This window comes from Ostrinia nubilalis, chromosome 5 (assembly GCF_963855985.1).
Source record: "Ostrinia nubilalis chromosome 5, ilOstNubi1.1, whole genome shotgun sequence".
In the NCBI taxonomy this organism is placed as follows: Eukaryota; Metazoa; Arthropoda; class Insecta; order Lepidoptera; family Crambidae; genus Ostrinia; species Ostrinia nubilalis.
Window position 1 is genome coordinate 10,932,023 of NC_087092.1, and position 121,896 is coordinate 11,053,918.

A 121,896-nucleotide genomic window follows, 5' to 3' on the forward strand; every position below is an offset into this window, starting at 1 on the left:
ATTTGTTCCTCTAAATAATACAATGTAAGTCGGATCACTAATTAGGTGAATCGGATTAACTAGTCGAGGAAAAAGCGCACGAAAAATTTCTTGGCATACGTGCCAAAGTTGCATCCATTCGGATTACCTCCGTGTTGCAGCTGCGTCGTTTGGGCACCAAATTTTCCGCACTGGACATTGCAATATGTTAGTATTTGGGATATCGGCCCACTCCCATTTGCTTTACTGAATATTTTAAAGGAACATGCACTTGCACGTATAGCCTTTTAGTTAATGCCATTGAAATTTCTAAAGTAGGCAAAACGGTAAAAATGAATTTAATATTCGAACTGCCATTATATGAAATCTATGCCGTTGTTTAGTCGTTTACGCCTACGAACTTACAACGCCTTAGAGAAACGCTCCTGTGGGTGTACGCTATACGGTAATATATTAAAGCAATTCATCTTGGTCTTAGATTAATTTCAAGTTTCGATGTTAATGAACTTGGAGGTAATGACAAATAGTTCATTATCTTAATCCGAGACGTGGTATTAACTTAAGCCTCACGAAGTGCCGTTTAGTTTTAGTCAGAAGATCTTTGAAAACAATTAGTTAACTTTATAATCACTGACGAGACAACATTCATAAATATAATTAATGTTTGGTTAGTTGTTCTAAATTGTGTGCACCAAAGCTATTAAATTATTGTCTCGCCAAAGGATTTAAAGCTCTTGGACGTGATCAAAATAATACAAGTTAATGTACTCGTAGTAGGTATCTATGTGAAATTGGCGTTGTTTGAGGATTGATGATGTGCTTTAAAGTGATACCTACTGCGATTTTCGCTCCATAGCTTTTTATAAGCGTGAAAACGACCATTTTAACGTGATGATGCAGGGTTTCGTTACGACACTTGTTACAGCAAATTCGTATTTGCCCTCAATAACACGATGTATGTGATGCTGTACTACGAGTACATTATGATAATACCCAAATTATGCCCTATTCATAAAAACTAAACATTGCAACAAAATCGTTTTAAAAGCTTCCTCGTTGTGGATAAAAAAAAACAGATACTGGACTTTAAAGATTCTTATCACTGTTTTATTTAAAAAGTGTTAGGTAGTACACCAATTCAAAGATTTTGCATATTTTTGTTCTTACATAAGTTTTGCTTTGGAATTATTGGATATTAGTGTTAACTATGGAATTAAGACAGTACCTAAATTGCTTTCTTGATTTGCAGATGAAGCGGCGTGTGGTATACCGCGCGGCGGCGAGGTGAGCCGGCGGGCATGGACCACGCGGTGAAGGCGATGTCCGCGCGCGGCCCGCTGGCGCGGCTGGTGTCGCGGCGCCGCTTCGAGTCCGCGGAGCTGGAGGAGCTGTATGCGCGCTACGCCTGCAAGCTGCAGCGGACCTCCGTCGGCTCCGCGCTGGCGCTGTGGGCCGCGCTGGCCGCCGCGCTCGCCGCCGTCGAGGCCACCCGCGGCTGGCGGAGAGCTCCGCAGGTGATTACTTCTTCCTTGAGTGTTGTCAGTTAAGTTCCGCGGAGCTGGAGGAGTTATATGCGCGCTACGCCTGCAAGCTGCAGCTCAGGTGAATTGACGTTCTATTTTGAAGTTGTATCAACTAACCGTAGCTGGAGCAGTTAGGCTTGCAAGCTGCAACGGACCTACGGCAGATCGGCGCTGGCGGCCACCTGCGGCTGGCTTAGAACTCCGTAGGTGACTTGATGATCTATCGCGCTGTTGTATCTTAACTCAGCTGTATGCCAGCACGCCGAAGTGGGCCAGCCGAGGTTAAAAACTTAAAGTGTGGTGTGTACTACCAATCAACTAACTAATCTTCAAAGGGGAAATTCTGGTGCTCATATTCAATACATTTTTGTATCCATCCGCCAAAATTGCCCACTGCTAATTTCACTTACCATCTAGACAAATTAAGCCCTTTCAGCCTGCCAAAGGAACGATTAAATAACGGCAATGCTCTCTCGTGTCAGTTTTAAGCCAGGCTTTTGTCAGTTCTCGCTGTTGTCGAAATTGAGCCCACAAAAGGCTGGCGTGGACCGAATCAATACGTATGAGTGAGAGGGTTATCTGTTGTCATGGCTTATAAATTAAGAGGCGCACGCAAACTGGAGCGCATATCCTTTATGACCTGGGTTGGGCTCATTTAACTGGTTAATATGAATTTAGCGCAAATTGATCACTGATCAGTCTATATTAATTGCAGAATTCGATTAAAACCAGTTTTAGTCTAAATTGCGTCCTAAGTAGTTTCTAAGTGCAGGTCTACGTTGTAATAAGTTTACGAGCCAAGATCGTTGACTGTCTGTGTATATTCATATTGAGAGCACTCAATAAAGGCAAGTGGAACCGGATCGCAGTTACCATGTTACCAAAGGCCTATCTACTGGGCTTTGTATGTAAAATTGGAGACAGACTGTTTTGTAGTTATAGGGACGTAGCTGAGCTGCGTAGCGAAGCGAACTAATTTCTATGGCCAGCCAAACTGTCGATTAGTTTTTATACATATTTTATACGTGAAAATTTGTGCGGATGGTTGATGTTATTTCCTTTACGCAAAAGGTATCGAACAGATTTTTTTAGAAAAATGAGATGCAATACTTATGACACATAGGCAAAAGCATTAATTTGTAACATCGTTCCCAGGTCGGCGTACTAAGTGCGCACGCGGTGCTCTGCGGCGGCCTAGCCTGGTGGTGCGGGCGGGCGGGCGGCGTGGCGCCGGAGCGGCGGCTGCCCCGCGCCTGCTGGCTGGCACTTATCGGCGGGGGCGCGGCCCTGGCGGCGACCCTGCCTGCCTGGGGCCCCGGCGCCTCCGCCGAAGGCGCCGCGCACGTGGTCTGGGCCGTATTCGCGGCCTACGCCCTCCTACCAGTAGGCGCCCCAGTCGCCGCAGCTTTCGGCGTCGTCCTACCCACGATGCACACAATCGCCGCTGCGCTCGTCGCCCACCGCTTCCCGTACCATGTCTGGCAGCAGGTCAGTCAACTCCACACCTTATTTGTTTTAGAACACGTGCTACTATTACTTTGACTACGTTGACAGTGATTAACAACAGACCAAAACCAGTCTGAATTAATTACAAATATTAAATTAACAACTGTATCATATCAACAGCTGTCATAGGCGTTAATTGGATTAGGCAATGTGTCTTTTAAACGGTGTCGTCTACATTACCCAAAGGTCTTGTTTTGTTTATCACCACTCGGAACGGGCGGGAATGTTATAGTCGTCCTTGACTGTTTTATGGCCACTGGACTGGCCCGTCGTCGCAGGTTTATGAACAAAGGAAATGAAGTTTATTGTGTACAAATTGTGGGGTGTTTTCTTAATGGCGTTTAATGCAGCGTTTGACGTATCGAGTTGAATATCGGCGGAAGGTCGCAGCCTTGTCCCCGGGGTAGCGTCCGCCAGGGCTCGCGTGTGCCGATCACGTCATCGCCGACAAACAAACGTAACCTTGCCCATAAAACCTGCAGTTGAAGGTTTCGGTGCCTTTTAGCGGTTATACTGCCAGATATCTCTTTTTGCTCGTGAATATTCATGAGCGTTATAATAAACTTCTATCATAACGCAGAAACTTGTATGTTACTACAGTACTGAAATGGAATTCATAATGTAAAAGAACACAGCTTTTATATTACTACATTAGTATGGCTTATAAAATATGAAATCCGTAGTTCAGCTTTTAAATAACTTCTTGCTCTTCATGTGCCATAATAACAGCTAATAATAAACAACGCCAAAATCATAAAAAGGAGAGAATAAACTTTCACATGGCTTCTTTAACAATAAAAGATGACCTTGAGACGCGTCGTTTTGGGATACGCAGTATTTGAGATATTTTTAGGTTTAAGTACTTGTAAAATTACTTGAACTGTTAAAAACTTTATTTCCCTATTTCCCTATTCTGTGTGCTTATTTTAAGAGCATTCAGTAATCCTTACGTCACCTTACAAGTCTTATGTACAAACATTTGTACAAAGTCGTTCAATATTTGGTTAGTTTCTCTCATCCATTGAATTAATCAGTCACTAGTGTTTGTTGTCTTTATAAACATTTGCGCAGCAAAGTGCACTATCATTTGGCAGTTAAAATGGTTTTAATTGACATCGCACTAAACAATTAGAGCAATTAATTCTGCTGAGTGTTCAGTATGCGTTAAAGGTCCCTCCCTGCATGTATGGTTACCAGCCGAATGGATTTTATACGAACTTTTCACTTTCTCTGGTCTTTTAATAGGCTTTTGTCTTAGATGAGAAACTTTTAAAAACAGTGCTATTATTGTGAGTAATATGTTCCGTATACAAGAACAGGTTAGAATAATTTTATTATTCCATGATAATAAAGGAAGAAAATACGAAAAGAATAAAGAAAAGAGCTGTATTTAAGTTGATAAATAAACATAAAGGGGTCAGATTACCGCCGCGTTGAGGTATTATTAACGGCCACTGGAATAGCGTAAAAGTTACGTTAAAATCTTTTATTTGTTTTGGTGCACCTTCTGTAGTTAACGGGCAATAAGTTTTCGATATTAATCCTAGAGTAGGGTATGGGTATAGGGTTAAGTATATTATTTATGATTATTACACCAATATACCACTGTTTGAAAAATATTGTTTGGAACAGTAGGAATAATGATAAAATCTGCAGATACAAAGAATTGAGACAATTGAATCGGAATCGAAATATGCATTATAGAAACTGGGTTCTACTAACGTCACTGATCACATTAGAATTCCATGTAACTTATCTGTAACTATAAAACATATCTCAGTCGGACCACACGCCCGGTAAAAGTGTAGCTCATTTTGTGAATAAAAAATGGGTGTAATTAAATGAAGTGTTGGTTTATCTCTGGCCTGCATTGCATGACCACTACGCTCTATTTCCCAACGGTCTTTTAAGGGGATTGTACACCTGTCTACAACAAACGCGTGGAAAAAATCCGAAAGGGGTGGGACTAATCCCTAGTGAACATTTTATCGGTTAGTCATATAGTGAGGTGTGTTTTTCAGCAACTTTTATCCTTAGAGGTTTTACCCCTTACCTATTTGTATTTTTACCCGACTGCGCTAGAAGGAGGGTTATGTTTTTCGAGTGTATGTATTTTGGTACAAAGTATCAACGGCTTTCAGAATATATTCTAAAGAAGAAAGAAATATATTCTTTAAATACTCTTGAAATCTAATGTATTTTTTGTATGTTGCTTTTAGGTAAGCGTAGTTTATAGAAAAACAATGTCATATTTAAATTCAGCGATTCTTTCTAATAGGACGAAAGAGTCGTAGACGAAACACTGGTAAACTAATCTTGTAACTCTTGTAAGTGTTGTAAACGAAATAAATAAAAAACTTACATTTAAACAATATTCAAAACTTGTGCGTCACCAATTACATCATCATCATCTCGGCCATAGGACGTCCACTGCTGAACATGCCTCCCCCAATGCTTTCTATGTTGCCCGGTTGGTAGCGGCCTGCGTCCAGTCCAGCGCCTTCATCTTACCTTTATGATGTCGTCGCGTGCGTCCAAGTAGGTGTGCTCTCACCTTGAATGCCTTTGTTTTATTGTGTGTTCACGTTTAATATCATTCGGGCTGCCCATTCATTAGGAGCATCTGGATAGTATGAAGCGAATCCCTCGGGCGAGATCAACTACGCTAATATTATCCTCAATACATAATGCGCCTTGGATTCCTTTCAGCTCGCCACGTTAATTTATGCTACAGGTACAACGATCTTTGACTATTACTGTGAGTTATGACTATTAATGTTTAATAGTATAAGTTGGTAAGATTTGAAGCTTTCTAAACTAATATTATAAAGAGGAATAATTAGATTGTTTGAAACTACTGGAAAATTCTTGCAAAATTCTTTCACCTTTCAATTGGTGAACATAGGCTATAGAATATTTATAAAAGATGAGTTCGCCGGTTCTGCTATACATAATATTCTTGGTTATAATATATTATAGGAGCTCAGGTGTCCATGGGAAGGTGTAGGCGACGGTGATTGATCGCAACATGTAGGCATAACAAAAACAAACTTATAAATAGCACGTACGTTAGAATGATTGGTTCAAACGCGTGCATTAAAATCTATTTATTTTGCAGTTAAGATTCAATATTTTCATCGCAGACATTTATTTGCTCATAAATCGTGTGTCTTAAGTTAACTTGTCTGCAATTAATCCATCATTACCCACGGAGTAATGTATCGCATGTATGTATACTAGCTGTGCCCGCGATTTCGTGCGCGTGAAAATAGTTTCAATAATATTTCCCGTTTTTTCAGCATAATCATTTTTCTTTACTGCTCCGTCCGATGTGTGATTATGTTTTATAGCCTTCCTCGATAAATAAATGGGCTATGCGAAGCGCGGGTAGGGCCCAAAAGATAAGAAGACATGTAAAGTGCCCCTTGTGGACTACCTTTTTTATTAACTTTGTCAAAATTGAACATTATATTACCTACCTATTTCTGATTTTGAGATTATCGCGTTCAAGTAAATAAACAAACAAACAAACTCTTCAGCTTTATAACATTAGTATAGATTCACATAAAACGAGTGGCTCGCATGGTCGGCATAGTTACGTAAAGTTGAGTAATGGCCGCCGTAAGTAGTTTCCAATTCGTTTGTGATTTATCGACGCGCGATCGTTCCGAAACGAATGCTCGGCTGACCTTTGTTTCGACCGGATTTAAATCGGCTCTCGCATTTATTTTCAGACGCACTCGGCAGTTGTACGAAAGGGTTGTTGTGGATATGCGGTCTCAGATAAGTAATTTTAAATTAAAAGCTACGATCATTAACGTAGGGGAGACCTAGGAGAGTTGTGACAATTTTTACTTTAGGGGCCATATCTCGGTCAAAAAACATTCCACAGCTATGAATCATACAAATTAATGAAGCGCCGTTCCTTCTGTTTTCAAAACAATCACCAAAGTTAACTAAAGTATTAGGGTTTCTAAGAAAATCATCAAAATCTTAGACCACTCCCTCTGTCACAACTAGGGCATGCATTATTCGTTCGATATTGGTATTCGAATATTTCGAATACTAAAATTTATAGTATTCGAATACTTCGAATAAAACGATTTTTTCGAATACTGCTATTTTCAATATAATGTAAATTAAAAAAAACACTTTTTTGTCTATAATCATTTTAATAAGGATCAATTTGCTTAATACAATCATCTAACTTCAATAACTAGGTACTTGAAAAAGAAAAAAAAACCGCTGCTATCGAAGGTATTCGAAAAAATACTGTTTAAACGAATGAAGCCCCACATCGGTGATCTGATACCTGAACACCAATTTGGTTTCCGGGAAAGACACTCCACAACTGAACAGGTCCACAGAACCATAAACATCATCTCAGAAGCACTAGAAAAGAAACGATACTGCTCAGCTGCGTTCTTGGACATAAGTCAAGCCTTCGACAAGGTCTGGCATAAAGGGCTCTTGTACAAACTGAAACAGAACCTCCCATGTCCGTTCTACGACATACTTAGGTCGTATTTGAAAGACAGATGCTTTGAAGTGAGATCTGGAGACTCTTGTTCTGCCCTATGCAACATAACGTCCGGTATACCCCAGGGTAGTGTCTTGGGGCCCGTGCTATACCTATTGTTTACCGCAGACCTGCCAACAACTGCAAATACATTCACAGGAATTTTTGCTGACGACAATGTAAAAATGGCAACACACGACGATCCAGTCACGGCCTCACTCTATCTCCAAGAAAGCCTGACGGAAATGGAGAAATGGTACCATTCATGGCGGATTAAAGCGAACGAAGAAAAATCTGTGCATGTTCATGTAACCTTCACTCTCAGAAGAAACTCCTGCTCACCGGTTAAACTTAATGGTATCCAAATACCTCAGGCTGAGCCGCTGAGGACGTTAGGTATCTGGGCTTGCACTTGGACCGCAGTCTAACCTGGAGAAAGCATATATGGACAAAGAATAAACACCTAGATGCCAAACTAAGAAACATGATGTGGCTGCGGAGTCCAGTCACAGCTGAACACCAGTAGCAAAATGATGGTCTACAAAACTATCCTCAAACCTATCTGGACCTACGGGATACAGATGTAGGGAACAGCTGCCAACTCCAATCTCGACATAATCGAGCGCTTCCAGATAAAAGCCATACGTTTGATTTACCAAATCCCGTGGTATATCAGCAACAGGGTCATCTATCAGGACTTGCCATTGCCCCCATAGTCAGAGAGGAAATAAAGAGTCACACACTCCGCTACAAGGATAAACTTTCAAATCATAAAAACTCATCAGTCCAACAACTCATGACCATTGAAGGCTTCCTATTCAGCAGACTGCAAAGAGTGTCAGGAGTCTCCTTAGTAGATTCCAGGATAGTTGAGAGACCATGACCACTGAGGGCAACTGAGTCACTGGACTCCTGCTGATTTACTACAAACAAAAAATCTCATTACAACAGGAGATAACTACACCATAACACTAGTACCATCGGAAACCATGCCTGGCACTTTAACCTTTTTCGCGAATATTGGTTGGCACTTGAATGGATATCTGCGATTGCGCGCACTTGTCCATTCATCTAACCTTACCGCTAACTACTGCCTGCAGTTTTAACAGTTTTAAGTTTTATTAAGTAGTTTGCGGTCAGATATTTTTACAAGTTTTTAATAGGAAAGGCGTATTCGTATTGTTCGAAAAGACCGAATAATTCTAAAGATGCTATTCGAATAATAAATGTGGCGAATATCCGAATAATATGGATATCCGGATATCCGAATTGCATGCCCTAGTCACAACTCTCCTAGCACCGAGGTAAGTTGTGACAGGTACCGAGGTGAGTTGTGACAGCATTGTTTTTCATCTATTAGATATAAAAATACTATTATACTCAATCAAATATGTTTTTTTAGCAAAAAAGTACTTTAATCATCCCTTAGTACTAATAAAAACAAATAGTTAGTATCTGTGTTATAGGATGTCGTTACACAGATTGAGTCACATTTCTCCAGCTTTCATTTTTCTCCCACGACACTGGATTTTTTTTTTTATATGTTTAACTAATAATAGTCACTTAATATAATTATTTATTCCTCTTCTGTAAAAATAAAATAGTCGCGGTGGTATAATCCATAGACGGAGCTTTGCCTTCTGGGTTTACTTGATAAGCCTCTTTCTTCTTAATATATCTTGACAAGTTTAGATTGTAAGAGGTCGCAGCATATTATCTTAAACTTTCACCCTTTAACCTAATCACTTCATAAGCCACGTCCTAGGTTTCGGCTCTAGTAAGCAGTTCCTCTATATGGCTTTCATGTATAGTTATTAGGCATTCTGAATCAAAACAGTAACAGCATGCAATTATACAAATTATGAACCTACTAAAAACATCTAAAAACATCGTGGAAATGGCCCATCAGAAAAATTAAGTAAGCTAGGAGAGTTGTGACAGCCTGTCACAACTCTCCTAGGTGTTTAAAATGACGACTTGGTTCGAATAATATTTTTTATTTTCTAAACACGATGCGCACACAAAAGATCAGTGCTACATTTCGAGACCTGAATAACCATGCAACTTGAGAAAAAATAACAGAACAGTGCACATATACTAAAACATGATATAAATTGAAATAAAATTTTGAAGAAAAACTTACTTTTCGCATTTTTTTGTACACTGACGTCATATTTACGTAACCGTGTCTCTTGCGCCGCCCGCAGGTACTTAGTCAAGAAGAGCGTCTTAAAAACGGCAAACAAGCGTTTTTACCAGCTTCCTAACTATATTAAGTAAGGAGAAATCGTCCTTGTCACAACTCACCTCTGTCACAACTCTCCTAGGTCTCCCCTATAAATTGCTATTTACTTAAACTTAAAGTAATTTTATAAAGCTGAAGGGATTTTTTTAGTTGAAAGCGCTATCTTAGGAATTATTGGTTCCTACTTATTTGAAAAAATATTTTTGTGTTGAATAGTCCATAGCTTGATGGAAGGTTATATCACGCTACGTCTAATAACAATAGTACCTACATAGCTTGATATTCCAACTTGCAAAAATGGGAAAATTAATCCAACCATTTTCACGCGTACGACGAAATCGCGGGCACCGGGGCACAGCTAGTCATTATAATACGTAATATTCATTTATTTATTCACAATCAATCAAATTTTCACACAGTAATGGTATTCGTAAAATTGACTGAAAGAACAAAACGACTAAATTACATTGTTTTACCGCTATTCGAAATTATACTGATCGGTTACGGTTATATTGGGTAGATTCAATAACGGTTACTAACATTATAATGTTTACAGTTTCGGAAATTGGTATGACTACGCATATCGATTCAAACGCTTGGTCTTTCGAATGATTCAGATAAATTACCTACTTTTCGGCCAAAAATAATTAGTGCTGTCCGTCACGTCGCAAGATGTTTTGTGCTTCATTGAATTGATTCCATTCGTATACCTAATCCATTTTATGAAGAAAAAATACTCCTGAACGTTTTTGCCTTTAACTATGAAACCGTGTTATAATGTGCCTTTTCACTATGACATTGTCATAAAAAGGTACTGACTGACACATCCTCATGTAGAAACAGCTTTTTTAAATGCACCTATGTCTACTGTAATTCAATTCGCGTCACTAACTTAGTGATCAAGTTATTTGTACACACATATCAACTTTGCAGTGCAATACATAATTTTTTAACCACGTCGGGGAGTTACTTTGTACTTTTAGTGCCGTTGGTGTACAGTTTCTACCTGCGTCGACGTCGTTGCATGAACATAATAGGTATGTTTCCAATTTGAGTCATCGGCTTTATTATAATGTCGTATGAATACATTTCGCTTATTAAACATCCGCGTTGGCCTTTAATTCACGCTCCACTGGGTCAACGTAGGTCACAATAATGGCGCCACACTCGATAATGTATTCGCAATGTTCACATTATGGGGGAGAACCAAAGGGACGTTGAAAGTTATTTATAAACCCTTTTGTGACTATTGCAAATGTATGGAAGCGTTGCGCTTTTGCAATTCAGTTGGATGGACGAATGTCGAAATACGGAGCTTTTCATTTCTGAAAAATACGAAGGAAATATGCTGCTGAAAGCTTGCGTAACTCAAAAAAAGTTATTCATCTGAAATTCCATTTTGTTTGCGCAAAAATTTATATTGCTTTTAAAGTAATGCAGTTAACGACTAAAGCATGTTCGAGTTGCAACTTCAGAAATCTGCAGCATTTGCATATTTATAAGGGATAAGTTTCCTCTTCCACCACCAAGTTGCAGACGCAGGTAGATCTGTCTCGACGTGTACCGCGGCTATTAACATAATAAATTACGATTTTATAACGTTGGAACAAAGACTTTCAAGTAGGGGAGACCGAGGAGATCAGGAGAGTTGTATTGTAACCAGAGTGAGTTGGAACAAAGCCGATTTCTCTGCACCTATGATAGTTAGCGAGCTGATAAGGAGAGTCGAAGTAGCAAAAAATTCGCGATGTTGTTAGCTCGATAAACTGTCATAGGTTCAGGGAAATGGCCTTTGTAACTTCTCACCTCGGTTACAACTCTCCTTGGTCGTTTATTCTCCTCTAGTATGTCATGTTTATCTTGTTCTGATTTGTGTTGATGAAAACGTTCCTTCTCCGAATAGATGTCATAACGGCCGAATAGACTGCAATTGTGTTCAGCCTTGCTATTTAAACAAATACCAATAGAATGTTATTGTAGCTTTTGCTCCAAGATTTACTAAACTCGCTGTAAGTTTACTCGACGGCTGAGGGACGTCAAAACAATAGACGTTTTGATATTTGTGATGAAAAGCCAACCATCCATCAGTTTTCCATCGTGCGCGCTGTGACAGGACCGGACATTTTGGCGTAAATATTTCCTAAATCCGTTGTTTGATTTCTCTTTCTCGTTAGATTATTATAAAAACGAACGTTCAAATAACCTTGTGATCAATGGCCAATGGGCCGCTGTGCAGTGTCAGGTTATGAATGACAGATGAAAATTCGGGAGTAACCGTCAGATGAAATTCGTGCGTTTACGCGCGCTTGTGATTTTGTTGTAAGATAAAAAAAAAGTGAATGTTTAGTGTTTTACTTATAAAGTTACCTAGATCTATCGCCTTGTGCCGATTTTCCCTTGTTATTAGAACATAAACATTGCGGACTTTTGGGCAATCAAAGCTGAGAGTTTAATTTAATTACGGGACAGAGTATCTCAATCTGAATGGAGTTGAAGGAGTTTTGAACAATTCCGAATTTGTAGAGTCGTGGCTTTTCTGAGAATTATGTATTTTATAATTAATTTTGTTAGAACTGCTTTTCACACATGTCTTAATAGCAGGCCTGCCTGTACCTACGTAAAGTTTATTATGGAACACTATGAAATCGTGGTGGTATTTATAAGAAAACATATCAAAAAATCAGGAAGTATGTTAAGTCTCTTACGCCTAACTACATATAACACATACGACACATACAAGTCTTGCGGTAGTCGAGGTAGACGTTTCACTTTTCATAATTAGTACAACCTGCTGCAGGTGCTACTGGCTCTTATTGGTGTTGTTTACAACAATTACAACTACATATTTATTGTATGATTAGCTCACTTTAATTATTTAATAGTAAGAAGAATCTCAATGATTAAGTAGACAGCGAAACGAAAGTAAAACATTGAAAGTGTGACCCTGCGACCGCTTATATTACAATCTCGTTTGAAACAACGATAAGGAAGAACCGGCGTATTCATAGTCAATGACATGATGAGACAGTTGACGCCCTCTTATCACGCCCCAAAACCACACACATTCTATAGTGCTGTATTGTTTTTTCCTTGGAAGCTTCTCGAACATGTTTGCCGAGTGAATGAACAATGGGGACAAGTTGTCCATTTTTTCCGGATTATTTATTAGATTTGTAGCTCCAAGAAAACTTTTGCATAGGCTCTTAAACTTTGTAGAGAAAAATTGTCTAGATTTGCGTGAAAAATTGTCTTATTATCCGGCACAGTTACAAAAGAAAGCAGAACTTTAGAAAGGTATGTAAATCTTGGGAGCGTGAGTTTAGTATAATTTGTCGATGAGTCAAAACGCGGGGGCGACCACGTTTCAACGCGGGTGGTGGACAACTCGAATTTGATTTGCATAACTCTGGATAATGCACGCCTCACTGCCTACCGCATAAACACTATAAATAAATTAAACGCCGCTCAGACTGTGACTCAATAAGAGTAATTAACCGCTAGCTGGATGAGCGCAGATCACTATCCATCCAAGGCGCGTGCGTGACACAGCACACGAGCGATTCCTTTTTGCTTTTATGTTAGTCGTGCGATCTGAGTGTGAGAAACTTAGTCACTGGACAATGTTTCTGTTTACTCATAATGATTAAGGATGGATCCCTGCAGCAAAAGAGATAAATAAGAATTCCTTTTAATTGAACGATTTTTTTTATTGAGGTGCTTGCACCTGCTTTGATCCATGTGTACTAGTTTGTATTCAAAGACAAAATTGCATGAGAATTGTTAATATCCGATGCTTGAAATTCTTGTAGCATTTTATCAGAAACCCCCAGTAATGTTAAATAGGTATTTCCCATTCAAGTTGTTGTTGTTGTTGTTTCAGCCAAATGACGTCCACTGCTGGACAAAGGCCTCCCCCAAGGTTTTCCACAATGAACGGTCCTGCGCTGCCCGCATCCAGGCTCTTCCCGCGACCTTTACCAGATCGTCGGTCCACCTAGTAGGAGGCCTGCCCACGCTACGTCTTCATTCAAGTAACATCAAGTTACATGGCGGTTCCATGATTTCTAAAAGAATCGTCTCCCAGCTCAATCTTTTAGATTACACGTATAATAAGTTCATTAAACCAAGTGCGCAGTCGGTCGTTTTCAGTTAAATCGTTAAAATTGGAGTCGAGAGCTCGAGTGGGTCGCGTTCATCCGAAGCCTTTTTTGTTCCGAGTCGGTCGCGAGAATTAGAGTTGTTTGATATGAATGAGAACGGATAAATTGGGGATTTTAACGGTTAAGTAGGTAGAACGGTTGTGGAAACATTTTTCTTTGGTTTAATTAGAGTTTTATCAATTACAAAAAAAGCGAAAAAGAGAATACAATTTATTGAATACATTTAATAAGATTTTTTTAAAGGATTAAGTAAGCTTATTTTAATTATGTTATTCACTCACTAGGGACGTGTCTGTAATCTATCAATTTATCAACCAGCAAAACATATTTTCATTTCTTATATTTACTCAGAGATTTTATTCTGTGTAATATTCGATCGTAACGTTCCTATTCCGATTAAGTACTCCTGTCGGCAAATTAGACTACATTTTTGTTCCAAAATAACACCTATTACGACCACACAAGACACAAGTGTTTAGCTAGATGTACCGACGTCTGTTAGGAAATTGAAATCCCCGGTGTGTATTACAAAAATGAGGAGTGGTGGCGCCGACTCAAAGGGCGAGTTTCCGTATTTTAATTGAGTTTCCAGCATGAGGGTGTGGACAACCCACCATTCGGAAAGTACGAGTAATTACGGCAGTTTGCTGGACATACGTTTATGTAAAACTTACGGGGTTAAGCTTTTATGAATATGACTAGCGGCCGCCCGCGACTTCGTACGCGTGGATCCCATTTTACCCCCTTCATCTATCTTACTGAATAATATGATTATGAATTTAATTATTTACGTGAGATGTTAAAGGTTAACCTAATGAATAACCTATCTCTCATAAGAGAAAGTCAATCGGTATACTTAGGTATGTTTACTTTGATTATTCGACGCAACTTTGTGCATAAAAATTCAGCTTTTTACATGTGTATTTGGACTACTCTTACATGTGCTTAATCCTAAGGTTCTCTGGGAGATTGCTCTATATCGTTAAGAAATTTTGTACTTAAATGAAAAAAAAAGTAATACTATGTTACCCAACTAAGTATACTTATCTAAACAGTATCAGTTAAAGGGAATTGGTTGTTTCATTTGACAGGTAATTTTCGCAGCATTGATGGATGGCGCTATTTGCCGAACATTTCGTTTGTGTCAATATTGTTTGTGGGTGTTCACCTCACCGCGAGCATTTGATTGTAATTATTATTAATGAGCGTGCCATTAAATTGACTGATTTTGACGTTGGACTGATCGTTATAAATTCGCCGGTAGGCATAAAAGTGTGAATCTTGTGTACATTCTGCAACTTTTATTAGGATAGTTAATTGTCAAAGATTCAATGCCGACTTATTTTTAGAAATCCTAAATAGCAGTGCTTTAATTCGCATAAATTTAGATTACTTACATTAACAAAAACATACATTACGTATCTAAATGTAGTGTTTTATAGACACAAAACAAATTGTATGATTAGAAGACCTATATTCATATAAAATGAGATGGCATCTTTAAACGTCTTCTTAATAATTTTGTTAACGTAAAAATCCTGTAACATTCCATTATTAGTTTATTCCACAACGAATTCTCGAATCAGAAAAAAGTCACTTTGGCCGCGGACTTGTTTAAATTCAGGTCTTTATTTCAATTTTGTGCCCATTGAATAGTAATTGCTTTGTTTCAACATTCGGGAACAATTTTATTTGTTATACGCACGTGAATTGCAAGCGTTCTGAAAATTACAGTGGACAGTAACGTTCTCGTGAATCAATAGTATTGGGTAGTATCTTTTTTGACCACTTAAAATTAAAATGAGTATCAATAATACTGTAAAATTAAAAACGACTTCATAAACAGTGAAATATTAAAGATTATAGAATATTTATTTTTACTGAAAATAAAGAGTCGCCAAAAAATGTGTAAGACTTGACCAAAACCGGTGCTTTTACCCTACAACATCCAACAATTGTGAGCCTACCAGTGGGTACACTTTTCGTCCTAATTCCTCTAAGACAGGGCACTAATTAATTGTCCCGGGCCGGCAACTCATTAGCCAGGTTATTTTGTGGTATGCCCTATTAATTTTGGGCAGCCGCCATTATTCGTACTTAGGTCCTGCAGAAACTCTTGAACTGTGCTACATACAGTATTAAGTACGGTTTATTGATCACTACTTTTTCTGCTAGATCTTTATTTAACAGTTTGTTATATAATTTTTGTCTAAAGTTACCATAAATCACCATTTCATCTAATTGCAGTTCTCTACCGGACGTAAGGATCGCTTAAGAGCATGACCTATTTTAATCATAATAAATCACATTTTATAATCATAAATTGTACAAAATAATATTTTATCACTGTGAGAAATGCTTATTTGATGGTTAATTTATTCGGTCTTGATTGCGTACATTTTACTTCTTAAACTGCTCGACACAGAATAATCGAATACATCAATGTTGTTAAAATTTATTGGCAACTAGCGGCCGCCCGCGACTTCGTACGCTTGGATCCCGTTTTACCCCCTTCATCTTTCTTACGCGGTTAAGATTTTTTCATACAAATGTTTTTTCCCGCTAACTCCCGTTCCCGTGGGAATTTTGCAATATCCTGTTGTAACTAAGCTTTAAGTTTACTAAGGTACCTTTATGGCAAATTTCAAGCGTCTAACGTAAGCGGTTTAGATTTTTCATATAAAAGGATTTTCCCGCAATTCCTGTTCCCGTGGGAATTCCTAAGTATACTACAACCTGCCCAGGAGTATGAAGAATAATTGTACCAAGTTTCGTTAAAATCCGTCGAGTAGTTTTTGTTTCTATAAGGAACATACAGACGGACAGACAGACAGACAGACAAAAATTTTACTGATTGCATTTTTGGCATCAGTATCGATCACTAATCACCCCCTGATAGTTATTTTGAAAATATATTTCATGTACAGAATTGACCTCTCTACAGATTTATTATAAGTATAGATAAAATTATTCATTTAGTATCTGGAGAGATGACTTTATAGCTGTTATGTCAGCAATATAAATTTTATTCTTTTCGGTTTACAAGCAAGGAACGTGTCGTCTTTGAGAGGTCAGCTGAGGCGGCTGTGCACATAATACTCGTATGAGTACGTCGAGCTCAATTTATTGCGGCCTATTTACTTACTCATTATATTATTTTCTTTTTATAATAAGGTTATTCAATTTATTAGCATTCATGTTTTGTTTAGCCTAGATCTCATTCGCACTATTGTTGTTTATTATGTAACGTTCTATTTACCCAATTTTATGTAGGTATGTACCTAAGTAATTAAATTAACTAGAAACCTTACGTCAAACTAATAGGCGTTTTTTTTTGCTTCCTTTGACATCCAGATAAAACTTTTTTTTTATCCACAACGAGGAAGCTCTTGGCCTGTATCTCACCTGATGATAAGTGACGATCAGGTCGAACTAGCTCTAGGAAATTAATTTTCATAATTCAATTGTCACAATTTAACCCGGAGAGAATTCAGATAACGTCATGACGTGATTTATGATGGGGCGAGCTTTCCCAGACACCTTTTCACTCTATGAAGTCAAACAATAACTAGATCATGGACCCAGATAGATAGATTCTTCTTTTGTTCCGCTTAGTATAGTACAGTTTTTACCTAAACAATAAGTCATAGATCAATCAATTTAGAACCTACCTTTGAACACAATCCAGTTCAATATCCATTGAGGAAATTCGTCGTGTTCCATTCGCTCTACATTTGAAATTTTGAAGTCAAAAAAGGAACGCAGATTTTCTTTTTTTTCTGCTGGAATTTAGAGAGCGCCAACTCCAATTATTAAGAGCGTTTACGTCTAGCGTGGCATGTCAAGTTTAGGTAATTTCGATGCTATTTTTATTCACACTAAAATAATTGTGACTGTGTGCGTGTTCTCACGCTCTATAGTCAAACCAAAATACTTTGATCCACCATCGTAAAAGTGGGCCAGGCTGTCAAGTGACAGCTCAAGGAAACTATAAAATCTTCAAATCTTCCAACACCGACTTCATAATTATAAATCATGGTATACATTAGTCCTAATAAATATTAAATACGTAAATTCTTTATCAAATAGTAAATTATCAAAGGTTTTTTACTATTTTGAGAATATTTTGTACAGCCTATGTTCAGCAGAAAAAAAATTGAATTTTAATGGTGAGAGATTTTTTCAAATCGGTTCTATTCAAAACAAACTTTTCCTGTTAACTATTCTTTTTTTATCCGGAAAATGCATAACATTTCATACCCACCAGCTGCGGGGGCAGCTAGTGGGTTATGTGGGGTTCTTCCTACCAGAAGGTGGGTAGCCCCTACACCCACTAGAAACCTGACTATTTCTGCCATGATCCATATGAGTGATATGATGGAACGCGGGACATGGCCATTGGCTGTTGCCTGTAGCATTCGTCCTTAGCCGCCACCAGACACCTCCATGTCTAGCGACCGAGGCCTGTTAGGAAGGGGCAGTTGGAGACCATAAGCTGTCCTCTTGCGCCCAGGGTGTCGGCGGCGGATAACCGGAGTGTCGGCTGAGGCCTCTCGCTCCCCCTTTCCACTGCTTCTTTCTGTGAAAGAACACTTTCACAGAAAGTAAGCACACTATACCATCAGATTATTTGTCTCATAAGAATATATTTTATACTAATGTAGATATTGTTTCCGAAAGCGAGCGGGTTCATTCCGTACCTGTACGCTTCATGCGTTCTCTAGCAAAAGCTAAAAATCAGTGTTCTGCCCTTTTGAGGGTAGTGTTTATACTGAGCTCTTTGCTTTTTGCATCGCTGCGGCACACATCACTCTGACGCAGGGAACTATTTGAAACGCTAGTCATCTTTATCTTCTGTTGTTTTGTCACTTTTGTTATGTTGCAACTGTTGAAATTATTACTAACTTGTGTAACAAAATACCAGTGGTGTCACCTAGTGTGTTTCTTGACTAACTAACTTGATTTCGATATTGAATTGAATTTCAATAGCAACTATACATAATGTGTGTGTTAAAAGCATAAAAAAGTGTGTGTTACAACAAATAAACAATTTATCTATCTATCTCACGCCTCTTCCCGATTGGTAGGGAGAGGTCATTTCCAACCGCCGCTCGTTCGCTTAGGCTGGGCACTGTTGGAGCGTGTCAGTCTGCTGCGGTGACTCACGTGCCAAGACTGCAGTGTTAACTGACAACCATATACAGGCTCTCGGCCTATACGGTGGAGGAATGGCCCGAAGCACCCATGGCCCGGTAGAACCTGGGTCGCCCTGTGTGTGAGGCGATCATGCCGTTGCACCCACTCCTCTAATACAGGCAGAACTGCCTCTATGGTGCGACGTAAAATTTGGCTGACGGCCAGGCGTACCCTTCAGCACTCTAGGGCCTAGATCCTCAAGCCTGTACCTTTTGGTTTCCACCTCTCGTGGTGCACGTACACGTACATTTCCCCTTGGGACTTCTGGTCACCTCGCAACTGGCGTCTATTCTCGGTTGTCGACACTAGCTTTGTCGCCACTGAGGATAAATGGCATAAATAATATCGATTGTCACCAGTGGCGACACATACTTTACCAGTTGTAGCTACAGGCTTTCTCACAACTTATGACAAATTAGAAAAATACATCCCAATTATGCCTAGTGGGGACGTACACAAATATTGACGCAAATGTCATCGTGCATGACATACGTAAAGTAAAAGTCAAGTAAGACCAGATGAATACAAATATTATTAATTTTATTTTGAACTAGCGGCCGCCCGCGACTTCGTACGCGTGGACCTCGTTTACTCCTTAGTTCGTAAAATCTGTTGTTTGATATCATGTTGATAGATGGCGTTTCACGGCTTCCCCCGCATGAATATTTACGAACGTCAAAAACAGTAGTTTGTCCAGCGCTGTAGATTTTAACCAATGACGATAGATTGCGCTTTTTAGACACGTCTTATTTATTTATTGAAATTTATTTGTCACATATCGTCATAAATTATAGCCTATAATATGTTAATCTGGGTTATAAACAATAATACTGTAAAGTTTCAACAAAATCCGTTCAGTAGTTTTTGAGTGAAAGAGTAACAAACATCCAGACATCCAAACTTTCGCATTTATAATATTAGTTATAGTTATAATATTAGTAGGATAGGAAGTAGGATTGTTATACGTCGCCACTAATGACAATAATTTTTTTCCCATTTATCCTCAGTAGGGACATAGTCAGTGTCCACAACCGGGAATAGACGGACTGCGGATACTATGCGGTATCCACGAATTACCTCAGCCTGTGCCTCAGTGTTATCATGCGTTGCGCTTTTTTCAACAGTAGGATGCTCCACGACTACACAGCACTGTGCCATACTCGAGCCCCATATAGGACCAACGCGCGTCGCAAAAGTAAAGTCAGCGACTCAGTGCGGCCGGGCCTCCGAAATTAGGCATCAACCGGCTTAGTGCGCCGGCGGTAGCCAAAAGCTTAGGGGTGAAACGATTCAAGTGGCCGTCAAATGACCACTGTCCAACTAACTACAATCCGAGGTACCTACTGCAAAGATTTTCCGACTGTAATATGTTGTGTATGTTCCCCCTACAACTAGGTGGGACCCTGCTGGCAGAGCATTCCTATTAACTATTCTGTAACCACTTATTTATGGCAAATATGGCAAATGGTTCCAAATTTTCGTCATTCGTTTTCGTTTCATCGCTAAAAATAACTTAATTTTATTTTTCATTACGTCTGAAATAGAATTTGTAGTAAAAATAGACTGTAATGAAAAAATAACAAAAAATATTTTAATTACCACGTGATCGCAAAATCTACCACCAAGATTTTGCGGATACACTAAAAATCCAGCTACCTGTCAAAGATCAACGTACGCGTGACACATGTCAGCAGAGCACCGAGCGACGTGACCTCACTCTGGAACGCCTCGAGGCGGACTGAATTTTTTTTTTTTTTTTTTTTTGAAGGGACGCGCGCTGGTAGCTTGAGGAGCTTTTCCAGCTTCACCGGGCAGAGTGGCGAGTACAGAAGGTACTCTAGCCGTTGGCGATCGCCGGTGCGCGTGCCGACGAGGCCGAGTGTGGGCTTCGCGAAGCGAAGCCCAGGCTCGTCCGCGTCGGTCGCAGACCGACGTTCGCGATCGGGCCGTATCGAGCGCATAAGGCGCCCGACCAGTGGCGAACCCAACTAGAGGGTTGCCCACCGCGGTGTTGGACCGAAGTCCAGCCTACGGCAGGCTCACTCTAGTGGGCCCGATCGAGGGGACTACGGACGCGGCCTGAGGGCGCCACGGTAGGCTCGGACCTCGGCTCGGGCCGTGTCCGGGGGACGGATAGGGGAGAACCGGCCCGGTACATGTCTGTACCGTCCGAAATGGAAAGCAGGGCCTCGTACTCGCCGGCGAGTACGGTGTAACGAGCTACTGTGTTGTGGAGTAGTTGGCGTGCTTAAGGCAGTGATGTCTGTGTTCAGAAATTCGGTAATAGGATCGTCCGGGTCGTCTAGGACATGCCTAGATCGTCGGTATTGGGCAGCGACATCTTTCTGGGGTGTATACGTGGCGGCGCTAACGATAAGAGGGTTCTTGTGGTTGATCGCTTTATCAAAGTAGCGGCGAGAGGCTTCTTTCATAAAGTGATCAATCGATGGGATCTCGAAATCTCTATGGAGATTCGTATTACGCACGAACCACGGGGCATCCGCGGCTCGGCGTAAGAATTTGTTTTGGAGGGTCTGGAATTTCTTAAGGTCTGTGCAGGAAGTGTGAGCAAACACCGGACTGGCGTAAGTCAACACTGGACGGATGCAGGTTTTGTAAATTGTCAACTTATTTCTAAGTGACAATTTACTTTTCCTTCCAACTAGGTGGTAGAGTCGGTGGATGTAGTGGTTTGCACGGCTCAAGACGCGTCTGAGGTGCGGAGCGAACGTTAATCTCTGGTCGAGGGTGACACCTAAGTATTTGGCCTCACTTTTCCAAGGAATAGTTTGGTCAAATAAGGTGAGATGGGTGGGGACATTAGGACGAGTGCGAACCGGAGGACGTTTCGCAGACAAAGCCCTAGAAAAGTACACTGCTGCACTTTTTTCGGGATTTACCTCGACACGCCACTTCCTGAACCATTCGCCTAATTGTGTGACTGCGCGTTGGAGCGCCAAGATGACGTAATTCCGATTACGTCCGGACTTGTAGAGTGCGGTGTCGTCCGCAAAGAGGGCTAAATCCGTATTCGGATATTTGGGGATGTCATTGACGTACAATGAAAAGAGGATGGGCGAGAGCACGGAGCCCTGGGGGACTCCGGCTCTTATGGGGCGGGGGGAGGAGAGGGAGCCATCTACTCGGTAACGAAAGGTGCGATTCGATAAAAAGTCACGTAAGATGTGCACGAGACTGTCCGGCACACCGAGTTCGTAAAGCTTGTAAATCAAGCCATTGTGCCAGACTTTATCGAATGCCTTCGCTACGTCGAAGAATAGCACTCCTGTCCCTACGGGTGGCTTAGCAGTGAGGCCGCTAAGTATGTGCTCCGTTAAGCGGTGCACCTGTTGTACGCAGGAATGTGAGGCGCGGAAGCCAAACTGTTCGTTTATTAAGAGATTATTAGAAAAAACATAATCTCTTAATCGAGAGACAATTATACGTTCGTATAACTTACCCATGGTCTTTAAGAGACTGATGGGTCTGTAGCTTGTGGGGTCAGCCAGTTTCTTACCGGGCTTCGGGATGCCAATGACTTCTGCCTCTTTCCACGCGTCGGGAAAGATGCAGTGAGACATGGCCGCGTTGAAAATGGCAACCAAGAGGTATACTAGGGGGGCGGGCAGGGCGCGTAAGACTCTATTAGAGATACGGTCCGGGCCGGGGGCTTTGTTGGGACGGAAACCTTTGATTATCGTTCGCACCTCGTCGACGTTGGTCGGGTCTAGGGTTGTGGTCGGAGGGAGGGTGGCTCTTCGTTCGACTTCGCTGTCCACCATGCGGAGGTGGGCAGAGTCTACTGGGAGGGTACTGGGGGAGCACTGTGCTTCTAGACTGTCGGCTAGACATTCGGCTTTGGCGTCGTCGTCAAACGCAAGCGTTTGATCGGGACGTAAAAGCGGTGGCGTGGACGCTACGGTGTCAGACTTAAAGGCTCTCGTCAACTTCCAATAGGCTTGGTGAGATGGCGAGATTTCTTTAAGTAGATCATCCCACTGATTGTTACGGAGTTCCGCGATACGAGCCTTGACAGCGCGCTGTAAGGAACGTAGGCGGACTCTGTTTTCCTCGGTTGGATAAGCGTCATAATCGCGAGTGGCTGCGTTCTTTGCCCTCAATAGCTCTCGCGCGTCGACCGGCAACCTGAGACGGTGGTTAGCCATCGCAGGCACTTGCCTAGACGAGTCGCCGATGGCGACCGAGATGTGACTAGTGAGCGCATCGATCGCGTGAATAGTTTCGTGAGGCGAAACTATATCGTCGGGGATTGAGGACAGTTGTGGGCTCTGACAGTTCCCAAGTTTTACCTTGAGTTTGTCCCAGTCCACAATTGTCTTCATAGTGGGTGTAGACTCAGGAGAGCCTAGTTGTAGTACGACCGGGCGATGGTCAGAAGTGAGCGCGTGCATGGTTTCTATAGAGTGTAGGCGGAGGCCTATATTCTTTAGAATTGCCATGTCCAGAATGTCGGGCCGATGCTCGACATTGTAAGGATAGTGAGTGGGCGTCATAGGGACTAAGATATCAAAGATGAGTTCCTCAGAGAGTTCGCTTAACATGTTGCCATTGGCAGTGGATGTTACGCAACCCCAATGAGTGTGTTTGCTATTAAAGTCGCCGCCAAGAATGACTGCACTATTCATAGCAAAGAGGGCCTGAAAGTCGCTCCTTAAGGGAGTCTTGTTCGGGGAGAGGTAAACCGAGCCGATGAGGATGGGCTCGTGTCCAGTCATGGCTAGCCGACAGAGTGAGACTTCTAGGTTAGAGAGAGAAGGGGGATCGACTAAAGCACAGTGCAGAGAACGCTTATAATAAATAAGCGTGCCGCCGCCACGTGTGGGCCTATCGTGTCTAATGATATTGTAGTTCGCTATCCTAGGATTGCGAATAGAGGGTGTTAGGAGGGTCTCTTGAACCAGAAAGATGTCGACCTGGTGGTCGGTAAGGAACTGAGTAACCTCGTCCTTCTGCTGTCTAAGACCGTTAGCGTTGAAAAATGCTAAGGTGATTGACCGGGGTTTGATCCTAGCGGTGGGATTAGCCATTACGGAGCGTGGAAAGAGGAGATAGCGTAGCAAAAGTCTACGTGTTCGGCGAGGATAGATAACCTATCCATGATGTTGCCTTCGCCATTAGTCGCGCGCAGTTTTGCGGCGATCACAAACATCTCGCCGACATTAATTTGGCCAAAGAAGTCTCTGACCAACTTAATGTCAGCCGCAGGTGAATGTGAAGGCTGAGGCATGGCCTGAGGGGCCGGGACTTTGTGGGCTGGTGCCTTAGGGGCAGGGGGACTTGGGTTAGGCGCCTGTTGGGTAGGTGCCTTTGGCGTAGCCTTAGGGGCTGGGTGGGGTTGAGGAGCCTGCTGGAGCGCGAGTGGGGCCACAGCTGTTTGGGTGGGTGTGGGAGTAAGGCTGGCAGCCTGGGTGTAGGCCAGAGGCCTAGCCCAAGCATTGGGCCTGTTGGGGCGGAGGCTAGGAGCCTCACTTGCTACCGCAAAGTTGCGAGTAGCATTGATCTGCCTGGGGGCAGAGGGGATGGGGGCACGCGGCTGAGTGCGTGGAGCCCGGGGACAACCGCGATAATTCGCAGGATGACCCTGGCTACCACACAGTATGCAGCTCGGTGGTTCGGTGGCTGTGGCCTTGTCACGGACACAGTCGGCTGTGCCGTGATCGCCTAGGCACTTGACGCACCTAGGACGGGCGTGACAATTACGGGCAGCGTGCCCGTAATGTTGACAGCGGTGGCACTGGCCGGGAGCGCCGCGCTTTCGGGGTGGCTCAACTTTGAGCCCGGAGATGAAGCAAACCGTTTTCAAATTGAAAATCGATTTCGCTTCGTTGGAATAGTCCAAGACTACTTGGACAAGGTCAAATGGTTCACGTGTACGAGTCCTGTACAGACGGTGAACCTGTTTGACGGGAAAGTTTTGTGCCTTGAGGTCGGCCAAGATGGAGGCGGAGTCTAGCTCCTTGGGAAGGCCACGGATAACAACCCGCAGCTCCCTTTCCTCCTCGCGGGGGAAGGTATGATAACCGATACGGTTTTCATCAAGGAAGCGAGTTAGGGCTCGGTGCTCGTCCGAGGTGGACAAGGACACCTTAATGCCTACATTGCACGACTTAGCGTGCGAGAAATTGATGTGGCGCTCCTTGAGCGCGCCGGAAATTTTGTTCCAGGACGCCTTGTCCTGGACAAAGACTGGGGGGACTCTGGCAGTCCGGCCGGTGCTCGACTGCGAGCCGGAGGGCTGGGAAGATTGCGAGGGCTGGGATAGGCCCGAGTTGGCCTTCAGTGCCTTCGCAGGGGGGGAAGGAGGGGGAGAGGCCGCGGATTTGCGGGTCCTCTTCGAACGACTGACGGTGGTGAAGCCATCGTCGTCGGCGTCCGAGACCGGAAAATCGCAATCCATGTCCCTACTGGGGGCATGGGATTGGTGCTCTATGATAATAGAGTGGTCGTTCGTGAGCGGGATTGGTAGTGGGGCCGAGTTAGGATCGCACATGGCGTCCTCGGGACATGATGGGGAAGCAGGCTCCTCATAGACGGAGCTTGCGAGGGTCTTTGCCCGTATGTGGGCTTTAAACCCGGAGAGGACCTCCGGGTGAGTGGCCCGGAGGAACTTTAATAGTTCCTCCGTGTCCATGGCATGGAGGGTGTATTCGCGACGCGTGAATCTACGCCGGTTCGCAAGTCGCAACCACCGAGAAGAGCCGGCAAGAAACTCGGTGGTTATAGCGGTGTGTAAGTCCCGCACAGTCGGTGTAAACCGTGCGGGGTGAGTGGGAAAAGTGTGCCCTAACCAATGTAACTACGCCGCAACGTAGCAACGCCGCGACGTAGGGTGAGTACCTACTCCTAGCAGTCCTTCAGGAGGGCCCCGGTCGCAAAAACAACCAGGGATACGCTCCTTCAGGGATGGAAAGTAGGGAGGGGTAGGGGGGTCACGCCCGGCAGTGAAAAGACTGTGAAACCAAGTGTCTCAAGGGCGAGGAGGAACGCCTCACCCTCTCAAACGTGCCTTCCAGGAGGCCAAGGTTCACAGCCTAATATACCGGCGGCGGCAGGAAATTTCAGCGCCTTGAAAAAGGCACTGTCGGTCGCTCCCAATCGAACCGAACCGCCTTTAGAAAGGCGTTTAACTACGCTTGTTCGTTATCACCGTTAGGTATCCCAAGCGCAGCCGCGGGCAAGCCGCGTAATTGTGACAAAACACCACAGAAACAAGACTCGCAGAGCGAGGGCGATAAGCTCGAGGAACTCGGAGCGCAGCGCATGCGAGCGGGCGGGCGAGGCGGAGCGCACGTCCGTACCGTGCGAGCGATGCGAAGCGAATGTGTACTAAAAATGAATTTGAACGATTCGTGCGCGGCGTTTTATAGTACTTTTCAAATACTCATAGAAAAAAAAATTACAATGAATTATTTTAAATTTCAAAGTAAATATTTTAGATAAGATATTCTTCTATTATATTAAGCTATTTTTGTGTTGAATAAAGGAAGAATATTGGTAAAAAAATCACTTTGATTTTTGGGTATTTCACGTTATTTTAATTTGTGATTTCTTATTGTAAAATGCTTAAATCTAAAAATTTTCTCAGATAACTATTTGCCCAAGGATCTATGCTATAGGATATAAATGTTTGTTAAATCGTTTTCACAGTATTTTTATAAAAATTTCAGCTTGTAAACTGACGCTAAAGTGGAAATTTACAAAACCTGTGTGGACTTATCTTGATAGAATTCTTAAATACTAAACTAATCGCAATATTTTCTCAATTAACTATTTAGACGACGAAATTGCCTAACTATTTATGCCTATAACATATTTGTAATATTACTGGTTAATGATTGTAACGAGTTGAAAAAGTACTGTTTTTGCGCCAAACGGCGTAAACGCTCTTAAAGAGCAGTCAATTTAGAACTTAATTTTTAATCTCATCCAGTTCAAAATCCATTGGGTTAATTTTGTGGTGTTCCATACATATGGCAAACATGGTGATATTCGTGTGGGTGAAAAATCCATTGTAGTTGTTCATCATTTTGTAGTGTTGACGACTGTACATTGACAACGTCAAGGGATTATAGTTCTTACGTTGTTGGCAGATGGTGGCGAACGTGGTGGTTTTCGTGTGCGTGAACGTGGTGGGAGCGCTGATGCATTCCTTGATGGAGACGGCGCAGCGACGAGCGTTCCTGGACACGCGGAACTGCATCGCAGCGAGGCTGGACATGGAGGATGAGAATGAGAAACTGGTAAATGTTTACTGTTTTATAGATCTTTGACATTTTGAGACGTTTTCAAAAGTTATTAAAATCCTCATTGGTAAATAGTTGACGAGCGCAATGCATCAACCTAACTAAGCTTTAATTAATAAATGTTTGTCACTTTCTATTCGAAATAAAACGTGGTCTTCGCCGTGATTTAGTGCGGGAAAGAGGTATGTAAATAAATTAGTCAAAACAGTGTTTTATGACTGTTTTATGATGTAAAGTGTAACGTTGAGATTAAATGTATTACCGAGATTAAATGTATGATTCACTGAAGCAAAGACTGATAAGAATTTTCTCAAACACAGCCACTCTGACTGGTTTTTACCACGTATCTAACGCCCGTATTCACAAACGATGATTGCTTAAGTGAAGCAGCCAATCGAACGCACAGCGTTGAATAGAGCTCTGTGATTGGTACATGTGTCACCCTGTGCGTCCACGCGCACTGTGAGACCTTATAGTAATGTTTGTGAATACGGGCTTAACACAAATGACGTTTTGTTTGAATAATATGTAGCTATTGGTTTTGCAACACCATCCATTGACTAACTCATTGACAGCTAATTAGACAGTTAAGAACAGTACAGCGCAGTGGTTGTTCATTACAAATGCATAAAGTGCAGCAATTCGTTGGACTTCTGCTCCGAATGCTCTCCCGCCAGCTATTAGTGGTTTAATGGCGTAACGCAGCGCATTTCAATTAGCTGGTCTTTACGGTGACGTAGGATGTGTTTCAAACGAATTGCCACAGTATAAGTAAGCAGTATTTTGTCTGGACAGTGTCCTTGAAATAATGTGGGATTACTAACACGGCTGCTCGAAATATTACTAAGGCTAACTACACCCACTGACTGCTCCCTGGACCGATACTTACCTATATTACATAATTATGATTTGTTTGTCATACAAGCACAGCTTAGTGCTGCAGCCGCTAGAAGAAAAAACTGTTTGTAAACTCTTTGTTGGCAAATAAAATACTTTTTACTTTTACTTTTATATGTAATACTGCGTACTAATTTATACTGTGCCATCAGGCAGCTACATCAAATCATAAAAGCATGGTAATTAAGCCTCATACGTTACACTTTTTTGCCAGAGCTATGCGGACTCCTGGTTCTAAGATATAATTTTTATAATTCATGAATGTAATTTGCTTTATTACTACAAGCAGTTAAAAGTTTTTGTGGAACACAAATATGCCAAATTATCTGTTCAAAGTACAGTCGCCAACTCAATTGGACATTGTAGCATAATCAAACTTATTAGAACTACGTAAGATTACATTTAGTTTACTGTGCTGTAGTTCATATTGTAATTTGTAATAGCAGTTGAATCCGTATTACTTACATCTGTTTTAATACCAATATTATATGTACATGTAGATCTTATCGGAAACAAATTAGTTACCTTTTGAGCCAGCTAAATGGTTTTAGCAACCAATGTAAGAGACAACCTCGGATGTATTGATAAGGATGATTTTTGGGTACACGCCAATATGTTCCTATTTTAAGCGACTTAAAAAAAAGGAGGAGGTTCTCAATTTGACTGTATTTTTAAGGTAAATGTTGGAAATACTAATGGAAGTAGCTAAACATAGTAACACTAAATCAACAAAGATGTTATCAGTACCTACATACGTGACTAATAATAATTGTGAAACGTTATAGAAATGCCATTGCAAATTAAAACAACGTGGTTTGTTGCTAGTTAGTTGAAACTCATTTTAATAACACCCTGTATTTTGATACAGGAACGTTTGCTGCTATCAGTGCTGCCGCAGCATGTAGCCATGGAGATGAAGAATGACATCATATCGCCCGTCGAGGGGCAGTTCCACAAGATTTACATCCAGAAGCACGAGCAAGTCAGGTAAGTCTTAAATAAATATAACTATCATCATCATTCATCATCTTCATCATCATATCTACTGCAGTAGGAGGACCCTCTTTAATATAGGTACTAGAGGAAGGATTTGGCCTACAGTCCTCACTGGTCAGACAGGTTGGAGAGGCCCGATGTTCGCATATTTCTCTACATTTTATTAAAAACTCTACTGCAACGCTCTTGAATAATATGGAAAAACAAAAAAACTGATTTGAAATTCTATTTATGTTGATTCCACATCCGTCCTCGGTGCGATGCGATTCTAACAAACATGTGTGATGAACTGATGACTGTGTTTACTCGTTACTTTGCGTAGGTGTTACAGCAAAAGACATTTCCTTTTTTTAGACAGTCGACTATAAATATTTTCCTAAAAAACCACGTACTAAAAGTTAACAGTTAGGTGTCCATGACCGGTTAAAGGAGTTTTTGATATGTTGAGGTAAACTGGACCCTCCGTATACGGCCTACGTATTAAAGCTCAAGCCATAACAGCCGTGAGCTGTGCTTGCATAATACTTAAAAGTAGGGATGTTATGCATTATGTAGTTTCGGTGATGGACACGGTTATGGATATAGGAATAATATTATACCGGTTTCGGTTACGGTTATACGGATATTTTTTTATTTCGGATATCCGAAAGTTTCGGTTACGGTTACGGATATCTGTGGTTTAGAATGCAATTTGCAATAGTTGTCCAACACGGTTCATTCATGGCCGTTCATACACTTTATTTACATCGAATAAAAAGTAATAAAAAAATAAAAATTGATACTATTTTTTACAATCTTTGGCGCACTGGCACTTGCGTGTTGATTAATTAAACACAATGAGAGTTGAGTGTACGAACGAGAGTAAACAAGTTGTCATGTCATCGAATGAATTCTCTGGCACATAGCTGGCGTAAGTACGGTGTGATATCTCCATAGAATTTGACAGCTATGAGTTGCGTCACAGACATAGTGTGATCGCTGATATCGTTAGAAAAAGCGTAGAAGACGCAATAAAAAGAAGTTTAAAGCTAATACAACAATAACACGTATGTCAGTCACTTAGTGTCAGAAGATCTTTTATGAACGGTGAAAACGCGATTCGTCCATCGGTCTATCACTTGTTTGACAGCTAAATTGAGTACCTAACCATTATTAAAGTTCTAAGCAACTAAAATCTAATTTTACGCTTAATTGACGACTAATTGGGCTTTTAGTGTTAAAATAGATTATTTTTAGAAAAGTTGGGCCTAAGAATTATTGGTAAATATTTGTCAACTGCCTAATTGTTTGAGTGTCGATCAGGGGCCGGAAAGCGTAGTGTGGGCAGGTCTACCACTAGATGGGCCGACGATCTGGTAAAAGTAAGAGCTTTCCAGTCCAGCTTGTCCAGCAGTGGACATCATTTGGCTGAATCGAACGAACCTAATTGCGGTGGCCTGTTCCTTGCTATTTGATAATTTAATGGCCGTATCTTATCTCGCGGCTTTGGACCTGAATGTCTCCAACTTCCTCATTGGCCCTAGAGCAATTCCAAGTATACCATCAATAAAAGCCTAATTAGAGTCATCAAACCTCTCAGTCATTCAATTAGAGCCATTAGAACTTCATAACTATGAGTTGTTTTCTGTGTGTAAGCTGAGGACACGTGTCCCCAGCTGACACATCTGTATCTTCGTAAATATTTATGCTACGATAATGTATTATACCTCAAAAATTACAGTCGAATCCAAATAGTAGGCTTTCCACTTTTCAAGACTTTAGCTCAAATACTGTTAAAACCACGATCAAAAAACTATGTGCGAGCTGGAGTACCGTGTCTCCAGCTTACACATCTGTATCTTTGTAAATATTTAAGCTACATCAATGTTTTATATCTCATAAATTAAAGTCGAATAAAAAAACCCGACTTCAAATCTTTCAAAGCTTTATCTCGAACCGTTTTCGAACTACGAACCGATATGTATGTGTAAGCTGGTGACACGTAACACACGGTGGATTATTAAAACCGTATAAGTTAGAGTTGCGTTTTAAAGATCAAATAATTCGTTATAATTAAAGTACACACGAGACATAATTTCAAATCTCTAGGCCTCTTAGTTTCAGAATTAAAAGCCAAAAACTATTTTCCCGCCAAATAATTCAAATAATGTGGGTCGACTGCGACGTTGCCGTTCCGTGCGTCCACTAGAGCAGTCGAATTTGAACCTAAAAACTAGTAGCGTTTGAATCATTTTTATTTGTAGTTTAAATCATTTAATTTCGATTATAAGAATTTTAGACTAGGAGCCGGCTGATTTGTGTATTGAGTACCTAATAACCTATATTTTATAAATAAATAATAATAAATAATGCGTTTCGGAGGACTAGGCACACGTCAGATATCGCATATTGCCCTTCCAGCTTTTCTGTCTTCTGCGTATGGTACAGCCGAACTCTTTAATAAATTACTATCCCCTTCTTTAGGGGTAGTGGAGTTGGCTCACCTCGCAGAGGCCAGAAACGCTTGGACTAGGGCATGCCCGGGAGCCGATCCACCTACCTCTCTATCGTCTCAGAGGCAGTGGGACGAGCCGCTCTGTTTGCGTTTTCAGAGTGATCTATTGGCTTCCTCCGAAAATGCTGCAGAGCGTGCTCGCCTACTAGCGGTCTTTCAGGCAGAGTCCGGTTATTGGCTACATGCTCTTCCTTCGGCCAATATCGGGACTCTGCTTGACAGGAGTACACTGTCCCTTGCCATTTCCCTTAGACTTGGCGTCAAAACAAACCATCCCCATCGCTGTCGTTGCGGTACTCGCGTCGGTGAGTTAGGACACCATGGCCTCTCATGCCAAATGAGCGCTGGTCGAGTCTCCCGACACGCCTGCATCAATGACGTCATCCGCAGAGCTCTTGTCGCCGTCAATGTGCCAGCAGTTTTAGAGCCTAACGGCATATTCCGTGACGACGGCAAGAGACCTGACGGCATGACGCTCATTCCCTGGAAGCAGGGACGTCCTCTTGTGTGGGACGCAACATGCGCGGATACGCTTGCTCCGTCTCATACAGGAGGTACCTCCCTTGCCGCAGGCGCGGCGGCGGCCTCGGCTGAGTGCTCCAAGCGGCGCAAATATGCAGCTCTCAATGAGAGTTATATATTTGTGCCGTTTGGGGTTGAGACTATGGGACCATGGGGTCCAAGCGCTCGTTCCTTTTATAAGGAACTGGCAAAGAGGCTCACCGAGGTGACCGGTGATCAAAAGGCTGGCAGCTATTTTGGTCAGAGAATTAGCCTGGCCATTCAACGTGGCAATGCTGCCAGCCTTTTGGGCACCATTCCTGACTGCGGCGCTGGGGGTGAAGTATTTTTTATTTTGTAAATAGTTTTTATCATTAGTAATTTTTAAATTTTAGTTTTTAAGTCATTTTAAGTTAATGTACCTATTATTATAAAATAAATAAAGTATAAAATAAAAAAAAATAAATAATGGTTGAGTCCCGGGAAAGGACGTAGGATAGATTTTATCCCGGTTTTTGAAATATGATAAAGATTTTCATCATCATCATAAATCATCTGAAAATTATAAATAACTTGAAAAAATCGAGTATTCGGGTAGCCCTAGTGATACTCTACCTCTGGGCTTCGGCTTGACAGTACTTTTTGGGAAACCTTGTATATGTCGTTATGTTTGCTTATTCTTGTAGTTAATTTTTTTTTTATTTGATTCTTCAACAGAAGAAGAAGAATTCAATGAGGGTTTTCGCGATTGGAAAATCCGCCAGATGGCAATACGTAGAGGCGAGGTCCAAATGCTGCATGATTGGTTATTTTTGATATGTCAAAATCCACCAATAACGCAGCATTTGGACCTCGCGTCTACTTATTGCCATCTGGCGGATTTTTCAATCGCGAAAACCCTCATTGTCAACTGTGTTTGTCATAGAGCAAAATCTGTTTGTAACCATAGAGCAAAATATAGTTGTTGCCCATTTTTGCCACTTGACGTAGCAGAATCGTGGGACTTCACGGTATTTAAATAAAAATTAAAGTGGTTGCGTTTAGAAACGCCACAAATATTTGAGCCTTTGGAAACAAGTTCGTTACTTGCATATTAAAATATAATTTTGTTTTACCTAGCTTTTTCTTATTAATAAAATATAGGTTATTAGGTACTCAATACACAAATCAGCCGGCTCCTAGTCTAAAATTGTTATAATCGAAATTAAATGATTTAAACTACAAATAAAAATGATTCAAACGCTACTAGTTTTTAGGTTCAAATTCGACTGCTCTAGTGGACGCACGGAACGGCAACGTCGCAGTCGACCCACATTATTTGAATTATTTGGCGGGAAAATAGTTTTTGGCTTTTAATTCTGAAACTAAGAGGCCTAGAGATTTGAAATTATGTCTCGTGTGTACTTTAATTATAACGAATTATTTGATCTTTAAAACGCAACTCTAACTTATACGGTTTTAATAATCCACCGTGTGTTACGTGTCACCAGCTTACACATACATATCGGTTCGTAGTTCGAAAACGGTTCGAGATAAAGCTTTGAAAGATTTGAAGTCGGGTTTTTTTATTCGACTTTAATTTATGAGATATAAAACATTGATGTAGCTTAAATATTTACAAAGATACAGATGTGTAAGCTGGAGACACGGTACTCCAGCTCGCACATAGTTTTTTGATCGTGGTTTTAACAGTATTTGAGCTAAAGTCTTGAAAAGTGGAAAGCCTACTATTTGGATTCGACTGTAATTTTTGAGGTATAATACATTATCGTAGCATAAATATTTACGAAGATACAGATGTGTCAGCTGGGGACACGTGTCCTCAGCTTACACACAGAAAACAACTCATAGTTATGAAGTTCTAATGGCTCTAATTGAATGACTGAGAGGTTTGATGACTCTAATTAGGCTTTTATTGATGGTATACTTGGAATTGCTCTAGGGCCAATGAGGAAGTTGGAGACATTCAGGTGGCTTTGGACTCACTCCAAATTGGACTTGACTCGATTCGATGCGGCTTTCGCAAGTTGCAGACTCAATCACGGCTACAGACTTCTTGTAATTACTCTACAACTGGTAATTTAATGACCCGTTTAAGTGAAATATTGAATCCTTTTAAGCTCAATACGAGAACGATGGAAAGCAATTTCTATTTGTAGTAAAATAATTTATAGGTACGCCCTATTCAGTGGTTACATCGAAATTTTAAAATCTTTATAATTTATCTACCATAACACGTTGTATTTTGTGTATTTCTGTGAACAAGTAATGCATAACTTTACTGAATTCCGTATAATATGTAATTATTGTGCTATTGAATACTTATTTTTTTCCCAGAATATTTTAATACAGAGTTTGGTCACATAATATTCTTTAAATGATAACCATAAAATCCACGTCAATCAAAGTAAAGTTAATCTGCCGTTATAATGTGGTATCGACAACTGTGACTTTTATATGTCTGTCGATGACATGTTGATTAGTCTCTTTTCATTATTGAGATGTCATTAAAGATTATTAAGATGTGGGGCCAGAATTAATTAAAGAATATCGATGTCTCTTTGTCAGGATTACTGTCAGTGCGTTAATTAAATAGAATCACGTTAAGAAAGACAATTATTGACAGCAATTTTAATAAAGATAAAGAAGAATACTCGTAGTGAAAAGGACATGTGACAACTTTATCATATCAAACCATAAAAAAGTAACATAATCTGTAAGTAAAAGTAAGAGTGTTTTTAGTTTAAGTATCAATATTTGCCCTAACAATGAGCACGTTTCATCTCTCTTCATTATGGTGTATTTTTATAGCACCCTCAAATCTGTCACCAACCGTGATGGGTCCACAAAAATTAGGCACTCGTCTCCTCCGTGCCCGCTCTACCAAAAAATTGTGTTTGCATACGAAATGAAGGTTCGTCTGAGAGTTTCAGCGAACTTTCTGTATCAATATTATTTACTACGAATGAATATTCAAATTAAAGTCCTAATTAGTGCCGTGAATTTTCTGAAACATTTCATCGTTAGCATTTTTTCTCTCGGAAAAATGTGATTACGTGCTAATATTGTTTTACAAAGACTTATTAATAAACCTTTGTCTTCAACCATAATAGGTACTTGTGCGAAATCAAGTAATTATTGTAACAAATTGTTTGGCGTCGTCCTTTAATTCGCTGAAATTAAACGCTTGTTTGTGTTCCACTAAGTACCTATACAGAGTAAGCTCGTTGGAGCACGTGTGCGGCGGTTCAACGGTTAGACAGACAATTTGACATCAAAGGCTTCTCAGATAAATGGTTTGTGGATCCATAAATCAGATACAAACCATTAATAAACACATCGGTTTTTGTTATTCGTATTCCAGATATGGCGGAGACGAGTACGTTCGTTGATAACGTGTCAAAATTGCGTTATTAGTTCGTACCGTCGCTCGTACAAATTGTCATTATCATTGCCGGCTACGGTAAACGGTTTTGTCATTAAGATTAATGCTGTTATCTGTCACTAATTGCTCGGCTCGTAGACGTGAGCATCGGCAGCAAGTTCACTAAACTTCACCCGATCAGATGTATTAGGATCCCAGCTGTCGGTGTCAGCTGGCGACGAGATGCGAGCCATTTATCAAAGACGAAGTTGTTCGTGCGAAACTAGAATTCAAGCGATACTACTACCACAGATAATATAATACTAGTACAGATGCATCATCCCATACTCGAAATGTGGCCGACCTAAGTCTTGAAACTGCTCGGGCCCGTTTGGTTTCCTAGTGGTGATAACAGATCGCGCTAGTGTGCCGCAGCGGACTTGACCGTCCCGCGGTTTGCGACCCGCTAATGCTTTCTATTCTAGCAACTTGAGCGGAGTATTTATTTGGCGTGCTATGTCAAAAGATGGCGCTAAAGCCAATAAGTTTACTGCTTGTTTATGAAGACATGTAACTAAGCAAAAAACAGATTAGAGACACTATTGAAAATTTCGGCACAGTATAATAATGTCCAAGTAGCACAATGATCACAGCCGACGCTCAATATCCAGCACCGTGGGTTCGTATCCCGCTACAAATTATCATCATAAAACTCTAATTTGTTTTATTTTATTAGGTATATAAAACAGGACAATATCGAAACATGCAGTAATAAAGGTAGATATCAATAAAAAACTTATTTTTTCCATAAAAATATTCAGAAATAATTATTATGTAAAAAAAACATAACCCTCCTTCTGGAGCAGTCAAGTAAATATCAAATGAACTGTTCGTAAAAAATACAAAATCTAGTTTTAGTTTTTCGTACTCGTATCGTAGTTTATTCAAAAATATGCCTACATTTTAATCGACTTGCACAAACAGGTTTAAGATTTAGGATTATCTGTGATTTAGGTTTAGGTTTTTTGTTGCATTCGTTTGCGCGTCACTCGCGAAAATAATAGCACCTACCTATTTATTTACGAGTAATAATACCGTGCTGGCACAAAATATACCTAGGTGGCAAAATATTATTTACTTATTTAATTATTATTTTACTAATGTTTTATTCCTTCTCTCTCTCTATTTATCGTCGCCGAACACTTAGAATTTCGTCCAATTACACCATGCTACCCATCCTTATCACTCGCGCGTAATTGTATTGCTGTCGCGCTCGCTCACTCACTGTGGACGGCCCGTCCCCGTCGTACGGGCTCGGCGGCGACCGGACTATAGCATCATTTTCGATTCACTTACACGTGCTGCGTGAATGGCTGGCATGCATACCTACTAAGTATATTGACGTTACTGGGATCGGGAGTAGCCCCAATGGATGGGTACCTGCCTACCAAGCTTGTTTTCATTTAGCGCGCGACACTGGTCTTTTTAAATAAGTAGGTAGATAAGATTAATAATTCATAAATTAATCGTGTGCGTTACATCAGCGACATGGTGACGCTGGTCGGGATGTGCTTAAGTGGAGGGGTTGGTGCTTTGTATCCTGTAAATGTGTCGAGAGTCTACCATTTGTACCCGGTAAGGTTGCGGAGTACTTAATTGGTGAAAATGGGATTCCGCTGCGGTGATGCTTGAAAACGTTACTGCAGCAGCGACATGATTATTGCCTATTAGCCTTGGCCAGATTTAAGGTGTTTCAATAGGTGGCTTGTATTTGTGCCTTTCCATGGTCAAGCAGCGACGTTTGAGCCCCCCGTGGTTTTGAAAGGTTGCGGGTGCCGCTGCGGTAACGTTTTGGGGATTTCCATTTCTTCGAACGACTTTATTTATTTATTTACTTATTTAAGGCTCACAAAACAAGTTACAATCATATTTGGGCACAGATAATAATCCATAGATTAATCTAAACCGCAACTCTTAACTCTTACTTAACATGATGTCGTGTGCACAGAATGAATTGAAAATTATGAAGAGGGTAAATAGTGTTAGTTTAACTCATTTTATGGGTAGCGCATTTTCTTACATAACTTTTCAATTCCTATCATTGGAGGTCCGAAAATATTTCTCATACAATTTGTTATCATAATGATCATTCTTCATAAAAAATTTAAAACCTACATTTTTAAAAACATAATCATTGATATTCATAATATCACTAATCATACACTTAGTTTTTACTAATATTTGTTTTCATATATTTTTCTATACTAATGATCGAAACTCATAATTATTCGAATAAATAACTATAATATTCATAAATGTGATGTATCCTAATATTTGTTTTCATAAATTTATTACTCATAAGTGTATTTATCCATATTATTGAAAATCATGATGTCTATATTCGTATTAAATCGTATTTTAACATTAAATTTATTTGAAATGGTCCAAAACAGGCAATATTTTGTGACACAAAACTAACGTGACAGAAACGAATCGCTGCAAAACCAACTCCACGTAGTCTTGTCTGCCCTACCCCTAGAGTGTAATTTAAAAGCCGGAGGCGCGGAGGGAGGGCAGCCCTCGCCCGCTGTAACGAGGCTCAGGCGCCCGGGTGAGCTGGAGCGGCTGAGGCTGGTCGCCGAGGCGCCGAAGGCGCCGATGGCGATCCAAAAAGCCGAAGCTGCGGAAGCAAGCGTGGGTGCCTGAGCCTCGTTACGCAAGGGCGGAAGGGCTGCACATCCCGCAGCGCCGGAGACGAGGAGATACCAATGCATGCTGCATGCTTGCTTTCATGCTGCATGCTCTGCATGCTTATCTACTCTATTAAATTATATATGATTTTTTTAAAGATACGAGTATGTCTGTTATAAAGTAAATTATTCTGAACAACAACATTATGAGTTGAAGTATGTTCTTAGTAACAACATTATTAATTAAAACAATATGATCAATGAATGTTATGAAGAAAAAAGATCTGAAAATAAAAATTATGTATTTTAAATGGTTCTTGGTAGTAACAGTATTGATAAAAAAATTATGATTACTAACTGTTATGAGCTCCGATGGTAGTAATAAAAATGTATGAATAAAAAAAGTATGAAAAATAAAATTATGAAGAGAGATTATTATGAACACAAATCGGTAGTAAGACAAAGAATAGGATTTAGAATTTTATGTGAGCCAATATAGAACCCATTTTATGCTTCGTATTTAATGTTATTAAGTGTTATTAAAGTTTACAAAGGACTCCGACGATGACACTTGAATAAAACATGATGGACAGATGCGATTTTTTGTTGATAGGTGGCATGTGATTGGTGCCAATGGGTGCCATAGTAATTATTCCAAAAAAAATAACGCATGGCATATGAATTAGATGGGTTACTGTGAAAATCGAAAATACCTTCTAGCTCTTAAACCGGATAAAAAGGGCGCTCTGTGATTGCTGTGTCAGATGTCAGAAAATTTTGAATACCTATGCCTAATTTTCGATGAAATAAATCATTTTACAACTGAAAATGGCTTACTTATTTCGAGCCTCAAATAAGGCAATATTAAGAAGATAACTGCTTTTTATGGTAATCAATCTGCAGTGCTTTTATATTCAAATAAATGCATACTGAATTTTTACTTTCTACGCCTTGTAATTAACCGATTACAACTGTCTACAGTATTTTTGCGCACGGGTTATGCATAGTTTATTTTAAGAAAGAAATAAAGAAAGAAAAAATATTTTTTCATTGCTTTAATAGCACTTAGTTTTAAGCACTTTTAGTTATAGTAATTTCATGTATGCGTGTTTGTCTTGTTGGTTGTCCTAATAAATAAAATAAATAAAATAAATAAAATAAATAAATAGAAATAAGAATAACAATAAAAAAAAATCTGAATTTGCTTTTATGTGTAAAAATATTAAAAATTATAGAAATGAATGTTAATGATGGACAGATTTTTGCAGTCAAAAGTGGTTTTGATTTCTTGCAACAAAAAATGTTTTTTTTAAATCGGTTTTTGTTTGACAAAGAAATCGGTAAACATTCATAAAAAAATTGATCAGACAAATATAGAATATTATCCCTTTCTATTGAAGACGCTAAATAACCTTATTAACTGAAGTATAAGTTGGTCCTTAATTTCACACTAAAACTTTTCTTCGTAAGTACTATCGGGGACTCGGACGCCTTGACACCTTAAGGGCCTAAATTGTTTGCACACACACGCTCGATTATGCTACGCCCCCGTTCATTCATGTTTCGGGTCTAAGCAGCGTCGGCGCACCACTGTAGATGTTTGCCCTAGCAAACCAAGCTCTATGTAAAGCGTTTAGGATTGAGTATTGCTTATTACCCGCATCCGTAGCGCTCGTTTGGCAACGTCGCATTTTAGTCAATTTGAAACCCAGTAAAGAATCGCTACAAAATATTATATGGGGCTTCGTGTAAAATTTGAACTAGCGATTGCCCGCTCGGGTCACAAAATTGGTATCGCACATTGTAACTGTGCAATTTCCCGAGAAAAAAGTAGCCCTTTCTATAATTATTGTTGATATTAAGAGTGTAAATCTCATGATATTAGTTTAGCTAGTTAAGGCGAGAAATACAAAATCATCCAGTTACTTTCGAATTTTACTTATTTAATAGGTATTTAATTTATTCGGAACTTTAATTTATAAACAATATGTTATTGAATTAATTAGTAAAAAGTTAAGGAATATTTGTGGCTTAAAAACAATTATTGTAAGATCTGGCTACATAATAACTTTCTTAAATCCTTGAATGTAAATAAAAACCTATAATAGGTTTCTATTTATTTTTAATACATTAGCAACTTTTGTTTTCCGTTTTAAAGAAACACTTATCTACGTTATTACAATTTAATACAAATATTGCACTAGGTAGCAATGATCCAGGTAATTGTCTTACTGTTATCGTAAATATTATAATATTAAGTTAGTTTTATTTCAAATTCAATTTTTTATTGCACATTAAGTGTCTTTACGCAAGGTCTTAAATCAATAACAATTAAACTTTAAACGAAATAATACTTAAACAGTTAACAATGTATAGATAAGTATGTAAGTAAATATTATGTATAAGAATTAAGATTTATTTTGAGAGGCATGGTTCAGTAATCGCGCGGAGGTCAATAAAAAGGTAATCAAACAGTCCAATTACTAGCACGGGTCAACACAAAACAAAATCAATCGGTTATTGATCACAAAACTTCACAAAAAAACAAAGGAGAAAATATGTCGACAGTTCGCCAAAGTAAAAAGCAGACAGACCTCGTATAAAAACACAATATTAAAAAAATACATATCTATTTGTTTGTAACCAAATTCTATTATAAAAATTCTAAGGCTGAGTTGCACCATCTTACTTTAACTTTGACAAACGTCAAAAGTCTGTCAAATTCCATACAAAAAGCACCGGTTACCGTTATAGCTACGGTCAAAGTTAGGTGGTGCAACTCAGCCTAAAACTAAGAAAGATTGAAGAAAAAGAAACATTTCGTTTTAAACCTTAACCGTATGACAATAAAGTGCACAATGATATTTCGTATTGCAACCTAAGCCCTGATTGTCTCTTATTGGTCGTAGTAAAAATATAGTAAAATGCGTAACCAATTAGAGACGGGGTGAGCACGTGACCGGAGCGATGCGCTTACGCTAAAATTTCTACAAAGTGGTCAGGCGGAAGAGTCCCCGATAGTACCTACCTTAACGTTAAACATGGTAAGGCTTACGATTTGGCTTTTTATAATATGTCTTCGCTATTGACAAATTAACATTGGAAACTTTTTTGGCTTAGGAATAAACTAAAGTTTTCCTGTACCTATCTATACTTATAATAAATCTGTAGAGAGGTCAATTCTGTACATGAAATATATTTTCAAAATAACTATCAGGGGGTGATTAGTGATCGATACTGATGCCAAAAATGCAATCAGTAAAATTTTTGTCTGTCTGTCTGTCTGTCTGTCTGTCTGTCTGTCTGTCTGTCTGTATGTTCCTTATAGAAACAAAAACTACTCGACGGATTTTAACGAAACTTGGTACAATTATTCTTCATACTCCTGGGCAGGTTATAGGATACTTAGGAATTCCCACGGGACCGGGAATTAGCGGGAAAATCTTTTTGTATGAAAAATCTAAACTGCTTAAGTTAGACGCTTGAAATTTGGCATGCAGGTACCTTAGTAAACTTAAAGCTTAGTTACAACAGGATATTGCAAAATTCCCACGGGAACGGGAGTTAGCGGGAAAAAACATTTGTATGAAAAAATCTAAACCGCGTAAGATAGACGCTTGAAATTTGGCATGCAGGTACCTTAGTAAACTTAAAGCTTAGTTACAACAGGATATTGCAAAATTCCCACGGGAACGGGAGTTAGCGGGAAAAAACATTTGTATGAAAAAATCTTAACCGTGTAAGATAGATGAAGGGGGTAAAACGGGATTCACGCGTACGAAGTCGCGGGCGGCCGCTAGTATGTAATATAAAAGCTGTATGTTTCTTTCATTAAATAAATAATAAATAATTATATTTAAAGAGATTGGCTTGGTTCGTTGGGCACAAATGTCGCTGCTAGACCATGGAAAGGCACAAATATAAGCTACTTATTGAAAAAAATTAATCTGGCTAAGGCTAATGGGTAAAAATCATGTGGCTGCAGTAACGTTTTCAAGCATTACTGCAACGGACTCTTATTTTCTTCAATTACTCCGAAATCTTATTGGGCAAAAATGCTAGATTCTCGGCACATTTACAGGATTTAAGGCTCTACCTTTTCCATGACATAAGCACATCTTGATCAGAGTCACCATATCGTCGCTTGCCTCTCTAACTGACGTAACTGACATTTTGCAAAATTTTCAGTCGATTAGATAGATCGATTCGTCTTGCGAAATTAATTAAGATGGTGTAGATAACTCAGTTTCGAAAAAAATGTCAGATACGTCACTTAGAGAGGCAAGCGACGATATCTCTGAGGTAACGCACACGAATGAATCTGCATTTTGATTTTAAATAAGTGAAATACAACTTGATGCAGACTGACATGTATTTGGGAGAGAACTTGCTTAAGGATAATTACCTACTGTCTACCGTAACATTCGCTGCCTGCCGCTCGCGCACCCTGCTTCTACTTTCAATGACGCCAATCCAATGGGCCGCGCGGTCGCGTCTCGGAGTGGCCAGCTAGTAGGTATGGAGCGTGCGAGTGAGACAGCAAAGCTCTCACTTTGTTTATGTTTTGGCCGAATTTAATAATTAACAATAGAATTAAACAGGAGATTAACAATGGGTTCACTTTAATAGGTACTAGGTAAAGATTTTTTTTATTTGCTATACATATCTTAAAATAAATTAAATGAGTAAAAAAAACATTAACTGCACCTCTGCACCGCACCTACCTACTAACAGCTCTCTGCGTGGCTGAAACGTTGACTGGCGGATAATGCTCTTAACATTATGAACAAAAGGTGGACCTTAAACATTATTATGGGCAATACAGTTTATAACCGACTACACCAGAAAAAGGGTTATGTTTTTCCAGTGTATGTAGGTCTTTAGATTAAGATTCGTCTTAATTATTATTGTGAGTGACACTGGGTAGGTTATCATAATTGGAAGGAAAACAATCGAACCTTTTATAGCCACGATAGCCGAACGGTGAAGGAGTCGGAGTGGCCGACTCGAGATCCGGGGAACGCGGGTTCGAATCCCACCGCCGCTCGACTATTGTGGTGAGCCCACTTGTAACACAAGCTCATTTAGTTTAACACGAGGGGCTAATGGGACTATTAGTAATATTTGGAATACAAATTGCTAATAATCTTAAAAAAAAATCAATATTGTCGATTTTAGGCGCCACAATGTTAGACAAATTATAGCCGAACTTTTGTAATGCTAATTTGTGTTTCTTTCATTTTTATTTGAATGTAGATGTTTTTTTTTTGCATTTTACAAGAAATATGACAATTAATAAAAATAATAATTTGTTGCAAAACCAAACCTATTTTAGTATTTTTATAAGTGACGAAATAAAACAGCAGCGATGAGCGCCATCTATTACATCATTTGTAACTAAATGCTACTTCTACAGCGCTGCAAAAACGATTGTTTAAGACTTCAGTTTTTACTAAAGATAAAATTTTATTATATGAAGAAATATTGTTTATTTGAATCATTCACTGTGTTTAAATGAACAAATTAATGTGTAAAACATTTTTTCATTATAGTTTACTGAGCATTAGTGACTTTTTACAAACGTCTTCAGAAATTCGATACTTATGTCGCCATCTAGTGAGATTGATTGGGAATGATTCAAGATTTATAGGCATCGGGTTCCCGTGCTACTACCTAGCTACTAACGCTAATGGATACGTGACGAAATATTACAGTTCCCCGATTGTATAATCGGGTCGTTAATACTGGATCGGTGTTACTTACAGACACAATCAAAGCGTCTTGTGCAAAGAGCTCATTAACAGAACTACATTGAGCCTGTAATTATATTATCATCATTCAATTATCTATTACAATTTTAACGACGGAAAATCAATACAAATCGGTTTATAGTGGAATTTTTAGAGCAATCGTGTTTTTGTTTGGAATTTAGTAATAAAAACTTTATTTGACTCGATCGGCTTTGATTTCCAATATTAAACTTAAGCTTCGCTGACCTAGCGCACGGATCAGTGGCAATATGGGTCGGATTTGTGTCGGTAACATGCAAAATCTATGTATGCTCGTATGACCATAAAGTATTCACCGAGATCGTTGGCCTCGAGACCGATAAACTTCCAATTATATTATTGCTTTAAAAATAACATCGCGTAATGTTATTGTTGTATTCATACATTTTATTGTGTTGCAAATTAGGTCGCCGATACGCGAGACCAGAAACACTTAAAAAGCACGCTGTTATCTTCTTCTTTTATTTATTTATTATTGATACATGATTATTGGAAGGTCACACATTGACAAAAGACGTTTCATTTGCGCTGGCACGCTAAAATGCGATCTATGTACTCAGATTAGCTTAATGGTTTAACACCTCGAGTCATAGTCGATATTTGCCAAAGGTACACCAAAGTTTTACTTAATATTTTTATCAATAACGTAATTACATAACTTTGTGTGTTTGTAACGTTTTTATGCCTAATATGCGGAACCATTCAGGCTAGAGATAGATTGGTGTATATCGCCTGGTTACAAAAAATGATGAATGGGTGGAATCCATCGTTTCTCCAGATCCTTATAACGATTTTGGTCGAAATATATTTATGTAATAGATTATGCGTTAATTTATGATTATGCTTGAATTAATCTTCTATTTACTTCTTGTCTTAAAATAGTCCTGATTACAATTTGCATAACTTGATACCTACTTAACAATGTTGTATTTTTTTTGTAAAATCAATAAATGAGTTGCTTCATTTTAGTACTAAACGACACCGGAATAAACTGTGTCATAGGCAATGCGAATTAGGAAGAAGTCTTAAATCAATGAAGAACAATAGGATGTTTACCAGCCATTTATTTCCCAGCGATTACAATGATTACTAAGATGAGACTATAAAAAGTTGCATTCACTGTTATTTTCTTGAATTTACGACTTTCGTCATCAGAATATTATGATGATATAAAACGTAGAGGTCAGCTCTTAAAATATTGTTTTAATTGAAAAGTGCAGTCAACGCGTCGGTACAAGATAAACACTGTGACATTAGTGTCATTTAGTTAAAATAAGAGTGAATTTGAAAAAAATATCATACAAATGCGCATGTCCCACAGTCCGACATGTATTAATTTGAGTACAGCTGAATACGCAGTTGAAAATAATACCTGCATAAACATTTTAATTACTCCTCTACTTCAGGCATTCAAACGCTCCCTTGTTTTGTTTTTGTGTGAGCAGTTGAGCGCGGACTGATGAATATTAAAGCGAAGGGCCCGCGATTATACTGCGGGACCCTAAAACCGACCATTTACTCAGGTTATCTTTAATCTACTATTGTATAGCTTGCTAACTGTACTGTGAAATTTATCGGTTCACGTGAACGCTTTATGACGCATTGTACTTGGTTAGAATGGTCTTGTTTTGTTTGAGGAAAGTTCATAGCATTTCTGCGTGGACTAGTTAGGCTGAGTTGCACCATCTAGCATTGACTTTAACAAGCGTCAAAAATGTGTTTAACTCCATACAAAACACAACCGGTTATCGTTAAAGTTACTGTTAGAGTTAGGTGGTGCAATTCAGCCTTAGTATCGTGGAATGTATCTGTCGTTAGTATGGTATGGTAGTTAGTACGGATTACTCACCTGGGTGAAATGATTCCGAGGTGATTATGAGGACACTAAAAATCCACTTTTTTCACCCAGGAGAACAAAGTGGAATAATCTGTTAGTTGTATCTATCCTCTGCCTTTTTTTAATGTATATTGTGCCGCGATTGGCAAATTCTGAAGGGTTGTGCATTGAGTTATAATGTACTACGTACTAGAGAAGACATGTCAACTAGACTTTCTGGCACGCAAACAGGTCCATGGACCGAAATTCAATTAGTATGTGCTCAGCGGTTGCTGTGACAACACGCTTGAGTGCAGTTTTGTTTTTTGAAATATGCCATCCTATAGACGAAAATACTGTTCAAATAACCCCAGATACATATTAAGTAAAAATCAAGGAATGACTTTTTACCATTAAGTTGTACATTTATGCACTTAAAACACTAATTTAATTTTAATTTGTTAATTACAAGGCGTCACCGCGGCGGCAGCCATTTTAAGAAAATTTCAAAGAATAAAAATCGCAGACTTGACACTGACGCATAAATTAGTATACGAAAGGAAGGTTAAATACAGCAATAAAAAGATTTTTTTTTAGATTATAAGCACTTTGTATTGCACAAATTACTAATAGTCCCGTCCAGCCCCTAGTGTTAAGCTAAATAAACTTGGGTTACGGGTGGGCTCACACAATAGTCGTGCGGCATCATGGATCAGTGAGATTGTTTGAATCTCACTGCTGTTGTTCGTATGCGACTGGTTAGTTAGTAAATCACCCTAATTATTGACACCTAGCTCACGAGATAGGCTAAAATTATAATAATTGTACAGTGTGTCTGGTCACCAGTGTCCGACCCGTTAGGGCGCAATAATATGATCAATTTAATCGACAAATCTAGTATTAAAAAATTACAGCTATTTTAATTTTTTTAGTTTCTGAGTCCGGATGGATTCATTTATTTACCAAATCTACCGATGTACAGGACCTATGAGTATAAAAGTGATTCGTTCGACAGCTGAAAAAGTAAGCAATACGTTGTCATCAAAAGCTTCCATTTAAATTTCTTAGAAACACTTGAACGTAAAAAAATGATGCTTCTTTTTAGATTTTTCAATGTTACAAAAAACTAGAAAGTTTTACATTTTTAGATGCACTAAGTCATTACCTAAAAACTGATATACCTTGGCTTTAAATCAACTAGTCTAGGTGCTAGCTACACAGGAGATGCAGCGGTGAAAAGGAGAGGTGGGAATAGTCCCGTAACTTCTACCTCACAGCTATTATACGTGTACTCAACCACTGAGTTAGTTAACAATAGAGACAATAAAATAACTGAAAGTTTCTGACTTTCAGTTATTTTATTGGTTCTGGAATGAAGGGGTCATCCCTAGCTTTGTTCCTACCGTTACGAGTGGGAATTTTTCTAAAATCTCAAGATGGACTGACTGAAGATAGCAGGAAGACGCTGGGTGCAGGCCACTATCAACTGGGCGATGTGGAAATCATTAGAGGAGGCCTTTGTTCAGCAGTGGACGTCCAGTAGCTAAAATGATGATGACGATGTTTCCTTACAGTATCCAATTCAATAGGCAGAAACTAAACGTAAACGAAGTGTCGCCTCTGTAATGGTATCATTATCTATAACTCATAATATTTCGTGCGCTGTTGGATGACAGTTTTAAACTAGAGATGGGTAATTTTTTTATCGAATTAGAAAATACCAGTTAACGATTCTCAAGGCGATTATCGATTACATTAGATTTTAATCGGGAAGAAAAATAATTAATGGCTTAAGCATCAGTATGAAGCCCATACGCACTTGTAGCACAAGTAACACGATTAGCCTCAGTCCCCTCAGTTGTGAATTCGGAATCGCCAGTTGTAATTTTAAAATCGCATCACAGAGTGAAGTAACTAACACCAAAAAACGGCAGAGCGAAGTGATTTCGAATATAATAAAAGAAACGCACAATATAATAAAAGAAAATAATGTAAGTAGCTGAACCTTTTTGCTATTGAGCACCATGAAAATTTAACACAATTTAGCCGATTTGTTTATTTTCACAATCGATTCACAATGTCTATGATGAGGCGACCGCAGGAACGTCACTATTCGTGCAATCCTATCAATGAAGTACGACATTTTCTGGTGCAGATTTTATCGCCATAAATTATGAAACTTGATAGTCATGGATTTGACTGACAGCTGTCCGTCAAATTCCCGCCCCGCACCCCGCACTGTACATATTTTGTTCGCGATGTCTGTTCTATACGTAGTAATATTACTTCAATGGGGTTGTGAAGGTGAGCAATTTGGTTTACTTATTTAGATGCTCAGTACTCAATAATTCATTGCATCCATAATGTTACAAAAGAACTTGAAAGAACGCGCGTTTGTTACTCTTCAGTTTTTATTATCCAAGCAATTGTGAGTTATTGAAAATGGAAAAGCCATAAAATATCCTCTAGAAAAGTTTCGTCACTTTCGTTATTTGTAATAACCTTTTTATACAATAACCTTTTATACCTTACACGGTTTTCAGGAAACATACTTGCTGTATTATTCTTCCTCTTTTCATTTATGTTTTGGCGCTATTTATTTTCTTATTTTGTGTTCCATTCCACTCCGGCTCACAATAGATACGTCTTCATTGATTACAACGGGTCCGTAGGCTCGGCAGAAAAATAACTAGAAATTTCTCTTTGGCAGACCGACCACCGGTTCATTTGCCAAGAAAGTGATGCCCAACATGTTGATGTGCTTTTATTCCGTGATGTATGTGACTGCCAAATGAGTGAGGCACTACGTACAGTCAGCGCCAAATTGTTCGTGACATCCAAAGAAGCCAAAAAGTTCGCAACACGTCTTTGTTACAATTGGAATAAGGTTGTGTTGTCAACTTTGGGTGTCACGAACTATTTGAGGCTGACTGTACGACCGACTACCGTGTGAGGTCATAGCGCCGACTGAATGAACGTCAATCAATCAGTCCTATTTCTATCGATGGTGATAATATTACTTAATTACTTTGCGTTTTACCAGGCCTCCGTCACTCGCCTATGCCGGCCGAGATAATTACCTACAGCGCACGACAACTTCAAGTTGCAAATCAGTCAGGGCAGCCACACGCCGTGACGCGCCTGTGAGCACACGCGTATTTCTATACACGCTCGGTCGATCATCGTCGAAATCAAGGTTTATTGTTCCAACAGCACTTTTATTCTTCTTTAATGAAAAATCGAAAAAATCGAAAAATATTTAGGAATAATAATTAACTGTAGTGATTTAAATAATTAAAAAAACTACACTTTTTAAATAATTTTGAAATACTTATGACAAAAAACTGTAGCAAAAAATTATTTCAGCTAATAAAAACATTAACTTTACTTCACCGTTTCTATTTTCCGACACTACACCTTTTAAACTGTTTGTCCAATTTCGAGTTATCGCAATACTGAAGTTTATTAATAGATACTTTAGAGATGGTACGATTATACAAACACCAATAGATTAAAGTTTACCAATCATAAATACAATAAATGCTTCTTAAAATTAATTTTTTGTTTATTTTACTTTGCCTATACAACCCTGACGCTTGAGCTGTGAGGTAGGTCAATTCTGAATACAAAAAAATTGCGCTCTTGTGAGCGTAGTAGTAAGGTGCGATTTCGAATGCACCATGTGCGTTGAATATTTTGCATTATTATTATTACCGTTAAAATGTCGGCATCTGATCCTACACAAAGGAGTGCAATTTCTGTTGCTACTATTATGTATTCTGTGGTTTTACTATATTTGGGTCACTGTACGTACAGTTTTATAAATATTCGTCTACTGGAAAACTACCCTTTTCGATTGATTTATCGAAACTGTCATTAAATGTAAAGTTACTATCTCATATACGTGACAGAGGTAAATTATTGTTGACGAAGTGGTGTAAAGTAGACATGACACGGAAGTAGACAATAATAGGTTGTAGGTTCGACTAAACTGTTTATTTATTTACCAAAATCCATTAAACCCAGTACAAGTAGCTACATTTGGTTATGTCGCACGCGTCACGCGTCTTCCGATCAGAAACACTTCATTTTTTACCATGAGCATACCTGTAATCTCTAAGTAACTCTGTCTGTGTCGCTTTCACGCCTAAACCACTGAACCGATTTTGATGAAATTTGGCATGAATATATGCAGTTTGAGTCCTGGGAAAGGGCATAGGATAGTTTTTATCCCGGTTTTTGAGACAGGGACGCGCGCGATAATGCTTTTCTGTGACAGACAAAATTTCACGCCGGCGAAGTCGCGGGCGGAAAGCTAGTAATTACATTACATAAATGAATTTTCTTCCCGTTTTGAAAATGGTGTGTTAAATTCCCATCAAGACATGTAAGTATAATAAAACGACGCGACGTTCAAAATTAGATTCAGATTCAAGCTTGTGATTCCAATATCTAAATCAATTAGAAGAGACTTGAAACTGACCTAGATTTCTGATTAAATAATTTCAAAACACGATCATACTAAAATTTATTGCCGATACAAAAGAAAGTCGACGTTTTCTCTTTCGTCCCATCTATCAAAGTTATTTTAAAGGCGTGAAAACTAAATAAAAAAGGACTTTTTTCGTGTACTTTCTTATTTAAAGTAATCAATATGGATTTAACTAAAAATAATTGCCCATGACATAATAATACCTTGCTTAATCAGCTGGGTAATGAGATAAGCTCGTTAAATAATACCGACCTTCATGGCCAGTTAACGGGGCTGCTTTAAGCGGCTTTTCGCTAATGTATAAAGCTTTAATTCAATTTGTACGGCGAATATTTGAATTAGTTTTAATAAATTATACGAACCATGAATTACAAATAGGGAAAATGTTCGTTATTTGTTTTATCCATAAGTTTATTTATCCTTTGACAAAAATTTGTCGTACCTCTAGTTACGAGTACATTGGTTTTAAATGCAAGTTTATTTTGGCAAGCAAACCATATGGTAACTGATAACCCTTTATATCCTATATCCTTAGTACCTATAAAATATAAGATAGAATCACGACGACATATTAAAAGGATAGAAACATCCGTATCCTGCCATCTTTACCGCCATTACTCTACTTTTTACACATTAATTAAGCCGTAAGTTTCCGCTACAGCTTGTACAACTCTTAACCTGCTTTAAGTTTATAAAAGTTGTACTTCTTACTCGTACTTGTTTAACGTTCCGAAGACACGAGCACTTACTCTTGCGTATATAGGGTTGCTAGGTCCAAAAACACAAAAGCCGGACTCTGTACTTCATTTGGCCCGACATTTTACCCTAAAAGCCGGTGCAATTAGTGTCATAGCTCACGGATGAGTATTATTATCATCGGTTGCCCAACATCCTAACATTCTGACGTGCGTTTGATATTATTTTGTGGCTCGACTTTCGCCTGGCGCGGCAGCCACATAATAAGCCTAAAAAAAGTCGGACAGGTCGGACAAGACAATATTTGCCCGGACAAGATCACACCTGGCAACCCTATGCGTATACAACCTTAACTCTAAAGTTACTAGTAAAGAAAGCATTACCTTTTCTTTTAAGTGCCTAGTTCTTCCTTAACTGCTAATAAAGCTTGAAAGTTGAAACGTATACAACTGCGATACAATGTAGATTCAATAAGTATATTAAACGTAGTTTTGTTACTAAGAAGTGGCTTGGTATAAATTGATTCAGTGAAAACATCCAAGTGAACGATTTTACGACGGTCGTAAAATGGCTATTAACTTTTTAATACCTATCACCCAGAAGAGTCGACTTTTTGTTTCTAATCTAAAATTAATTAATGTTTTGTTTTAGATGTAGGTAACTACTTATTATAAGTACTTAAATATTCATGCACTGCAGTTAATTTTTACTGTATTATTAATAAACAATACAACAGGGGCCATCAATTTCAGGGTTTAATTTTAGTAGCACCGTACTACTGTCACTATTCAAATATTATTCAGAAATGATTGCCATTTGTCTAACTTCAAGGTACGGATGACGGCATATCCAGCCACACTGTGGGATCTGGAGCAGTTGAAATAAGCGCGAGTTTGCAACTAAATGTTTAGTTTGGAGCATTTGACATTATATTTTTGACATTTTACAAAATAATATTGACATTTTAATTGTAAATTGACTATGAATTTTGAAATGGCTTAATAAAAACGGATTATTTATAATATGTAAAATGCATGATTTTATAAAACTATTAATTGACTATGAAATTTTTGCATGTCTTGTAGATGAAACATGTTGAACCTGATTGATTTTATTAAATAAATGAATTTGAATTTGTTATCCTGGCGACTGTACTAGTTTCTCACGTATTAACCAAAACAATACAATAGATATAAATTCGTTTTGTACCTTATTGTTAATAGCTTGGATATTTGACGTGAGCGAAACGAGCGATAGTCTTACCTAGTCACGACTGACCAACTGATATACAGGGTGTAAGTGAAACGTTGTCAGACCTTAAACGGTCAGATCAGTCGGAAATTAAGCTTCTAAATTGAAACCCTGAGTTTATTCTTTCCCAAGAAAATAACGCTTTTTTTAAATTCTCATTTCATCATTATGGTGAGTCTAAGATAATAAATCTCAATATTGAAACTGAGGTTTTCCTCAACAAAATATTTTCTTTTCTTAATTTTAATTTTCTTTAATTTGTGGGTATCGTTATGATATTTAAAAAAATACGTCGACTTAATAAAAACCACGATAATATTTTTTTAATCTGTTAAACTAACAAGATCAACAGTGTGTAATTTACTATTAGTACAATAAAAAATGAACGAAAACTTTTGGTTTTCTTTTCCGTGAAAGAAGAATAATGATGTCGGATTTGGGACGGTAACAGACAGTTATCTGTGTAAAGAGTTAGCTAAATGTTCCTTACACCATGTAGATTATGATTCATACAATTATTGTTGTAATACCTTACTCTTTACATTTTCGTCTGTGTATCTTGTTTTTGTTTGTGTTCTACTTACCCAAAGAGGAATAAAGATTCTTTTCATTTAGAAACATGAGAAGGCCTTTAGAAATGCAAAATACTTGTTGAATTATTAGTAAAATGGCTAAGCTTTTGTCGACAATAAAGCGTTTTATGCGGAATCATTACACAATCCATTTTCATAAAAAGAGAGTTGAATCCTTTAGATTTATTCTAAAGGGTTCAGCTCTCTTTTTATGAAATACATCGGGATTTCTTCCATACAACTTTTTATTATTGAGTTTCTGATATGAGCAGAGAAGAGAGCCAGTCAGTATACTGTTACTTAACTTTCTTACTTAGATGTATCTTTAATTTTAAAAAGTGTTAATGTATAAACAACACATTAATTAGATTTGTTAAGTACGTAATATTTATTGCCCATGCCACTAATACGTGCCCATGAGTTTGCCTTAAAAGTATGAAGTTTTACCATTTATTATAAGTAAGTTCGATGGTAGATAAACCATAACTGTACTGGAAAACCGAAGTTGTAGAATACCTAAGGATATCTTTGGACAATTTCACACAACGCCATCTATGTTGGTAAGTTAGTAGTAATTGAACTGTTTACATAAATTAATCCCAGAGCGTGTTTGCCCTCAATCATCTCTGTCGTAAACAGTGTACAAAGTGATTTAGATTTTCCGAATTTATCATTACTACTCTCTGTTTATGCACTTGAAATCCTTTATTTGTTACTCCGTTTACATTGTACGATTCATCGCTGTTCTTAGATGAGCCACGTGAATCATTCGACTCATTTAGATGTTCTCTAGATCGTGACTGAGTTAGTTAACAAGAACATAAATTAATATGTAGGTAGTTAGGTACTTTATATACAGACTTATAATGTGTAACTTCTTATGTGGCTACGAGTATTTTGCAACAAAAAGGTAAAGTCAAATGAATGTGTGGTAGTTTCTGATTTCCATGCTAGAACTAGAACCCCTTATTTTTAAGGGTGTCACGTACCTACCATTGTTCCAGTTTAAAAGTGACTTCAACTTAATTTACTGACGATAAGTTGAGGTAATATCGTAATTAATGTTTTTATTGCCTTAGTAAAGGACCTCGATTTATGATTCAAATAATATCGCTATTCTGCCAAATAGCCAGTTTTGTTATGTACTAGTGAATTAAGCCTAGTCAATATTTGCCACCTTACAAAGTTGTACTAAGTAAAGTACATGTTTGCGTTGGTATTATACTAATCTTGTTTGTTACCGATAGAGGAAAAAATCCTTCGTAGCTTCAAGGCTTTATAATACAAACGTTTTCTCCGAAAAGGGTATGTTTTACGTGAAGTACAAAAAATAAACTAGCCCGCGCCATAATGGAGTTACTGTTCGTTCCCGAAAAACATAACTTCTCTTTTTGACTTTCTTCATAATCTAACGTCGAACAATGCGCTAAGGCCTAAGTACCTACACCCTATATTTGAACGAAACCCTTTCGGCGTTTAGCGAATTTACGAAAATGTTAAATACAAATGAAGTAGGAACTTATTTAAATTGGATTACAGAACGTTTAGTTTTGCAATTAGAATTATAGTTATATTATGGGATAAATGAGAGGTTTAACGAAGGTAACAAGCACGATAATGCTGTTTGTTCAATTCCCTGTCCAATTCCCAACTGAATTTAAATTCGTTAAATTCACAGCTTGACTTATTGCCAAAAATAAAATACTTTAGACAAAAAAATGAATGAATGAATGATTCATTTTTTAACTCGTTGATACCCGAAAATATTCCGAAATGCACGGTTACATAGGTCGAATTGGCGAACTTTTTCCGAAGTTTTTCGTTCAAAAATTAATATCCGGTCGTTGGTGTTTGTTTGCACTTTTCGTGGGAGTCGGAATTCGCTGTATTGTTTTTGGCTGAACCGCTGAAGGCTGGCGTCTGTTTTGTTACGTATAATCAACTTGTTTATTTACCGCCATAGCTCGATCAGCTGACCGGAATACCATATTACTCGTACTTAAGTGTAGTTTTTTTGCGAGAATGGTTTTTGTTAAGTTTTATAATTAGATGAGATCAGTCTTTTTTGTTACCAATATGGCTTGTTTACATAAATAACACTTGACATGTAAGGTCACTAGAATAAAAATGGAATTTATGAAATTTTGTACCTAAATAAAATGCATATTGACGTTTATTTTTCTAAATGCGAGGTCGTCACCTGCGTCGTTGACACCTCTATCCGCAGTGTAGTTATTTGTATACAGTTTATTTTGAGACAGCTATATTTAGTTTTTATTTATATAAGATACAGGAAATCATCTGTAGGTAGATCTAGAATAGCACGCACTCATGCCTATTGCGTTCATGACTTCACTTGTCATTTGTTTGGCGTGAGCCCAAATCTCATAAAGATTATGCAAAGATATTGTTTGACTAATAAATGCTATTTTTCAAATGAATGAGAAGAAAAGTGTGCTTTTACTATGTACCTACAGACGTCAGCACATCAGATTTTTATTATACTGCAAAATAGCAACTATTACAAGTAGGGTAGACCGGGGACAATAGTACCATTTTTTGGAAATTGTTCAATATTGAGAAATCTAATGAAATGTAACTTATTCTGTTAGGATGCTGTAAAAACTAGACTCTTAAGCTACAAATTTAAGCATGCAGAGTTGAACTATTATTTCGAATACTTAATGAAAAACGAATTTGAACTGTACGATGTCTCATGTTACAATTGACCCCTACAACGGGTCAATTGTACCAATAATATATGAGGCAATAAAAGTAGTTATGTTTATCTAATCATCACCTTTATTGGTATTCTGTTCTCTTAATCTCCTACAATCATCAGTCTTTATTAATTGAGATCGAAAATATTTAGGAACAAGTATGAAAAATCAACACTTAAGTTTAAAAACAACACAATAACTTTTCTTCCATAAAAACGAATAAACTAACTGTTTCTACATAATATGCCATCTATTTGGCTCGGATATTGCTTCTGAAACAACAATAAGCATAATAACAATGATAGAAATATCAAAACTGAAAAATCTATTTTTGTATGAGGGTACAATTGACCCCTGGTACAATTGACCCTGATTATTTATACCTACTACTGCTTCGACCTTTTAAGATTTTTTCATAAGCCTGTTCATAAAGGAATAGATCCGTTGATCCGCGATCCGTACTTTTGACTCTACGCCGAGGCATCTAAAACAAAATGTTCAAATACTTAGTTACTTACTGAATTAAGCTAAAATGTACATATTCAGAAGGGTTTTAGAAACCTATATTAAAACATTTTAAGTAGGCATTTAGGTACTTATATCACCTTTTTATCTACTTATTTAATAAAACACATTAAGTATGTATCTAATTAATGCTTAATGCGTGCAACTATGAATGAGCCTAGACTATATTTTCAGTAGGTAGGTATGCCTGTAATTGTAAAAATATAATTGTAAAAATGTAAAATAACCACGTGAATGTTTTATAATAACTTATCTTATTATAAGTATAGGTACTTTAAAACCAATTTAAAATATTATTTAGTAAGTATAAAACAAGGTTCCAGGGGTTAATTGTACCACGGGGTTGATTGTACCGCTACAATTGACCCCATGGAGACTGGTACAATTGTTCCAAGTAGGTAGTCAAGAGAACTTCACCTAAAATTCAGTCATTTTCACAGTGAATGCCAATAATTCGCTGTCAATACAAAGTTTAGAGCCTGGATAAACTATTGACAACAATACTTTTGTAACAAATAGCATATTAGGCAACTTATGGGCTCATATATTTGACATAAAAACTTACTGCGGCTGGGCAAAAAACAAAAATCCTTCCTGTACACCTTCGTTTCTCAGCACAAGCGCCGCCGACTGGTGAGCGGATGGAAACACAAAAAGCGCATATTCTGACGCTATGCACACAATCTAACGTCGCTTGTATGAAGAAATATCGCCGATGGTACTATTGACCCGTGGTACTATTGTACCCGGTCTCCCCTACAATAAGATGCTACTGATATTATAGCTTGATGTACCGTTTTATCCGAACATTAGCTTTTCTTCACGTAATAAATGAGAAAAAGGTGAAATGTGGACGTTGAAAAATGAATCCTAATCTTAGGTTTACAAAATACTTGGATAATGTTAATATATTTGTTTATTCAAGTTTTACAGTTGGCTTACTGATCTTGTATTGTATATTTTGATGTTTTCGAAGGGTCGTTAGAAAGGTAATGGGCCATCACTTTTACGCGTCATGGGAAAACACCTGAAGGTTTTCGTAATTCATTAAGTAAGTAATAAGTTTATGATCAATTATACTAATTCTACTGTTCATCATCGAATATTTCGTGTTACAAAGAGCTTTATTAAGTATTTTTATTTTTACCGCTCTTTTACCCTTTATATTCTATTATCACAAAGGAGAAGATTTTTTCGTTAGAAAAAGTGCGCGACGCGACCAAATATCATTTTTATTTTAGTCTTGACGGTTATGACTTTGACCTATTTTCCTGGACGTAGGCCACAATGATAAGAGAATGTGATACAAGAACAAAAATAAACTAATAAAGAGACACAAAAACAAAATCGGGTTATAGATACAAATTATTAATTAGAATAACTACAAATAAGGCAGTCCACAGACGATGCAGCGTAGCAAACGATTGAAACTGCGGTTTCAGCTATCTTAGAACCAAATGACGCGTTCCTTCGCGTCTGCAGTAGGCATTTTAGTAGCACCATTAAAATCCTTCAAGCTCCGCGAATCTAGACACAATAGATAATCAATTGTTATGACATTAATTAATGCCGTCTGGGACTCAATCGGTTAATTCCAACTGAGTGCTAATTACTTATTCTCGTTCTAGGAGTAGGAACTCCAGTTCTAGGAATAGGTATGATAATTTCTATTGAATTAAACAATAACACTTGATGAAATTGAATTATTTTTGGAATTAATTAATCATTATTCAGAATTAGTTCTATTTACAGTTACATCACCCATTTTTGTTGCAAACTCATGCAAGAACCGCATTGTTTACCTTGACATGCCGTCGTCTGTGTTCTTAATTCAGGTTTTTGTTTTCATTAGGTACTGTTTATTTTGTAAAACAATACTTATCCGGATACAATTTACAGTTGATGACGTGTTTTGCAAAAAAACAACTATTAAAAGGGACATAAACTAAGTTAAGCAGGACATAAACTAAGTTACGTAGTTGACGAAAACACCGAATACGTTATCATTGAGGGACAGGCAGGCTTATGTAACGTTTTATCGAATTAATTATCCGTAATTAATCAGACTTTGTTCTATCTACGACCAAGAACTTATAATGAGCAGTATTTAAAATTTCAAAGTTGAAATACTTAATTAAACTTATCGATTCCCAAAAATAACAAAGTCCTTTTGTTGAGGATTCATCTTAAAATATAGCTTCCAATATTTTATTCGCTGTGTAAGATTAGTCAAAAGATAACTCCAAAACGTAATAATTCCATAAACCTATTTGGTGTTTCTGAACGGGCAACCTACGTAAACAAAACTGTTGTCTCTGGCAAAATACAAAAACAAAATGTCTCCATCATTTTCGCCGTAGAATATCTATGCTTTCATTGTGCTGAGCTGGGGATATCAGTTTACAAAGGAGAAGTCCTTCAGTGCCCATTAGGCGTGTCCAATCGATATGTGACGCGACGACGCCCCGTACTTATCATATTAAAAGTTCTACGTAAATTGGGGGCCACTAAAACATTACTTTTTCCAAACAATTATAGAGTTTTTCGTCGGAAAGTTAAGTGGGTCCCGGATGGCAAATAAATAGGCGGTTCGAGCTTAGTTCTATTATTTTTTGCTCAAGCCAAAAAATAGGGAAGTAAGAGGGCAACGGATCTGCCCAGACTTGTGAATGGCTGAATTACTTATGTGATACCTTCATCAAGGGGGAGAGAAAACGAGCAAAGTGCGGAAAAAGGATCAAATAAGATTAGAACGTCTCACCACGCTATCAACTGCTGCTGTTCTGCTATTTGTGGTTAGAGCAGACTTTTTATATAAATTTTACCAAGCAGATGCGCTTTTATTCGCAATGATGAATAAATTCACCACTTATACCCTGCATTTGGTCCCCAAATCAAGCGACATGTTGTGGAACATCATCATGACGCTTTACAACTACGTGGAATGTTCGAGAAACCCCTTGTGTATTGCCCGATTTTGCCCTATGTGACAGGAAGGTTGGGTTTTGTCCACTCACATTAATGTGGGTATAAGATATTTTTGGACCAAACAAGGGACAAACAAAAGTTTCTATTTTCGGTAAAAAAATACTCAATACCTCACTTTTGTAACAGTGAAATGGAAATGATATTCTAAAATTCATGTTGAATATCTGATAAATTGTAAAGCGTTCTAGCTAGGCGCAGGTTATATTAATTAAGACAGAATGAATTTTACTAAATGATTCAGTAAAATTTTCGTGCGCAATAAAAAATTATATTTTGAAGGTAACTTGATGGTGGCTGAGACTAATATTTATGTCTGAATTACGCCTTTATAAATATTTATTAGGGTCCTTACGTAGAAGCCTTAAGTAGAGTGCGCTAATCCATCTGTTCACCACTATGCTAAGCGCCAATGTTTGCCAAATGGCGTAACGACAAAGGTCATAGTTGACTACAGACATTATTGTAATGGCACGTAATCGGGAATCCTGGGAGACGTCTCTGCCTGGTGGTAATACAAAATTACATTTGGTATCTCCATGGCAACGAAATGATAAATGTTAGGTTTCAGGTAGTTTTAAGAAAAACGTTTGGTATAGACTCTTAATATTAGAATAAGTTAGGGTTAATTTATGTTATGGAGTGTATAGGTTATTTTTCTAAGGGTGGATTCGACCAAACATGAGTAAATCGTCACTTACTTATTCGACATTTTGACATATTTCCCATACTGAAACTGTCAATGTGCCAGTTATACCAGGAGTTATTTTCAGTTAAAAGTGTGGTCGAATCTGGCCTTAGGCAAATAGATTCGAAAAATTATGTTATAACATAAATTGCTTGTTTATCACAGCGACCTACATTGATGGTTTATGAATAAATTGATGGTTCATCAACATTAATTTTCTTTCCAGCAAAATGTTACTCATTGTCAAGAATGTTTATTGTCTATCAAAACTTATTCATTAGGTTTTATGAATGATTTCCGATAATTTTCATTAAAACTTATTTATAAGTACAGTAATAAATACAATGCATTTACAAAAAAAAAAAACACGAAATAGGCACGATTTTATTAAAGGTACTTATTAAATGTAGAGCCTGTTTAAAGCGGTTGTCGAGTAAGCAGGCAATTGAAAAGTATTTAAAGTTTAAACTATTTAAATGTACCGTTTACACGTTTAAAACGTAATTAGTCGGGAAAGAACGTAAAATATCCAACCCTTTCACTGCAAAGCGTAAACGTGGAATGTGAGAAAATATTTACGTTAATTAAAATGTGATTGCATTCTGCTACTTTGTTGACAATCCATTATGATCGGCGCAGAAGGGTATACTGGACAAATATTTCGTGTTTGGAATTTTATACCAATGTTTTTGTACGAGTATATGAAAATTGGTTTTGGCGGTTTTGGAGATAACTGAATCTAGGTAATGCTTGCGTTATAAATGGACAGTCGGAACAAGAACGAAAGTTTGGACTTTGTGGCGTTATTGGGGAAAAGAAGAAGATGATGATGATTATTATAATATCCGTTGACTGGTACCCATAGTACAAGCTTTGCTTAGTTTGGGACTAGAAGGCGCAGTATAAAATGTCCAAGGATATTTTTGACTTATTATTCACAAGAAAAGTAAGGACTTTAGGTGCCATAAGCGGTGACAAAGTATAATTTTTATAATTATTTTTATGCCTTTAACATTAATATACTCGTAAATCACGATTTTAATATCCATTGGCGTGTACATTTTTATTGTTATCTACCCACACATGCAATAAATCAGTGAAAAGATTTTCCGTCTCGCAGAATCTATTAAGTAAAGGCAATGAACGAAATTCTTTTGTGCGATTTTGGGAAGATGGTAAAACTGATTGCGCTCGCTTCGGAGCGTTTTATTATTTTGTATTGGAAAATAGTTACCCATCAAAAACAATTCTTGTCAAAAAAACCAAGTCTCGCAACTCAGTTGTTCTACGGTAAAAAGTTGTGAGATCCATGTAATACCAAGTCCAGGCCAGGAAATCTTTAACGTTTTACATAAATTATTGACTTGGCCATCGCACTAAATAATTTAATTTACACGTGTTTTCATGCGATGGCCAAGTCAATATATTTATGTAAAACGTTAAAGATTTCCTGGCCTGGACTTGGTATTACATGGATCTCACAACTTTTTACCGTAGAACAACTGAGTTGCGAGACTTGGTTTTTTTGACAAGAATTGTTTTTGATGGGATCTCATTTCTTTTTGTATTTTGTAGACAGCAGTTATGTATCTAGAAAACTGGACCGAAATTGAAAAATTTTACTCGACTTGGCGGGGACACTACCGTGCGCCTTTATATTTATATGGTATAACAAAGTTATTTAAGTAAGTAGTTAAATATTTATAAAACTGGACCGAAATTGAAAAATTTTGCTAGACTTAGCGGTTGCACTACTGTGCCCCCAAATATTTTAGTTTTTCCTTGATTCATACACCAAACACTACTTATATTCCAAATTTGAAGCTTCTAGGTCTGCTAGAAGTGCCTTAGAATTTTGATGATCGGTGAGTCAGTCAGTCAGTGAGTGACAAAATTAAGAAACTTTGACCCGTTATAATTCTTAAACTACTGGTTCAAATTGAATGAAATTTGAAATATACCGTGTCTTTACAATGCCTGCATAGCTAATGAAAATTCAGCCTTCTAGTTTTATCCACAACGAAGTTACAGGCGGTCGGAAATGGCCTGAAATGCTATGGGTTAAAACGAGGTGGTAACGTGTGTCAGTGACGCCATGCCATGCTCATTTCCATGTGATAAGCTATCTATATTATTCCAGCAGGTATTATGCTCAAATGGCTCTACTTACGAGCTGTTATACTCGTAGTAGACACTGAGCATCGTAACGAGCTAAGTGCGTGTTGGATATGTTCTGTTGTTTGCTCGGGTATTTTTCATGGAGTTCTATTACGCTATTAATTTGTCTATGTCGTGAACAACATGTCAAGTTTCTTTATCTTAATTGAACATACAAACGGCCTTACTTAGTTTACGTATACAAATACATAAATCAAGCTAAACAGAGTGGCATCTTCATCATTTATCAGTTACTATTTTGTAAAAAAATAAAAAATATACAACGTGGAAAAACTGTGGCTCATCTGTGGTACTAAATGTGTGGAAGCTTGAATTTATTCTCTAATCTATTCTGTAAGCTCGTAAAGCATTTTTTAAAGATTATTAGTAATTTTTTATTACACAAATTACTAATAGTCCCGTTAGACCCTTACTAAGCTAAAATGCTTGTATCACGAGTGAGCTCACCACACATTTTCAGGATCACTAACCAGTTTTTCGATATCTTGTATAGTTTAGAAATAATCGAGTGAGATCACTTATCGTTTTCACCCTGTATACTTGTACTCGATGATGTGCTGTCGTCTACACAAGTTATATTCGTTTTCCTTTTTGCTCTTTCAAGCACGGATGAGCTGCCGTATGTTAATCTGACATCAATTGATGTCATTAATTGCCCAGACACGTCTCCCGCATTACGCGACGCCCAGAAAGGGAATGACATCATGGCGGCAGGAAGTCTGCAGTTCTTGATCCTTTTAGAGTAAGCGGATATCAGCTGATGGGATTGTCTGCGTGGTCCTACTGTCTGAGCCGTTGCGTTTATCCGACAAATAACGGGAAAGTTCAAGTTTTACTAGAGTGAAGAAGGGTTCCGTTTATGTTTCATCGTATTTCATAAGATGACACAAATATCAAAAAGAAGATAGATTTGGTTGTTTGTTAGGCTTCGAAACTTTGAAAAAATCTTTCACCATTAGAATTCTGATGAACTTAGGCGTATTTTTTACGGTATGAAGTCCGTCAGGTCAGCTAGCTTCTAGTATAAATATTTGGTATCTTTGTCTATGTCCGCTAAAAGTATTTTTATACAGTACTGGCAGTACTGGCACTCGTATATAAAATTTGTTTCGATAGACATAATAAAGAGCATGTATTTTTAGTTCCTATGATTGATCTTATACATATATTACTTACGACTCTTCAACGAATTATTGAAAAAAAAAAGCTTTCTATATTTCAATTTAATGACAGAAAAATAGATTTTGTAAAAGTTTCACGGAACCCTGAAAAGGACTGGACTGACTCCCAGACGGCGTGATATTACAAACCTCGGCCACAATGGTGAGCTTCCCGTTGTTCATAAATCGTCTAGACCAGACCCTAGGCGTAGTCTGTCTAGGTCCCAGCCTGCGCTAAATTGCTAAGTTTATTCGACTTTCGCATGTTTCAGTGCAGTTTTTTTAAATTAAGTCTAGATTTTTCCGATTAGGATAGGCGTAGGTACTCGCAATGTTTGGGAGGGTAGTTTAATACTGTGGTTGATTCAAACGTATTATCGTAGTCGTACGACTTACTACGTTTGAGTATTACTCTCAGCTTTTCTGAAAGAAAATACTTCCTGCGGATACAGTAGCCTGAATTCAGTGATTGTCAGTATTGTGTAGCATATAAAATGAAATACGTACTATCTGTATCTGATTTCAGTACTAACTTTAAATAACAATAAATTATTACTACCTACGTGTTTCAGCGATGATGTGTCCTGATATAAATAGGCATGATTAGCTATAGGATGGAAGTTAAAAAAAATGTATGGTTATATTTGTCACTGATGTATGAGTATGATGTTATGCTCATAGGCTCATGCTAATTACAAGAATAAATACTAAAGAACTTTAATAAATCCTGTGGTTGCTGGTGGTATAGTGTTGTTTTGTATTTTTTGAATTTACATATAGCATACCGCTAAACTTGCATATAACAGATATCTTTATTAGGAGTAGTAATCTTATAAATTACTCCATATAAACTTTCACGGCAATTCCAAAAAAAAAATCAGATGAAACTGCTGAAACTTTTTTCTTATAGCCTTCTTTCTTATAGAAATACAAATATGTATTTCAGCAAGTATTGTAGAGCTTTTATTGCTTATAATTATTCAGTTCTATTCAAGATTCAAGGCTTACTACACATTTGTTGCGGGCGCCAGTAAACATCGCACTGATTAATGCAAATGGAATCAACTGATTGTGTTTCTGGAGCAGCAACAAAGTTATGTGCACATCTTACAGTGAAACTCAATTTATTGTTTCTTGTTCAGAATATGAAATGGGGCTTTAGTTTCAAAACGGAGTAATCTTTGAAATTAATTAACGTGAGCTGGTGAATATTGGAAGTACGTAATTGCTTTGTTAGGTTTATTTCAGGATGTAACATTTCAGCAACAGAAATTATTGTATGTACTCGTATTTAGGTACATATTATTTGATAAGTGGAAGCGGAATTTAATACGGAGATGCGTAACTAATTGAATTAATAATAATTATAATAAAATGACAACTATATAGAAACACGGATAAACATACTTATGCTCACACTTATGCTAGTGTTGAACACATTAATTAATTTTTTCATAGATTTCATCAAACCTACAACAGCTGCTGATACTGTATTGAAATTGAAACACGCAAACCATTAAAAATAAAGATAGATGTAAGTATATTAAGGCTGAGTTTCACCAACTTACTTTAAAACCGTAAATATAACAATAACCGGTGCCTTTTGTATGGAGTTTGACAGATTTTTGACGTTTGTCAAAGTTAAAGTAAGATGGTGGCGATGGTGCAACCCAGCCAGTATCATATTCCATCTTGAATGAAACTACGAAACATAATAAGTAGTATAGGTACGATCTTATTCATTCGCGTAATGTGAAAACCGTTTTCCAATACTTACCGTAGGAAGCTTTGAAGCCGTAGAAGTTAATTACACCGTATCAGACTGGCAGTATGTAAATGGTATCACTTTATAGACACAGCGATCATTAGTGCATGGCAAATAGACGCTAACGAGCCACTGGAACTAAACTAATCTATTTCTAAACCAACCTTTAAAGTTTAGAGGTAGAAATCAATCAAGTCGACGGAATGCGAAAAGAAAAACTCCCCGATTGAATTTCAAATGTAGTTTAGAATCTTCAACTTTGATTTAGCTTGAATCCAAAGGCTTATAACGGTTTATCTTACTTCTGTAATGCGATATTCCACGATACAAGAACCTTTCTAGAAATAAAGCTTTTCTAGGAAACTTTATTCCATTTTTTCCAAGACAAGCTTTGTTACCGAAACTTAACTTGCTTTACGCGCTCAAATATTGTTTTTCTACAAAAACATAAAACTTTGTCTCTTTTTTTTACAAACATTGTATTCGTAGTTATTCGTAGTCCAATCACAATTGTTTGGAGGTACACGATTCAAGAATCTTTGTCTCTTTTTTTTACAAACATTGTATTCGTAGTTATTCGTAGTCCAATCACAATTGTTTGGAGGTACACGATTCAAGAATGCTGATGTGATGGTGGAGCGAGATTCCGTGTTTGCCAGGACCATATAAATTCTCTGCCGTTGTCACAGAAGCAATGAAAGCCAGGGCTTTTGGCACACAAGTCCAGCTCACAGGGTTGCCAGTACCATGATTGGAAGATAGTGAATTAATAGTTTTTCCAAAAATACTCAGTTCTTTCATTTTGTTTTTTCATGCCAAATGACGCCCACTGCTAGTCATAGACCTCCCCCAAGGATTTCCATGAAGGGGTTTTGCCTGAATCGCCACGCTTGGCATCTTTCTGTTTATTAAACTCTAGATGTCTCAGGTTTGTGGCAAAAAACAATAAATTGATCCAAGCAAGATATACAAAAATACTTCTTCTATTTTTGTCTTTAATTAATGTAAAGAGAGAGACTAAAATCTTTCGACATAAAAACTGTCACATTTTGCATTTTGTCTAGGGGGACAGGATCGAGTCCATGCTTGAGTTTGAGTCTAGTTTTCATCAAATCAAGAGTAGGTAACGTTCTTAAAACGTTAGAAGACAATCTAAGGCCAGCTCTATCTTTTCAGTAGACAACCCTGCTAGCATACAGGCGAACAATGATGCGCCAAACAATGGCTATGATATGAGTTAAAGTTCACGCGTCGCCCAAGATAATACTCGGCGGATTTCCACTAATTTAATTTAATATTATTGTCTATTCGTCCCTCCCTCAGGAGCCATTTAGTTAATTTTATTTGTTAGGCGCATCAAAAAAATGAATTTAAAAATAGACTGCTACGAGTAAATTATGTATATGGAAAATCTGGTACTAAAACGAAAATATAAATCTAACTTTAGATGACATTCAAAATATAGACCTAAGTTTATTTATGTGACATATCACTTAGGTACCGTGTATAAACTAGTCTTCTCCATCATGTGGGAGTGGGTTGTTATAATTTTGGCCACAATTTTGATGTCAGATTTTACGAGCTGTCATTGACGTTTTCTTTATCTAAATCGGGACCTAACGGCTTATGCTGTCCTTCGTCTATTATAAACTTATCAAATATAGGAATAATAAACTGACCATCTGGCAGTAACCAAAAATAGATAAAACATTATGAATCGGTAGCATGCATAATTAATGAGAGGGCGATACAATGTAAGCAAGCCTCATATACAGGTAAATATTAGGCTTTGAACATCATCTCGTTGTATTCATGAATATTTATAAATGTATCTACATGAGTTAACGTAAATAATGTTAATGCCTCTGTTTCAGCAATAAATAATAATACATTTATTAAAACGTGTATAGAAGATACATACAGATAAACTACATAATTATTGGACGCAACGCATTTTAATCAACTGGCTATTAGGGCTTGTACAGAAATTGCGAATCGGCGCGATGTGAATTCGCAACGCAAAAAACTGGAACACGTATTGCTATTGGGAGTTCGTAGATTTTTACGATGCGGCAATGCATCGCAGTTTTGTGTACAAGCCTTTAAATGTTGAAAATGCAATATAGAGTCTTACACTGAATTGGTATAACAATCTCAGCTCCATTACTATCTTACTCGGGCTTCAAGTTTACTTCGGCTGAGTTGCACCACCTAACTTTAACGGTAACTATTACGATAACCGGTGCTTTTTGTATGGAGTTTGACATATTTTTGACGTAATTGTTAAAATCAAAGTAAGATGGTGCAACCAAGCCTTAGTCTGTCTGTAATATCCAACTAAGCACACTTGTTATTATATTTTCTTAACGTTGCCACCTCCAAGTAAACGATGTTAGTGGGGTAGCCGGTATAGGGTGTAATATAGGTATTATTTAACGGATAGTCCCTGAGGGATTAGCCAACTCCCGCATGTGGGTAGAAGTCTAGAACTTCGTAGAGATGAAGCGACTTTCAACATTGTTGCGTAAAGTTAGGATGTGGAGGAAACGGATTAATCTTTGGAACCTCGTGGCAGTTAGGTACTTATACATCGTAGATGTTACTCTACTTACTTTCCCAATTTACAATGAAAATATGCTTTTAATATCAAAGTTGAATAAAACCCTTTTACGATGGAAGGTTTTTTAAAAGACCACTTTCATTAAAACGATAATTCTAACGGTTGTTGTGGATAACGATCTTAGTTATTTAATGTACATAGAAATAACTCCTACGCAAACGGTTAAATTTATGTGTACATAAGTAAGGTGATATTGGTTTTATATACCAAACTGGGAATACAAATGTTTATGTATGATGGTGTGGTTTATCGGTTGGATACATATGAATGTACATTGTACATACATAACGAGTATAAATATGCGTACTTACTTAACGTAAACATTTATTCATTCATTGATAATATATGTTCAGGGTTTATTTATGTTTATCTTTGAATTACCAATAACTAAGCAGTTGTCACACAAGTATTACATTGTTTGCTGGAGTGAATACCATTATCCTTCATCCAATAGCCACCATCTTATCTTATTGTTGGTGATATTCAAGTTAGCAAGTCCCCCTCGTTTTTGCAGTCCGGTATTTATTATTCAGCAGAATTTGCCTGGACATGAGGTCTGGAACCAGAGTCAATTCATCATCATCATCAGTGTGCTTAGTGCGAGTTTGCATTGAACGTTGTCGTTATAAATCTATGAAAATTTTAGTTTTTGAAAGCATCCGCTAGGTACCTACGCTGTAAAATTTGTCATACATGTAATGTATTTTTTACGGAGTCGCTTGCGGATGACTTTTGGTGTAAACTCGCAATAAGCAGTTTCGTCATTTTCTGCACTGTAGGAGGTCATTTCCTCTACACTCCTCACTCTACCAGAGGGATTGGGAAGGTAGGTTGGGAAGACAGAATTACTTGTACAGAGTAATAAATAAAGTGTATTGTTACAGTATCCTGTTCGCGGATATCGTGGGGTTCACGGTGCTCGCTTCGCAGTGCAGTGCTCAGGAGTTGGTGCGGCTGCTGAACGAACTCTTCGGCCGATTCGACCAGCTTGCCAACGTAAGATGTTACGCTATTTTTATCTTAACTGCATTGTAATAAAGATATTACGCTATTTTTATTTTATTATTGTAGAACTGCCTGAAATTGTCGATGAAAATAATCACTCAACAACTCTTCCTTCAACGCACGTCCAGGCAAGTGTCAAGGCCATAATATGAAATACTCTACTGACATACTCTGTGTATAATTGCGATAAAGTAATACTGCGCCCTTTATTACTTCTTCTTATCTCTTTACACTGTATTAATTTTGGAAGTTTATACAATTATTCGTCAAAAATTGTATTTGTAAATTAACGTGCTACTTAGGTACCCAATGTCCTCAAGAAAACTTGTGCAAGAAAATTGTTTTAAATTGTAGCGTATACTTATACATTTGATTCTAATCTTAATCGAGTTATACAAGAACAGATTGTTGTTTAGATTGCCTCTAAATCCATCTTAAACCAAAGAGAAATCCAAAGCTCGGACACGAACAAATCGAATCAGGCTTTGTCGTAATCCCGAGCAAACGTCGATACTACGCTGTAATCTCCCAAGACATTAGTTAGAACAATAGCGGCTGTATTCGCGACTGTTCTTACAAATAGGTTGAGTTTCCTCTTCAATTTCGTTCGCGTAAGTGCACTCCTGGGCCCGCTTAGAATTGCAGCCGCAAAGTATATTTATATCGTTCCTTTGTTGAGAGAAGTGTTCTATTCTTTGTTATCTACGGGTTCAAACCTACCACTAACTGAAGAAATATGTATTTACGTTTGGATTAGCTCCCCATCCTAATCCAGTAGTGGACGTCTTTTGGTTGAAACGTCAAGATCATAGCATGTTTTGCGAGAGCTGTTTGTGATTACACGGGTTCAGACCTAATACATTATTAATGTTAGGATTGGCTCCACATCTTTGTCCAGCAGTGAACGTCTTTTGGTTTATCATCATCATCATCATTTCAGCCATAGGACGTCCACTGCTGAACATATGCCTCCCCCAATGTTTTCCATGTTGATCGATTGGTAGCGGCCTGCGTCCAGCGCCTTCATGCTACCTTTATGATGTCGTCGGTCCACCTTGTGGGTGGACGTCCCACGCTGCGTTTTCCAGTACGCGGCCTCCATTCCAGAACCCTGCTGCCCCGGCCGTCAGTTCTGCGTACTATGTACCCTGCCCATTGCCACTTCAGCTGGCTACCGTCCGTCTTTTGGTTAAAACGACAATGTCATAGTTTTGCGAGAGCTGTTTGTGTTTCCATTATTGCTGATTGCACAGTCCCAATAAAAGTTTTTTCTTTTATACAATTGGTGATGAGGTATCATTGATGACTGATAATCTTGTGCAGGATAACCACTGCCTCCGCATCAAGATCCTGGGCGACTGTTACTACTGCGTGTCCGGGCTCCCCGAGCCGCGCTCCGACCACGCGCGCTGCACCGTCGAGATGGGGCTCGACATGATCGACGCCATCGCGTGAGTACACTGTAGTCCGTCTATAGTCTGGTCTGCGAGCACGTAGAATTTTGTTACGAGATAATTACGCGCGAGCGATAAGGATGGGTAGCTTGGGGTCATTGGACAAAATTCTACGTGCTCACAGACCGGGCTTTAGAAACCTACTTCATCATCATTTCAGTCACGACGTCCACTGCTGAACATAGGCCTCCCCCAATGACTTCCACATCGCACAGTTGGTAGCGGCCTGCATCCAGCGTCTTCCTGCTACCTTTATCAGGTCGTTGGTCCACCTTGTGGGTGGACGTCCCACGCAACCTACTTAGGGTAGGGTATATTCCAGGGATGTTAAGGATATGAAGTTTCGGTTATTGATACGGTTACTGATATTAGAATAATATTATACCTGTTTCGGTTACGAATATGAAATAATTTCGGATTATCCGTTAATCCGAATCGAATCCGAATAAGTTTCGGATAATTTCGGTTACGGATATTAGAATTTGAAAAATGTAAAATTCAAATAGCAAGATGCTGCGCGACCCACATAGACATACGATACCTATGATAATCCTTCACACATCGATCCCCTCGCTGAACTCCCTTGTTTCCGGGAACAACAGTTAGACCGCCAGCAAAAACTCAACCAGTGAAGGCCAAGTTTGTTTGTTTAAACTGCCATGTTTTTAAATATATCCGTCAACCGTCATCGAATAGAAGGAATGTAATAATATCTATACGATACGATACCAATAGAACCCGATAGTCTTGTAAAAGGATAACATACCCTTTACACAAAATCGTTTCTGAAACTCGCGAACCGTTTCTTGGAGGTAAATATAGGAGCATTCCTTTTCATCGTATTACAGCTTCTACGTTCTGTTGTTGATAAAAATCTTCTAAAATAAACCTCAATGACCTTTGCTGTTCCTTCACTTTTATTTTATTAAATATTATAAGATGATTAGTAACTGTATGTAAACATAATGTATGTAGGAATTTATTGCCAATTTTAAGCTCAAGCTCAAGTTTCAAGAATTTATCGATAGGATAGGATCCCCAAACTTTGGGGTTCGACCTTGACAATGATAATAACTGTTATACATATTATTGATATTATTTGGAATTACGTTACTTACAAAATCTCAATAAATTAATAATTTAAATGTCTGTTCAATGATATACTTTCTGCCCAATGATAAAACGCATTATTATGTTTATCATCAATCGTTAAAAATCTGCCAAGCGCAAACATAATTAACAAAGTAAACAATTGTTTAAATTTTTAACCAAACATTTACCGACCTAAGTTTTTAGAGGGAAGAAAGGTTCTTAATAAAATTATATTTAAAGCAAATTGTGTTTCGCAGAATCCCGTATAAAAGCTGAAACTTAGGTCTTTCATCGCGACTGAATAATTTACTTCTTTCAACTTTTCTTAAGCGCCACCACATCTTGACAACTCTATAATATACGAATCTCGACAATTTGTTACTTAAAGTTAAATTTAATGTAACAACGGAAGCGGGAGCTTTGAGAGACGTTAATTGAATGTTTTACCCAGTTTTCAGCGGTTACAATAAATCCTTTAATTTAGTTCAACACAATATCTTGTGGAGATGGTATAACCTGTACAACCTTATTATACCGCCCGCTGGATTTAATTGGATTTCCTTAGATAGTAACTGAAATACGGAAGAATTATTTCACCAGGCCTTTTGGCCACCGTTACACTGTATAGTGTATTTTTCGAACAAATATAGACGACATGTTTTCATTATTTACTATTTATGTATCAAGGCAAGAACTAGAAAGTAGAAAACATTTTTCTCTAAAGTTTTTAATTGCCAAAGGATTTAATTTAAAACAGTTTTACATAAAACACTATCCTAAACTATTTGTATAGCGTGTGAATAAAAAATCCTTTTTGCTCACGAGCTTCCGCGGAGATGAATTTTTCCGCACCAATATTCAAATTGTTTCCACTTTCCTTGTCGTTTCACTGTGAATTTATTTATGTTTTTACGCGCTATAATCCATAAATAATAACAGGGTCCCGGCACGTGTGTCGAGCGGCGAGCGCGCGCAGCCGAGCGTGCCGCGATACGTGCTTATCGCCATATTGGCTCATCAAAGGAGCAAGGCTAAAATTAAATACCCTCTTTGTGATCATACCTCACAGCCACATCATTATCTACTACTGGAACCACTATAACACTGATAAAAACCCACGCTATTCGATGTCTTTGTCCCGACGCCCGTGGTAGCGCCGTTTGACTTTCATAGCTTGTTAAAACCCAAATTGAATTTGCAAATCAATTTTCCTTCGTCTTCGCCGGCGTCTAGGGATATTTACGTGCGTTTCAGAAATAGCATATCCGCTGATTTATAGCTGGAAATCGTAACTGTCAATGACTATGCTAACATTGTTTGCTGAAGAGTTTTTAACGATGGTGCTAATTTTATATGGCAGGATGGAAGTGGTTGTAAATCACGGTGTCAGTTTAATACACGTTTAATTTTATTGACACTTCACTTTGATTTCAGTAACTGTTTTTACAGTGTTGTACAGGAAGACGATATTTGTATAAATGATGCAAATTTAAAACAATATTGACAACCCTATGCACCGTCTTGTGTGGCCCACCCTCTGATAGATGCAAGGTCACTAGGTCCTTAGACGGAATGTAGTGTGGCAACCTTATCTGACCAAGACCACGGGCTGGGTGGCCGGGTGACAAGTTTTTACTCCTCTAAATTACCGTTATTTTCTCATTCTCATTACACGACGCAAAAATTAGCGCCAGACCGTGAAACAAATGATATTTTTTCCTCATTCCCAAATTAAGAATCGCAATTTCTTTGTCTGGAATACTATTAAATGATTGTTTTATATCGCTCGCGAAGGTCGTTTTATAATTGCCGTTTAATGGTATTGTTTACATGACCAAAAACCATAAATCTACCGAGTTATGGCCTCAAGTCGTACTAAATTTTAATAACTTACTAATCTATAAATTAATCAGCGATACGTACCTATTATTGTCACAAGGTATCCCAAAGGCATACTTAGGGCGCACCGTAACTAAGTAATACGTTTTTCGTTGGGAATCGTTTCAGTTACACATAATTACATAAACACATGTTGCTGGCAGTTACACCAGCAATCCTCTTTGATACTTATTTTTATTTTTTATCTCTTTTGTCTTTTTTATGTTTTTATGGTCATTATCCTTTATGGTTTGTATGAGTAGGTTGGCACAAAAAGTTGTTTTTCCTTTTTCTTCAAAAGCATATAATTTACCACTACAGTATCAGAATACAGCCCATAATGGGTACTAAATAACAACATGTTCATAAAGTTTTCCATGATTAAAATGAAGATAAGTTCAGAAAATAACGAGATAGTTGTATAACGGCGTTGTAAGAGGAGTCGGGACAGCCAACACCGGCCGCCGACCGCAGGCGCCCCGAGCCGAGTTGAGGTTGCAAGCGATCGGGTTGATCTAATTTCGAGATAAATCAGGTTAATATGATTAAAATGTAGATAATTTGATGTCATCTCGATAAGTGTTTAATCAGATTTGGTAACCAGTGAGGGTTTATTCCGTTTAAGGACAATTATGGAAAACGTAAATTGTCCTTTCCTTTGTTGTCGCCACTTCAAAAATCTATGTAATATCTTATGTTCGTTGTAAAAGTTGGCATTGGGTTGGTTTACTAGACTGATCTAAATTTAGATAAATAAGGTAATTAAAAGTTCTTTATTCGCCTCTTAACAATTAACAACACTGAATTAAGAGTATGTCTTTAGTTCGTTTACACAGTTCTGCTGCTTTGCCATTAGCACGAATTTAAAACGACAAATAATAAATTGCGATTCCTAATCAAAATTTGATGCTTCAATTTTGGCATCCTCTAATTTTTTGAAAATATCAAAGTCAAATTCGCAATTACGAGCATTGAATTAGAGCACATTTAGTTTTGCGGAACAATATTTTGGGCTACCAATCATGAGATTATAACGAGCTTTAACTAAGATAACAAGCACGACCGTTTTTGCTCAATTTACCGTAAAGTTTTGATTCGATCTAGTTACAACTTAATTTTAAAGCGATTAGCGATGGGCCAATGTTGTCTTTGGTAAAAAGCAAACTGAAAACTTTTTCCTATTTTCGAAACCCATTTAAACATGCGAACTCGTGGTGTGAAGGGTTAATGTATGCTGTCGATTCGCTATTGACGTAGGTTCTTTTTGTATGCGTTTTTAATGTATTGGCTTAGGTATCCGAAAAAAATGCTATGCTGCTTTAACTGCTCATTGAAATATGATTGTTGCCAACTTATTAAAAATTCAGGGATGTAAAGAAGGTTTGACATTCGATTTGTAAAGGACGTAAGTACGCACCATAATTATGTTAGTTACTATTTTTAAGTAAGATGCTCGAATCTAAACTTCTACTAAAGCTAACTAAAGCTACAGTATGAGATACATAGATTACTACTTTCTCTCGTTATGCTTATATCGTAGGCGCACTGAAAGAAAAATGCTTTCCATAATCAATAAATTTCTAGAGAACAAGATGAAACTTAAAAGCACTATGCATGAACATGAATTTTATTGAAATAAAATGATAATGTAATCGCTACGGGAAAATGACAAGACAGTAAAACGTGTTATTTATTTCCCGGCACCACTCGACTTCAATTTATCTTGGAAAGGCGTCGGGATATGACTGCGCTGTAATATTCTCGGAAAGCTTTTCTCGTCTCCTTTGTAATTTTACAATAATATACATCTTGAAATAGGTACGTAATAAATTTAGGGACGACGGTAGTAACTAAAGATGCCACATAATAATTAACGAACTGCGTCAAAGAATGCTGTGATCACGAAACTATTTCAACTAGCTACTGATTTACAATCAGTGGTCTTCCATAATTTACTGTCAGTGTAACGAAATTCCAATCTTTTCTTCATGAAAAGTGATGTATCAAAAATCCAGCTTTATGTATGCGATCATTCACCGCATCGGCGGCCGTCAGAATAGAAAATTAATTCTGAAGTGGCGCCTTCGAGATGGATTCACAGTCTCCCGTCTCCGCCGCGATTCTCAATAACTTTTGAACTATGCTTTGTTTACAAAAACTTTTCAAAACGACTCAGCTGTCAACACAGTGCGTCATTCCGCGAGGTTTATTTAAGAATAGATACTCGTACGTTCCATAAGATTACTCGATCTTGACCCAAATTACCTATGTTCCCAGAAATTGATTTACGACTTTAACAATGAAGATGTTAAAGTACATGTAACTCATTGTTGGAAGTATGTTCATTTGTCATTTTAATAAAGAGTACCATAACTGCGTTTACTGAGTGCCATAAATAGTGTCGCGACAGTTCGCAAATACGAACTTGGCACAATATTTTAGTGTGCTCGCGTCTATACAAGGGCCCAATATTGCGGAAAAACGACCGATGGCTGCTTTCGGAGGCAATCTCTAGCACCACTAGTTCAACTTCCAGGGTTGTCTGCGTAATAAATCCTGGGTTCTAGACATTTGACCCGCTTTGCTCAATGGCCGGTGTTTAAATTACGACAAAACGTGCGTGACCAAAAAAACATTTGGGGTAGGAATAGGAATATTTATGTATGTAAAGAAAACCTATTTTGTAGGTTGTCTTTGGTTTATTTTTCTTTAAGAGTAAAATGTCATGTGACATAAATGCTTTTATTTCGAACAATATCATTAAATGATCATACAGGGCAACAATCGAAAACAAAGAGATGTAACTTGTATTGAAGAGGACTTAAGTAACAAAGACTACCAGCATAATGTTTGTTTAAATTCACAAAATGTCAAGATTCCTGATGTACTAGGTGACAAAAATGAAGAAAATTTACAAACTGGGGTATTAAAACCAGAAAACAGTTATGTAAATAAATGTGAAATAAATTTTAATGAACACATTAATGCTGAAAGATTTCTGTCAAGATTCCTGATGTACTAGGTGACAAAAATGAAGAAAATTTACAAACTGGGGTATTAAAACCAAAAAACAGTTATGTAAATAAATGTGAAATAAATTTTAATGAACACATTGATGCTGAAAGATTTCTGTCAAGATTCCTGATGTACTAGGTGACAAAAATGAAGAAAATTTTGGTTTACTCTGGTTTACTCTGGAAAACACAATAAAATCTCACAATTATAATAAGAAGATATTCGACCAGCGTAGAGAAGACTATAAATTGGAAGAGGGAGATAGAGTCTACGTAGAGAACGGAAATCGATTGAATAGGAAGAAGATGGATGAATTGAGAATTGGTCCATACAAAATTTTGAAGAAGATATCAAATACAATCTATGAAGTAGATACCGGCCACCAGAAATCGGAATCAAATTTCTATCACATTACAAAACTATACCCAATGCATAATGAATGAACAATTACTTAAAATAATTGTTCTCTCCTAGGGGGGGAGATGTAAAGAAAACCTATTTTGTAGGTTGTCTTTGGTTTATTTTTCTTTAAGAGTAAAATGTCATGTCACACGAGCATGTCATGTGTCATGGAGATGTATTTTATAAATTACCGATAAAATGTTAATATTGTTTTAAATCGGTTAATGAAACGGAATAAGAGCTTTGAATGTTAATTCTGTTATTTATTTTCAGGTGAGCTAACATTTTATTTCATAGAAAATAGAATTCTGTTTTGAAAACTGTAAAGTTAGGTTTTGAGCAATAAATCTGTTATTTATTTTCAGAAACGCATAAATGCTTTTATTTCGAACAATATCATTATATGTATAAATTCATAACGCTTTTTCATGTTTGATTCTACAAGAATTAAAAAAAAAAACAGTTTAATGCTGAGTAAATTCCGATGGATAATTTAAATTAAATGTTAGTGCGATACCAGTACGCTTAGCTAATTATAGTGCCACGAATACATTGAAACTGTCTGTCAAACCGATTATTTTCAGGCCAAACATTAACTAGTGGACATTAAACGCAATTTATATGCAAATGCCAGCTAACAGCCCTAACCGCTGGTGGCAGTAGGTGCTGTAGGCAGCCACCAGTGTACACTGTAGTACACTATAGGCAGCCAATATAGGTGCATGTTCAAACACGGGATATGTTGACAGAGACTAGCGGCCGCTTGTCAATACAATCGGCCATAAAATGGCACGCTCCCTGGTGCACTGTGTGCATATCATGTTTGGCTAATGTTGTGTTCGGGCACCTGGGGGCGTAGTGTGAGTTTACATCAAACGTATTCGATATCGAGTGCGTCAAAAAATCTATGAAGATTTTAGTTCTTGAAAGTATCCACTAGAGGCTGTACAATCCGTCATACATTTAGGCTGAGTTGCACCACCTAACTTTAACGGTAACTATGCCGCGTCTTTCCATTCTATACATAGCCAGAACGCAAGGGTGTGAAACTAATCGAGTATAGTTTGGATATGACTTTTTTTACTAAGCTCCTCCAAACTATACACGACCAGTACGCATACGCTGCGTACTGCTCGCGTATACTTTGTAGTGACTTAGGTCAATTATCTTCCTCCAAAATATACATCGCCAGTACGCATACGGACTAATCATGTATGTATTGTAATAAGTGCGTGATTACAATTTATACGCGAGTAGTTGCATGCTAGTCATTTTGACTTATTGACCTCTCTTTCTATTACATACTAGCTTTCCGCCCGCGGCTTCGCTCGCGTGGAATTTTGTCTGTTACAGAAAAACAATATCGCGCGCGTATTTGCTCACCGTTTAGACCTACCCTGGACTACGACAAACATTTTAAAACCAAAATCAGCTCAATCGGCCCAGCCGTTCTCGAGTTTTAATCAGACTAACGAACATCAATTCATTTTTATTTATATAGATAGATTAATTCATATCTGCGTGTCTACTTTAAACATTGAATCATCTTACGACACGTGTCATTGTTTTGATAAAGGATTTTTTGGTGTTTCTTATTCTGCCATAGAAAAGATATTTGTTTAGAAACAAGATATTTCACCAATTGTAGGTATGGAAATATGTCAAAATGATTTTGTTCTTGAGATAGAAGTTAATAAATAAAATAAATAAATAATAAATAAATATCCTTAGACATTTTACACTGCGCTTCTAGTCCCAAACTAAGCAAAGCTTGTACTATGGGTACTAGACAACGGATATAAACATAATTAAACACTTTTTTATGTAAATACATACTTATTATACATAGAAAACACCCAGTCCAATACAAACAAATATGTTCATGCACACAAATGTTTGTACTGTGCGGGAATCGAACCCGCTACCACCTCGAACCACTACACCAAACGGCCGACAATACAAACCTAGCATTTAAAGTCTCGCATAATATTGTATTTAATGCGCGTTGAACTTTCTTCTCTCACTCTCTCTCATATTAATTAAATTGTTATTTAATTTGAAATCTACCTAATCAATTTAATTTCAAAAACCACTTACAATAGTTTTAAAAATCTAGATTTATTATAGATTCAGTAAAATAATAATATTTTATGTAATAATATCAAATAAATGTAATTTTAAATATAGTTCCATATTTTACTGAATTTTACTAAATCAATATTAACTAAACACACTCTAGTCAAGTGTAAGTGGTGTAGTAGAAACTAATCGAGTATAGTTTGGAGATGACTTTTTTTACTAAGCTCCTCCAAACTATACACGATCAGTACGCAAAATTCGTGTATAGTTTGGAGTCACAGATTTACAAACGGGCACTCCGAAATATACACGAGCAGTTTCCTATGGGTGCGTTCTGGCCATGTATAGAACGGAAAGACGCAACTATGCCGGTGCTTTTTGTAAGGAGTTTGACAGATTTTTGACGTTTGTCAAAGTCAAAGTAATGTCATTTTTTTACACAGTCTATATCGAATACGATTGATGTAAACTCACACTAAGCCCCTGTACTGCGGTGTACAGTCGATCCATTTTTGTTGCAAATAGAGTGTTAAGCTTGATGTGCTGACAATGCATTATGAGATGACATGAAAACTTTCTTAGTTTCTTTTTCGTGCTTGTTTCGTCCAACGACTCAAGTTCATATAGTCCAGATCAAGTTTTACACTAAGTATGTATATGCCTCACGCCTTCAGATTGTGAATGCCTTAAATCTACTTGGCTAGCTAGACGATAAAACCAAAAAATAAAATCTTAGGTATAATAGAAAAGGAGATCTTGAATATAATTTTATTTTTATTAAAGGGACTTCTTTAAATCTTAAATACGCCTCACTGAAGCGTTAAGCGTATGTGATCTGTCATGGAGCAAGCTTACCCAGACGACGCCTATTCATTCGTATCTTCAAGGCCTCACTAAATAATACCAAAAGATGATCCTTTCACCCTTGAATTTATCTATGGTAGGTACTTATGATAAATAGAGGTGTAACCTCTTATTTTAAACGTTTATCTATGTACTAATAAACGTTTTATTTATGTAAAAATAATAATATGTTTCCGCTTTAGAAATTTTCGTGTTGTGACATACAAGAGCTATAAGTTAGATTGATGAGTTCAATTAATAGGCGTCCAAAAAGTTCTAAAATAGTCTGAAGTTACTTTGTCTTGTTTTGTTTTGACGCGTACATTAATTTACGAGTTCATTAGATACGACCGTTGAATTTCAGAGACATTAAAATGTCGTAGCTTGTTAAGAGTATGATGTTCAAGATGGGTCACGATCCTAAATACTGATGGAATGAAGTTAGATCTAATGAGTCAAACAATCAAGATAATTTAAAATACCTATGACATAATTAAAAGTGCCTATTGATGTCCGTCGGGGCAGAGCAATTCTTTAGTAGATTAGCGACCACGGACCAAAAAAAGTAGTGTATGTAGGTAGGTAGGCCTTTCCATACGGTAGACCGATGCAGCGATGATCTGGTAAAGGTAGACGGAAACATCTGCATGCAGGTAGCGCAAGACGGCAGGACTAAGTACCTATATGGCTGTAATGAATGAGCGAAAGAAGAGTTAATGTAAACTTTTTATCTTTGCTGTGTTCGCTTTTTTATCTTCGTTTTAAGCTGTGTCCCAAGCGCTAAGCATTTAATAAATTGTTATTATCACTATCGACTACGCAAACCATTCATATCTGGAGTGCTGGCTAGGTCGTTATCTGCCCGATTACTGTGACTGCAATTAATTTACAATGTCCGTCTAAATATCAATGTTTATTTACGTTCGTCAGTGGCTCTTCTCGGAATTCCGCAAGTTCCGTGCATTCGGCATAATTTATAAACGTCGGTCAAGATTGCCAAGTCCACTTTAACATATCGCGATAACGCCAGACGGGCGGTTACAGCGCGTTTCACTCAACCTTCTTACATTTGACATTTAGCAGTAGGTGTAGCTAGCCACTTGTTTTAATTTACCTCCACCATACATAGGTAATTAGATTCGCATAATTATAAATAATCTAATCCAACTTCAACTTCAAGCAGGCTATCTACTCGTATCTATCAAAGTGATTTTGGTTTATTTGGAGTTTTTGGAGCACCCGCATGTGAGAGACTCTGTGACAAACTCAAATCCGGCGTAGCGAAGACGGCGGAAAAAGCTAGTTCATAAATGTTTAAAGTCTGTCGATCAATAAATACCTAAATCGAGGGATTTTTCTTATGCAAAAATACTGTTATATTTTCCGCTAGTGTAATAGCATTAATATTAATAATAATCCACTCGTTTTAGGCAAGATATCCCCAGGGGGAAAGCTCTTCGCAAATGATGCTCTGACTTTCAGAACTCCGAAACCTTTTCTGATCTTATTAAGTTCGCGGAACTAAATAAGACTAGATGATTAAAACCTTTTTGTTTTCAAAAGTTACTTTATTGTCTATTTGGTTTGCCGAGCAATTCGAGACGGTTTCCAGTCCAATTTTAAACTTTTGCACAAAACTCTTATTTGAAGCCTACAACAAAAGTGTCTACTTCTCAAAAGTTCGCAGTCGTTTAGCCTGAACTTTGACTAAAGTTGTGACTTACAAGCAATTCAGCGACTTCGGGCTTTGTTATTTTTCTAGAACATTGTGTCTAGTTGTTAAATATAACCAGCTTTTAAACTTTTTTCATGAATGTACTTATATGAAACCGGCTGATGTTTTCTTTTGGTATTACAGTAAAACCCTACCTTTCAGTAAAAGCCCAAAAACGAGACTGTGTTCGGATTTCTAGAAAAGGTAACACAATTTGAATTCTGCAAATTCGTCGATTTTTATAACGCTAAAAAAATAAAACTCTTTCAAATATGTAAATCCAAACCTGACTACGTTGAATAGGCTGATATTGCCTACCCGCCAATATGTTAAGGTTATGTTAACAAAACGAGTAACCTAAAGCCTGTGAATACAGCATTAGTGTGATTATTTTGCGTTTGTTTTACGATAAGTGAGCAAAGGCGTTCTATCAAACGCTACGTCAGCTGCCTCCTTCCGGGCGGGCGGTGACCCGTGATTTGTATTCTGTCTGTAACCTACTCCGTAACGCGATTTACGTATTTTCGACTCTGTCTATCGCACTTGCACGTGACTGGAACTAGTATAGAGCGACAGGGATATAAAAGAGCCGAAAATGCGAACTCTTGTTTGCGGAGTAGCCCCCAGGGCGGCCCCGATGGTGACAGGAATGGGAAGGGTTGACGGGGCAGACAAATAATGTAACTAGATGTTTGCTCGGTAAGTTGTAGTCATTAGATGTTAAGGCAAACTGACTATGCTATGTGTAAGTAGGTCTGGTTAGGGGTTCTGTATATGATCAAACACATTTTGTTGCTAATGGCCCAACATTTTTCACCTTTTTAAGTTCATTTTGCCATAATGTTTGAACATTTTAAAAGCTCTGCACAACAAACAATAGAAGCTCTCCTGGGAGCACGGAAAGCGTCTTAGCGTCAGACTTGACACCGGAGGCACGGTGTTATAAAGTTTTTAGATGCCTGAGATACTTCCGACATATAAAGACGCTGCTCTACGTATATGTTTTAGAAGTCACCTATTCATCCAGGATCTAGTTTAGGAGCTTCTTATTCTTGAAGTTACTATACATAAAATAATTTTCAGACCACCTTATGCGTAACAGTGACCGTTTTGTTGGAATTTCTTGATGGCAGTTGACTGACGATCATGAGTGTTGATCGTATAAAAGGAGCTTTCTTCGTTATCAGCCGTCGGTTCATCGTGCTACGGTATTTCTATTACTTCCTACATTGTATTACTTATGGTTGATAAAATAGAAACTAAACCGCACCTAATTATACCCAGTCATTAGTGACGTTGCAGCCAATAGGTTCGCAATTAAATAACAGCCGACAACGTTGCGGTGAAGATCCACGTTTCCAATGTGTCGGGAGCACAACAATAGCAAATTAACATATCGTAATTGTGTTAGGCGTCCTCGGATTAACTTCCCATCTGCCTACGCAACTCGCTCGGATTATAATTCAATTTCGCTGGCACTATTGCCTATATTACGGAGCAAGTTAAGTAAGACGTAGGTCTTATGTCTTTATTAGTGGTAAATCCAAGAGATAATCAGTAGGGGAGACCGAGGTGAGTTGGAACAGAGGAGAGTTGTGACATTGTAAATTTGCCTACTGTTACGAGCTCGCTGGTGGTTAATAAGTTCCAAGGTCGTTACATTCCCTCTAATATGGTCGAGTGAAGCGATGGCTGGTTCACTCGTCATGTCTGTGAACAGGCGCTGCTTTCGGGGACTGGTCAATCCAAGTTATTCAAATTTATGTATGCGAGTCATTTCTACTAGTATCTTAATATGTAAGTCTAGATATTAGCACGTCACTACCTTGTTTAATATACCACGCAATCTTGTATACCCATTCTTATAAGATACACCATACAAGAATGCATGGTAAATTCAGTGAACTGCTCCTGAATCGAATGTACCTACCTACTACTACTATTTCTATTTATTTATATTAACCGGCAGACAGTGGTGACTGAGTTTGTTGCGGCGCTTCTTCTCAGCACTTGCCAAATGTTGGTCTCGAAGCGCTGGTAGGGTAAAAAGATAATGAGACATGTAGAGGCTCCTTAAGAGCAAAATGACGATTTGTAAGAACTATTTATTAGTCCAAACAAATAAAGAAATTTTGACTTTGACCAAAAAATCGTTAAAGTCACAACTCTCTTCAGTTACAACTCACCTCAGTCTCCCCTAGCAAACTTGGAGGTTGACTATGATTGGATTGTAGTTTTGACAGATACAGCTTTTACGGTGACACAGATATAATTTATGGGCATATAGAACAGGAGTTTACGGCAAAGTTGGGAATAAAGTAAAAACGACTCTTTTTACAACAGTTTCATAGATTTTGTCACGACCACGAGTTTATCTTGTACGTTGTCACTTTGGTGTAAAATGCCTTGAATAGTAACTTTATTTTGCGGATACAACGGCTATAAACAATACCAATACACAAAGACATATATTACACTAAAATAAGCTTATTTCACACTCTCCAGTAAAATTTAAAATAATGTAGAAAAACATTGCGGTAAGCCTGTATTTCTTTGCGGAAAGACAAATAATCACGATGAACAAAATAAACTCTATTTATTATGCTTTGATTATGTAATTGAATGTTCTCAATCGACTTCACAGAGATCCCTTATTCATTTACATAAATTGATTGAAAACTACTCGTATTCAAAACTTTTGTTTGTTTAATTAGACACAAAACCACATCATTCAAAATATTTGAAGTAAATTCTAGACTCAAATAATTTAACTTTTACGCAAGTATTTTGCTATTATCGAATGGTAAATAGAAAATACAAACATTGTTTGGTCTGAAGAGTCTACAAGGTTTCATTATTAAATAAGATCAATAAAAACGTCACACCTACTTGAATAACAAGGTATTTGTGTCTAAGGAGCGTATTGAGTATTCAATAATGGTATTTGGGTCAGTGTGAATCCAATAAAATGCAATGATGCTTACCCTTCATGGACAGAATGTAGCTAATATCGTAAAAGTCTTGCTAAATGGAAGTCTTTGATATCGCACTTGTGAGTCATGATAAAGAATGTTGTATTGTATTATATTACACAAGAAGAATGTAAAATAAATATTATTTCTGCAAAATGTAATTTATGACCACAAAGTTTCCTGGTTAAGCAGATTTTATTCTAGAAAGATGAAAATGCTACATTTCTTTTTAGCGAAAAGCAAAGCCACAAGATAAATATCTTGCATATAATTTAAGTTGTCGACGAGTGTCATCCGGTAATGAAAAAAGATGGCTCCCGCGCCAGCGGAGCTTTATTACTCCAACTTAACCTAAATTGCATAATTTTTCGTTTAAATTCTGACAGTTACACCAATTTATTTCTAGCCAATATAAATGAAAGGCTCGTTTTCGTTAACCTTTGTATAACAACGAAATAAGCTGTCTGCCCTTTGTGTGTTGTCTGTGCCTACTGTTGTATGATATTGACATTGCCAGGGTGAAAATTAGTTGTTAAACAAAAGTAACATTTTAATTACTTTGGCAATGAATCCCACACTTTGACATGGGAATTTTTGTTGATAGTCCTGATAAGGTAACCATGCAGGGAAGCGTATTTTGACATAACATAAAAAACATGTTTCAAACAACCCACAACCCACAAGTAGGTCCATAAAAAAGTTTTTGATTTACTGTCACTTTCTTTGATACCTTGTACGAAACATGACTTTTCAACGCGCCATCCATTTCAGCGTACGGCTGTAAAAAAGCTGTAAAGCCGAGCTAATTTGTCACCGATAAAGCTATTGTACTACCGATAATAAACCTCGCTACGCTACTACAAAGGAGATCATAAAACGCAATATTAATTACGCACGGCAGGAGCGCAACAAATGTACAAGAAGTAGGGTTATTTTTGGGTTAAAGGCGCCCAGAAAGCTGAAGAGAGGTATTTTCTGTCTATTATGGTGTAAATTTGTAAAGAATAATACCAATTAGATTTTTTCATCTTGATCATTGAGGGATTCTCCTGTAAAATAATAAATCTAAAAATAACATGGTTATATTTAAAATTCAATTCGAGCCGTGATTGGCCTAATTTCTATATTTTATTTCTTCTAGAATACGGGCCTTTGTGTAAGTAATTTACTTTGACTATTCCTCAACCCAATTGCAAAAGAAGCCGCTTAAATTTTATTATAACATTTCGTACTTTTTAATTATTTGTTTGCTTTTAATTATCATAACAAACAAATAAGGTCTCCCACGCTCATTAACGGATAAACAGGCTCTCGCTCGGCTATTGTCTGTATCTAGGTCTTGCTCCGTGTGACGTCATTAACCCACCTTCCAGCCACGGGTAATTGGAAAATTTCTACTTTAAGGGGTTTACAAGTTGTTGGGTTCTTCAATGGCGTTTTATTGCTTCTATTTCGTAGTCCGGAAATAACTCCAGTCGGCAAATTTGACTTTACGTAAATACTGTGCTAAATTGAATCCTTGATTTGATAAATATTGAACGTTCGTCGGAAAAAACTGTTTGCCCAATCATATCAAGATTTGTGTGGAAATAGATTAATGTCAAAACAGACATGATGTACGAAATTTCAACTCAATAATCGGTGTGCAAAAAACCCACAATTTAAAGCTCTTGGGTGCGGTAATGTGGCTCCATAAACTGGTTTTAACAATAGAAATGTCAGCTCTAGGATTAACTTACTTTACTTAACTTTTATGAAAAAAGAGCTAATTTAGATTTGTAATACAATTTCCGTTCCAGTTTTTGTCTAGGTCATTAAATGTTACTGATAAGTTTATATCCGTTTTTGGTGAAATTTTCTTTCAGTTTTTTTTTGTGCCGACGCTTGTTACAATGTCTAAGCGTGAGTCGTGGTCGTTGCTCTGACTTTTACTCTGGTTTGTAGCTGTAACAGGTGCTGACTTTGATAAAAACATAGTTAGATAAAGCCTTGATATTAAACATTGTTTCTAACACGCACAGCCTTTTTCGTGTTGCCTTCATTACTTTGACATCGTCCTATCAAAGAATTCAAAATGTGTTAGTTTCAGTAAAAAACGGACTCATTTTTTACTTGTTACGTTATTAGGATAGATCATGATTCAAACACCCACTTATTAAATCGAAGATAGAAATATCATCCAAAGTACAACGTGTTTTGTATTACGGTAATTTACAAAGTATTGAAACAGCTTTCAACATCGAATAGTGGTATACCGATAGAATTCCAATTTGGTATACCGATAGAATTTGATATTTTGACGGTAATATGAAACTGCGGTCATTCGTTCTAACGGACACTGTGTAGGACCTTGCCGATTTAATAGGTATTTTCAGTGGTTAAGTACCTTTTAAAAACTGATAGTTTTTCAGTGGTTACCTATTGTATTGGTAAATAATATTTACCAATATTGTATAATTCTTTTTTAATTCCATCTATTTTAGTTTAATTAATCGTTCTAACGAAAGAAACATTGAGTCGAGGACGTAAGCACTGACAAAAACCAGAATTGAACCGTAAATAAACCATAGTATCTGGTAAAATGCACTAATAGTAGGTACCTTATTTTCTATCGTGGAATAGATACTTTTGTTTATTTTTTCAGTTGGGCGGTCGAGTCAATGGTTAAAATGTTTAAAAGAAAAGATTTATGTTCCAAATAACTGAGCACTTCGAGATCTGTGTTTTCTTACGGTTAACTTGATTTATATTGCATTTTCAGTTTCTTTGCGTTGCCTTTCGTAATGGTGTTTTCATAAATCTTTTGCACATTTCCTGAAATATTCGTATGTTATGTTTCCAGCACTAATGTGAAGAATGTTGTTGCTGATAGCTGATGATAGCGTAAACAAAACTTTTCCATGCTTTTCCATGCCATTGTAAATGAAATTTAGAGTAACTAACGAGAAACCAATCATCACAATTTGTGTCCTCGAATTAAATTATTCCAGTACATTAACGATATGCAAATTGGTCTTCAAATGAAACAAAATCCATTAGCAAATACAATTGTTCCCATAAAGCGAACGCTGAAATTGAAAATTATTTCACTTGTATGTGCAAAATGCAACGTTCAATGCAGCTTAGTATTACGTATTTATGTCCATCCGTATATCGCCTCTACAGCTGGGGATATCAGTTGGCAGAAATTGGTAGTAAGGATGATAAGGCTATTTTCGATAGATTCTGCTTAATTCACGCTGTGCCAATATCATAAAATTTTTATGACCGAGTTTTCCACGTCGAAATACACCTGAAAGATTGTAGAGAAAAAGCAATTTTAAACCACATTTATTCTTTTGAAAAAAAAAAAAAAAACTAAAGCATAGATGTGTGAACAACTGAAAACTAGTTTCACATTTATATTGCTTTACAAATATGTATCGTGAATCGTACTGAATACTCATAGAATAGAGAAAGAGAGAAATGTCAGTTACAAGAAAAAAATACGTAGTGGAAGGCGGTTTAATCTAGATGCTAAAGTAACTACAAACGTGCTTAGAAAAGATGGAAGATCTTGTATAACCGGTTACGCAATTTAAATAATGTCGATAAAAAGATATATTCGCAAAAAATAGGCATCCCTAGACATCCAGTCGCTGCCAGCCGGCGGAACGACCCGCCTGGAAGGAATCGAGCCGCAGCGAACGTGCAACTACTTATCAATTGCAAGCTGTTCTCCTATTGCCTCCATATTTTATATTTAGCGAAGTTATTTACGTTTCCTTTGGCTGTTTTATTGAGGCCCGCTGTGTTCTAGCAGTCTAGTTAGTAAATGTTTATACGGAGGCGTTTAGGTACTGCGATCGCCTACCTAAACGCCTCCGTATCAATGTCAGACTTTAGGGATTGAGCGGGATCTCCCAATCCATCTTAATTAAAGGAAAAACAGGTTGCCAACCGCGTGCGAATGGAGAAGATCTACAAATCATGACTGATTAAATATCCCTTGAGCTTTTGGATTAGGGCAAATCGTACTAGTTCGCCGGGCTAGTATTATACATATTATCTGTGGCCGGGGGATAGCTTTAATTCGAACTATGTATGTATTTAGGTCTGGCTCACTATTTAATTGCTGTTGATTGACATGAAAAATAAAAAAAAATGATTAAAATAAGTTTTCTTCATAGTCTTATGTATGCTAGTATTTTTCTACAATAGATACTTTTTTGCAGTTCCGAAAATTTTGTTATGCGGCCTGTATCGTTCCAAAAAAAAAAAGTATTATCATAAAATGGGCTTAATAGCAACTTTTTCTTAACCAAAGGTGTTGTGATAATCTTCCATGTGGCCAGTATTTTTCAGCCGAAATATTAAAAATAAAACCTTTTTTCCAGTTCCGTGGTAGAAGCAACAGACGTGCAACTGAACATGCGCGTGGGCATCCATACGGGGCGCGTGCTCTGCGGCGTGTTAGGGCTCCGCAAGTGGCAGTACGACGTGTGGTCCAATGACGTCACGCTCGCAAACAACATGGAGGCGGGTGGGGAACCAGGGTATGCAACCTTGAATCAATTTTTATTCTTTATCTTTTGCCTACATTGTCAGTTTCAAGGCATAGATGATACTTGGATTAAATCCGTGATTGTAAATTAGTTTTATAGCTGTAAGACTAATTCAAATAAACTGAATAATATGTACCTAGTTTTGTTTTTAAAATGTGCCTATATCGATGGGGACATGTCATTGGAATAATTTATTCAAAGAAATTGGATGGCTCATTGAACAGAAAATTAAATAGAAAAAAGTACTTGTTAACCTTTATAACATGACATGGTCTAATGATGAAAAATTGTATAATTACAATCAGGTGGAAATTCCCTTGGCAGAAAAACTTTCCTTAACCTTTTATAACGTTTGGATTTCAGTCGAGTGCACATAACGCAAGCGACCCTGGAGTGTCTCGGAGGAGCATACGAGGTGGAGCCAGGCCACGGCTCCAACCGCAACGCGTACCTGCGCGACCACTCAGTGCAGACCTACTTCATCATCCCCCCGCCCCGCCGCAGAAAAGTTAGTCGCAACACCACGCCCCTCTGTAGCAGTCGTGTGATACCTTGTAAACCCCCCCTCTACTCCGAAGTAGTATTAATCTGACAATATCTAACGTATCAAGCTTAATGCACAAAGTAGATATTCTCAGCAGCTTTCTCTTTCCAAAATAAAGATGACGCAGACCATAAAACGAAGATAGCCATTGAAGTGGTTAAGCCACTTTAGCTGACCCAATTTGCCTGGAAAACGTTTCAGTTGCAGTAATGGGAATTTTATTCACTGTAATTACTTTAAATATCTAAGTTACGTTCCAGATTTAAATCAGGAATATAGCTGTTGAGAAAGCAGTAAGCTCGACCACGACCCACGTCGATGAAGATTTTATTTGACAGGCACTCGAGTTGACGAGGCTACCGTGCCCGTAGGCGTCTAATGTATTTTGTTAATTTTATCATTTCTAGATGTGCCTATCATCAGGCGTCGGGCTCGGCTCAGGATCTCGGCGCAAGCTCTCTTTCAAAAACGTGTCGAACGTTGTCGTTCAGCTGCTCCACTCCATCAAGTTCAACGTCGACGTACCCTTTTCCAACATGGCCGCCTCGCCACAGGAACTCAAGGCTAACGCCGCGAGGAAGGTACGACCACATTCTAACTCAACAGATGTGTTATCGAATATTTTTCACTTGGGAATGCTTATTGTATGAAGGTTGCTCGATATACGACAACCTATAATAATAATTATATTCGCGATAATTCGTCAACAAATATCAAAATAAAAGATTGTAGCTTTAAGACAATTTAAAGAGCACTTGACGTTTCGCATAGCATACTTGTGTGACATGGCTAAACAGTACAAAGCACATGTCTCGGCTTTTCTTACTCTTCTGAACATTCCGCTCGAGTGATTTTATTTCTCAGTCTGGTTGTCCACTTCCGTCTCGAAAAGGTAAGCTTTCTTTATTTTATTTCGTGAGATCCATTACTTGTGCTGTCCCGTGTTTTAACGTTTTCCATGTCAGTGTTCGTCGATACGTGTCGGTGTAGACTGGAAATACATTGTTATTTTGGCGAGTGTCAATGTTTGAAATGACTGCGTTCGAATTTTCGATGTGCATTTGTTTAAACAAGTGCAGCGTTCTAAATATTTTGAATTTGGAAACATTAACACTGGCCGCGTATAGGTGAGCGTCGCCATCTCGGGGCGAGATGGTGACTGGATGTGGTGTGGCAGGTGCTGGACCTGCGGCGCGCGCTGCACGCGGAGCCGGGCTCGGCGGAGGCGCTGCGGCTGGCGTCGCTGCGCGCGGAAGACGTGAGCGCCGCGCTGGACGCGCCCACCCCCCCCGCGCACCCCGCCTCCGCCCCGCACCACCACACCTTCGACGCCGTCATGCAGCATCACGCCCTCCGCACGCAACCCACGGTCGACACGGCCCGCACGCGCTGTTTATCTGTGCCACGTCACGGACTCCATGACACCTCATCGGTTCAATTGGGCTTCAGTTCATACCATTGGGATTGCCGGATCATAGGCACAGGTTCCATCGCTGCTGCTTATAGGCGATTCATTACCATCATCACTGAAACCGGCTTAGTAAATGAATACCAAACAATTATTTGAAAAATCCAAAAGATCGTGACACTGCACAGATAAAACAGTATTTACGTGCGCGATAGTTTATAAGAGCTTACACACAGTTTTTATATTAATTAGCGTGTTTTATTAATCTGTGTGCGAGTTCTAATTGCACTTTAGGGCTGATATAGAATATGGTTCGCAACTAGGTCTAGTTTTAGGCGCCGAACGAAACCATATTGCTACTTCGCCCGTGTTATGATTTTGGCTTCAGAAAACTTATGAATGATCATACGCAACGACTGCGATGCCGAGCATTAAGAAATATATAACCTCGCTTAATGGTTTCCTAGTAGTTAGTTGGTTTTTGAGTGGTGGTTTTTGAACTAAATCTATTCTGCTTTCTCTTGAAATGTGAGGAGTGCACGGAGCTTCGTGTTTGACTCGCAATAGCAAATCGATTTGTTTCACACTTGAGATTCTGTTTACAAACTTGTTTACGTAATGTCTTAAGATATCACAATAGATCACTGTCCTGTTTAAACACGATTAGTTCGAAGTTTATGTGTCAGCACAAAATTCTTCTCAGTGTTCCCTTGATTCTTTCATTTTAGTTGCTGGTATTCCAAGCTTTCACTCACTGTTACACAATTGATTTTGACTAAATAATGGATATTCTTTTGGTAAATAGCCATAATATGGCTCGATTAAAATCTCTTTTGGAACTTTATATCAAGGGATGAATAGAAGATTTTGATAAAATAGTTAAATAAATAGTATTTTATTCCTCATCTTCCCGGAACATTGTGTGGAAGATTCAATACACCAGCAACTAATATGAGACGTCTGCTCATTGTTTTTCAGATATTCCGACCTTGGACATTATTTCCACAACAAATACCCGCTGAAACCGTAAGCGCAGACCAAATGTTGTTCATGTGTATTATTGTTTTCCACTCTATCACCGGGCAATACACTTCGTTTCCCCAACTGTCGTAGGTACGCAATTTACCTCTTGGACACACCTAATCGCGAGTGCAGAATCGCAGACGTTAGCCCAATTCACTTAGTATAATAATCAGGTGAAACTATGTTTACTTATAAAGCGGGAGCACTCAAAACCATTCACCGTCACTTTCTGTTATTGGAATTATTTTAATTTCAAAATTGTTACACTGTTACTATGATTGTTTGATTTTGTTTGAGAATAAAGCCGAACGCACCGAAATGTGTTTCACTCGCTGTCCCAACTAGCTACCTCGTGCACAGCATGGCATGACTCCTCCGCTGACTAACTTGCATGGACCCGCCTCTGATTAACTTCTAATATAGTTTCACTGCCGTATGTGAACATTCTGATGGTCTACGGAAGGCAGGAGGAGTAGGTAAAATAAAACTTACTTTTTATTACCTTGTTACACTTCCTGGATCCGAAGACTTTCAATATCATATCACTTACGGCAGTCAAGCTAATATTAACATAATGCTGTCAATTTCGTTTTGTGATTGATCATTTCGTCTTTTGTTATTTAATATAAAAAACTACAATAAAAAACAAATGATCAATCACAAAACTCTAGTTTTAAGACTTGTTTTAGATATTGTCTCAGAACATTACTAAAATACCTTTGCTGTAACTTTGTTGAACATAAATAATAATAGCCCAGTAATAAGTAACGATAGACCCTCATAAACTTCAGTATCTGTACAATAAATATCTTTGTTTCAATGTATGTTCTATTATACTACTTCTACTAATGTAATGCTGCTTCGGAGACCGGAACTTTTTGATTCTAAGGTCAGTTCGAAATTTCTGTTTGGAGCATGGCGTCAGCATGCGGTGGACCTAATGTGACCCCGCCCTCACCTCAGTTGGTACCCCTTCTTTTTCGTTGTTTCCACAATCGTTATACGTTACCCTGTAATTATCCTTCTGTGTCCGTTGAATATTGGTGTTCCCTTTGATGTGAGGATCCAAGTCAGTCGTTTTGAACTGCGTTGTGTATTTCCACAGAATAAAGTAACGGAGAAGTTCAAGCGGCCTCTGAAAAAGCGTCACTCGTCTGTGTACCACCAGCCCACCAACCGCGTCAACAAGTACCTGGCGCAGGCCATCGACGCGCGCTCCGTGCACCGCGAGAAGGCCACCCACGTGCATCTGCTGACGCTCTGCTTCAAGGACAGTGCCAAGGAGGCGCAGGTAACTGACCAGCCACTGCAACAGCCAGTGTTTATATTTTTACTGTGACTTGGAAGATACCACCAAGTTGTGGTGACCATACCGGCGATTAAGCCAGTTTTCCCAGAGAAAACCTGACTCGTAGCTGGAAAGTTTTTTCGTCGGCGTGTCGATCCAAATTATAAACACAGAGGTTACGACGCTAATTTGATACCACAAGTTAAAAGCGCAGTTATGGTGACCATACCGTCGATGTAGCCAGTTTTCCCAGACAAAAAACCTGACCACTCGTAGCTTGAAAGTTTTTTCGTCGTCGTGTCGAGTCAAATTACAAACACAGAGGTCACGACGCTAACTTGATATCACAAGTTAAAAGCGCAGTTGTGGTGACCATGCCGGCGATGAAGCCAGTTTTCCCAGAAAAAAAAAAACTGACCACTCGTAGCTTGAAAGTTTTTTCGTCGGCGTGTCGATCCAAATTATAAACACAGAGGTTACGACGCTAATTTGATACCACAAGTTAAAAGCGCAGTTATGGTGACCATACCGTCGATGTAGCCAGTTTGGCCAAAAAAAAAACTGTCCACTCGTAGCTTGAAAGTTTTTTCGTCGTCGTGTCGAGTCAAATTACAAACACAGAGGTCACGACGCTAACTTGATGCCACAAGTTAAAAGCGCAGTTGTGGTGACCATACCGGCGATAAAGCCAGTTTGCCCAGAAAAAACCTGACCACTCGTAGCTTGAAAGTTTTCTGTCATCGTGTCGAGTCAAATTACAAACACAGAGGTTACTCCGCTAACTCTTCTGACGTAGTCCTTTGCCTTATTTTTCAGTATCGAGCATCAACTGATGGCGGCTGGGCGGGTTCTCTAGGCGCGGCCCTAGGCGCGTTAGTCGCGGCGGGGGCGCTGCAAGCGGCTATCCTCCCTCGCACCACCATCGTCCTGCTACTCTTCGTGACAGCCTTCGCGTGGTCAGCAGCGGTACTGGCGTTGACGCTAGCTGCGAAACTGCGCCTCGTGCCGTGTGACGTGTCCAGACCGTTTGCTCTGCGGAACGCTATCACGACGTTTACTATAGTGCTGGGGTATGCCGTTGGGCAGGCGAATGTGGTAAGTAAATCAATGATATACTCTCTGTTTATTAATGAATGTAACAAGCCGTCGTAATTTGGAAATTTGCTCACTAAAAGAACGGCTACAAATGGCTGAAAATGACAAGAATTATTAATTTTACCTAGTTGTTCTACTTGAAGTAGACAATCACTTTTAGTCAAATATTCAAGTTTTATTATTACATATATTCTACCAACTTAAAATATCACGACAAATTAACCAACTTGGATGGTTAACCGCCTAGAAAAATATCAACAGCAAAGCTTTTATGATAATTAAATTAAATATATGTCAATTTTGTCTGCTTTAGCTAGGTATTAATTATGAAACATCCATCTCCATTCTTCCAGGTAACATGCGAAGAGGTAGCAGTATGTAAAAACTTGACTGCAAACGTGACGACTATGGCCGAAATCCGTCAGTTGAGCGGTGACGTAGCTGCTGCCTTATGGAGTAGCAATGACCATCGGGCCTGCCCTATACCGCTATATATTACCCTTGGCTGCTGCCTAACTATGCTGACTGTAGCAGTCTTCTTGAGGCTGCCTATCTTGGTTAAAGGAGTGCTGTTAGCATTGATCACAGCGACCTATATGACCGTGATCATGGCGTACCATAAGGACTTGTTCGACTGCTACGACATGATAACTGAGTGAGTATGTCGCCGTTTTAGTTTTTTTTGTGAGCATGTTTTTTAAGGATTCCTGAGGTACATTTCGCTAATAACGTGGAACGATATTTTCGATTGCTATATTTAGTATACTACAAAGTACGCAAAAATACCTTCTTTTTCATAACTTATGTTGATGAATATTATGAATTGAACTCAGAAAAATTAAGTCACGAGAATCAAGCTCTTATAGTTGGATTACGTGAGAAATATTTTTGTTCAGTTGTTAGTTTTATTTGTGTAGTCGCCAGCACATTAAATATTTTTATAGTAGTATATTACATACATACTCTAGCTTAGCTTGATATGTGTAGTACATAGAAGTCTTTGGTCTCTATAGGTCTCTCTATCCCGTACCTCAGCGCCTATGGGAGAGGTGACATGGACATATTATGACGTGAAATAGCATACAAATCTGAAGCACATTTGAAATTTCACTGACATTTGACGTCCCAAAACCTCAAGTGCTGCTCTCATACCTCAAGCACTGCCTGAGATAGGCTCTATCTAGACCTATAGCTTACCTTGATGTGTGTACAGTCGCGGAATGAAAAGGTTCGTCACCTTAGTGTCGGTTTTCGCTTGCAGTAGGTACTGTAAGAGTCAAACCTGCCAACATAACCGTGCAAGAAACAGTGCTGCTAACATTTAAATAAATATGACGTTTGCTAACGAATAAGGTTTTGCTTGTTTATTTTTCTATCCCATCAGTGCAATGTTACAAAATGTAGTTTTTTTTATTTAATAGATAATGGCAGGTTGAACCAACAAGAAGGTTTTAGTTTATCAATCATAATACTCTTCTTGACAAGTTAAATCGTCAAACAACTTTGATCTGAATAATTTTGAACTTTACTGACGAACAGTTAAAGATTATTTTCTCTAACTCGAGATTATTCTGTAACATAGTTTCAAAAGGTAACATGTGCTCGTGATTCGTTGAAGGAATCAATTTGAAAACTGACGAACCTTTTCATTCCGTGACTGTACATAGAAGTCTTTGTTTAAATTATTTATTTATTTATTAAATTAACCGTTATCTCCGCAGCCCTGGCGGACCCGTAGGCTCTGCTTACAGCGCGTCAGCGTGGGCGCTAGCATTGGCATTGGCCGTGCTATTGCACGCGCGGCAGACGGAATGGACGGCGCGTTTAGACTTCTTATGGCAAGCGCAGGCGCGTGATGAGAAGAGAGACATGGATGCCTTACAGGTATGATTGAAAAGTTTGATGTCTTAAACATAATGTTTAACCCTCTACGAACGAAAATCGACGGGTGATAAGTGATATGTCTGTCTATGGCATCGTAGCTCCTAAACGAATAGACCTTAGATTTTAACAAAAAGGGAAGATACAGCATGTGATTACGTTGCTATGGAAACACTTAGAGACCCTTATGCCTTCCCCTTTTTGTTTTAATCTAAAGAATGGACGTTTGGTTAGGTTTGATCGTTTAAAATAGCAAGCCACGATTGACCAATTTCTTTGGTTAATTTATCTAAGAACAGAAAAATCATAGTATCTCGTTTGCAAAGTCTTACTATTATGTTTTCAGGCGTCCAACAGACGAATACTGTTCAACCTTCTGCCAGCTCATGTGGCTACACACTTCTTGGACAACCAATTCAGGACAAACATGGTAACTTACTGGGCCTGGTCATTTCTCTTTTTATTTTAAACACATTATGAATTACCAAAATTATTCGGCTTAGGGTGATTTTATAAACCTACAAATATCTTTATTAGCTTGTTGTTTAAAGAATCGACCTCTAGCCGAGATCGCTTATAAATGTGCGAAGCTTCTATTTTTTCGCTATGCTCTGTCAAGTTTAACATCTGCATGAGATCACACTAACACGACCATACTCATTCATTACTAACGCTGCTTCATTTGCAAAAAAAAAAAACGTAAAATTCGTCACGCATCGCATTCGTCACTCGCCTCAGCCGTCACATTCCGCTTATTGTCCGCATTTTGCACAAAAAAGGGGTTAAGTGACAGATAAATTGAAATTTCAATACATGTAACTTTCTTTAGACTTAAAAAAACTTTTCTATCTTGCCAAAATATGTATTACATTTTAAATCCAATTTCTACAAAAATACACCGTAAATTGAATTCCAACTGAATCACTCAGTCAATAAAAAATGAAACTCATAAGTTGGTCTCTGGGTGAAGCATCAAAACGATGCGTATCTACATCTACAATAATCTACATGCAGTGTTAAATAAATAAACAAAAGATCATCAATAGAATATAACAAGAACTTGGCCATAGATCACAGAAAACAAAAGCCGTTCAAAATTTTAAAATTATAATTTTTAACGCAAAATTAAATGTAACTGGCCATTATCTAAATAAAACAAAAAGTGGTCTTAGATCACATTTAAAACAGAAGTTTAAAAATTTAAAATTAGAATTTGGAATGCATTCGTTAACGCACTGTCACCGCCCCACCCCACGCTCGCATTGCTGACGTCAGAGGCGCGGTTGGCAGGACCTGTACCACCAGTCGTACCAGCGGGTGGGCGTGGTCTTCGCGTCAATCACCAACTACCACGAGTTCTATATGGAGCTGGACGGGAATAACCAGGGCATGGAGTGCCTCAGGCTGCTCAATGAGATCATCGCTGACTTTGATGAGGTAAGGATTTACTTTTGGTTTGTTTATCACCAAACTTATCTATTTTAAATCAGCCAAAAATCTACTCAGCTACAAACACACCAATTCTCTAGCCTTAAAGGTGAATATGCCATAGTAACATAAATATTTCAATACACTTTTTATCAAGCATGCTAAAAATAAACGTCTATAATTAACCCCAGCGGGAATCAAAACTGCTATACTTTAAGATGTAGCAAGATACGTTAAGAATTAATCTGATCTGTGGATTAATTCCAAAAAGTTTTTAGTACACATCACGTCAAAATAAACCCTGTGGCTGGTTTTCTTATGTAGTTATAATAGATGAAACCAGCATAATAATATTTGATCGCAGATCTACAGTTACTGTTGATTATATTAATAAAAAAAACATATATTACAGCTTCTAGGCGAGGACCGTTTCAGCGCGATCGACAAGATCAAGACGGTTGGGTCGACCTACATGGCCGCGGTAGGCCTTATTCCTGACAAGAAGATGACTGACGAGCCCAGCTCTCGTAAACACATGGCCACACTCGTGGAGTTTGTGTTCGCTATGCGGGACAAACTGAAGGATATCAACGATAACTCCTATAACAACTTTATGCTGAGAGTTGGTGAGTGTTTTTTTGATTACTAATAGACGACAATGTAGGATTAAGAAGACTTCCAATCAATAAACATCACACTATAAAATGTATGTTTTTAACAGGAATAAACGTCGGCCCAGTCGTCGCTGGAGTAATAGGTGCGCGTAAACCGCAGTACGACATATGGGGCAACACAGTCAACGTGGCTTCCCGAATGGACTCTACCGGCCTTCCCAACCACACACAAGTGACGGAAGAAGTCTACCAGGCTCTGAAAGACATGCCCTACCAGTTCGTATGTAGAGGTAAAGTCAAAGTTAAAGGGAAGGGCGAGATGACCACATACTTTTTGACTGACCGAGCGCCCTCCAACGGCAGTGGATCAAACCCTAACAATGGGTCAACTCCGAACCCACCGTCAGCGTACGGAGGAGTAGCGACGCCTCTGGCGATGCTACAGAACTCCGCTCGAAGAGCAGCTGCCCAACCTTCACGGTTGCCGCCCGTCAGAGAAACGTCTGTCGCCGGCGAAAACGAACCGTTACTGCCGTCCAACGGCCACCAAAGTAACGGGAACAACCACAAAGGCAGCAAGGGGAGAAGAAACAAGGACTGTGATGAGACACCACCACCGCCGCCTCCGCATGGCATATCCGCGAATCCAAGATGGCCGCCGCCTCGAGCGCTAGTCCCGCCGTGGCCGCGGCCTCAGGAGCCTCGCCCTCCCGCTGCACACAAAAGAAGACCTCCTACAAGATTACCCAGGCCTCGATCTAGCGAGAGTTTACCTCTAGCACGTAGCCCACGCGTACACTCCTCCGCTGACGAATTAAGTTCCCTCACTCGATCTCCTAGTTTAAGTTCATCCGACGAGAGCTACTCCCGAACGACTGACGCGTCTCCGTCGCCTCCGCGGCCGACGCAGTGGCTACCCCCGGCGCGGCCGCAGCGGCCCAACCCTGCGTACGACTACCCTCCTGTTCGCGCGTCCAAACCCACGCCTAACCACATTAACGAAATATACGCCAAGCACAAGCTAAACAAGAAACCTTCTCTCGAAGATAAATTCATGGATGGAAGCCTAAACTTTCAGAAGGAGGAGGAAAAGTTGCAGAGGAGTATAATAAACATGCTGGCGTCCGCGAAACGAGATGGGTGTTGTCAAACTGATAAGAAGGACGTCTCGGGTCGGTTGGGGAACAGAACGAACTCATTCTCTAGTTCTAGCAGCAGACCGAACAATTTGAAGCATTTGAACCACGACGGCAGAGAAGTGTTCACGAAACGAAGCCCTACTGACGTGGCCTGCGTGCCGCCCTTCGAGAGAGAGATCCAAAGGCTGCTTGATGATAAAAATTTAATCAAGAGTAATCCACAGAAAGTGGAGCGGAAGGAATTGAAACTTGAACTTAGGTAAGTTATTAAAATTGTTATGTTTCTGATATTAGAAATTTAAAGACTTATCTTTTGTAACGGGTTTAACAGCAAGGAATTTGACTTTTGTATGTGACTGTGAGTAGGCCCAGACGAGCTCTGGTGTTCCACGTAGCAGTACCTATGCTTTAACCAGTTCAACACCATGGAAGCTGTCGTGGCCTAAATAACCTCTCACTGTTTCAGGGCGTATCTTAGCAACTAAACAATAAGACTTAACTCACTATTTCAGGGGCCAAAACCCAGCCTTAGAGCCGCTCCGCAACTGCAACAACAACAACAGCAGCCCACTCCACGCGGTCGGCCTGGCGGCCATTACGCAGCTGGCGCGCGCAGACGCAGCGAGCCCGGGCCGCGGGTCGCAGCACGCCGCGTCGCCGCTGCGGCCCTCGGCTGAGTTCCCTGGGGTGCTGCCTACAGATGTCGTCGTGGAACTGCCTTCGCCTACGCACTCGCGGGAGAACAACATTAGGTAAGTTGACAACGATCAAATAAGTAACGTACCTTTTGTTACCCTACGGGCCGCGCAGCCCAACTCCCGAAATTGCAACAACAACAACAGCAGTCCACTTCACGCGGTCGGCCTGGCGGCCATTACGCAGCTAGCGCGCGCAGACGCAGCGAGCCCGGGCCGCGGGTCGCAGCACGCCGCGTCGCCGCTGCGGCCCTCAGCTGAGTTCCCGGGGGTGCTGCCTACAGATGTCGTCGTGGAACTGCCTTCGCCTACGCACTCGCGGGAGAACAACATTAGGTAAGTTGACAACGATCAAATAGGTAACGTACCTTTTGTTACCCCACGGGCCGCGCAGCCCAACTCCCGAAAAAGCAACAACAACAACAGCAGTCCACTCCACGCGGTCGGACTGGCGGCCATTACGCAACTCGCCCGCGCAGGGAGAACAACATTAGGTAAGTTGATATCATCATCACCATCGTCATCATCATCTCAGCTATGGCTGACGAACGTCCACTGCTGAACATAGCCCTCCCCCAATGCTTTCCATGTTGCCCGGTTGGTAGCGGCCTGCGTCCAGCGCCTTCCTGGTACCTTTACGATGTCTTTGGTCCACCTTCATCATCATCATCATCATCATTACAGCCACATGACGTCCACTGCTGAACATAGGCCTCCCCCAATGACTTCCACATCGCACTGTTGGTAGCGGCCTGCATCCAGCGCCTTCCTGCTACCTTTACGATGTCGTCGATCCACCTTGACGCTGTGTTTTCCGGTACGCGGGCTCCATTCCAGAACCTTGCTGCCCCATCGACCATCAGTTCTGCGTACTATGTGCACTGCCCATTGCCACTTCAGCTTGCTAATGCGTCGGGCAATGTCAGCGACTTTAGTTCGTTTACGGATCTCCTGATTTCTGATTCAATCTCGTAAAGGAGGTAAGTTGATAACGTACCTTATATGGATGACCAAAATCAAAACTCCCACTCTAACTCAGTTTCATAGCAACTAAACGAAATAAATACCTATTTGATTGAAAACTAATTAGTTGAATTGATTGTCTTAGAACTGTTGGTTTATTTTGCCATGGCGTCTACTCCATAAGATGGGGTTCGTCAATGGAAATAGCTTGTTCAATTATTTCTTCAATTTATTTTGCAGTCCACCATGCGAGCGGAAAGCAGATGCAGCTACGTCTAAAGACAAACACGAAAAAGCAATCCAGGAGAGACTACAAACCCGGGTAAGTTTACTTCGTATCTTATACGTATTAGGTACCGTGAGAATATGGAGACACATTTAATCTACTTTATTATATTTCGACAGGTAACCACTTCTAATCATAGAGAATTGGGTCTCTACGGGGAAAGTCAATCCGAATGGAGTTCGTCGTGTTCCGAGGGCGAGGGCGACGGGGAGGGCGGTCAGCCCGAGAGCACGGGCTACACCACCGACGACCCCGCGCTGGAAAATGTGTCCATGCTCAACGAGGCCGGGCTCACCGACGCGGAAGCCGCTCTGAGTGACGTCAACTCCTGCTACTTCGACAGAGACGATGACGTGTCCTCCCGCGCCTCCTCCCGCCTCCTCGACTCCGAGGCCCTCGTCTCCCTCGAGTCCCTCAGCGCCATCTACGACTCCGACGAGCCCGCGCACAGGTACCTCGCGAACATTCGCACCGTCAGCGAATCCATCACCAGGAACTTCGGACAGCCCGCGCACGTCACCGACGGCGAGAGCGACGTCTAGTGATACTCTGTGATACTCTTGGAACGGAGGAACTTACCCGCGCACCCGACTCGTTTCCGAACTATTCGTATTCTCGTGTATTGCCTTTCGATTATTTTACGAATATTGTGATAGAAGTAATCTCAAGCGATGAGCGTTACAGATCTAATTCGAATGTAAGTTTTGTATGTTGGACGAAATACTTGGCTCTCTAATTGAAGTACGAATACTCAAAGTAAATCGCGCACGATGATTTGTATGACACGAAAACAAATAGACGATTCTAAATTCGAGACGAGCGACACCTTGATATTCGAAGCGTTCGTCATCATCGCCGATCAACATTGCTGATGTGCCTGTATAATTAATGATTTACTATGTAAATGGTGTCAATATGTACCTATACCTATGTAGTTAAAGTGTATGATATTCATGTACAGCCGACGATGCCATGTGATGGCTCATGCATCATCTAGGGGTATGCGATGATCTCTACAATTATAAGGTGCTCTGAATTAGAATTATTTGTGGTTTGTCTTGTGATAATGGTATAAGGAATTAGCATTCGAGCGACCAATCTCCGTAGAATTCTGTGTTTAGAGTAAGGGCCGGTCCCTGTTCAAGTTGTTCAACTATTTAGATACCCGGAAATGTATTCGAGCAACATCTGGGGCTAAGGCCCACGTGGTTCGGTGTAAGTGACTCTTGCATTTCAATTTAACTTAGTATAAAATATGTTGTTACCATAGACTGGACTATATTGTAACTTAGAAACTGTATTAACTATAGTATGCGTATTCTTATTACAACATGAAATCATTCTTTCACCGCCTTCCCCACATATCAGAATATTTTAACCAGCAAATGCACCTTGGACATACCTACATACTTGCGAGCTCCTCTGTTCATCAGTTACCAACACACTTTGAGGGCTGACGCACACTTGTCTGTCAGTGAATGCTTCATACATTTTTATGTAATTCAGACGGGACTACTCACCTGTAATTTCATAGAACGTATGAACACGTTGCAATGGTCAAATGTGCGGAAGCTCTTATTTAACTTTTTTCTTTCAAGCTTGAATTCTAGTCACTGTTCTTATAACATGTCAATTGAAATTTTTTCTTGGAATTTATAGATAGATATACGGTCCAAGTAGAGGTGCCATTTAATTAATAATTTTATGTGTCGTTTAAATTAGTTTACTGTGAATGAATATGAATTTAAACAGGTGAGAATTAGGACTTTGATAAAGAAAATCAGTAACTTAATACCTAGTAGTTTAGTTTATCGTAACTATAGTACAACCATCACGAGAAACCACTACTGAATATTTGTTGTAAAATATTCTTGGTATTTGTGTTATAGAGTAAGAGCTAGTGAACGCCAGATCTACGTCATTTTATAAAAGCTGAAAGTTTGTCAGCGTATGCTCCCAATATAGGATATAATGTTGGTGAATTATGAAGTTTGGGTTACTGAAGTTTGAGTTGGAACTGTCAAAACTGTCTGGCTGTTGGGGAAAATACTGGATGGATGTAAATGGTAAATGGATTCATCGGATTCCGAAGACGATTGTTACGGGAACATAGCACAGAAATTGCAGCGAATGAAAAATAATTACAAGGAGGATACCATAGAAACAACCAACTTGTTGAACGAATCGACGACGGAGCTCGACGAAATCGTGAAGAATGCTGAGTTACTTGCTAAAAAGAGAGCCGAAGCCAGTTTGCAGGAAAAGAAGAATGAAGAGGCAAGCAAAGAAGAAGAACAAGATACGGATTTATTCGATACTCTAATAGCAACCTCGTCGAAAAGAATGACGCTATCTGTCGCGAAAAGGGCTAGTTCTGACACCAATCCGAGTGAAGGTACCGCTCCTAAAAGGGTAAACAGAAGAAAAAGAGGTGGGAAAGCGTCCCAAAGCGACACCAACACTGACACAACCCAGGATACCGTTCAAAATGTAGCTGAAACATCAAATATACAAAATACCACACAGTCTGTTCAAATTCTACCTCAAACTCAACAAAATACTCCTAGAACTAGAGGTAGAGGTCGTGGTAAGAGTAGAGGTAGAAACTCGAGAGGTATATACACGTACCTAGCTTTTGGGGAATTGCTACATACAGCGTTGGAAACACAGATGAGTACCCAGACCAGTCAGATTGCCAACAAATATTTACTTCAAAGCCGAAATCCGACGACGCAGTGCTAGTTGAAGACTCAGAAGTACTGGACGAAAACGAAGAGCTATCCGTTAAAGTTTACTGGCAGAGTTCCGAGTTCTTTAAGTTCATGATCAGACGCTTCCAAAAATTAATACAAATCTTTGATTATTTCTCACAAAAAGAAATCGTCAGTCACGATAAGTTGTTGTTTACGTTCAACCATCGGATACTCAAGCCCGATGACACTCCAGACGCAATTAACTATAGTATCGTAAATTTTATTGATGGGGGTATTGTTAATCAGAGTGTATCAAAGTTAGTCAAAGACGATAACAATAAGAAAGACCAGAGGTGGAATTGTGTAAAGCAATCGTAATCATTTGACAGTTCATAACGTACGATAAAGTCAGTTAAACAAAGCATTTGACAGAATAATCGTGCGTTATGAACTGACATTTGACAAAATGATAACGATTGCTTTACACAATTCCACCTCAGAACGGAATTAAATTGAAGTTCCAATGTTAAAATGTCAAGAAACCGTTTGAGACATGGATCGGTATTGACGATAAACTGGGGATAGCAATGATGAAATGTGCTGAGCACTTGGAAATTTCGATAGATAAATTGCGCTTCTATTTTGATGGAGATTTAATATCAGGTAGACTCACAGCACAGGAGCTGGAGTTGGAAGGCGGTGAATGTATATGTAGATGTACAAATAATTAGTTGATGTTTATTAATATGTATTTTATTGTGTAATTATATAATTAAAATTTGTAACTTCTAATGAAGAGAATGTTTCTTACTTCTAATTACTGTCCAAATATTATACATAAAAATCTGATTTAATGGTATAACGTTAGTAGAATTACAGTCTATTGAATATACAGAAAAAGCCACCGTAAAAGTAAGACTTACGTTATACCATAAAATCTGTTTTTTATGTTTAATATTTGGGCAATATTTAGAAGTATTTTCCCAACATCCAGACAGTTTTGGCAATTCCAACTCCTTGCCAGACAGTTTTTTTAGGGTAGCTCCCAAAGCCACGATGACCCAAACTTCATAATTCACCAACATTATAACCTATATTGGGAGCTCACCCTGACAAACTTTCAGCTTTTATAAAATGACGTAGGTCTGGCGTTCACTAGCTCTTAGTCAATTAATTTCTGTCATTTACATTAACGTAAGTTTTTTGTCAATTTCATGTAATGAATGTTGTTTTAGTATTAAGCTGTAATCGGTTGGTATATGTATTATCTTGTTTTAGGCGCTTTAAGCCATTGTAACTTTATCATGCAGCATTACTTGACATACTGAGCACGTACTTAAACGAGTTTAGTGGCGGATTCGATGGAAGCGGACCTCTCCGCAAGATGGCTGGTTGCGGAACACTGATTAATTATACTTATTATTTTATATTGTTTGTTGCCTCTCATGTTTTAGTTCTATGTTCAATGTTGTGAATTCATGCTATACGCTTATGAGTTGAACCTTACTGGTATTTTTGATTGTGCACCCATAAAGCGTCGGGTCTAAATAACGTAACGTTGTATCCATTTTGTTAAAAGGATCCCTAAAACGTAAAAAGCTGGCGATAAGGCGATTGTAAATAGCAGGAGCGAGCAGCTCCAATGAAGTGAGATCTAGAGAATTGTTAACTGTAAATATTGTTAGTAATCTAAAGTGCTATTCCACTTAAATTAATACATAAACTTATAATGCTGTGAAGAGAAGGTATTTTTTGAAGAAATCCTCTTGTTTGCTATTTCTATTTCTTGTATTTCGACTCAACGTGTTTCTTGTTAACGTATTTACACATAGTGCCAAACTATTTTATGCATACGCTTTAGCCAATTTCCTTTCTTTTATTTCATGTGCTAGATACTTTCATGAGTTTTCATTTACAGAGGTTTCACTATTGAATATATTACTCTGGCATTTTTCGAATTAACAAAATAGATCTGAGGGTTAGAGTAAATCTTGTAGAATCGTAGGTATTTAAACATGAAATTGTCAACTGTTTAAATGTACTCAATGCAGAGTTTATAATATTTTTAATTACAACTCAATGTATGAACAATATTTACTATCAAAATATTTACAAACTTTAGAGCTTAAACATGAGGATAAAACGTTTAAAGTTTTATGAAATTAAATCCAAGTCAGTTTCAAAGTTATAAAATACTAAATTAATATTATAACGAACTAATATCGAAAAATACATATAGAAGATAATCTTCAATAATAAATTAGTGTAAATGTCAACAGACAGATAAGCTAAATACAACGTAATAGCAAACATGTAATGTACAATTATTATTTTTGTAGGATCTTCAATTGCGCCTTGTGTAGGAAATGTATTGTGTATTTTATTTATTTCAATTCAATTAAGCAATATTAATTACTTACAAAATAAAAAGTGGTTTACATGACTGAGGTTTTTTATTTAATTTTAATGCATCGGTGGCGGTCTGGTGGTGGTGGTCGGTAAAATTAAAAAAATACAGACTGCAAAAACTTCAAATTGTATTCAAACTTCGGCTTTTTTGTGAGGATACGGTAAACTATAGTTTTTGGAAATGTAACCATACGTGAGTCAAGTTTGCTCTGAGTAACACCTCATACTTAGTTACAGTAGTCAGGTCAGGCGCGAGCGGCGAGTTGCCCGTCTTCCGCATACTAATGCCCTTCGCCTTGAAACGATAGTACCCAAGTTACTCGACTATAAAATTACGGATGTCATGTAACGATCACTTCACCACGTGGCTTTTAAAACCGTAGCCGTTGTTTTGAAATTTGTATATAATTTGCAAGTAAATTGCAAGAAAAGGCATACCTACTTGCCTACAATTTTCCTAAAATTATTTTTTGTTTTAAAATCTTTTGTCATTGATTGTACTTAATTTTGACACTGAATTTAAAGTGTACCTACTTTGACACCAAATTGCAAAAAAATATGAAGTGCCAAATTATGCAAGTATGTAAATGCATAGAGCTGTAATTTGGTAAAATAACATTTAATAAACTGTATTTGGCTTACATGACGTCATAATATGATATCAATATGAGTAAAGTAAAGGTAAATAAAAACAGTAAATATTTCCATCTGTTAGTCAAAGTTCACAGGAACTGTATTGACTAAAGTTACCTATCAAAGTATTGTTAAAGTGGTTAGTCCAGTACGTGTTGCGTGACTAATGATTAGCGCAAATGCTAAAATAGCTCATAATGGACATTGTTTGAAGTCGCAGTCCGACATTTCATAAATATTATGCTAAAATATAACCTTTTTACTTTGAAGTGTGTATTAGGGTGGGTCAAAAAAAATTTTTTTAAGTAATCGATTTCTAATAGCGAAAATATGTTGTAGTTAGGTATCGTTATAAACCCTTTAAAATATTATTGAATTATTTTAAGTGGAACAGCCCGCGCAACGTCATTGAAGTTTTGAAAAAAAAAAAAAGTTTCAGTACCCACTTTTACACCCTAAGTTACACGTTTGAAGTTGGGTATAGTTTAATGTTTTAATTAGTATCCATTGAAATACACGTTACTTCTGTTATAAACCGTGTTGTTTATTAAAAGACGATTTTTTGAGGTAAGTACATTCAGGCTAGTTTCTTCTGAAATCATGTGAAATTGTAAATTGTGTAATTTTTGTTTTATGCTTTGGAAGTTACATTTTTCTATCATGTCAGCTAATAGACAGTCATACAAGTGCCCTATATTAGTAACTATAGAAGATATAAAAGAAAACGTGTTACCGACACACCAGGATGTCATGAAATGTTACGAGTGGAATAGACTACAGGTAAAAATTTAAAATAGCAGTAACAAAGAGCCCGCGTGTTCCGAAATTGCAGAAATTGTAACCGAGAAAGTAGAAGGAGAATGGCAAAAGGCATCAATTACTGTAGTTCCGCATACAAGAGTCATTCAGCTCCTGAAAGCTTATCATTCTGTCAGCTGAGAAAAAAACTGAGTTCTTGCAGCAAACTGAAATTTTGATCGATATTTGTTCATGCAAATGCAAGTTAATAAGTCAGTGCAATTGTACCAGATAAATTACAGTTCCTAAAGAAGAACACAACTTATTGATTCATTAACTGGGTGAGAGAAAAATAAGAATAGGCCGTATTGATCGCAATCGAACAAAAAGTTTACAAAAAAAGTTTGTTCGAAAGCAAGCTTCAACAAAATATATGTCTGAATAACGATAACAACTCACCCAAAACGCCAAAACAAGAATTAATGTTATCAACAAGTAGTGATACTGATATTAGTGTTTCTTTTCCGGAAAAGCATATAAGAGAATCTTGCAGCAAGAAGAATTCTAAAAACGCGTAGTTCACCTACAAACGGGAAAACTACCACGTACTTTTGAAGTGCTAAACTTAATTTTGATGCTAAATGTTACATTGATCTAAAAAACTGGCAAGATACCAACTTTGATCCACCTATTCTAAGTAATCAAACGAATGACGAACTTATTCAGATAATAGGGAAAAAAGGTGACGAAAGGATGTTATATATTAGGCTGCCTTGACATACACAGGCGATTGAACTATGTGTAAGGATAGTGACAGAAGCTGCAATATCGGCATATGATAAAAAAAACAAGGAATGGCATGATTCATGCAAAACTTGCTTCAAGGAAAGTTATGCCGAAATTCGGTATTAAGCTGGATTTTTTTGTACAAAAATAAATAATTTTTTGATAACCTGTTATGTGTATTGGTTTAAGATTTTTGTTTTAAACGTTAATATATGTCTTTCACTAAATATTTGCATTGTTTCAATAGTATTTTAAGTAATTTATAATAAAAAACAATGCCATTTAGTAATGCGTGTTTTTTTTTAATCCTAAAATTTTGAAGCGCTTGCGCGGGCTGAAGATGTATCTTTGAATATCCGTTTTTTAGCTAAAACTACTTTTTATAGTATACTACAACATAATATTACTATTAGAATTTGATTCACCAACTTTTATTTTTTTCCATACTAGAGTGACCCACCCTAGTGTGTATTATTGATTTAAGATTTTTTTAATTTGTGTTAATTGACAGCTAACTGGCCATTAAATAAAATGTTTTAGTTATAAGGCACTTAGTCAATGATGATTGAAATACAAAATGGAATGTAAAAAATAAATTACAATTAATGTTTATTATTATTACTTACTTAAACAAATGTACAACCATCGATACAATAAATGATTTCTAAAAGGCGTTTGATGCACTAAATGTTGGTGGTATCTACATAGTTACCCAAGGTATCAACATTCAGACGTTGGCATGGTAATATTGATCAAGCGCAGTGGAGCGCCCATAATATTATGAACCCAATAACGGAGAACTTCCTCAAGTTGTTCATGGGATGACATCAGCAATAAATCATATACAATTAGGTGTCGACGGTGATTATAACGCATAGCCGTGTGCTTTGCGCACAACAGCGCATTCCGATACACAATCTGCGTTGGACGTTAATTTCGTGAAAGGCATTGCAGTAGTGGTTTGATCATAAGTTCTCGCAACTCATGAGTCAGTTGAGCCGTAATCAGGGGCAGTTTTATTCAAAATATCGTGGAGTGGAGTGGTTGGTATGCGAGCGAAGTACAAACCGAACCGAAGGCAGGTATGACGCGGCGCGCGCGGGCTCCGCAGGCCGCACAGCTGCCCGCTGCGACGCCGCAGCCGATTGGCCGCCGGCGGGAACCGGTCGCGCTCCCCGCGCCCTCGCCCCGCCGCTACAAACAACTTCAAATTCTTATTCATGTTCCTTGCCACGACCGTTGCTGCCGCTGACAGCGCGCGCTTTGTGCCTATATTTCGCGTAATCTTATCGTAATGTGCTAGATGTTGAACGCGATTTGTGAAAATTGTGTGTGAATTCTACAATAAAGTGCTAAACGGATCCTGCCATACCTTGGGACGTTCCGTCTGCGATATGAAAACACACGGACGATCGAGTGGTTTTGTCCTTCTTGTTTCACCGGTGGTTCGTGAGCGGATCCGACGCAGGGTTACCTTTGCCATGTGCATCAGATAGTGTTGTGCTCGTATTAGTTTGTCGACAAACTAATATGCAAGCTAGTGGATACTGTGGCGCTTGTTGAGCCGAGGCGTGGTGTGGTGATTCATAGTGTTGTGCTGACATGAAGGTGACGGTGTGCTTTGGTTCTGTGCGAGTGCTGGTGCCCTGTGGCGCCGGCGACCTGCTGGTCCGGGACCTCGTGAGGGAAGCGACGCTCCGCTACAAAAAAGCTACTGGACAGGTCTGTAACTTATCTCTTTCAAACTGCCATAGACCCAAAATTCATTAGACAGTTATTTTCGCGCGGTTTCCGCGAGTTTTCATTGGCTGCTCTGATGTTTATGTTTATTCATGCTTGAGTAATTGCGACTACTTACTAGTTTTACATCATTCTATTGATAAACGATAACGATAGACGATTAATACCAATTTTATGTACAAATTGATACATAGGCACTTAGTTATGTTAAAGTTTGGTGGCGCTTACCCAAGAATTTTATGAAAGCCGTTATATTTGCTACAATTTTTAATTAAAAGAGGCTATAAATTTAGCTTAGAGTGTACCTACTTATTTACCTAATAAAAAAAATTGAGCAAAACAGTATTATCACCGTTTTAACTTAAATACACTGTTTTGTCTGTTTCATCATAACAATAATATCTACATTTGGCAAAAAGCGATAAAACATAAAATTATGTGTCAAGTAAATGGGCGTCATAGCACTTTTTTTAGTAAGGGGGTATTATCAGCTCTGTACAGGTAAATAAATAACGTTGAGGCAAATATCATGAACCTGTAACTTTTGAACCAAATAAAGTAAACAAATAAAAATCAAAACAATGTCTTCAATAGCGACTCTTTCAAAAAGGTAAGTTCTATTCTTCAGCCACGTTACCTTTTGTCTTAAAAATGCAGTAAAGTTGACTGGTCTTTTGTATAGTATTGTTAGCTATCTTTGCGATTCATTTGTGTACCAATGCCGTGGAAATACTAACTTACATTTTAACGTAGCTAATTCTGGATAACGATCCTCTTCAATATACCAGAAGGTAAATAGAAGATTTTGTCTACACTCCTTGCGCTAGTCAAAAGGTTTAGTCGGTTCGCCTCTGGTAAATTAGGGAAGGTCAAACTCTTGCAGTGGAGCTCAATTTAACTGATGATGAAGCTTACCTCTTTTTGGGATCGCAACTATGAAATAATATCTAAATCGCGGGTTGGGTATCTTTTCCTCATGTTAGGAAATCTGGAATTAGTATTTTCCGCACAATTTTTTATCAGATTGGAAACCTTCCCGCCTGACACGTTCTAGTTTCTAGTCGATCCACAAGCCTATCTCTATCTCTTCCAATATGCGTTATTTCTAGAGCATCTCCATATCTCCATGGTCTGTTTTGCAACTCTTAACCTATAGATATATTGTTTTTGCGCTAATGATCGTTGGTTATGGAATGCACGATTCTAAGCAAGAACCACTTTCGCGTGGATGTAGAATGGACGACATTAGCGGTGCCTAGATAGACGATGCGGTCAAACTAGATTGTAGAATCATGCATTTGAAGTCGTTGAATTTCATAATGCTGATGGCACACTTTTGGCAACTCGACGCCTCATAAGTAAGTTACTGGGTATATGAAACGGTCGGACAGCCTGATTTTATTCAAGTTTGACCTACGTTTTAGAAAATAAGCACTAAAAAGGATAAATCCACCTACAGCTTGTTTGTACATATTCGTAGCGGTTCTGACGTTTCTACTCCGCCAACATTTCGCAGTGACTGACTATGATTAATACTTCCAAAAACCTCACGTAACCTTGGATGTATTTCATGGGTGTTGTTTTGAATTTTTATAGTTTGTTTGTTTTAATTTGCAAGTTCTTAGATTAAGTAATTTGCTTTGTTTATAAGCAATTTATTCACAGTTACGTAGGTACATAACAGTCAAATGACGTTGGAGGAGCTGAGACATAATTGGATAATTTTCCTTATAACATTTATTAGTTCGATGTGTTAGCATGACTCAAATCGAAACATAGGCTAACTAACGGGATTACGAATGCTTTGTCGTCAAGATAGTTGTGTTTTCACTGAATAAATCAATACTAGCAAAAATATATTAATGAACGATCATTGATTTTGATTTGCTCGTTGAAAGAATCTTTCAGATGGCCTTCAGTCATAATAAAACAATTTAAGTAGTTGAGTATTTGAATGAATGAAGTACGCTAAATTAAATATTTAATATCGTTTCAAGAACACGACTCTGAACATTACCAAGGTGAGGACAGGGCCAAATGTAATGCAGTTACCAATCGGCGATAGACGTTCACATGCATCACGCACCTGCAGCGTCGATACAGCCTACACCGTCCGTGGGCGCGGCCTTGCCTCCAACGCCACAATGCTAATTATTTATCCTTACCAAACATACCACAACATTTAACACCTTAACAGCCACATTATCATGTGTACTTGTTTCGCAACCTCACTAACTGACCGTAACATTTTTGTAAACGGCATTCTTCACAAAAAAATTCTTAACATTACATAAAATATTCATGAAGTTCGATTACACTGTCTGTCAGCATATCGGCCACAGTTGTTTTGGCAAACGTTTGCATTTCTGCATGAGCGGTGTCGACAGTTGCGCAAGAGAGGTCGCGAGCGCAACTAAGTGCCGGCAAACAGTCCGTGCCGCTCCACTGGCGAAACGATATCATATCCAGGCATGCACCAATTTGCTCAAGTAATCTTGTTTGATAAACTTTTTGCCAAATATTGCTCCATGCCTTTGTCGAGTCACGTACTGTTTACCTCAACAACCTCCAGAAAACGAAGTTAAACAGTCAAAACTTCGTAAATCCAAAGACTAAAAACAATGGAAGCGTGTTTTGGATTTGTGTGCTCAAAAGTGGAAGCAAAATGATCCTTTTTACTTTGGAATAAGGTGCAGGACGAAATTGACCTGTGGCCCGGTACCAGCTCGCCAGGTATGCGCGAGCAACGGGCGCGGGTGCCTTGAGAAGTTGAAACACCTATTGTACTTAACTGATCGTGCTGTATGGATGTTGTTCGGAGACCGGTTCTCAGAAAAATGACGAGACATTCTTCTGGGCATTCCTACAGATTTGTTGATTCGGGATCCGGATTGACGGGGCTTTCATCCTTGGATAATAAATCTTAGAGAGGGGTTAAATTTTTATTTTATATTGTCTCTTTATTGATTTATTATTATTAATCCTATTATGGATTCATTTACTTACTTATGGATTGAGTTATAATAACAATAACAACTAATAGCACTGTCGAAGTTAATATTGCGATATATTTTTTCCTGGAATAATAAGCTTTTAATACTTAGTCTTCTGAGTCCAAATGCTAGTTCCATACATAATATGGATTAGTAGTAAAGCATTTAGACTCAGAATTCTAACTTAGAACAATGGGTTACCTATACATATTGTCAGTTGATGAAGTCGGTTAAAAATAGACTCAAGTTTAGCGCTTTTGTTATTATAATTTACGACTGCTGTCGTTAGTCGCGAATTTCAAGCCGAAGCGAAGGAAGAAATCCGATCGTGTTGAATAAAAATAGCGAAAATAAACTGAGGTTTTATGACGACCGTTACCATCGTGGAAAAAATAACAAAGACCGCTTCCCAAAGCACCACATGTCGGCTTCGAATCAAGTGGATGGTCTTTTTGTCCAAATCTCTTAAGATTTTTTCCTTTCTTGAATCAGGAAATTAATGGTTTCCACATGTCGCAAGTTTAAAAACGAGGGGCATTTCAAGTGATCCCAGTCGCCCAAATTTATTGAACAGGTTCGTAACAGACTCGACAAGAATTAGGCCAACACTTGAATTAAATCTATCGCTCAAAATAACTTTGAAATGAATAAACAATTAACGATAACCCAAAGTTGGAGGTCAATGTTTAGTGTTTCTTATGGGTCATTCCATAAAAATCTGTATATTTTCGACGTCATTTTGTCCTAAACTTTTTTAAGGTGCTTTTGAATACTTTATTAGTGTAAATTATAGTTTATTAATTAATTATGATATGTCTAAAAGGGCCAGTCACTTTATGCTTTATTTTAGGAGAAATTATAATTTTCATTTTTTTCATACTACATTACTCCTATATGACTTTTAATAAAGTATAAACTTATAACCTTAACATTTTAAAATAAGTTAATATACTTAATGTAGTTGTTTTGTTATTATTTCTATATAAAAAACGTCATTCCTCACTAGTAACTTAGTCCCTAGCGTCGTTTAAAGCTAGGGCCTGACGGTCTAGGGACTGACGATTTGGAGTAAAACTTAAGACAAATACAGATTAACTTTATATTATAAGATGCTTAATACGATGTGCCGAAAATAGCCGAAAAACCACACGTAAATACTATTCAATTATATACAATTTCCTATTGTAATCAATAAAGCTACTCAACTAGGGACTGATGAAGTGACTGGATTAACACATGTTTCCGCAACAACTGGAACGTTTGCACTAATTCAAAAAACGGTTGCCGCAAAGCCAGTATGGTCTGAGGAAAACTTCGTATCGTACTTTAAACTCAACTAAATGTCATTCACTCTAAATACTTAATGAAGCGCAAAATTATAAAATCAGTGCGTAGCGAGGGAATGACGCTAAAAGCTGTGGACTCTTTTTTAACTTAAGAAAATCAAATTATTGTTTATTGAAACCGCAATATATTAATAGAATTTGGTGTAATATACATTTAAATAGATTATTTGTTAATTAAAATAAAGGATCAAGTTGATGTTTCTATAAATATGGGTTCCTAAACACAAACTTTTGGAGTACGGACATGCCTAGGGAATGACGTTTTGGGTCATTTAAAAGGAATTTAAGATGTTTAAAAAATAGTTTAAAAAAATATAAATGGGTGATGAATAAAATACATTGCGAGCTGTTATTTAACAATTTTGGAATAAAATATTAACAAATATTCCATGTGAAATGTGGCACTGACTAAGAGTTGACATATTTTTGTGGAATGACCCTTATACATTATGCTAATCTTATCAGACGTAGGTTGCCTCGTTTAAGTAGGTCGTTTCACAACTACCCGCATACAAATAACCAGTTGTATGATACATATACAGTCAGGACTTAAAAAATTAACTACTATAATAGGTTACGTCCTAAATGAAACCTCCTAACGCCACAGGATGAGGCGTTTCCAGGCTATGAAACCTTAAAAGCAGTTCACGTAAGTTGTGAAATGGCAAGCAATTAAGGACGCTAGTCCTTGTTAGAATCTTGGGATTAAATGTCAATTAATCCTAAGATCGATATCATCGAACCAGAAGCATTCCCCTCACTCAGCAATAAAACTAGTGAGGTTCTAGCTAGGCTATACACTTATATGTAGAAATGGATACTCATTGCAAAAACAAGAGCACGTTGTGTCCGTTTTGCCAGATTTAGCCATCAACGAAGCATCTCGCTGGCGTAGCGGATGCTCACACCATTTACGAGCGAGTCCGATCGTTTGACACAAAACCCAGAGGATATGTCCCATTAGCTGTGATTGCGGTCAAATGCCAGCCGGTAGGCGTATTAAAAAACTCCACCAGCCCGTATTTCGATGCCTACCTGATAACCTTGTTGCGAAAGAAACTTAGAGTTTAGAGCCTATATGGTACGAATCAAATCGGTCTTTAATTGAGTAATAACACATAATTGTTCTTTGATAACTTAACTGTTTATTTTGTAATCGAAACGGTAAAGTTTAATGCATTTAAAATCTTGGGATCCGTCTTCCCTTTTCATGTAACCTACTCGTAGTTCTCACACTTGGGACGTGAACAGCATGAAATTGGAGGGCCGCGGGAACATAACGAAAAGGAAGACACTGCTTGCATCCGGTCAAATGAATTACAGATTGGTTGACTTTTTAATAGGCCTGAGATTGCGACTCGCACATTAACGACTGTGTAGTGATGACAGAAATGAGAAACAACTTATCCTACAAATAGGAACATTTGTAAGTGAATCCCTCAATTTAAAATATTAGAAACGCACGACGGCTTATCAAGCTAAACACTGCAGCATGTTATGTAGTTGTATTAGATGCGATTATGCAACCAAAAATGTAGAGTCCGATGCACTATCGACTGTATTTGTCACGCACGTGTAACAAAAGAGAAAAGCCCACATTTTTTCTCATTTTTTGATTTTTTTCTTTATTTTCATGCCTTGTCTGGTGTACAATAAAGTTCCATTCTATTCTAACTTCTGCTAGAAATATAAGAGCTTCTAACCGCCGTGTAATGTTTAGTCGGTGCGTTGTTGTGGGAGACGAGGCGACTGACTCACTCGCACGTGCAGTCGCGTCATGTCCCACGTCCAATTATGCCATTCTACACATAATTGTTCAAGTGCATAGTGCATACATGTCAGTAGTAGATATTCTAAGCTGTCATGCGAAATGGGATCTCAGGATTCAGAATAACAGTCCACTGGTATCTTGATTTAAACTTATGTAACTGGACTGAAATTAACTAAAGAAACATGTAATTTAGTCTTATGCTGAAACAATTCCTATCTTGATGAATGAAACTGTTGCCTATTCTAATGTGATCAACGATATTATACTAACCGTTCGCTAACTGTCATTCATTCATCAAAATAATATATTATACTAGGTATAGTTAGTTAGAAAATAGTACCTACACATGCAATTGTAAGTACGTGAGTCAGTGTTCGGCTTGCTCATTAAGATGTAGATTGATGACCGAAACAGGTGAATCACGTGTAGTATGTTTAAGTCAACTAAGCTGTGTTCCAACAATTTAACTTTTGAATAATTTTGAAACAAATAAAGATAAATAGTCGTTGATAGGTAGCCTTAGTTTACAGTTTGAAATCCGACTCACGATAAAATTGATAATGGCTTTGTTCCTTCCGATAGCTTGATTTAGGGTTGTTATTTGCGTAGCTAGTGAATTGAAACACAGACGTGATGATCCTTTAGCTTTGTATTATTGACTACTGACTTTTTACAATCGACAACGAGTTTTATACAGGCGCGTAGGCGTTTTGAACTAACATACACCGCCCACCAAAAGGCCTATGCCTTTACACTTATCAGTATCACTTAATAAATGTAATTAACTTTAACAAAATGAAATGCATGCACACATTAATGTTCAATGTTCATCAATTTTATCATCACTAATCGTCTTTCGCACTTATTAATGGACACAATTTGGTAATACACCTTTTAGTAACACTGTCACCACATTTCACACTGTACACACGTGTAGCTCCATCAGGCCCAGGATGTTTGGCCACAACGCGGCCCATCAGCCACTTTCCAGGAGGCAGGCCTTCATGTTTGATCAGTACTACGTCATTTATGTCAAATTCAGGTTGCTTTCTCAACCATTTTGGACGTTGCTGTAGACGTGTCAAATATTCCGCTTGCCAATTCTTCCAAAATGATTGTAACAATCTTTGTGTATACTGCCATCTTGCTAAATGGTTGATATTTAAGCTGGTTAGATCTGGAGTTGGTACTTCGACTGTAGGTTCGCCGATCAAAAAATGTGCAGGTGTCAGTGGGCTCAAATTGTTTACATCTGTGTCATCAATTGGTGTCAATGGCCTTGAGTTAAGAAGAGATTCAATTTGACATAGCAATGTGGTCATTTCCTCGAAGGTCAAGTTGGTAGTGAGAACCTTTTTCAGGTGGGACTTCACGGACTTCACGCCGGCTTCCCAAAGCCCGCCGAAGTTTGGGCTGTAGGGTGGTATAAAGTGCCACTGCGTACCATCTAGTGCCAATGTTTGAGCCACTTCGTCTTTGAATTCAAGCTGTGCAGCCTTCCAAGCTTCTATTAATTCTTTATTCGCACCTACGAAGTTGCGACCTTGGTCACTATACATGTGCGCGCATCGTCCTCTTCGTGCGACAAACCGTCGAAATGCTGCGATGAAAGCTTCAGACGTAAGATCTCCCACCAATTCCAAATGTATGGCTTTAGTGCACATACATATAAATACAGAGATATAAGCCTTTCGTGTCTTCCCTCCACGGCCCTTGGACATGAGCACGTTGAATGGTCCTGCAAAGTCGACGCCAGTGTATTCAAATGGACGTGAAATATTGACTCTCATGTCAGGTAAGTCACCCATAACTTGGCTTCTTGCCTTGGCATTTGCTTTGGCACATATTATGCATCTGTGTACATGTCTTTTTATTACATTTTTAGCCTTTATGATCCAGAATCGTGACCGGAGATGACACAACATCAGCTGAAGCCCGCCGTGCAGAGTCTTCTGGTGTGCGTCTGCAACTATTAACAAGGTAAGTGCATTTTTATTACTTAATATCATTGGATGTTTTGTATCTCTTTCCAGATTCGCGTGTCGCAGTCTACCGCCCACCCTGAGAATCTGTTCTTCATCTAGGTACGGATTTAATGATTTTAGTGTGCTAGTTCTCTTAACTCTTTTGTGTTTCTTTATGTCTTCTATCTCTTCTTCAAAATCTACAATCTGTGCCTTTTTAATGCATATTTTCAAAGCTTCATCTAATTCTTTTGTACTTATTGCTCTCATTTCTTCATTTATTTTTAATCTTTTGTAGTTTAGAAATCTTTTCATGTAAATTATAATTTTTTGAAGTTCTTCCAAATTGCTATAGTTTTCAAAATTTAGGATTGTGTTGTTGTTCATTTTGTCTTCTATTATGTTCATATTTATCAATTTAGTTTTTCTTCTCTCAATATCCGTTGGTAGTATGTTTAGTCTAGAAAATGTAATCTGCTCTTCTAACAGCCAGCTGGGTCCGTGCCACCATTGTTTATTCTGCTTCAGCTCAGTCAATTTAGCACCTCGTGACGCGACATCGGCTGGATTTTTATCAGTCTGAACATGATGCCACTGACTGTTAGGAATGTTGTTTGCAATCTCAACCACGCGATTAGCGACGAATTGCTTCCAGCGGTTGGGCTCGCCGAACAGCCATGATAGTACTACTGACGAGTCTGTATAAGCAAATACCTTATTAGTTGGAATTCTCATCGCTTGGGCTGTGTGATACAAGAGTTTGGACAAGAGCACAGCAGCGCATAGTTCTAGACGCGGCATTGAAATCGTCTTTATAGGGGCTACCATCGTTCGGGCAGCGACAATACTGACATCTATGGTTCCATCGGTTTGAATTACTCTACAGTATACAACAGCAGCAATGGCGTGCATCGATGCATCACTGAAACCATGTAGAGATATGTTATCTTTTGAAGCATTTAGGGTGTTCAGCCATCGTGGAATAGTTATTTCATTCACATTTCTCAGATCATCTCGAATAGACTTCCACTCAGCTTGTAAGGCATCATCAATAACATCATCCCATCCTACTCCTTGTAACCATAATTTCTGTACAAATATCTTTGCTGAAATAATCGCTGGGGCAATCCAGCCCAGTGGGTCGAATAGTTTTTGTAAATCTGATAGTACGTCTCTCTTTGTTATGTCAATAGCTTGTGCAGGTAAGTTAAGATTGTATTTAAATTCATCATTTCCCAAATCCCATGATACGCCAAGTGCCTTTACGATTCCATCTAATTTCATATCTATGTGTGCCTTGGCTGACTTTTCTCCTTCATCAAAAGATTTTAGAAATTCAGGACTGTTTGAACACCATTTTTGTAATCTGAATTTTCCCTTGCTTAGTACAGTCTTCAATTGCTTGCTTGCCTCTATGGCTTCTTTGACAGTATCACACCCGGACATCACATCATCAACGTAGAAGTCTTCGCGTATAATCCTCTTGGCAATAGGATGGTCTTCACCCTCGTCTTCTGACAGCTGCATTAGTGTTTTTATAGCGAGATAGGGCGCTGATGCTGTCCCAAATGTGACTGTAAGTAGCCGGTAGTGTTTGACCTCGTCAGATATTGAAGTATTCTGTCTCCACAATACTCTCTGGAAGTCGGCGTCTTCTTTTTGAATGAGAATCATTCTGTACATCTTCTCTATATCGCTCACAAAACAGACCTTGTGCATTCTCCACCTCATGATGATACTTCTAAGATCTTCTTGCAGGACAGGTCCATTCATCAGTTCATCATTGAGCGATATATTGTTAGAGCCCTTGCACGATGCATCAAAAACAACGCGGGTTTTTGTCGTTTCCTTTTCAGTTCGCACGACTGCATGGTGTGGTAAGTAAACAGATTTATTATTTAGTTCGTTTTGTGGTACTTCCTGCATGTGATTTAATCTAATGTATTCTTCCATGACTTCTTTATAATTTTTCTCTAAATCTGGCTGTCTATCAAATCTTCTTTCAAGCATTTGTAAGCTTTTCATTGCAATATTGTATGTATTTCCTTCTACTGATTGTGGTGTTTCTGTTTTAAAAGGTAGTTTGACTATGTATCTTCCTTCTTCTGTTCTAGTGTAATTTTCCTTGTAGATTCTCTCACAATTTTCTTCTTCTTTTGTTAGTTTTCGATTCATGTCTGTATCAACTTCCCACAGTGTTTTCAACATATCTTCCACTTCTATTTGCTGATGCATGACTATTATCGATTCTTCCCTTACATCTTCACAATCGTTTACTTTTCCAAATAAGATCCAGCCCAAAGTTGTTCTTTGTGCAATAGGAGACCCAGGTGGACCTTTTATAACTTCACTTTGTATGATTTGTGCGTATTCATTTACACCAAGAAGTAAGTCGATGTTGGCTGGTTGACTAAACTTAGGGTCAGCCAGTGTTAACCCATCTAAATGATTCCAGTTGTTTGTTGGTATTTTTTGAGTCGGTATCTGAGTAGTCAGTTGCTTTGCAATTACATATGCTTTCACTCTGAGGCTGAATTCTTCATTTCTCGATGAGACCTCTATCTGAACTACTTGTTTTAATCTTGATTTTACTTCACCTACTCCGACAATGCTTCCCTTCACTGGATACCGTCTCGCTCTAATTGTTTGTGCTGCTCGTTCACTTATAAAACATCCTTGTGATCCAGGATCAATTAAAGCTCGCAGAACTGTGGTGTGGCCATCTTCACTCTTGCATTCCACCAGGGCTGTCGCTAGCAACGCAACAGCTGTACTGTGAGTTGTGTTTGTTTGTGACGTCATCACTGTTAAGTTTATTTCTTCTCCTGATTCTGACTCTTCATCTACATTTGCGTGTAAAACCTTTGGCTGTTTCATATCATTCCTTTCAGTGGGGCCAGAGGCATCGTTTGACCTTTTCGAATGTAGAAGGGTATGGTGACGTCGCTGACATAATCTGCACTTGGTGAGTAGTCGACATGCTATAACTCTGTGTCCAGGAACCAAACAGTTGTAACAAATGTACTTTGACTTCACAAACTCGCTTCGTTGTTCCGGTTCCATCTTTCCAAAGTCTTTACAATGACTGAGTGTGTGAGTTTCTTCGCATAAAGGACATGTCTTCTCGGTAGCAGAGCCAGATGTGTGGTAAGATCTCACTATTCTTTCTTTGGACGAAGTTGGTTGTTGCACAAGCTCGAGCGTTCTAAATTTAGACTCTAAAAACATCTTTAATGACTCAAATGTAGGTAATTCTTCACTTCCTTGGTTGCTAACATGTTCTTCCCATTCCTTGTGTGTGTCTGTGTCTAATTTTTGCACCACCAGATAGTTGATAAGTGGATCCCAATCATCAGTTCTTATATTCATATTTTTTAGACTATTTAGACACTCAGATGTTGTATCAATAAGTGACCTTATGTGGGAGGGATTCTGGCTATTAAGTTTCTTTTGAGAGAACATGCGTTTTAATAAAGATGTTACAATAAGTCGTTTATTACTATACCGCCTTTTCAATGTCTCCCAAGCTTGCGTGTAATTTGCTTCATTAATTTGAATATGTCGCAATAATAATTCAGCTTCGCCAGTAACGCTCGTTTTTAAATAGTGCAATTTCTGCACGCCGCTAATTGTGTTATTCCGATCCACTAGTGAAATAAATAAATCTTGAAACGTAGGCCACGCTTCATAATTCCCACTAAATTTCGGTATTTCTATACGCGGTAATTTCACTTCTGGGGATTGTGTAGTTGAAGATGTATAGTGTGTTTCTTGTCTCGTTGATTTTTGTTGTGATTCAATTGTAAACAACAAATCTTTCATATCAGATTTCGCTTGCATAGCTTGTTCTTCACAAATAAAGTACTGGTT

At 38.3% G+C, this 121,896-nt stretch overlaps 2 protein-coding genes across 2 annotated transcripts; one reads left to right on the forward strand and one right to left on the reverse strand.

Annotated features, from left to right (window-relative positions):
* The first annotated feature begins 2,825 nt into the window (after positions 1 to 2,825).
* LOC135072139 (Ca(2+)/calmodulin-responsive adenylate cyclase-like) lies at positions 2,826 to 103,992 on the forward strand. The gene is made up of 20 exons (XM_063966091.1): positions 2,826 to 2,990; positions 27,240 to 27,389; positions 29,158 to 29,276; positions 68,476 to 68,587; positions 69,920 to 70,047; positions 88,422 to 88,580; positions 88,953 to 89,097; positions 89,541 to 89,714; positions 92,670 to 92,855; positions 93,669 to 93,947; positions 94,301 to 94,602; positions 95,669 to 95,831; positions 96,175 to 96,258; positions 97,119 to 97,265; positions 97,669 to 97,882; positions 97,978 to 99,268; positions 99,522 to 99,761; positions 99,852 to 100,040; positions 100,908 to 100,989; positions 101,073 to 103,992. Exons 1-20 carry the CDS (start codon positions 2,931 to 2,933, stop codon positions 101,493 to 101,495), a joined length of 4,647 nt encoding a protein of 1,548 aa, XP_063822161.1. The 5' UTR covers positions 2,826 to 2,930; the 3' UTR covers positions 101,496 to 103,992.
* A 5,202-nt stretch (positions 103,993 to 109,194) lies between these two features.
* LOC135072140 (uncharacterized) lies at positions 109,195 to 121,395 on the reverse strand. Its single transcript, XM_063966092.1, has 3 exons — positions 117,313 to 121,395; positions 109,687 to 109,912; positions 109,195 to 109,481 (listed from the first exon to the last, which is right to left on the reverse strand). Exons 1-3 carry the CDS (start codon positions 121,393 to 121,395, stop codon positions 109,195 to 109,197), a joined length of 4,596 nt encoding a protein of 1,531 aa, XP_063822162.1.
* Between the last annotated feature and the right edge of the window lie 501 nt (positions 121,396 to 121,896).

Excerpts from the sequence above, each read along its gene's own strand:
- LOC135072139 (XM_063966091.1), top strand. The coding sequence starts at position 2,931 with ATGCACACAATCGCCGCTGCGCTCGTCGCCCACCGCTTCCCGTACCAT. Across the intron at positions 29,277-68,475 it reads CAGAAGCACGAGCAAGTCAG|TATCCTGTTCGCGGATATCG; the intron begins GTAAGTCTTAAA and ends GTATTGTTACAG. Across the intron at positions 88,581-88,952 it reads GAGGCGGGTGGGGAACCAGG|TCGAGTGCACATAACGCAAG; the intron begins GTATGCAACCTT and ends TTTGGATTTCAG.
- LOC135072140 (XM_063966092.1), bottom strand. The coding sequence starts at position 121,395 with ATGAATATAAGAACTGATGATTGGGATCCACTTATCAACTATCTGGTG. Across the intron at positions 109,913-117,312 it reads CACCAATTGATGACACAGAT|CGGAGCGTCGCTTCCCTCAC; the intron begins GTAAACAATTTG and ends GCTTTTTTGTAG. Across the intron at positions 109,482-109,686 it reads ATCTGATGCACATGGCAAAG|GCACAAAGCGCGCGCTGTCA; the intron begins GTAACCCTGCGT and ends CGCGAAATATAG.